The sequence below is a fragment of the Neolamprologus brichardi genome, chromosome 15 (assembly GCF_056152115.1).
Source record: "Neolamprologus brichardi isolate AB-2024 chromosome 15, ASM5615211v1, whole genome shotgun sequence".
In the NCBI taxonomy this organism is placed as follows: Eukaryota; Metazoa; Chordata; class Actinopteri; order Cichliformes; family Cichlidae; genus Neolamprologus; species Neolamprologus brichardi.
The window spans coordinates 37,212,622-37,356,800 of NC_142118.1; the positions used below are offsets into that span (position 1 = coordinate 37,212,622).

General features: G+C 41.8%; 1 protein-coding gene across 15 annotated transcripts; it reads left to right on the top strand.

Moving 5' to 3' along the window:
- Positions 1-11,429: 11,429 nt before the first annotated feature.
- Positions 11,430-114,188, top strand: adgrl2a (adhesion G protein-coupled receptor L2a). Of its 15 annotated transcripts, none has more exons than XM_087852819.1 (25): positions 11,430-12,142; positions 31,230-31,414; positions 50,887-51,100; positions 65,056-65,165; positions 66,707-66,766; positions 72,531-73,331; positions 86,932-87,225; positions 87,754-87,857; positions 89,602-89,787; positions 90,219-90,257; positions 92,025-92,208; positions 92,878-93,000; positions 93,370-93,575; positions 94,209-94,382; positions 94,856-95,065; positions 95,698-95,918; positions 97,961-98,027; positions 101,764-101,855; positions 104,046-104,214; positions 104,409-104,537; positions 105,854-105,950; positions 107,874-108,002; positions 108,630-108,647; positions 109,737-109,789; positions 110,365-110,480. In XM_087852819.1, the coding sequence occupies exons 2-24, from the start codon at positions 31,339-31,341 to the stop codon at positions 109,772-109,774; spliced, it is 3,741 nt and encodes a 1,246-aa protein (XP_087708945.1). In that variant the 5' UTR covers positions 11,430-12,142; positions 31,230-31,338; the 3' UTR covers positions 109,775-109,789; positions 110,365-110,480. The 15 variants fall into 15 exon arrangements, with proteins under 15 accessions (XP_087708945.1, XP_087708934.1, XP_087708936.1 ...); XM_087852818.1 differs by having other exon boundaries at positions 11,431-12,142; positions 109,737-109,775; positions 110,365-110,469; XM_087852808.1 differs by lacking the exon at positions 109,737-109,789 and having other exon boundaries at positions 110,365-114,188.
- The last annotated feature ends 29,991 nt before the right edge of the window (positions 114,189-144,179 follow it).

The following is a 144,179-nucleotide window of genomic DNA, read 5'->3' on the forward strand; positions in this document are numbered from 1 at the left end:
AAAGGCTTCAGCATGGGAATACGAGGAAGCACGAAGGCATGTGGTGGAGAACGTTTGCGATTACTTAAAAAAAACAAAAAGAGCGATCCAGTTTTGTTTTAAAGTAAGTTAGAAAAGAAAGAGCACACACAATGGTCTCTTTTTTTTTAAATAACATAGTCAGACGCACAAGGCCCCTTAATTTGTTTTGACAATTACATGTGAAACCCCTGAGTTTAATTATTTTTTCACAGGACTAACCGCTCCGCCGGCTTCTGGTGATTGGATCCAGGTCGAACTCGGGAAAATATGACACAGATCTTGAGTGAAGAGAGGTCATGTGAAGACATGCAGTGGGGATCTCACACGGCAGATCTCACCTGGGAAGAAGCAGAGGGTATCCGCTAAACACAAATAAATATTTAAGTGGGAGTTAGCTCCTCTGTCATCCGGAGACTCGGTTTCTTTACTCGTGCTTCCGAGGTGACGAGGTGTGAATTCTTTGATTTGGTGACCTGAACCTGAGCCTCTCTGGCTCCTCCAGCACCCACTCTCTCTGTTTACGTAGCCTCTTTTTCACGCTTTGCTTTCCACATCCTTTCAACCGTACGTGAGAGGCTAGAATAAAACAGAAGTTTACACTTAAACTTGCCGGCGTGTTTTTAACTGTCATTGCTGCCAGTAGCATAAACGCTGTGTTGAGGTAACTTTGTTGTTACAGGTTACGATTTCATGACTGCTGGTGGGCTCGCTTCCGGAATCCTAAAACGTCAGCTGTCAGCTCCAAAACAAACACTGCCGACTCCAACGAACGGGAAAAGGAAACAGAACAAATCAAGAGTCCTCTACTCCAAGAAAACGCGAGCAGATTAATACAGTATGACATGAGTCGAGGGCTCGTTTCTCTGCTTGTTTCCCAGGCACTCCCAGTGCTTCAGAGTGGAGAACTTAAAAAAGAAAAAGATCTCGGCCAACCGATGTCACAGCTAGTAATTTTTCAGACAAAGGAACTTTTAACCGTGTTGTATCCATTCTATTATATCGAGCGCCGTGAACTGTTGTGGCATTTACATGAGAAATGGGACTGGTGGTGAGCTTAGGCTCCATCTCACAGTTAGCCATCTTTCTAATCCAATCTACTGCAATGGTGCTGGCACCTCACTACTAGGGCTGCCGCAGCAGGGGACTGCTTTGTTAGGAGAGGAAGGGTGTTATAGTTTTGAGACCCCCAAACCTTAGAGAGGTCACTGGCTTTGCTTTTCTGGCTTCCTCTTGCTGTGGCGACACGCAGCATCAGATGAGCTGTCCCTGTGCATTCAAAGGCAACTCTTACTTTGAGCCAGATGAGATATCCGCACGGAGAATGGGACAAATAAATAAAATATTTCATGTTGTTTGAGCAGGCTTTCCTCCATTGATGGTCGTCGTGTTATTTCGGTGCCTGTGAACAAGGACACACAAGTGGAAGCCTATTCAAATAAGACCTTCCTCTGTCCTCACACTCGTTTCCAGACGCAGAATGGACAGAAAACATAAATATTTACTAAGCTCTCAGAGACAAAGATGCAATTGCTTTTACTCAGGCCTCCCTCTATTGTCGACTCTCCCCCCGCGCCGCAGAACATCCTCAGCTGAGGTTTCAATGTTTGGGTGCTGGTTTGAGAAGCGCCCTGGCCTCATTGTTCAAAACACAACAGCTGTGACTTAATGAGTCCATTCCAGTGATCACCCTTTGCCCAAGTCTGAGCCGCTTGCACCGCCGCCTCCACATTGACCACATGACCATTGTCGCCGGGGTATTCACTGGGTTTTAATGGTAAGACACACAAGAATGCAGCGGTGGCTGAGCCTTTGCCACCTCGGAGAGATGGTGGGAAAGCTCCTGAGCTCAATTCTAGCGGCTTATGTTTACCATGGCAAAGCGGTGACCTATAGGTTCACTCTAGTAATTCGTGGAGAACCTCCCGCACACACAGACATATTTACTAATCTTTCATCTTCTCTTTATCCTCAGAAGATTCGCAAATGCTGTGAAACTGTTGGCTTCGTTTTGAGAGCAGCATCTGAAGCCCGGTGCTTCTTTAGCGTGGACACAGTAATGAGGATGAACTTCTTAGCTGTTTTCCTGTCAACAGCATATCATTAGCCACATAAATGCGCTAGCTTCTAACTGAAACCAGCTTCTCTGTGATCTCTGCAGCAGCAGTTTGAGTGGAGCTGAATGAAACGTGATGCAGAACAAACCTGCAGTCTGGCGAGGGATGTTAGGATGTTGCCATAGCTGTGGAGATGAAATCCACAAGTAGTTGTTTAATTAAATCCCGTCCCTTTTGTAGATTTGACAGTGAATAGTGCGACAACAATAGGGGCATAATATTAAAAGTCTATCATTAGACACTTCTTGTGGAGCCATGCAAGTAAATTCATTTCACTTCCACAATGAAGCGATTTGACTGAGACTGCTGGAAACAAGCGTTTTAGGAATAAATTATTCACACAGATGTGGCTCATAACAGGATTGCAAAATGGCCTTACATGACCATAAACCCTTCCCACTGTCTTTTATTCCTCCCATTCACTTCAGCAGAGTTTTACTTACGTTACAAGGCTAATGGCGCCGAATGGTCAAGTTTATCCTTGAGGAGGAAAAAGCGGCTGTCAGCTCGCTGCATATGCATAGAGAGTGGAACGCCTCGTTCTTAAGGGCGACAGGAACAAGGCTGCGTTAAGACGGGGAGCAAAGACAATGCTGAAGAGCCTGGAGTTACACACCCTTAACCCCAGGAATAACACAGCACGGAGCTGTCATTTGAGTCAGGTATCATTATCGCAGCAGGTCTGCGTTCTTAGTGGAGGCTGACAGCTTTATGATTTGATTCACTAGTGCTGTGAAGTAATTAAAAAGGAGGGTTGCATTAGAAAGTCTTGAATATAAAAAGTCGACACCTGAAATGGCATTATTCATGTCTCCATTCAGGAAATCTATATGGAGCGCGTCAATAATCAGTCTGCATTTGCTGAAAAATAGCAAATGTATTACACAAACAGCATGCCAACCAGCACACATAATTACCTTTTAAAGAGGTTTTAATTAACATCACCCATTGCGTATCACACCCACGTTATCGGAGAGAACTGAATTCCCGTCATGTGTTCTCCATACATACTGAGACAGATAACAGAAAAGTCTGTGTGTGTTTGACCCTGGATGTGACCCTTAGGGGCAAAAACAACTTGTCGAAAAGCAGCTGGACCAAATTCCTGATAACCTTTCTACCCCTGAGGTTCCACTGGGGATGCACTTGTTCCTTCCACTCATCTCCTGGACATGCAAAGTGAATGACATGATATTAAAGCACTTCCTCATCAAGATTGAAAGCCGTACATTCCTTTTTTGCCTGCAAGCAGTCAATTATTTGACAAGTACACATAATGAACAATGCAAGACTAGTCGGAATTTAATCAAAAGGCAGAGACAGGGGCCCAGTGCAGATGGGAAATGATTAACACAGTTAATCAAATATCCCAGCGTTAGGTTAAACATGGCAAGCCTATCCCATCGTCTGAAATATGAATGGGATCCATTGCACATTTCCATTTTTCCATTTCCTCCTGCCTGTGGAACATTTATTGCATTTATTATGCTGACCCCTATTTATTCTGCTTCTTTCGTGAGAAGTATTTATGTTAGTCCTGACATCACTGACTAATTTCTCCTCTTTGGCGAACCCTAATGCAGACAAATTCGAGGTGGCTTAAAAGGAAGCGGCGTGAAGTAGCGTTTTTCTGAAGGTTACTTCTGTGAGGTTTGCTATTGAGAACAGTGGTGGAAAAAACACACCCACACAGAGTTTGTAACACAGCTCACAAGAGAAAATTCAATGCATGAGGCAGGTAAGAGGCTGTACAGATGCTGAGACCTTTAGCTTCTCCTTTTGCATCAGATAGACAGAAACTCAGAATTATGGGAAAAAATGGTGTAAATTCGATCTCACTATCCTTTATATTAGCATTCCACACTGACATGTTACATTGATATTGATATATTAACATTTTATAGGCATATAATAATTTGATAGATGACGCACACAAACAAACAAGAGCAGTCTTGACCAACTACAACTGTAATCAGCCATTAGTGGATCTGTGATGATAATGATGATGCGTTGTTGTTTGCCAGCGCATAAAAGAAAAAAAAAACAACATTTCCATGCAGACTGTCATTTCCCAACAGTCTCATGTGCTGTAATGGAACTTTTATTTTTAAAATCTTTGAAATATCTCTTTATTGTGCAAAAACGCAGAAAGTCTGGAACAACCGCTATTGTTCTTTTCCCTCTTTACCATGCAACAATAATTTACCATGATTACAAAGTATCTCTTGAGAAATTGGGACAGAACAATTTAGTTCATTGTCCTCAGAAATTAGAGTTGCCTTTCCTCGTCTTTTCCCCCCATTGGATTCATCTGCTCTTCCGTGTGCCAGGATGAACACACCACTAATCAAGCAAACTATTTGATCGGCTTGGAAAGATTTCATTCGGACTAATTTGGCTTAATAAACAGTTCGAATGGCTGCGACTGGTGCCGTTCCAGACCTATTAGGGGACGTGTATTAAAGGATACGATTTTGTTACATTTACATACGACCTTGCGCATTTGCACACAGCGTGTGTTCCTTGAAGCGTGCGACTGGGAGCCCACCTTTAAAAAGTAATCAGCCCTCAAGAGCAATTTGTTTAGTCATATGTGCAAGTTTTGACAAATTGAAAAACCTTCGACACTGGTTGTTGACTTAGTAATAAGTTTAAGCATCTGAGGCAATGGGCAGCATAAATTTGGCCATCTTTTTATGCCTTGGTGAGCAGCCTCTGTATTTAGAACAGTAATGTTTTATGGAAATAAGCTATATGTATTTAAAACTTATAATTGTGTTCCTTTATAGTGGCACAAAGTAGTTACTTTTAAATTAGCTGAATTAATAAGAACGCAAAATTGAAGGGAGGAATGTCTGTCCACAATGATGAATGCTTAAGTAAGATTTTGCTTCAATTAAAATTTCAGGCAATTATTCTGAAAGATTATTGACCTCTAAAGGGACTGGTGAGGTCACGTATTTTCCTCTGTCTTTGTGGGGTAGTATTCATCTTAATTAGAGAGAACAATTGCGGGCGTTTCCTGCTCATGCTAGAGGGTATTAACGCCAACAGATTATCCTCTGCACAGTTCACTAATAAAGTTGATTTCTATTATTGTCTGTCCAGGTAAATGGAGATTTTGAAGCATTGTCTCCTCTCACGCTGACCTGTCCCTCTTCATTGGGACTTTTTCGACTTTGTCGTCCTCCCAGCAGCCGCAGGAAGCTCATCGTCGTGTCTGTATGTGGATGACGGTGCAGCTGTTTAGCCAGTGGTAACAGAACCCAGACTAAGCGAAGTAGCTCTTGGAAATGTGTGAAAATGAACTCTTATTTATTTAGTGCTAAACTTTCTTCCAGATTGGTTTGTTTTTTTGGATTGTGCAAAACACATTTGGAGTCTCTATCGCTGTGTTTCGCATATATTCAAAAACTTTACAGGAGACAGTTGAAGAATAGCTGGGCTACAATACAAAAAGTACTGTAGCCTTCCCTGAAACATTCGAAGGTGAAAAAAGAAATGTTTTAAATGATAATAATGAAAGTTGATGAATTGTGATTGTGAAAACAGAAATTGGGCATAGCAAAAAACCAACGTTAGCTTCGAAGGCTTCGCAATCACAATTAAATGGATTTTTCATTCAGCCGAGTTGTTTCTTTTCTTTTTTTCCAGGTTCGCAGCTCAAACGCTGCAACTTTTGTTTAAAAAATATGTCCACATTTACAGAATGCAGAGTACCATGCAGCAAAGTGAAGCAAATTGGAACTGCTGGCCTCTGCTGAACTATATTACTGGTGACCATATATCATTTTTTATAGGTCACAAGTGAAGCACATCTGTTTCCACTTGGCTTGGATTCCATATAAAACATTTGAATAGAGATCGTTCACCTATATCTGTTGCTCCCATGTGCTTGTTTAAACCAGCGTGTCTCTCATATATCAAACCTCAAAAAGAGCAAAAGGGTTATTTTGTATCAAAAAAGTGTTGTTTTTAGACGGTTTGATAGCAGGACAGAGTTTAAGGGCTGCTACGATTCCTTAATGTTTACTCCGTGACACAGTTTGCTTTAAAATTATTTGTTTATGTAACGTGGTCTTTTAAAAGTCAACTCGTGTGACAGTTGTGCAAGCCAGACCCCAACACCAACATGCTTGAACGGGAATTTTCTTTTTCCCTTTGTCAAAATTTGATCTCAGAGCCCCTCATGTGTTTGACTTCTTTTTAGACTTCTTTTTAATTGCTTCCTGTCTGCTGGGTCAATTATAAGTCCTGGGCTCTTTAAGGGGGAGCTGGGGGGAGGGAGGCAACTTCAGCAGCATTTTTTCTCTTTTTTCGAACAGACAAAGTAATTAAATAACTGAAATTTGAACAAAATGGTGAGATCATTCATGGGGACTTGATAAGTTTCTCCTAGGTGTGCCAGCTCTCAGCACAAACATGTTGACTTCTATTAAGAGATTTCTCAAGCTGCCTTTCTCAGGTTTGTTTAATGAAAAGAAAAAAAATAGTCGCAAAAGACAAACAAAACTGTATTGATTTAAAACAACAGTCGTACTCTTTTATTAATTATTGACTCGGGCGCGGTTGCACGGTGGTGTAAATACCCCACTGATAATGTACTTAACACAAAATATGAGCCTTGAGAAAAACACTCAAAAGCTGTCAGCAGGCAAATTAAAAAGGCATAAAACAAGCTTTCATTAACGTATGGTAATCCATTCATTTTTAATTAACCCAAACCACGAAGTAAAAACAAAATAAAGCCCGAGTGTCACACGGCACTTTCTAGTTTGAGGAACATCACGGTGAGTAATATTATCGCCCTGTTTAAAACTTCACGGCACCTGCTGAGGTCACATTAGCAATCTTAAAAGGTGACTTTGACCCTCGTAAAAAAAAAGCCATGCTGAATCCATACATGCAAGGACCAAATTTCAGTGGAGAGCTTTAAACCCTTTGAAAATCAACCATTTCAAAGAGAGATATTATCATTTGTCTCACTAGTAGAAGGTCTGTTAATGAAGGCTGCTGCATTATACTCAAAGGATGCTTGTGTGTTCTGCTTCCTGTTTTCATTCCCAGGAGTCTTTTCCATTCTGTGACAATTTAAAAAGGTCTAATATTGCAACATTGTAACGCACACTTTTTAAAAGCTGCCAAATAATCTAACTTCAGTTTTTTGAGAATCCCTCTTAGTCCCACTTCTGCTCTCAGTTCAAGCAGACGCAGGGAGACACCTCAAGGTGCTGCAGAAGTGAGGTCAAAACTCCAAGCTACACGGTTGCCCGTGGCTACATAAATATTAACCAAGACTCCACTGTGGAGGGAGGCCTTCTTTGATTACGAGTCTACTCCAAGAGTTTGATATCCAGTGAGACCACCGAAGCCAGCTTTACAAAATTGATGAGAGAATACAGAGTCAGGAGGAGTTTCACTTGATTTGGAACAGATTCATGCAAACGAATCGGGGTAAGAAACATCACTAGTTCACATTTCACGTATCCAAAATTTCACTTTGAACTTCTCATCTGTAGTGGTTGGAAGAGATGTGAGAAAAAGGATATTGGAAGGAAACCTCTTTTGGTTTACTAAAGCTGATTCTTTTATCCGCACTCTAACGATTTGGGTAAAAGCAAACGAGCAAGTCTAAATGACGCCGCAATTACAGAAGGAAGTTAATTGGAACTTGTTTTTGTCACCTCACAATCCCGGTGTCTTGACACAAAGCTGTGATAGAGACTTCTGATGTAATGCACTCACAGTTAGTGAGTGTTAGTGTTTATCAATTCATGCTTGATGTGCAGTTAAAAAGAAGAGAAATCAAATCAAGTCAAATGTTGCTTTGACCACCCACTGCCTTTATCACATGCTCCCTTTCCTGTAGGCACACACTGACACACTTGGCAGGTAGGCTGGAGAACTCGCTTTAGTTCTTCTGTGGATTAAGGCTGCCTCAGCGTCTTTTGTCTCTTCGTGTAATCCCAGACTAACTCCATGATGTTGACATCAGGACTCTCTAATTATTCTTGTCACTTAACGACTGCGGCTGTATGCTTGGGGTCATTGTCGTGCTGCAGAATGAGTTTGGAACAGATCAGAGACGTCTTTGATGATCCTGCATGATTGAATAAAAATGTAAACATCCAAAATGCTTAAAAGTGTTTTGCACAGGACTGTAAATCAGGGTCCGTCCCAAGTAAATCGAATAAAATGAGATAAAAAGAGCACCGAAAACATAAATGATCAAGGGTAGACGAGCTCGGGAGCATGTAGCTCGGCCAAGTCTTTGTCCATCATCATTAAAGGACACGGATTTGTTGGAATCAGCAGCGGTCTTGTGACTGGTCATGTGTGCCTGAGGTGCCAATCATGTGCAGATATTTTGGGAAAGAACCAATAAGCTTTGTTAAGTGAAAACTGAAGGTTACGAAGCGATCGAGGAACCACATGGGAAACGGGACGACATGTTTGCTCTTAACATGGATAACCTAGGTCTGCCTGAAGTGTCTGACGTCATTTTCACTGAAGCAAAACCTCACAGTTGTAATAGCTGTGCGTCCTCTTTTTTTATCATATCAGTGAACAAAAGTAATAAACAACAATGTATCAAAATATCCCAATTACTTACATTTGTTCCATCATTCTAAATACAATAGTGATACATATGTAGCATGAGATACATTGTAACAGATAAAAACTGTATTTATATGTAGATAGTTCTATCATTGTTGATTAACAGTGTTAAGAGTCTTAACAAAATGGCTAAAGAATGCTAATTTTCCATAAGATACAAGCTCATTGATGTGGTGTTCCAAAGCAGGGAATTTTTGAGATTACTATTTAATTATACATGTTCCCCTACGTAACCTACAAGCTGGATAGGCTCCTCATGATGAGTCATTTTAACTGAACCGACATCACCCGATGTTCAAACTTCAAGATCAAAGTTAATACGACAGTTGGAGATTTCAAACAATCTTGTGATCGTGGCAGTGAGCATGTTGGAGAGTTTCAGAACATGTCAGAGTCCGGGGAGACATCCGACATCTCTGTCACCCAAGTCATTAAGCTTGACTGGACAATAAGGAGAAAAACTGCATCCTGTACTGAATTTGTCTGTTTTTGGTGCATATCAACAAAACTGGAATTTTTCCTCGTGGAAATGATTCCAGCTCTGATCCTTGCTCCTTCTTTGTTTCGGAGAGGTTATTAATAAAGCTGTTGTTTATGAAAAGATTCCCATGTGGAAGTCAAACAAATAGTTTTCCATTAGGGATTTCTCAGGTATTTCAAACAAGTGTCCCAGCGACCGACTTAACCTGTTGCTTTATTTGATCGGGGAATACTTTAAATGCTTACATTTTGTGCTGTTATTTAGTATATAATTCAATATTAATATCTTCCCTGATCCCACTTTACATTCAGCAAAAGGACTAAAAATACGAGGATTGACATTACGAGTTGCCCTGTCTTCAAACCCAGGAGGGAATGAAATTCCTGCCACGTGCCAAAGGGACTCCGAAGGTTTTTCCATTATCTCAGAAAGTTTATTCCTCCAGGCCAGGAAAAGAACTGGTAGTTACTTATTTACTATGCTGCAAACACACATTAACATTTTCAGTTTTGGTTGATTAACAGCATATACTTGATATTTGAAAAGGCTTTGATAATTATGATGTTGTTTTTCACCTCGGCGTGTCTGGGTTGAGTAAGAGCCAGCAGGTATCACGCGCCATTTGGTGAGTGATTACGTGCAATAGTCTGCTACCTTTGCAGGATATGATTACATCACAGTTATTCATTAACAATTGCACATGAACCATTTATGCGCTGGTCAGGAAACTGACTGGGGATCATACGCCAGCAAGGCTGTCATTAACAAACAAAGAGAAAAATCATATCTTTGCCTGTTTGTAATCTACGGTGCTGTGCATCTTACAATTCAGTGAACTGAGTACATTCATAATAATAATAATACAAGTCTAATGCCCTCTGTTGACAATCCGAGGAAACATATTCAAATGACTCCAAATGCAAAATGGCAGTTTAAGCTGTTGCAGCCAGAGAGACCACATGTGTTTTTAGTCCCAGCTTATGAATAAACATCTCTCCCAGATATGGATGCCTGTCACTGGATGACCTTTTATTACATCTGTTTTCTCTTTTTTTTTGTCCCTTGCAAAAACGGCCTGTATTATTATGTAAAATTATGCTTATGAAAACACAAGCCTGCCCCTCTCCTGCGTTCACCTTCACCTGGCAAGCATGACTCAACTTCGCTTTTCCCCATAGTGGGTGAAAGACAGCGGGCTTTTTTTTATATTGAAGCCAGGTGTGTGCCTGCGCTCTACCTGATGTTTAACGGCATTCCTTAACCAGATTACAGCACGCTCCAAGTATTAGCAAGACTCAAATATAAACATGTAACAGCTGTGTTTATTTTTAGATATTGTGAAACCAAAAAGTGGCCCTAATAAAAAACGCCAAATAACAGCTGTGCCGATAATTAGATTTTCAAACTTTCATAAATATATATGTTTGTTTGTTTTAATAGGAAAAAATATATATCAGAGCTCAGCTTCATTACAGAAAGAAATGCTGTGCACGATGAAGTGTAATAATCTGCATTTTACCCACAGTGGAGTATAATGTAGAAAACCAATATAACATACTGCATGCAGTAAGGAGCGCCAGGGTCAAAGTCCCAGAAGCCTGAAAAGAAATCCATGGACTGCTGAATGGTGTCATGAATCATGTAAAGGAAAAGAGGAGCGATGGAAAAAAAAGGGTGAAAAAATACATTCACGACTCTGAAGAGGTTCTTGATTTGAAAAACTGCTTGGCTCCGCGCACGCTTGGCTCTACACACCAGCGGCAGCTTGACCACTGCTGCATGGGCCAGAGTGCCGTCCAAATGGGGCTGGTTTGAGCGAGGGAGAAAAAGGTCTGTGTGCACGGCCGTGTTCTTTTGATGCTTGGTAGTATTACAGTAGAATGACTCCACTGTCATTGGTTGAATAGGCCGGACTGCCTACTGTGACAGAATATGGGCCTCTCATACCCAAAAGGAAGGCAGTGTTGCTTCTTTAAGCAGAAAAAAAAGTGGGGCCAAAAATGAAGGCGCTGCACTCCTAATAAATCTTTACTTTCTGTGTGATGCAGTGGAATAGCCCCTCTGTAGGAAAATAAGCTGAGCACAGTCCTGCCGGGCATGATGATAAGTTGATGAGGACAGTGTGTGACGCGTCTAGACTCCGAGCCGTGCTGGATCCAGAATCCATGTCAGGTTTTAGTGTAGACCTGCGCTCAGACAGCTCCTGCAGTCGGCAGCCTGCTATCAACTGCACTGGCGCTGTTCACTGGAAGCCCGCTCAGCGCTGCTTCCTCCAAGTGTCTCAACACTGTGAGCGGGATCTTTTCCAGAGGCTAGCCGCTGAAACTTGCCCAGTCCCCACACAGTATCATTCAGGGGAGCCAGGAGAGCAGCACCGGCGGCGGCTACAGTAGCGCAGAGAGATCTTCGTCTTCTCCCCTCCACCAGACACTGAAAAGCCCCACTCTTGTCTGTCCCTCTCAGTCACTCAAGTCCTTGTTTTTTGGTCCCCGAGCTTCGCTTCTCTTTGACTCTTGTTGTCACCGCTGCTGCTGCTGCTGCGTCGGGGAGTGAGGGCGCACGCACAGGGAGAGCCGAGACTGTATGAGCCGCTCAGAGGTGTGCATGAGGCGGCTGATGAGTTAGGACTGAGCTCAGAGCAACACCTTGCGTGCCATGGAAGTGTGCGCTCGGTGCAGGGGAATGTACGGGCAGAAAGGGAGACCTGCCGCTTGAAAGCCAGCCTCTGTCCCAGACAAGGCGAGCATGCCTGAGACCTGCAGACGCACTCTCTTCGCTGCAGAGGAGTTCACATCAGACTGCCTTTCCACAATCTGACATTTTTTAAACTAATCTTTTTTATACAGCTCACAGTTTCCTACTCAGTCTTCAATCAAGCCCCGCGTGGCTACGCTGCTTTTCGAGAAAGGTAAGAGTAGATTTTATTTTACCCCCCCCCCCCCCTCCTTCTGCGCATTAATACCATCAAAACTTGTGAAACATCCAAACACAAACTAAAGTATTGTAACTTTTACCTTCTGCCTCGGTCACTTCTGAACCTCGCATTTCGAAACTTGTTTAGAAAACGATAGACGGCGAGTCCGATTTGACATTGTGTGTGAGTCAGTTGTTTTAGGAAATTCGGATTATAATAGAGGCGCCATAAGTTTAGCGAGACTAAAATAATAATAATGATTAATTAAAAAAACAGAGCAGCGCAGTCTGCGGTGGAGGACCGACGGGTGCCGTGGTTAATTGAAAAGTGCTTAATCAAAACATAACCAGATGTGGATTGATTTGTTCGGCTGCCGAGTCTGAATTGAAACAATTTTAAAGTGCGTGTGTGTGTTTGTGAATGTGTGTGTGTGGTTGGGGGGCTCGGCAGCGCGATTCCTATGAACCAGAACACGTAAAGCGTCATTTAATTGGGATTTATGCCTCCAAAGTTGAGGTGGAGTTTTGCTGGTGGTGTTGGCCACTGAGGGTTTTTTAAATCCACTGATGGGTCTTGTTGCTTTGAATGGGGATTTACGCTGGAAGCTGTGACCTGAGAAGTGTTGTCTGCCTGTTTCTGGAGAGCATTCACGGGCTAATCCATTATAATTGGGGTTAGGCTATTTGTCCCAAAAAAACACAAAAAAAAACGAAAGAAAGAAACAGACAGAAAATAATTCGAGCCTCAACCAGAGATGTAATAATTAGTTTTGCCCCAGAGCTAGCCTGTGAGGCAGCTGGCTCCGAGGGTGGAAGGTGACGTTGGAATGAAATGGTGAAATAAAAATAAAAAGACGAGAGCGTAAAAAATAGGAACTGATTTGGTTTGCTTACACTTAACTCAAACCCAGTGGGCGCAGAGTGGCAGTAAAAATTAGATCCTTTTACTGCGCATTTATTATTTAGGCCCACCGATTCCGAACGTGTCTTGTCAACCATGTGTTAAAGAGGAGGCGGGAGACGCGCACATGCGGTGCGGTGCGTGCCTCTCCTTTTGCTGGAGAAACACACAGCGGTCACCGCTGATGCATGGCTGCCTGGAGCGGAGCAGCAATCTTCAGTGATCGATCAGAGGATCGGGTTAAATTTAGCTCCAGCAGACTTCACATGCCCACAGTTTTTTTTTTTTCTTCATCTTCTTCTCTTTTGGGGGGTTCAGGACTAATCTTAAGAAGGCGAGAGACAGACCTCCGAATTCCTGCCTGGATTACTGTCCATAGATGTCCCTCATGTCTATCTTTAATATATCTGCACAACACATTCTCACGTATACGTACTTGCACACAGCGGGTTATAGTTAGAGTAAAAGAGGATATTTTCCCCCCTTTTGCCTCATATATTCTTAGATATTTTTTCAAATGAGAAACAAAATAAACCTAATTGCAAAGTCATTGTTCATCTTCTCCACAAATCCATACTCTCAATAAAAAGGTGTTGAAATTTAAGGAATTTATAAGAAGCATGGCTGCTGCTCCCTCAATACTTTTTTTAGTATTGTGATGATGATTCCATTTCCTTGTATTAAAAAAAGGTAAAATTAGGCTAATGTGAGTGCAAATTCCAGCTGTTTGGAAGGAACATATTAGCATATCAAAGTGGTCCTTGCACAATTGAAGGAGTTATATTCTGCCACTGGTTTTGGCTGATCCTGAAAGGCTTCAGAACGAGTGTGTGAGCCAGTAAAACTCAAGTTTCTTTCTCCATTCTTCTTGTGCACACGTCCCTCTGACATCTTGCATATAACATCCGTGCCATGGCATCCTCACAACGAGTCAGTTGTAGTAAACAACGGGGGATGAAAATGACACGAAATTCAAAATGTATAAATGCTGGCGATGTTTGATTCTTGGTTAAAGTAATAAAATTGTGTGATTTGGTGTGGGAGTCTGAGAAGAAATCCAGGTCTATCTACACTCAGTGGAAATAATGTAATCTACCTGTGAATGCGTCCTAAAGAAGGAGACTGTCTTCTCAGATGTCGTTGCTTGATATCTTAAGCCCGGCTATTATGAGTAGTTTACCAGTATGAGAGCACCTTTTTCAGTCTGTAGCCTCGTTTGAATGGAAGTGCGTCCGGTTTCAAAGAACTGAAGCTCTTGATGTGCCAGAGCCCCACATTGCCTCGATTCGCTTGCGTGTTCGTCTCCACTGGCGGATCAATAGAGCCCGGCACACGCCTGTATGGGTCTGAGGGAGACATATCACTCTTTAGTAAACTTTGGTGTAGAACGCGAGGCTCTCGAGCGAGTGGGTGTGAGCACATCCAAATTTGCCACATTATGGACTCTAGCTCCATTTTCTGCTGGGATGGTCCCCTCCTCAGAACAGCAGCTGAGCTTTTTGGATATTTGACGTGTGGATTAAACAGAAATGACGCCGCCTTCATTGCCTGTCCAGATTTTTTTGAATATCCCAACAAGCCAGGCTTGTTCCACTCTGGTTTTATTAAGGTAATTTGTTATCGATTTTATTCACTGTGAGCTTGCACATGCTGACCGGTGGTGGCATTTGCTCACTTTGCTTTGTGTGTGTCTCTGTCACGAGTGTGGATGTGAGCCTGCGATTGGCGAGCCACTACGACTGATTTAAAGGTTGCTTTGTGGCTGAATGGATAGCTTGTGCCAGCCTCGCGCTGTCAGGATGCTCTTCGTCCGTGTGAGCCCATCTCTGCTGTCCTTCCTGCGCGTCACAGTCTTTGTTAGCTAAGGAACAATGACCAATTTAAAAGTGTAGTTGTTGTTGCAAATGATGTGCTAGCTGCTCCACAGCATAATCCACCCCCCAAATAATAACAGAAACGACGGAGGCTTTGAGTGTGTCAGCAGAAGAGGATTGCAGGGAGTTAGATTTACATCCCATTGCTTATTTGGCGTGTAAATTGTGGGTTTGTGTTTTCAGATGTAATCTTTTCTTTTGCCTTAACCACCTACATGGAGTCATACTGTGCGGATAACTGCTTGCCATTAAAGGGAATAAACAAGGCTGTAAAAGCAAGCTATGGCAAATTTGATGTAATGTGCAGGGCTTTGGTGGGCCAGCGTACCTCCCCTTTCATGACTGATTTTATTTTACGATTGGCAATCAGTAAAACGCTAGTGCGCTAGTGTGTTCCCCTCCCTGCCATTTTGTGAAACATTTGTTTCCACTTGCCAAAGGCCTCTGGTGCAGCGGGGGGATTCGGTGCCCCTGAAATGGCAGGTGAAACTTTCTGCTTGCCTAAATAATTTCCTAGCAGAACATTACTCTGGGAGTGGAAAGTAGGGCTCCATTCAACGTCTGATGACAAGAAACAGCATGAGTGTTAGCCGATAGATGTCACGATGGTTTGTCTGCACTGGCTAAGTGGCAGTCTCCCTTAGCTTATCTGGCATCTCTTTTTATGAAAGCTATTTGGAGATAAGGCCGTGCAAAGTGCAAAACTGGGTCATAAAATCTCCTTTTTTGTGTGTCCTCTGGTCACAGGACGACTGGGCGTAGCACGCCGTTCTGTTTGCCTTTTTTACAATGTGTTCAAAACACTGCTCGTATTAGCAACGTGTGTTTAGGTCACTCGAAGAAGGAAGTGAGAGAAAATTCTGCCAAGATGGGTGGAAATTTGATCAACAAATTGTGATTTAAAATTTTTTTTTTTTATATTAATCTCTAGAGGTATAAAAAGCGAGATTGCAAATAAATTATATGTTTTTTTAAATTATTTAAAATATTATTTCTTAATTTTCAGACCTGACATTGTGGTTATTTTTGATGCTTTTATATATAAGTTGTTACATTTATTCCTATTGTAATTTAAAGAAGGTTGAAACACACACACACACACACACACACACAGTCTCATTTTTGTGCTATGTGAACAGGACTTGTCCTTATCTGTGCACAGCTGCAACACTATTTGGGAAAATATTCAATTTCAGTGTGACAGAGGAGAACTTGGGAGGCAAGGCTCTAAGCAAACAGCAGTTATTGCGGCTCTGCCATAGCAGCGGAGAGCAAGGCCTGGCTGGGAGAGAGGGGGGATCTGCGGACGTCTGCCAGGGGAAGGAGTAATGTCTCGGCTGGATTATAGGCGAGCGAAGCACATCCACATTTAAAAGCCCCCTTTCCAACAAGACAGGGCTCTTATTTAGGGATGGTGTGGGTAAACACGGCAGAGCAATATATTTCCTCCATATAGGCTGTTGTCCTTGACAATTGTGACTCATTGCAAGTAAGAAAAGTTGCTTCTTTTCTATTTCAAAAATAATCTCACAATGGGATATGGATGTTCTCCAGCATATTCAAGCCGACATTCTTGCAGCGAACAGAAATGGTAAGTCGGTTTGACATTTCAATATCATTTTGCTGTGTTTGAGTGGCAGCGCTTTTATTTTAAATATGCCAAATTATTTACGTACCTGTTTGTTGTTGACTGTTTAGCAGTCTAGTGAAGCGGGACCCTCTTAAAGAAATCTGTAGGGAACAGAAACACTGAACTAAAACGAATACATATATATTATATCTAAAAAAGCAGTAGTTGTTTCTCCAGTGGATGAAAAATAAGCGAACAAGAGGATGTGAGAATATTTGGTTTTAGAGTTCTTCTCAAGTGTTTGGATATTGATCTACTGGGAGATGATTCAGAAAACTATACATGAAGCATTTTGGGATGCATTAAAAACACACAGCAGTGTTTCCAGTGTTAAAATACTCTAAAAGTCAAAGTGACCTGCAGGTAGATCCACTCCCATAAACGGTGCACTTCCTTATTTGCAGCTAAAGTCCTCCCAAATACATGTTTTGTTCTGCTTTTCTTTTTACCGCCCCCATCGTTGCATATTTTATTCTATACGTTTATTTGTTTAGGCGCTGGTTTTCCTTCATATTTTATTTGACAGTATGTAGTTAGGGAGTGCAGAAGCTTTGTTCTTGTAACGTAGCTGCCAAGTCAGATGGAGTTGAGCGTCTGGTCTGGGAGTTTCAGAGGAATATCACAGGCGTGGTAAGTTGCTAAAAACTAAGCTAATCAACAAAATAATTGTCTGTTCAATTGCTACCATGCCAGAGACATCAAACACAGCCGAGGTTGAAAAAACAATCAAATTATCTCTTAATGATTGCTCACGCTGACAGACGAGCGCTCGCGAGTCGCTTTTTGTTTGTAGGCGACATGTGAGGAGGAAGGTCTCTCTCGCGCTCGTGAGTTCTGCGTACATTTTAATAATCTACATAGATATCCATCATCACCTGTAATGAAAACAATTTTATCTTATTATGTGGTTTTTGGCAGTGAAACGGAGAGCTGTATTAGTCTATTAATTTCCTGCAGTGAATCATGAGTCCTGCTGCTTTTATCCTCGCAGCACCCTCCATGTGTGGTCCACAAAAATGTTTCTATTTCCTCTCCAAACTAAAGTTTGGCCCCTATGCCGGCTCTCCCCTCCTCCCCCTCCCCTCCCCTCCCCGCCACACACCCTCCCTCTCTTTCTCTGTCTTTCTCTCTCTCTGCGTAGATAATGTCTCTGCAAATGATTTAACCGCCCTCGTTGAGGCTCCTTCCAGTAATTGAACAAGCAGAGACTGGGTGCTTTACAGGAAAACAATAGTCATATTATCTCAGATCTCTACTACTCTCAGATTCAACAAAACACAAGGTTGGACTGGACTTTGTGGACTGCTTCACAGCTGAATTGAAGAAAAGAATCAGGTTTGCTTTCTCTTGTCCAACGGGAGAGAAAAAAAAATGAAAAGGGCCGCGGGAAAATGGGAGCCATTACTTTACTCGGTGCATGTGGGCTAAAGTGCAGCCTCAGGTAGCACTGCTGATAATTAGTCACAAATATGCTTTGATAAATGGCGATAATGCTCATAGCATAAATCTCAAGGTGCCACTGGAATTATTATTGATATTTTTATTGTTATCTTTATTATTATGCACATGGCTGAATATGAAAATGTGGCTGAAAGCTCCACGTTTGAGCGTGATTGCTCCGGGTTGGTATTTGTTTTGCTTTCTGGCACAGCGAGGGGAGCTTTGATTGTGTTGCTGTGGAGCTGAATTGACCTTGTGTGTCAGAATGAGCTTTTTCTACGCCTTGTTTCATACGCAGCGCTGTTAGGCTGCGATGGCCTTAGGAGGAGTTGTTCTTGACAGAGATGCATTGTTTCAGGCAGCCAATAAACCACTGCACTGAGTGGCTACATCTGTGAACCTCATCTTGACTACAGTGTGGGGCTAGCAGCAACACGGCAACTGTCACGGCTGCACCTGCTGCTGTCTCAGTACAGAGCCTCCCTCTCTGTTACCCATAGAGCCGCATCACTCTTTTCCCTGTGACAAGCCAGAGGCAATGGTCTCTGCGTAGGTCAACTGAGGAGAAGCTTCTTGGGAAAACATTTTGAAGGCAGAGGACAAAATGTCAGTCCTCCCCCCCAAAAACAGAGATGTTAAAATAAAGTTTCTGCCCCGAAGGCCGGGATTTGGTTCCGCTGGAGCTCAAAAGTCTATAAAACATAGAGGGGCTTGTTTAGTAAAACGTGCCCAACACTTTCAGGTCCATTTTTCAGCGCATTTGTCCAGCCACAGCAACGGTCCGGGACATGACAGCAAGCTGTCTCTCCATGATAATGTGAAGGATGAATGCAGATAAATGGAGCCGACTCCTCTGTACACACACGCCGCATGTTTGTGTATCGAGGCCATTCAGAAGATGATCTGATCAGCCACGAAGAGATTCAGGGGCATTAAAGGCTTTTAAATCTCATATGTACACATATTTGCCGCGGCGCTGTTAAAAGTCACAAAGCCGGGGCTCCGGCGTGGAAATGCACGAGTAAAACTCAGGTTTGTGCGTTCACTTTACACGCTTCGGCGAGTACCTGAAAGAGAACGCAAGAAGCAAGAAAATATTTTGCAGAAAATGACTAGCGAATCGATTGTACATGATAACACAGCCATCATGCTGTCTCAGAAACAAGATTATTGGAGGGGAACAATGCCGAGAGAATTTTCAGCCAGGAGAAGTGATGCAACGTGTCCACTTTCCTGCCAAATTGAACTTAGGGGTGTGAAAAGCAATGCAAGGATGTGAGGAATGGGTCTGACGTGAATGCAGACAGTGTGGGATTAACACAGGGAAGATTGAGCGACAGTGGCCGGTGACTTCTCTTTACAGCTTTGCTTGTACAGCTGTGCCAGGCCTGGCATTCACTGCTGCCTGTTGGATCCAACTCCTCCTCTACTGCCGTGGGGGTGAGGTAATGAACATCTTAAATACTGCAGAGAAGTTGCTCCTGAACGTGTGCGCGTGTGTAGATGGAGACGTCAAATTATTCATGTATTTATGATGAAATTTGGAGTGCTTAATATTGACACCTCACTGCGTCTCTGTGCTGATTTGATCTTCTTGGCATTTGCACAGGAAAAAGACATATACAGGCTGCCCTAATAATTCATCGTGCCTCCTTCTAAATGAGGTGTGAGGCAGCTCTGCTGGTGTGAATGCTGTTATAAATCACACATACCCTGACTGCTTTATCCATTAGAGCCACCGGTTTGTCTAATTCAGTCCACAGCAAACCGGTTTAAGTAATTAAGATGAGTGTGAGAACTGCAGCTTATACTTCACATCTGTTATGTTGTGACTGCGAGCAGGACGTGCAGAAGCAGAAGAAATGCTATTAGTTGCACAACTGCAATAAAACTGAGGAAGCTCAGCGTATAGATTCCTTGCAATAAGCGCAAACAATAAGAGCATGTAATAAATATTTAAGGCGAAAATTTCATTACCGGCCAAATGTCCAGTATCTGCGTAGGTGGCAAAAATGTTCTTCTTTGTTGTGTTATAATGCGTTTTTTTTAAGCTGCTACATTTTTACATATTTTTGATTATTTCAGAAATTAAAATGGAACGATATTTGGATTTCTCGTTATAGTGAAAAGTAAGAGTTTTATCGCTTTGCTTATTTCTTAAATAACTTTAAAAATTAACAATAATTTGAGGTGTGTAAAAAGCAGCTTCGCAATGCTGTAACATATTTATTGCTAAAAACAAAAATTTTTAAACTAAAAATTTTAGTTTGTTCAAGAAAAAAAAATAGGTCAGGTTTTGTGTGTGTGTGTGTGTGTGTGTGTGTGTGGCATGAAAAGAGATAAATGAGGCCAGAAAGTGCCATGACCTGCTAAGAAATAAACACAGATAAGCCAAAGCAGGGAAAAAAAGTAGTTTTATCTACTTTATAGCTCTGTTTTTGTACTGGGACCATTAAAGCGAACACGTGTTCACGTCCTTATAAATCACCCAGTGATAAAATGAAAGCAAGGTTAAATGATGACCAGACAGAAAGCTCTGAGCAAGCTCTACAAATTCTCAAGTACTGCATCTGTGCCCGGCAACACACGTTTCATTTTTAGCTTCAGCATCAGCAGCTGAACCAATGTGATGAGTGCTATTTTGTAGTAGTTGATGGAAATGGGGGAAAAAAGCTGTGTAAAGAGGACAGTCAAATGGGTGGGGGGGGCAGAAACTGGTGCTTTTTTTTTTTTTTTGTCGTTGCAAAAAGTGGAGCCAGTGGCATTTCTGTCATTCATCAGCTCGAGCTGATTACTAGTGAGTCTGGAGTGAGCTGACAGGAAGCGGCTCCTGCAGCCATTACCATCAGCCGGGCCCGGGGGTAGGCGAGAAGCTTCAACTCCAAGAAGGCAGAGACGTGCCTGGAAAAGTTTCTCTGTGCTCCCTGAAAACATCTCTCTGGGTATCAGGGTGAGGTAGTAAATTTTGCCTAAATGTTTAGCTTGTTTTTATTTACGTGTTAAAGGTCTACCTAAGACGAGCATTTGCTCTGTAAACGCTGGTGTTGAAATGTGGGTTCCAGACACCAAAGCTGAGCCTTAACAATCAGCGAGAGATGGTGCAGACGCTGCAACGCCTACTCGTTTTACAGTTTACTGCAAGGGCCAAAAAAAAGAGACGAAAAAAAGGGATCTTTTATTCTCTCACCTGAAAAGGCTCGAGGCTCCCGTGGAAGCAGTGTGGAAAAAGCAGGATTGTGCAAGCTTTACTCGGGGACGTTTTCTGAAAGTCACTGCCCAGAAGACTTTCTCAGGTGCATGCTTGATATTTAAATGATGAGTGAATTTAGACACAATTCATACAACTGCAGCAGCAGCAGCAGGCTCAAAAAATGCCAAATGTTGCTGCAGATGTTTTGGTGTAAAAAAACCTGACATGTTAAATGTATTGATTTTATTCTGTAGTTACCTTTCATAACATTAAGTCCTTCATATACCCATTTGTTTTCAGTGTTAAAAAACACAGTCAGTATCAGGTTGCACCTTCCAGTCTTTTCAAGCTTCCTGGATTTTCATGTTTTTGCAAAGAGTGATATTTAAAGAAAACACTTCTGCAAAAAGGCCACGAAAGCAAAAGGTTGCAAGTAGCATCTCTTATATTTAATGTGGAAATTCCAGAAAGTTTGCATGCTACACATTCGGCTGCATTTTAATTAATTTCATAAATCCGTAACTGTTTCCTCTTTTGTAAATTCACCTCTTCCTCACCTCTTTCACATCCTTGGTATCCACCAAGATGAAATGCTGTTGCTAACAGGAACAGGTTCATCTTAGCTAGCCGCTTTAGTCGCATAAATCCTAACATTTCATCTGCGCGGCTTGCTTCATTATGTCTCCGAATGGTGCATCTTGTTAAAAAAACATAAAATAAAGAAACCAGCCTCCATATTGGCGCTTGTTGCTCTTCAGAGGATAGTTTTCCTCCCCAGCAAGAGTCCTTGTCAAAGTGTTTTGCTCCTCCTCTGCCACTGTGGGGACTTTGTGTTCTCACTCACTTCATATTCATAGTGAGTCTCATTCTTCTGTCATTATTCTGTATAACTTAGAACTGTAGCAATTACACTTCAATGGATTACCTATGCAGACATGCGGAGATTAAAATCTGGGCTTCCTGCTACCTCAAACCGCGGCGGTTCAAAGCTACAACCTGCCCTGCAATCCGCTATCGTTTAGCAGAGCACAAAATTGGTCAACCTCTCATAGTTTGTTTGGGAATTTGAATCCCTTTGGTATTCAAAACAGGAGGACCTTATGACAGGGAGATAATTTCACAGTGAATGTTTTATTGCAGTCTGCTTGACAGTCTCCTGTATTTGTCTGCTCTCTCTCTCCTTGTGTCTTTGGATTCCCTGACTTTGGTCCAGTTATTCGAAGGAGAAAAAAACAACAACAAAAGAAAGCCCTGTTTATCCCCCCCTTTTTTTTTTTGTGTTATCACAAAGGAACAAACACATATTAAACATACACAAGGTGCAGAAGCAGTGATTGCTGTATCTGCTGTCCTACTGTGGGTGGCAGGGGACGATAACATAAGCCACCGATTCATTTACATATTTTTTCTTTATTCATGTCAAGCCCAAATCATGGTCAGTTGGGAAATGAGGAACATCGGTGAAAAGAGATGTTTTCGCCCATAATGAAGATTTTTTCATCCTCCTGTGGCCTGCCACGTGTTTAAATCGGGCAAAGTGCAACAGCACTGCACGCAGGTTTTCTTTAATCATGCAAACTGCAGTTGAAACTTTTCCACCTATTTTAAAAAAATCGAATCTCTCTCTCAGTCTCAAAGAAGGCTGATCCATTGTGCAGTGAGCAGGCGGGAGTGAGAACCTATAACACCTTAGTTATTAAAGTTGGGGGAGATGGAACGAGCCAATCTGGGCTTGTTTGCATCACAATCCCCCTCGCGCTGCTGATGTTATGCAAATGAGGACGGTAGAGAAAGCTCAGCCCCAAAACTGTCCTCTCCCTTTCCCAGCTGAAGGTGGGGAGAGGGCAAGGAGCAGTGACGCTGGGACGGCACGAGGAAATCTAATGAAGCATCCTCCCCAAAAATTCAATGCTTATGTCGTGCTGCGGTGTATAAATGCCATATTAGATGCTTTTTTTCTTTAAACAAACAAACTATGTAGTCTCACCTCTTTTTCATTCTTTTAATGAAAATGTTTCATGTTATTGTGCAGCAGAGTGTGTAAAACATCTGTGAGCGGCAGCAAAATGCCTTTTAGACATTTTCTGCATCTTTAAAAAAAGGCCAATATACATTCATCGGTTTAAAAAGCACCGTTACCTGTCACGGCAGTGCTGAGTGAAGATTTAGGGCTGACAAGTGATTGCATTCAGGAAAGACTACACCCACTTCTTTTGTCTAAGCTTCCTGACGAGACACAGAGCTATACCTTGTTTTAGCTTGACGTACGCCGCTCCCCCCGTCTGACAAAGGCATTCATGCCATCTTTTAGATTGAAAATAGATTCGGCAGTAGTGGGATAGAAATGCACTCGGGTGAAGTGCGCTACTGTACATCCACTGCTGAAATCATTTGTATCGCTTCTCTTCCTGTTTAGCTGATGATGCAGTGGCCCTTCTGGTTTTGGCTTTGTCCTTCCCCTGAGCCACAGAAAGGTTAAAAGCATTAATTAGACATTAAGCACAGTGCCTCTAACATCCTTCAAAAATATATACATTTCCACGGTAACACAATAACTAGTTTTACAGGATTTGATGCAATTTTTGCCAATTTTTGCCTCTGATGCATCAACAAATACAGAGAAATTGTATTAGGGGCACTGCAGTGAGTCTAGGTAAAAGCTTCTATTAAGACGTTGTTAAACATAAAAGCCACAAAGGAGAAGATGATGCAGACGGTCCGCAGTGTAAATTCAGCGTATGCCAAGTATTTACTTAACGACACATCTGTCAGTCGAGGTGAAAACGTTCCTTCGTTTTCCAGTTTCTCTGCTTCTCGTCGCCTGGACGCAAAAGTCGCAAATAAGTGTCTTATTTTCACGCTCGCGCTGAAACGCGTCTCTCACAAGTCGTCGTCTCCGTTACTTTCTTTGTGTTTTGTGTTGCTGCCCGCTGCCTTAAAAATTAATCATCCTGTTTAATAACGCCTCACGATCACAGTGCATTATTGATGGTGAGTCCTTAATAGAAGGATGAAGCGAAGGTTTTACCCATTCGGGGGGGGGGCAGAGGATCACAAAAGCTGCTTACTGGTGCATATCCGTGTAAATACGGCGTTATTATCATAGACTAAAAACCAGGCCTTGTGCTTCCAAAAGGTCTTGGTCCCTCTTTTGCAAACATTCATGTTGTTTTAGATGAGACGTGACTCATACGTAGTTTGTGTGTAGCGGACGTTAACCCAACTTCTATGCTGTGCTGATGCTGATGTGCTCTCGGAGCGTCAACCCTGCAAAGTATTTATGTGCACACGCTAATTGGATCAGGTTTCTCAACAGGGGACTATATACTACATATTGCATGCATTCTCTGCATTTCAAGGTGAATCGCACCTTGTCAAGGACTTATTGGATTTGATTGGCAGGTACTATCACCATGAGATGCCCATATAATGGCAGGGCTCACTTACCTGACCTGCCTATTTATCTTGCTGTATTAATGTCAGCCTATTAATTCCTAAGCGGAGGAACATTTGGCAAAGACACCGTTTAACAGCCCTGGCTGAATCATTCTTATCTCTGCAGACCTGAAAGGAATAGTTTTGTGCTATCAGCGAGTGGAAATGACATTTTGAAATTTCATTCGAGATAATCCACTTCACTTCCCAGTAAAACATCAAAATTAGAACAAAAAAAATGTATGGGACCCGTATTAAAACTTTGTTGCCGTGGCAAATCACCTGCCTATAATCCATGTGGACAGACAGGTGTAGGTATCTTTCAGCGCTAATAGGATTTCTCTTGCATTGCTAAAGTGATTATGAGGCTATGGATTTAATATATATTCAAGCAGAGGGGGCGATAACACTAAGTGCCTAGAAATGCAGAGGAAAAGTGCCACGTTGAAACATATCGTATGTTGACGTTCTTAAATGAGGAAATCTTTCCTGATAAACGTGGCGCTTCTCCACATATAAAACTACGGCAGACCAGAAATACTTTTTTTCATGTTGTCAAGTAAAACATCGAAGGAGGGAAATGAAAATAAAACAATGCTTTCTTTTCTTTCTCCTAGACGATCCATTTATTTTTGAATGTATTGAAGTGCTGGAGTGTTTCAGGGCTTAGCTCATGATTGCTTTATTTAGTAGCCATATGTCCTAACCAGTGGGGAGTACCCTAATCGATTAATTGAGCGGCTCATAAAAATGATGAATGGTGCAAACACTAAGAGCACGACAAGCACCACGCTTATGTCACACTCGGCTCCTCTTGCATGCTACTGCCTTTTCCGTGCAGCGTGGCTTGCATCAGAGCCGGCTAATGATTCGTTTAATCCAAATGTTGTGCTCAACAAATTCAAAAAACAGTTGGTTTTATGTGCTCTCAGATGATGAAATGCACAAGATAATGCATGCAAGTTTCAAGTAAGCTAGCCTAATCAAGACATCTGCAGCTATGTTACTATGCAGAGTAATAATAAAATAAAAATAATCTTCCATGCAGTTTTTCTCCGTTCTCCTGCTCCATTAACCATCTCTGCTGCTGAGGAGTCCTGTCGCGCAGCATGCATGTTTGACCCGCTATTTCGCCGGCTTAGCTCGTGTCAGGGTCGGGTCTCGTGTTCGGCGCACCAGCAGTCACGCGGCGTTCGGTCGGGTGTCACTCGGCTCCTCTGGTTCTGCTCTCAATCATTCCCTCAGCAGAGAGGTCAGCCTTGATTCCTTCCTGGCCTATATCCGACTCAGTGGGGGCTCCAGACTCATCTGCTCACCAGCCCGATCTCTACGCTTGCAAAATGTACATTTCAGCAGTGTCAAAGCAGGGACACAGTCACTTTTGAGAAGACGTTTGAGACTTGAGTATTTTCTGACTGATTTTCAGATTTTTTGCTCTTTTTTTTCCGAACTGTGCAGGAGAAACAGATAACAGGGTTCGTATAGTGAGTATGAATGAATGTATGAGGATAGTTTTGGGAAAGCCCAATAGAAACCAAATGTGTTTCCCTGCATTCAACATGTGGTGGTCTGTTGATTCTGATTTCCATTTCAGTGAATATGTGGCCCTGCGTTTCCCTTCTTTTGCATCCCTGTGATGTTCGGTGACAATTAACATCCCAACTCTTTCTCGAGGTTTGTTGAAAGCTCAGGGGCTAATTCGAGGGTCAAGCAAGACTTGCAAGCTGTCAGTCTCTCATTGTAACTCGTGTCCCACTCCCCCACTCAGGTTCTTTATTCCGGCTCCCCCTCCATTCTCCCAGACCTCGTTTTGTAGAATGGCCCAACTCTTCTTCTATTCTCCCGTGGCCCTCTAACAGCCAGAGAGGGACAACCAGGAGCTTTGTCTAAGAAGCCCAGCATTCTTTCACATCTGCCTCTTGTTTTCAGACCCCCACTGCATTTAAATTTCAAACTGTCCTTTTCAATCAATCCTCTCTCCCTCCCTTCTAATAACCCCCTTCCTCCCAGTCACTAAGCCCTTTTATTTCTTTTTTCCTAAGAGGACCAACTGCTCCTGCGATTCCTAATTTTGTCACACAGTTGTTGATTATAAAGCATTCTGCTGTATTGCCCGTACATCAAGCACACATATGTTTAAAGCCTCTGGGCTCACGCCCCTGTGGCTTCTACATTTTTCAGAGTACTTAAACATCTGTCTGCAGCGGCTTCACGTTTAGCCCGAGCACTGCGATGCTTGTTGACATTTTAGCAATCTGTGCTTAAAAATCACAGGAGACTGCTACGGTCGCGCGTTTCGTGAAGTCCAAGGATCCGCGTCGACAGCATCTCTGCGTATCGAGTCCAAACTTCCAGCTCGACGCAGCGGCGGCGTTATAGAGATGCTCAAACCTGCTCTGAGATCACACCGGAGTCGAGGGCTATTTGAGAAAATGGTCAAAACGAGATCACCGGCAGTTTCTGTTACAAGGCGAAGAGAGGGAAAAGAAAGCCCCAGCTGAGAGGGGAGACCTCAGCATGTTTAATGAGAACGGCAGTCTGCAGTCTCCCTGCAGCCTGCGCTTTTGGTGTCTCAGCATGTTAAGCACTCACAGCATGATACAAAATATATTAAAGTATAGGACTGTTATCGTCGATTTACAGAACATCCGTCCCCATGTTACCGCGGATCTACAGTCGTCCTTTTTTTTCTTCTCCTTTTGTGGCAGGGGCTCTACGCCGCCTTCAAGGCAAAGTGTTTAAAGGCATCTTTGTCTTAGCCTTCTGACACAGGGCGTGTGAGCGCGCCATCTCCCTTTTTTTACACTAAGCAATGATGACAAGGAAGTAAGAATAAATCATATTGAGACCTGTTTACATACACAAACACCTGCAGCCATGAAGAAGACACGCATCCACCGAAATGCACGTTTTAACCTATTATGACCATAGTTTGGCATAAAGTGTCGACTCGAGCTGTAACAGTTTAGTCAGACCTGATTTGGCTTAAACGATCACTCGATACGTTTGTTGCTGCATCAGCTAATAAAGCAACTGTAAAGGGAAAATGACTAATTCACCACGGGAAGCCAATAGACCGGTTATCGAAACGAGCACGTTAAGTAGGTCACAGCGTCTTGTCAGGACTAGTGCCAGTCACGGCACATACATCCAGTAGCTCCTGGTGCAAAGTGAGGCTACATTTGTTGACAATGGCATTTGGTGACAAGAGCGCTCGCGTGTAATAAAACAAATTTTTAACAGATTTTGTTACGCCTCCAGGGTTAGAGCCTGAATGAATGCCGCCTTCTCCATGTGCAGATATTCCTCTTGAACTATATTTCGCTGTTAAACGCTAAAACACAAGTAAATAATGAAGGATCCTGATAAGGAGCCTAATTTTGTTAAACTGTTCATTTCATCTGAGTGTTCATGCTGTATTAGTTTTAAGGACTGATTACCAGAGATGGGCAGTAACGCGTTACTGTAATCCGATTACTTTTTTCAAGTACGAGTAAAGTAAGGGATTACTATTGCAAAAACGGTAATTAGATTACCGTTACTTTCCCGTAGGAACGCTGCGTTACTGCGTTACTAAAACCGTGATTTTTTTTTTTTGCGAGAATGTCTCATGACAGTGACGTAAGCGAGTGCGACATTGGTGACAACAGCTGTGTGCAGATCAACAATGGATCATATATCGAGTGCAGAGAGAGTATGAGCGTGCAGCGTTTAAAGCGTGGAAGTACTGACCTTACTTTGAGTTTGATTCCATAAAAAGTGACAAAAACATTAGTGTCCGTTGTGCGTGGGAAGAAAACTTCTTTTTACAGCGAAAAAAACCCCTAAACTTCCAATCAAGCACCGAGTAGCTACGACGTAATGGGAAACTCACAGAGAAACTCGCGGATTCTTCCACTGACCGCTGCACACCTGCACCAGGGTAAACCTCCGCCTACCCCACTCCTGCTTTACAGGTGAAAATAGAGCAACAGGACCGCTAGTCTTTGACTTTATTTATTTTCTGCTGTGTTTTACTTGCATCTATTTGAAAGACTGAGTGTAAACACACAAAATATTTTATTTTATGTGCTGGAATGTGCAGAAAATAGGTTTAAATGTTAAACTAATTTCTTCCAGTCAGAGAATGTTGCAGATAATTAGATTTTTGCTTGATGCATAAAGTTAAAAGATTAAAACTAATAAAACAAGTTTTAAAAAGAGACTTTTCCATTTGATTACATTTTGTATGATGATTATGCAGAAAAAGTAGAATTGGGCTGAAAGATCTATCGCTTTATCACCTATTCAGGTTGTAAATCGTGTTTTTAAAAAGTAACTAAGTAATTAATTACTTTTGAAAATAAGTAATCAGTAAAGTAACGGGATTACTTTTTTGGGGAGTAAAAATCAGTAACTAGTTACTGATTACTTTTTTCAAGTAACTTGACCAACACTGCTGATTACCATCATCCACCGCTCAACACACAGATGTCTTTTGGCAAAAGTGGACAAACCAGCAGCCGATGAGGCTAACATGAAGCTAATATGGTCACTGTCCACCAGCTTTATTGTTAGACGATCAGCTCAAGATCTGATTACGCCGTACGTTTGGACCTTGACTTTACAGGCTGATCATGTGTCGCTTGATAAAATGAATTGGTGCCGCGTGGACTGATTAAAAAAACTAAAAGAAAAAAAAGGGTCAGAGTTTTATTGGAATCCAACATGTTTGATCGACTTTCATTTGTTAAGCCTCACGACTGCATATTATTCCATTGAAACTAAATACCCGGTGGCTGTGTGTGTTCTGCTCCCGTTAACCTCTTTTAAATGGCTCTAAAATTAGAGGTCTCAGGTGAGGCACAATGTCATACTAGATGAGCTGATTATGGCAGGTTTAATTATAACTTTGTTGGCTAATGTGTGTGCTCTGCATGTTTTCTCAATGATAAATTATTACACCGTCTGAGAACTCAGACAAAATAGATCAAAGACCTTTCGGGCCGCGGATGTGTGGAGGAGGCGGCTGAGGACGAGTTTTGCAGTTCTGACTGTACACGGCAAACAAAATTCCTCACGGTCTTTTCTTGTTAGCTGCAAGTACAACGGATAACATCCAGCCCTTTGAATCTTAACTAACAATTGCAGGCTGAAGACTCGGAAAGAAAAAAATGGAACTGTGTTTTTGAATGTGCTAAAAAAGAAAAAAACTGTTTCTAATGGGGTCCTGTGAGCCTTGTTGCCAGAGTGATGCCATATCCCATGGTGAATGTGCTAATGGTCCATGGGAGTGAGAGGATTGAGCTTAGCCCAGCAGTGTAAACACACAGACAAAAGGGAGCCGTTAGTTCTGTGAAACGCATGCCTGGGCGCGCAGGTAGGCATTAGGTTTCACCCTACACAGCTTCAACGCTGTATCTGTGGCGGGGAGGAGGCCATTTGCTTTTGTAGCGAAAGAGAGCAAAACAAACATTCAGACTCGTACAACAGAGACAGGTATGGATGGGCCGGGGAGACAGGAATTTTGGTCTGGAGAGATGTAAGGGACGGGAGGGGGGGCTGGAGAGATAAGGTGGTTTGTGGTCAGTCACAACACAGAGAAGTGACCATTTGCTTGGTAGTGTTTGTTTGTTTGTCTGGGGAGGGGAGGGGAGGGGAGGGGGGGGGGGGGGGAGTCATAAAATATCACTCAAACAGAAGTAGAGCTGTGCTGAATACAAGTGAGATTCCAGTAGTGCATCCCCGGCCAAAAGTAGCTTCATTACTGCTACATTTTTACATAAAATGTGTGTTGCTGACTGTTTTGTTACATGTGCAACCTTCCTAAAAATAACCAGATGTGAAAACAACTCTTATATCTAAGAAAACCTCCTCTGAAATGGACAATAACAACAATGACAATGCAAACCAAGCTGCATTAGCTTTTTGGCTCATGCTATCCGAGCTATCATCATTAATATTTCTAGCACTAAATGTTACTGTCATTTACTTTAGCATTTCCACCACGTGGCTGCAGCGTTTTACTCCGCGCTGCAGCTCAACAGAGCTTTCACTCGGTCGGCGAGATGCTTTTGGTGCACGGCGGAGAGCGAAGGAAGATAAAGGTGCTACGTTTTAGCACATCAAAGTGATGTCACGTGAGACAGTGGCCCAAAAAAGGGGTTTAAACAATGTTCAAAAGGCATGAATGTGTGAAACAGGAACAGAAAAATACAAGTTGACACAGTTTTGATAAGGTTAGCATCGCTAAAGGTCTTGGGAAGGTAGAAGGTGGACAGGGCGGGATCCGTCTTTTTGATCGTGGCGCTGATCCCACTCAGCCCCCCCTCGGCTTACACAAACGATTCGCCCCCACCCCTCCCTGCCGGGGAAATAGTTAGCATTGAGCTGCCATCAAGGGATTTCCCTTTGCAGGATTATTGAACTTCTGGGCTTATTTTAGTGGCGTGCACGGGGTTTGTGGCATTTCACAGTTGTCACATTTCTGCAGCGGGATGTATATGCAGCATCAAGTGCCTTGTGACATGAGTGTTACAGGATGAATTCCACTGTGAAATCACACGAGGACAGAGCTCGCACGTTGAATTATTATCACTGCTGAAGGGAATGTCTTTTTTGTCCCCTCTGCAGGTTAGAGGATCAATGATGAGCATCTCTGAGACCACTTGGCTTGGACTTTTCTAATCAGAACCTGTTAGTCACGACACAAATCTGCCACACAACATCAACACCTGGCACCATGTCTTGCTCCCTGTGGAAACTACCCACTTTCTGCTGGTTTCTCATCACTCTAGCCCAAGTACACTCCACAGAGGGTAAGTAGCTCCTCTTGCTTTCGTCAAAAACATACTGCTAGTTTTTTTTTTTTTGATAGCATCTTTTGAAAAAGTGTGTTGTTGTTTTTTTTCAGGCTCACATAAAACCCTTATTTTTTAATGCTATTGTTTTCCACTGCATATAGCATGAGCAGTTACACTGTGACTGAAGCCAAATCTGCTCTCTGAGTGCAGCCACTGCTTGTGTAAGTAATGCAGCTTGGAGGACAGTGGGCACAGGCGGATGGGGGATAATCTTGAGTGGTTTCATTAGTTGGTAAATTGTGATTTGTCTGAGATTTTCTGCTTGAAAGCGTCAGTTGTTCCCAGTGGCATCAGAGCTGGATCCATTTTTAAATTCCTCACTAAAATGTTCTGTCTCATGGCAGGCGGGCGCGCAGATTTCACACCTCAAAAAATATAAAGCTTGAATGTGTTTTAATCATACTGCATTAAGTTTTGATTAAATCACTCTCAGCTGTATCGTAATTACAAGATTTATGCGTCCAAGCCTTATCTCATAAACTGTATCCTCTACTTATTAGTGTTTAATCGCAAGACTAGAGGTGCTTTACTTTAGACGTTTGATTATTGGATTTAAAATAAACCGAGGTTTGCATCTTTTTAGTAGAAGATGAGTCTTTACAGATTTTGCTTCACTGCTGCCAACTGTTTTAAGATCTCGCCAACTGTTCGCTGTACCTGCTTTAATAAGTTTTTTAAGAAGTAATAATGTAGGATTACTCATTCAAGTTTCCAAGGTAATGATTTCTCAAGATCCTTCATTTACACTGTAGCAGGTCACACCGGCACGATGAGCTTCACCATATGGTCTTCTCATGTATCACCTGGGTTCAATTTGATCTTTCGTGTAAGAAACGTGAAACCGTACGGGAAACAGTCGGGGAAACGATTGCACTGTCTTTGCATGCACGCACATACAAATCTATATGTTTTCCTCAAATATCGGCACTTTACTAAACCCCAATTCTGAACCTCGGGCAAAGAGCAATTACGAGACTTGTGTATATGCACGTTAATCTATTTAGGAAACCCTCTGAGGTTTTCCTATCCATGTTGCATTGCCTCTGGTGTTTACCGGGTGCTCCACAAAATTCAGTCAGCAGGGTTTGCAATAAATCTTGTCGATAGACTTAATGGTTTTTTAAGATACATCTGCTGCAACAGCGCGAAGGAGTGAACTGCACGTGCTGCGTGAGTCCACTCTGGCACAAGAGACAGACGTGACAATGTGTCCAGAGTCGGGGAGGAGAACGGGTTCAAAAACACATAAATAGCCCCGTTTATTAATAACATGGCATTTGTCATTCACCTTTTTCCTCTTGCTGGATCGCCTCCTCCCCGAGCCCCCCACCCACCTTCTCCTCTTTCCCATCTCAGCCCAGAAACAGTTCATTACAAACAATATCCTCAAGTAAACATGCTTCATTAAACTGCGTCTACCCCTAATATCTTTTTAATGCATTTTTATAATTGAATTAAATGGGTTAGTGCAGTGCTGTAAATAGTTTAAAGTTAGTTTTCCAGTTTTTCTTTCTTGTTGTATCTAAAGAAAGACTCATACACACAGCCAACACCGATACTGACCATCTGTCTCACTCCTTCATGAGTATCTGTGTTTCCTGGGCTCATTTCTCCCCCGTTTTTCCTCATCTCTCAAAATTGCACCTTCCTCAGCCTATTCTGCAGCATTAATTTCCCAAATTGATTTGTTACATACGTTTCAGACAGTACTGCACAAAAGCCCACACGGGCGTCGTTACCACATAGATACTCCGATCACTCACGATGATATGAGCCCAGCGCTGGTTATAGTATAGACTTACTTTTTTATTTTCCGTCTATAATTTAGCTTCACCTTTATTAAAGAGACATCAGGTGAAAATAATTTAGCATAAGAACTACTCAATCTGTTAAGACGGTTCTAAAGGAGAGCGACTGGAAAAAGTGGGAAAAGAATTAAGAAGGAAAGACTTGACAAAAATATCTTGGCCTCTGGTGAATCAATTTTGACCTTTTGAATTCCCCTTAAATTCATGGAAGTGAAATAGTGAAGTGTGGGAATGCCCTTTTAACCCTTTAAAGCCGGTCGGAGCGGCATGCTCCATTTTGCGTAACTATTTTTAAATCCCGGTAGCTCTGCAACCACGTAAGCTAGCGCAATAATTTTTTTTGCATATGAAACCGGAGGAGTTGTACTTACATCTTATGCCATCAGCTTGTCCTCGGTCACAGTTTCCTTCCACATAAAGCTTTGCAAAAACTGCATAAAAAGCACTTGCAGCAACAAAAACATAATATTCCAGAAACACGCTTTGCTGATCCGATCAGCTGTTCGTAACACTTCCTACATCCATCAGCGCAAACTCCCGCATGTCCGCCATGACCTGCCCGGAACCGGAAGTGACGTCATTTTCGCGGAAATGTAGTTTTTTTTTACCATCAAGGCCTCATGAGCCTATACTGGTGTTTTTAAAAGTTATGTTTGACTTTATGACTTTCTGTGTGGTTTCTGGGATGCTTAGGACTCATATTGCACTGCTGGAAATAGTTTATTTTGATGCATATGCTGCTTTTTTGCAAATTTGCACTATAATATTTATTTTCGTTTTTCCTGCAGTGTATAAAAATTGGTGTATTTCAAAAATAAAACTATGAAGACACTCAAAATAAATTTCCTGTGGTGGGAAACTATTTTGTGCAACTTTTTTGTATTTACAGTTTTGAGGGATAAGCCTCTTAAATTTCTCTAACTAGAAATATATGTTAAAAAAACAAAAACAATTTTCAATTATTTTGTAGTTTATTGGACTTTTTTGCAATTTATGTAATTTCTATGCACTTAATGCAGACATATTATTAAAATTTAGGCTATAATGGTTGTATTGATGTATATCAACTTGAAATGCTCCCACAAATGGCTCCACAGCATGTAAAAATATAATATAAGCTCTGGAGGACTTGGTTCTATGGTAGGTCTTAAAGGGTTAAAACAGAAAGAGCTGGTAGGAAGTCTGCCACAGACACCAGCAGCACCGGTTTCAGCTTATAGGTGAGCGTCAGGCTTCACACATTAATATTCACAATGCTCGACGCATGTTTTGCCTTCCACTAATTAATTATGTTTACAGTCTTTAATTTACCTTGTGAAACAGAGCGAGGGCGATCTAAGCACAGTGATTAATAGCATTCATTTTATCTACCTATCTATGTTTCTGTCCGTCTGTGCATCAGCACAACAATCACGCTCACAGTGGTCTTCTGTAAAGTAGTGGGTTTATTTCCTTTTGTCCCATTGGCTTTCCCTGTGGATATCACCATGACAACCCACCTAAAATGAGGCGAAGGTGTAATTTACGAAGTAATAATATTTTTTTGCAAAAAACAAAAAACAAAAACCAGTCGTGATTTACCCCTGCAATACATGATTAAATTGGCTCACATATCTTTCAAAATAATTTAGTGAATTCTGGTGGGGTTGAAAGGATTTGTATGTGTCAGCGACAGAATAACAATTCACACCCGGCTCAGCCGCACGCTCTCCTCAAAGGTTTCCCGACGATTGTTGGAATTACGCGGGGCCGAACCGAAGAGCAGAGATTCGGTTTTAGAAATGCGATGGGAGGGTGAAAGTTGCAACACGCTCGCCTGTCCCTACGCTGCTCTTCGTGCACCATTGTTGGTTTGAAATTATTATCAGCAGTTAATCAGGAAATTCCCTTTCCTGGGAGCTTTTTGGGAAGTTTGTTTAATTTAATTGCCACAGTTTCACAGTGTGCGGATGTTACTGTGTGAGTGATCGTGTTTTGTAGACGTATAAGTAGGTCATGTCGACCTTATGCAACAAAAATTAAACTTCAGTTATTTTCTCTTCCATTGCATTATAGTAAAAGCTGCTTGTTCAGTGGCAAAAGTGGCAAACAAGCTCGAGAATTCCCGTTTCTGTCACAGACCCTGAAACCACACGAGTTTCTCCTCAATGCTTAAAACGTTCAAAGTACTTGAGATTTCTCAAGGGCAGCAAGAAAGGGCCTGTTATTGTACCACGTGAAATGAAAAGAGAAGGGTTTTAAAAGCTGTCACACCAAAGTCAGTGGAGAGAAATAATCAAGGTGTTTTGAAAATATAAAGGCGAGAAGTAAAAGCCTGCAGCGTAATGTGAACCAGGACCTGCAAGGGCAGGACCCGGCTCCTCCCAGTGCTCCGGCACCACCTATTTGACCCATTTAGCCTTTTCTTGTAACCATAAAAGCCTGTTTTATAACATTAAGATGCTGCTATCTTTATATTTTCCACGTTGTTCTCTATTTTCTGCCCCAGTGTCTTACTGACCAGCATTAGGGCAAGTAGATAAGAAGATAACTATCTAACAGGTAAATCCAATCAGGTAAACTATAAATCCTGTTATCATAAGCCCGGCCTTTAAAGGCACACACGCTGTATCTCAGACTAATCGTTAGCCATTCATCCTGCCTCTTTCTTAGTTGTCTTAAAAATAAAAGAGAATACTGTTAGATGAGTAAACCGTTTTTTTTTCCCTGTTTGAATACTCGTTCGTGTCGGTTGTGTCCGTGGAAAAAGAATAGCACCCCACTGCGTCGCCATGCTCCAGTCCCCTGATCACTTAATTTGGCATTTAGCTACGAGCCAGCCTTTGAAAACATTGGCCCATACCTAATTTGTTAACAGAGACAAATCAGTTGTTGCATAATTACTTTCTGAAATGCTAAGTTTTCACACTTTCCAATTTGCTAATTGTTGAAGCAAAACGGTAAAGGCTAAAGGGCTGGATTTTTAAAGTTTCCTTTTATCTCGTGCGTCTAAACCAACCTCTGTTGGTTTTGTCTTTCTACCTCCTGTGTGATGTCATCCTGGTTGTTTGTGGCAGACTGGTTGTTTGTGGAATCTGGCTCCCCGCGGAGCCAGGCAGGCGTGGGGCCTGTGTCTGAAGGCCCACCATGCTGTCATGTCTCTTTCATCGCCAGCCAGGCTTGGCCAATAAGGAGATAAGGAGACAATGACTGGGAGAGCAAGCAGTGGCAAGGTGTAACCACAGCCCCCGGGTCTCCTCCCTGCCGAGTACTTCAAATCCTCATTAGGATTTTCAGCAAAGGAAGGAGGGATTTTCTGGATTAGGGCTTTGTCACAGCTGGCTCCAGGTTGGTGTTTGTCATGCACAAGCACGGTGAAGCGCTGACATCTTGGCACTCTCCTTTCTCCCACCCAAACACTGATATTACCTTCACCTGGCTGCTGAGGCAGTTTAAAGATGTTCCACTAACCCAAAATCTACGACTGCTAACTCGTTGCCCTTGCTAAAGGTTTTTAACAGCTTCCTGCGCTCGTGGATTTAGACTGCCGCGTCAGCATTCTTCTTAATGGCTATTTATGCGGCGATAACCTTGGAAAGCATCATTAGTTTGTTGTTTGCTGTCACCATCCATAAGTCACGCCCAGATCTGGGGCCGCGACACAGATGCGGCAGCTCAAACAGCAGATACGATGCCATGTCAGTCATGGCGGGGATGCTGAAGTGTCTTTCATAATCAGTGTTGGGAAGGTTACTTTTAAAATGTATTCCATTGCAGAATACAGATTACATGCCCCAAAATGTATTCTGTAACGTATTCCGTTACGTTACTCAATGAGAGTAACGTAACGGAATACTTTGGATTACTTAATATATTATCATGCTGTTTACAACTACATGAATGTACTATTGCTGTGATTTATTACTGTTACTGAAGGTCCGCGGCTCCGAACCGTAGTAAAGGGACCTCTGGCTAATACGGCGGGTTCTGTGTCGGCTCGTAGCTGAAAACTAGCTTTACTTTGTTGTCTGGGTCAACTTTGCTAGCAGAGACAGAGAGAGGCGTTGAAAGGCTGCTCCAACAGAACTTATTGTTTCAGAGGAAAACACGAACACGGTGTACAGTCGAGTCTTAATAGCTTACTTACAACTGGGCTCGTCAGGCTCTCTTCTTGGCTGCAGTGGTTATTATTATATTTACATGCTTCCAGCTCCCGTTTCTGCTCGATGACAGCTCGTACTTTTCCTTTTTCTCCCTCCCTCGCTCACAGACACATAACGGGTATGGCAGTCCATCCTCCCTGCAGCACGGACTACACTGCCCATGATGCTACATTCTTTAGAGCTATACCTGTAGCATTCTGCCTGTTAGCTTAGCACAACAACAACAAAAAGGCCTCTCTCACCCAGGAAACACGCAGAGAGAGAGCGTCACCCTGTAACCATGGTAACCGTAACGCTGCCTGGAACAACAGAACGTAGCTGTCAAACAAAACCCAAACAGTCCTGACCCGCCACAATATGAAACAGGGAAGTACTGCCGTGTAATCCCTTTATTTCAACAAAGTAACTGTATTCTAAATACCACTTTTTTAAACGGTAACTGTAACAGAATACAGTTACTCATATTTTGTATTTTAAATACGTAACGGCGGTACATGTATTCCGTTACTCCCCAACACTGCTCATAAAGCATTTTGCCCCCAAATTTCTCACGCATTTCCACAACGTTTCTATGGTAATTTTTTCTTTCTTTCTAAACCGAAGCAAAGAGTTTCCTGTTGCAAATATGGTTACTGCTTTAATTAAGCCACGAGTGTTCCAGTCCTGTGCTACAAAACAACAAGACGGTGTTTCCTGGTGTGCTGCTCAACCTCTAACATGGTCTTTAATTGGGTTTCAGGCCTGTCTGAGAGAGTGGTTCAGCATGACAGAGCCTCAGACTTAGTGTGAAAACTACCTCGTCCCATCATTCTCCAGGCTGATCTGTCTGGATAACGGGAATTCACACGGGTCCCACGAGCCCTCTGCTCGGTCGTATCTCAGGCACCCTTAGATTAGTCATTTACCCACATGTCCCTGTCTGTCTTCAGTTTTACCGTCATGCTTTGTCTCGCTTTCTTCTTGCCCTGCTAGAATCAGGCGGGTATATCCCAAACAATCTACAAAACATGTTCTGATAACCTTATCAAGTCTTTTCTCTAAATCCCAAATATGGGAAAACAAATCTATCTTATCACTCTCCAGTGCAGTGGTCTATAACCAGAGACTGTTGTTCGTGGAAAATTTATTGTTTTGTGCTTTTGTTGGTAGTCTCTAATGTGACCGTGGCAGATGTGAGCATCGTGGTGTAAGCAGGCTTCAATTTGTCACAGATATGCCTCCGTTTTAAAAGTTGTGTCTGTGTTTGCCCTCGTGTTGCAGATTTGCTACTTGCTGTGCCTGAAACCCGGGTTTGCTGCAAGATTTGATGTTAAAGGTTTCGGTATATCCAGCAGATACAAAAGTGTTCAGAAAAGATCCGAACCTCCTCGCATGATGGCAGAAATAGCACAGGCTCTTATGTTGCTGGAGCCTGTGTAGTGGACATCAAGGACTACAGACAGACCTCATGCCAGGACTACTGATGAAGTGTTGTCTGCAAGGGGAGGATGAGTCGAATGTTTTTGATTATCCGGTGTCGATAGCGTTTCAAACGAGAACCAGCGTGAACACCTTGTGCCGCACAAATGAACTCGCTCAGCTGGTCAAAAGGCAAATGTTGGGTTTTTTCCTTTTGCTGTAATGATGTGGAATATTAAGGTGATTAAACTGCAGAGTTCAGGTCACATGGGTCGCAGCGCGTCCATGTTCGCTCTTCAGCTCCTTCTGCAAAATCAGAGATGGATGAAATCCTCATGAATGGATTTAACTGTGCACTCGTCGCCGTTTTCCTTCATAGGGTGAATCACACGTATTTATCAGCGCGAGCAGTTTAGCTCTGCCGCACCTTCTGATTTCAACAAGAGCAGCTCAGGCAGTGAAGTGGTCGTGAACTGCTGTTTATGAAACCATCGACTCGTTTCAACAGCCGAAATACGTAAACAGCAACAATCTGCAGGTGTTTAAAGAGGGCGTAATCACGTTTTCATTGTGAGGGCCGCTGCCGAAAGACGCGCTCGCAGAAAAGTGCAGGTACGGTTTGAATGTCGTGCAAAGGAAAACTGATTGCAGGACATGTAATGACAGCTTCTGTTAAGAGAGCGTAATATATCTAGAGCCTTATGATTTCACAGATTTTACAGTTCGCTCTCAAGAGCCACACGTAATATATCCCTGCTTGCCCTTACTGGAGTCCTGTTCTTCACTGCTGATTTAGAGCAGCTATAAATCCTGAAGAGGCTCCTGTATTTGAGGGGTGGTGAAACTACACCCATAAATATACTGAATTTAGAGCCACGACCTTTGGAAGTCAGTCTGAATGCCCTTTTATGAAGTTTGTTAACTTACAGCTCTCCTCTCTAGTTAGTATTTGTACTTCTGTGTTTTTGTGCTTCTTGGCTACGTGACCAAATGGGGCCAACGCAGGTTGCAGTAAATAAAGAAGCTGTTTAGTTAGAATGAAGATGTCCCGACATGCTGGTTTAGCTGCTGGCAGGCTTCACACATGCTAGCTCAGGGCGTTTATGCGCTTGTAAAAACGCTATGACTTGACCTCGTGTGACTTTGTGAGCCAGAATGACCCCTGAGTGTGTTTGTCAGCGGCTTTGGCTCCTGCTTTGAAGCCCCACTCTTGGGTAAATGATGGGCGGAAGGAAAACTGTAATAAAAGACATCTTATAAAGGACTATCAAATTAAATCAGTGATATCAACTCAACCCCAAACCCCCCCTTGGTGCATTTTTTATATTACTTACCCATGCCTCTTATTCGGTTTGTACCTTAATTTCAAGACAACCCCCTCCAAACACACCAGTACCACCACCATTATTTAAAATAGCCAGCATGCAGTAAATAATTCAATTCAATTCAATTTTATTTATATAGCGCCAAATCACAACAAAAGTCGCCTCAAGGCGCTTCATAGATACAGAGAAAAACCCAACAATCATATGACCCCCTATAAACAAGCACTTTTGGCGACAGTGGGAAGGAAAAACTCCTTTTTAACAGGAAGAAACCTCCAGCAGAACCAGGCTCAGGGAGGGGCGGGGCCATCTGCTGTGATTGGTTGGGGTGAGAGAAGGAAGACAGGATAAAGACATGCTGTGGAAGAGAGACAGAGGTTAATAACAGATATGATTCAATGCAGAGAGGTCTGTTAATACATAGTGAGTGAGAAAGGTGACTGGAAAGGAAAAACTCAATGCATCATGGGAATCCCCGGCAGCCTACATCTATTGCAGCATAACTAAGGGAGGATTCAGGGTCACCTGGTCCAGCCCTAACTATACGCTTTAGCAAAAAGGAAAGTTTGAAGCCTAATCTTAAAAGTAGAGATAGTGTCTGTCTCCCGAATCCAAACTGGAAGCTGGTTCCACAGAAGAGGGGCCTGAAAACTGAAGGCTCTGCCTCCCATTCTACTTTTAAATACTCTAGGAACAACAAGTAGGCCTGCAGAGCGAGAGCGAAGTGCTCTAATAGGGTGATATGGTACTACAAGGTCATTAAGATAAGATGGGGCCTGATTATTTAAGACCTTGTATGTGAGGAGCAGGATTTTGAATTCTGGATTTAACAGGAAGCCAATGAAGGGAAGCCAAAACAGGAGAAATCTGCTCTCTCTTTATATAAATAAGGTTGATAACCATGAGCGACATCTGAAACTCTTAAATGAGAACTTCCTGCTGTGACATGTGTGAGGGCTGCAGACAGATGGAGGAGTGAGAATTTTGGGCATCAGACGTGATTCAGACGAAGTTATTCCAGAAGTAAAAGTTTCAAACACACACATACAAATGTTGGTGCGGACCTTCTTTTTAAAGGTAAGATGATTCGCTGGGGGGGAAAACACATGTAACATGGAAGGCCATCAAGGTAAGCCTTAGGCTCTGGATTATAATGAACAACGCCAAATAAATCCCTGATAAACTGAGTTAAATTCAATTTCAACTTTCTATTCATGAGCTGGAATCCTTGAACCAAAGGGAATCTTAAGATAAGTGTCCCATGATTTATAAAAAGAAGAAGAAAGTCCTTCATACAAAAATCAAACCAAACAACTGTTGCTCTCTTTGTCAGATAAGTACTCTGGAGTTGTGCATAACCTTGGATGAGGCCATTGTATCAGAGTAAAACTGTGTTTTGTCACATAACAATCTGCCGAACCTAGAAGGCAGCAAGTCTAGTCTGAGTAAGAGCTGCATAAAGAATTCAGTTGGAGCAGTAGTCGTGTCATCAGGGCATGACTAGCGTGTTGGTCAGGGAATTTAAATGCCAGGTGGGGGTCAGTTGAAGCACTAGCTGAATAATGTGGCACAAATGCATACACATGAGGGCTGAGTCTCGGGGAAAGGAACCACTGCTGTGGCCTGCTCGGAGAAGTGCACTTTGGGAAGGCAAACATGCAGCAGATGGATCCTTCTCATTTGTGTGTACTGCCACTGCTGGTGACCCATTGGGAAATGCTTCTTTACTGAATTGAGGAGCATCAAACGCTTCATTGGAGCAGAGAAGGAAGTCTGTGCTACCCAATGCATCTCAGTCCAATTTTTACATTCTTTGTAATGGAAACTGTGGAAATGGTGTCGATGTGACAAACAAACCGATTCAAGTCTGACTGGTGCTTTGCAAAAAACTCATCGCATTTAAAAACATGCTGAATATTTCCAGTGTTCTGACAGACCTGCTGTCACTAAGATGCTTTACTCTTGTTTGGAGGAACAGGGCTGGTAATCAGATTTTTACTTAACATTTATTGGAACTAGATAATCTAGACAAAACAAATATTGTGTTGCTGTGAGCCTCACGCTCACGTTCTGGGTTTGTGCACTTTTAATAAATTCAGCTCCCTCTTTTCCTTTACACTGATACTCTTTGCTCCCACATTTAAACGTGCTTGTAGGGCTGCTCGATTATGGCAAAAATGATCATCACGATTATTTTCACTGAGATCTCGATTATTTGACGATATTTATTTAACAATAACAATGTGTTGAATAATGACTTTAAAGATTGTCAGAAAATAATATAAAATAGTGCAAATACTGATAACAGTGCAAATGTTTGCAATATAAGAAATAAATGAAAAATGTAAACATCTATGTTTAGTGAAGTTTGCAGTGTTGCTCTGTGGTGCAGCTACGACACTGTAGCAAAGTTTACACACTGTGTCTACTTGATCCACGTCTGACTCGAACCCATAAAGTTTTTATTTACCTCTTTTCAACCAACAGCAGTCACTCTCCTCTCCAAATAACTTCTGCTGAGCTTTCCGAGCTTCCCTCGGGTCCTCCTAACCAGCGGTCCCCAACCCCCGGGCCTCGGACCGGTACCGGTCCGTGAGTCGTTTGGTACCGGGCCGCGAGAGTTGAGGCTCAGGTGTGAAATGTATAGTTTTCAAGTTTTTATCGGTTTTCAGCGTTATTTTGTTATCGTTTTTATCGTTTACTCGGTTTTCCTGGGTCTTTTCACGTGTGTTATGAATAAATCTTCTTTTTTTCGGTACCGGTACTAGTTTTATTTTGTTGTATTTATCCGCGACACCTTAAGGGCCGGTCCGTGAAAATATTGTCGGGCATAAACCGGTCCGTGGCACAAAAAAGGTTGGAGACCGCTGCTCTTAATTGTTGTGACACGTGTTCGAAATGCAGAGAGGTGCGCTCGATTTGCCACACGGAGCAGCGCGAGATGAAGCACGAGGGAGGGGCTAATAATCGGCTCAGTCATTTTTAATGATCGTTGATCGTAATCGTGATTAAAATTCGATTAATTGAGCAGCCCTACGTGCTTGGTGGCTACTGGAGGTTTATTTCTGGTTTATTCAGCTGTTTGGATTCAGAGAGTTAGCAGAGTTTGAGCAAACCACAGAAGTCAGTGAGCCGTCACGTTAAATACTCATGATCACAGAATTATGACTGTGCCACGCAGCCCTAACAGGGACTGCCCCACATCAAGCTGTTTAGGACGACTCGTGGGATCAGGACACTACTAATAAAACAAAGCATGCAGCTTCACTTTAAAGTGAAACAATAATCACAGTTTACTTTGCTAAAAAAACTGAAGCTGTGTCACGATTTGTAATATTTTACCTTTCGGATCCTTGCAGTAAACCCTCCCCGCTGTGCGGGTATCACACTGTGATAACGCGAGGCGAGAAGCCTTGACCTCTCTTTGATAATCTCTAAACGTATAGCGATTTAACATTCAAGTCTGGCTGTGACCATTTGTTAGGGACCATGAAACAAAATTTACTATTTGATGGTCATCGCAGCCATTTCATTACCGCAAGATGTCCTTGCTTTTTTGTGTGTGACCTAAAAAGCACTCCCCGTTTCTCTCTCCCACAAATACAAACACACACGGCGACGCACACACACTGCCCGGCCTCGGGGCTATCCGATATTAGACAGTGAGATGACACTGTGTGCTTGCGAGTGCAGTCAGCCGACATGTGCAGATAATGTGAAGTCAATAATGCTTTATGAAAAAATGGGATTTATGACCTTGATGAGCCCCATGGAGCTTAATTAGGCCTAAGGGTTGATTTACATACAAGTGTACATGGAACCTGATGAGGTTGTGTTTTCCTGCCGTTGTTGTGCATTTTGATTCTGTCTGGCATTCAGACTCGAGGCATTTGTTCAAACTCTTACGGATCAGAAAGAAAATACAATAAATGCTCGGGTGCTTGGTTTCCACAGGATTATATTTCCTTCCTATGCAATGATGGTATTTCTAGTGCAGACAAATGTCTACAGGTGCTGGTTGGAGGAAAAAACTAAACGGGGGGGTGGGGGGGGAGTCTGTGACAGGTTAAAATCCTGTTTAAGGAAGCCCACCCAAACCAAAAGGATGGAAAATGTTTTTTTCTTCTCACAGTACCTATTCAGAGGAAAATGACAAGATCTTTTTCAGAGTCATGTACCTATATCAAAGATGCTCCTGATAGCCCCCCTGCTGTTGCTATGGAAGTAGCAGAGATGTAAATGAACTGGAGTGAACTGGATGGTGGAGAATACAAATGAGGTTGGAATGCTCATTCTCCTGCTGCTCTTTGCCTCTTGTTCTTCTCCCAATATCTTTCTCTGATCCTGTCTCCCTCTCCATGTGCGAGTAGGTTTTAAAGACTAAATCACTTTATTATATTCTGCATATATACATATATATATAAATTCAAACACCTTAATTATATACAGATGTTTTGGGCTGAATTACAGATGAAACATCTACACGTGTAACTGCTGTTAGCTACAAAATAAGCTAAAGTTAATATGAAGGAATTCCAAAGAACGTTAATATCTGTCGAGCCAGTGCAATTCTTCTTTACAACGGCCACACAGAGTCTGCAGTCGACCACATCCTGCTGTTTGCAGGATATATGCAATATTTTCTTTCTTCTCCTCCCCTGCATGGACCTGACTTCTTAAGAATACATGCTGCTGTAAAGGATATCTCTGGATTATAGAATCAGCACTGTGGGAAGAGTTTTGACTTAAAGGTTTCTTTTCCTTCGCAGACTCGAAGGGAAAAGGGGAGGGGGCTCGGGGGTGCCAGAACCTGGGGGACTCAAGCTGTGGTTCCTGTGGCTCCGAGCTAATGCTATAGGCCATACTTTCCTTTCACCCAAAATCCCCCCAGCAAGCGACCTTGTCGGCTCAGGAGCGCAGAATAATGGCTGTCCGAGCGGCGACGCTAGCTCATTTACAAGCAGCTGTTTAGCTCTCATCAGAGCAGCGAGGAAAACGGCAGACGACAAGCATCGGGAGCGTCCCCGTCACACTTCTCATTGGCTCTCGACAGAAAAATTATCTGGTGTGACATCAAAATAATCTCGAGTCCTCTTTTGTGCTCGGAGCACAATGATGACTGAATAGAGCTTTTGATCAGCCGCTGCCTCGCCCCTGGACTAACTCTGGAAAAAGTAGAACTGGAGTTGCAGACAGTCGTTTTGATTTAAAAACCATTTGCTGGATGCAATATCGCTGTGATGAAAAGCAGACTACTCTCATTTATGCATTAGGGTTGGAGCAAAGAAATACTGGAAAAAAAACTGTATTTCATAGAAAGATAGTAAGTTTGGTGTTCTGATTAAATGCAGCCGTTTCGACTGCACGTTCTTTATGTCTGTTATCCGGCTTGATGAGACGACACAGTCTCTACATGGCTGAAAAAGACTCTAATGTCTCCTCGTTTGTGTGAAATAGGAAGACATTTTCGTCATTACCTCTGCTTCAATGACACTCGTATCCTAACAGATGGTCACTTTCCGATTGATTTGGCTCATCTGTGAGAAAAATGAATTAAAACATTACGGCAACAAGACGGCGCTTAATCGGCCGCCCTTACATATGGGAGGTTTCTCACAGTTCTTCAGCCTCAGCTTCTGCACGTGCTTAAAGTCATTGCAAAGGTTAGTCTGGGTAGTAAAAGCCGGAGTGGAAACCCTTAAATAGAGGTTTCTCACTGGCTTAATAAAGTGCTATAACCCATGGAAACAGAGGTGCTATACACCAATCAGAGGCAATTACTAGCATGTTCCAACACCATTTACAGCGTTTACAAGCACATGTCAAAAGGTTAAGTGCTCAGCAAACAGATGTTTTATGATGTTCACTTGTTGACTGGGAAATGCACGACATTTTTAAGGTTTACTGTCGAATCACATTAAAGAAAGGGTAGAGCCCTGACTGAATGCTTTACTGTCGAATGATGTCAGTAATCCTCGCTCTGCTCCGTGACAGCCGATGACGATGAGCCGGGCTGGTCTTCTTGTGGTCGTGGTGGTTGATGGCTGACCAGAATTCCTGATTAGAAAGTGTCAACAGGGCCAATAATGTCTCTGCTCCCATCATGTTGCCATGGTGACAGGACTGAGCTTTCCATATTATATCTTTTTTTTTTTGGTCTATGCCCTAAACTTTCACTCCCTGCTGTTTAATTAATGGCGAGAATGCTTCAAAAATTCTCCGTCTTCATGTTTAATTGATATAAACCTATCTTTTAAGAGCTTGTATACATTCGTGCACTATCTTAAAGTGAAAGCACATCAAAGCGAGTAAAATAGCATCTCGTATTTTGAGATCTCTATCAGTGACGATGGGGCTGCCGGGCTTCTTTTACGACCACGTGGCCGCACATCTAAAAAGTCTTTCCAGGCGCAGACTTGTGATTGTGTTTTTCTGTCCGTGAACCATCAGCGTACACTCGGGTGGCGCCATTTTGTCTGCTCAGCAGCCTCTTTGTAGAGCGCTCCGAGGTAAAGAGGTTCCTGAAACATAATATAGCAACAAGTGCCCTCAGCTCCTCCAATTAACTGCTGAGATCTGTCTGGGTGGGTTTTTAGAACATCAGCAAGAGTGCGCAGGGAAACCAAAATAGATGCTTTACGCCGTCAATATTTTAGCATCCGCCGTGTATCGATATTCTCGACATGTTTTACTGTCACCGTATGGAAAGTAAATAATTTTCATATCATGCATTCGCTGAATAGTTATGCTAATGGCCCCATGAGCAAAATAATGATTACTTTTCTGGCTCATTTGAATAATGAAATCATTTAGTTAAGTGAGACAGTAAGCATTGGATTTGTTTATGTTAGATTCAGTGTGATCATATTATTCTCTTGTAATTGCGACGCGTGATCGATGGTGTTTTGGTTCCTTCATACTATCTATATGAAAACAGACAAAGAGGATTTATTTTCAGGACTGGCACAAAGCCTCTATTAGACAGTAGAAAAGAAGCTAAGAAAACATTATGTAAAGTGCACGTTAGTCTCTCAGCATAGCAGAAAATAAAAGATTTTTGTGGGGCCGATCTTGGTCAATACTTATTTAAGTGAAACAGTGACAAATGCGTTTGTGAGGGGGACAGATTTTCTGAGGATCTCATCCAAAACTGAATAAATGAAATGAAACACTTGTACAAACAATACAACATTACTAACTTAATTGAGAAATAAGGACTCCCATCTATTCCACTGACGTTTGTTTACAGAACTATTGTTTGTCCCCCCCATATTGATTTATCTTTGTCACCCATCTCCCCGTGAACTAAAAATACCATCTGACACCAGAGAGAGGGGGAAAAATCAGCCTCGGGCCTAATCAATCGAGAGAGGCTTTTTGAGGTTGTTTACGATGCTGCTTTTGGTTCATGATGCACAAGCCCAGCTGGTGAATGAAGTGAGTTTAGAGGACAGCAATTTTAGTAATATGAGCAAGAAAATAATTTCACAGTGTGTTTTTGTAGAAGTCGTGAGCCTACATTTATCTCCTCGTTGCTCCGGATGCTGTTTTCCTACTTAAGCGCAGAGACTGCATCAGCTCTAAATCATAACCAGAAGATTGTAAAGGCAGAGTGAATTAAGTGTTTTAACAGTGATCCAGAAACGCAGAGCATCAGTGGGTTTGGCTGTGGATTTGGAGATCAAACTGAGAGGTCTTACACATGGCCAAAAAAACAGAACACTTGGAGCCTGTCGCTACCCGATCCGTACCGGAAACCCGATCGGTACCCCGCCTGCGCAAATCTTACGTCACTTCCTCTCTTTGCCAACATTGCGACATTCAATATATTTGAATGATACGGTTAGCGCCCAGTTAGCTCCTAGCATTTCTCAACAGCTCTGCCTCCTTTTCGACTGCCCGGGACATTTAAACAATGGATAATCCGTTTACAAACAAATTCATGCTTTTCTCCTCAACAGAGAGCGTTCCCCGATTGAACAACAGCGCCGTAAAATAAGAAGAATGGCGCCTAATTACAGACTTAATAATATTGACTTAGCAATGTGTCACGTGAAGATTCATCAGCCAGATTAAGTGTTTACTGACAATTGACAGTGATAGCGGACATCATCATCACTATTCCAGTCAATCCTCTCCACACAGACAAGCATAAACACACTCGACTATCACTAAATCAAATTTAACACACGTATGACGCCAATTCAGTTTACAATAGGGTTCATTCGCTCGGTCAGCAGGTGGCAGTATCCTCGTACACTGGGGAGTAAACTGCCATTAAACGAACAGAAGAAGAAGAAAACATCTGCACATGCGCAGTAAGGATCGGGGAGTCCCGATCCGTAACTATCTTTTTATTTTTCGTTTTTGTCTTCATTGTACTGAAATGCTTCATTATTGCAAACACAGATATACTTATTATTCTTAACATCTTAACAGATACTCTGACCCATAACCATCGTAAAACGCTACGACCGGAAGTAGACACCTTTCGCGCATGCGGGGTACCGATCGGGTTTCCGGTACGGATCGGGTAGTGACAGAGCCACAAAGTTTAACGTATCCCACCCAGTCATGCTGATCTGCTGCCCGCTCACCTTTATATTAAGGCAGGGGAGCAAAAATGTGTTAGCTTCAGTTATTGAAATCACGTTTTAAAATGATTTTTATTCCTCACATGCAGAAAAAAAGCAAAAGCTGTCAATTCTTCATTTGATGTGACAACAGCTGACAGAAAAGCAATAGATGAGTTTCCATTACACATCCACCACGTTTGTGACATGATTTAAGCGTAAAATTGCGATACGGGTTTGAGTGATGTTTTACATAGGCTCTTGTACTTACTACACATCATATTTCAGTCTTTTGACAAAGCTGGAGTACATTGACACGAACTCAAGATTGGCTGTCAAGTCCTGTTCTTAACACGCTGTGTTTCAGGGCTTTTTTCTCTCAAGCCAACATCTCTGATATATTGTTTATCACCTTAAGCGTTCTTTTCGACTCGAGAGAGAAACAGGCTGCAAAAATGAAATACAGCCAAAACCCATCATATTTGAAAGCCTTTACTTTTTCATGTCTATTGGTCACATGAGAAAGTTTGCTGTCAAAAAGTGCAAGTGGAGGAAAAAAGATCCTTCCCTGATGATTTTATGCTCCCAAGCAAATAAAAGTCTTTTAGTGATAGGCCAGGGCAGCAGCCCTCATCCATACAGATCCTTTGTTTACCCCGAGCTCCTCACCGAGCACCTTCACAAACAGGCCTTTCACCTGATTGGCTCACAAACGGTGGATCTGGCAATGCAAGCTGACATTTATCTTACTTTGTAAAATAGCACAGGAGCATTACGAGGCAGAAAAAGCAGAATGCTAATCCCCCGCTACTGTAGCTTTGCGTTTAAATCACACTAAGATAATTGCGTTGGTAATTAATTGATGAATCATTCAGCAGGGTACAATGAACTTAGCCTTTCTTGACCAATTTACTCGGTGGCTTTAAGTAAACAGCTGCCGCAATGCCGTGTCACACAATGCCTCATGAAGTAATAAAGTGCTTCATAATTCCAAACAACTGCACATATGGATCGCTGGACTTGTCCAGGAGCCAAACGAATTAGTGCATTAGAAGTGGCGGCGGCGGCGTGCTTTATTTTCTTTTGCAACTGTGAATAAAGCTCATTAAGGAAACGCGTCCTTCGGAAACAAAGCCATCAACCACGTTGCATGAACAGTGACGTTTAAAGCACTATAAGGCGACTGAAACTGTAGTTTTTATTCAGCCGTGATTCAGAGTCTGCAGAGAAGCATCTGAAAATCATTTTTAGCTCCGCGCCAGCTTTCTTTGATATCTGACATGACATAGCTGCAGGAAGCTGCTCTCGCCAAAAAGACACGCAGTATGTAGAGCGCTATAGTTTATGCAGGTAGTTCACTTTTAGTTTAAATATGGCTTATGGCATTGTTCGTATTCGCCGAGCCACCATATTGATTTCTTTTCTATTTTTCCTCCCCCCCTCACCCTCCCCGACACACACTGAACACACTCACATTCATAAAGCTTTTTTTTCCAGCCTCCCAATAGCCTTGCCTTCGATTGTCAGCACTGGAAAGTGGATTAAATTACACTCATGTTGTCATGCTTGTTGTTCTTTTTCATTTTGGATAGAAAAATGAGCATTGCAAGTAAACCGCAAGTCTCCAGTGATAGACTCTGCAGTGTCGGTATCGCAGTGAAACACGCGACAGCAGCAGAGGAGACAAAGATGGTTAAAAATGCATTTATTTGACTGTTTATGTTAACGTGACATCAGCCTTTAAAGGTTGTTCTTGTGTCGGCGTGCTTATGTAGATGGCCACAGGGGGAAACAAGGCTCCAGACATTTAAGCTGACAAACTAGACTTTAATAACAAATATTGATTTCTCTTTTTTTTTAGCAGCAGTTAAGGCACGTGGATGACATACTAACACTATTAGCTCCCTGCTGCGGTTTAGATCTGAAACGTTCACTCGGCATACTGATGTATGTCAGAGATGCAGTCTAGTCTTTGCTTTTACTCTTTAGATTTCTTATTTATATTGATGAAAAGTTACATCTTCTGAATAAAATAAGAGAACGCGATGTTTGAAGACGCTTCCTTTGTGTGTATCCACCTCTGATCTCTTTTGTCTCCTGCCTCCCTCTTCCTCTAAGTCGCTGTAGTTCCCTGCTTCGATCCGCACTGATAGAGCTCCTTCTCCTTCTCTTCTCCCTCAGGGTTCAGTCGAGCTGCCCTGCCATTTGGCTTAGTGCGGAGAGAGCTGTCTTGTGAGGGTTACCCCATTGATTTGCGGTGTCCAGGAAGTGATGTCATTATGATCGAAAGCGCCAACTATGGCCGAACGGACGACAAGATCTGCGATGCCGACCCTTTCCAGATGGAGAACATAAACTGCTATCTTCCAGACGCCTACAAGATCATGTCACAAAGGTAACACTGCAGACACCTCAGTAATAATAATACATGTAAAGCTACTTTCTGCTGTCACAGAAGTGAAACGATTGATAAGCATGATAACATTTTCTTTGTCGTGGACCGCTGTTGATCCTTTTGCATGCTTGCCCCTGTTGCATCCTGTGCTGAGAACAAAAATCCTCTGTATCCCTCGGCTTTGGAGTAAAAGTCACCCAGAACAAAAACAGTGTTGCTGTCAGTTGCATAAAAACAGAAAAACGGAATATGAGTGTGTAATAAGATTGCACTACTGAGACAGACGAAACCGAGCAGAAGAGAATTAGGAATTTCATCAGAACTTGGAATTTTAAATCAATTTGGGCAAACAGCCCAGGGAGAGCAGATTAAAACAGAAACACAGCCAAAGTCACAGTAACAAAGCTTCCCATCCATACTGCTGCCATTGTCATTTCTGCTCTTATATACATTTAATATTTGCATTTATGTGATCAAATAAATAAATATTTAAAAAATAAATAAAAATGAAAAAGATTTCTACAGTATAATGTGTATTACTTCTCTAAAACTTCTCTACTGTCTGAATTTCCTAAACTTCCTAAATCACACTGATCTATGTGTAAATTCCTTCTGGTAAGTTTAAGAGCAGGCTGTTAGCGTGATTCAAAGATGCTCCATAGCTGATATTCACACTCTGGTTGATAGCGTTAACTTTGGCACCCAGTATTGCTTTAGATTGGCACCGAAAAATTGTGTCCGAATTGAATAAATGCACTTGGATACAGTTATGTTCCTGCAGCCGACCTTATTGCAAATGTATCTGAAGTTTTCCATTCAGACCGCAAAATTTGGGGTTGACACTTTTAAGATGAAATATACAATTCAGCTCACTAAGTTTTGCATTTGTCAATTCACCACCAACTGCCAAAGTCTGATGGCATAAAGTCATGTGTTAACCATTTTGCAGTTCCAAGAACAACAGCGGTGTGGTTTGAGGGTGGGAAGTTTCTCCACTCCTGTTCATTTATTTGTAATACTAGAAGAACACGAGAACATCTGAGGGCGGTCGTTAATGTTTCCGAGGAAACGAAAGGCAACACACACCAAAGCTGTTTTGAGCCGAGGCTTTAAAAAGTCAACGTGAAACACATAAAATATGCATTTAAATGATATTCACTTTTTTCATATTGCAGATTTGCTGAGTTGCTTTAACAAACACTAACACGTAGGGCTGCTCAATTAATCGAATTTTAATCTCGATTACGATCAACGATCATTAAAAATGACTGAGCCGATTATTAGCCCCTCCCTCCTGCTTTACTCTCGCGCTGCTCCGTGTAGCAAATCGAGCGCACCTCTCTGCATTTCGAACACGTGTCACAACAATTAAGAGCAGCGGTCTCCAACCTTTTTTGCGCCACGGACCGGTTTATGCCTGACAATATTTTCATGGACCGGCCTTTAAGGTGTCGCGGATAAATACAACAAAATAAAACTAGTACCGGTACCGAAAAAAAGAAAATTTATTCATAACACACGTGAAAAGACCCAGGAAAACAGAGTAAACGATAAAAACGATAACAAAATAACGCTGAAAACTATACATTTCACACCTGAGCCTCAACTCTCGCGGCCCGGTACCAAACGACTCATGGACCGGTACCGGTCCGAGGCCCGGGGGTTGGGGACCGCTGATTAAGAGGACCCGAGGGAAGCTCGGAAAGCTAAGCAGAAGTTATTTGGAGAGGAGAGTGACTGCTGTTGGTTGAAAAGAGGTAAAAAAAACTTGAGTGGTGTGGAAACATTATGGGTTCTGAGTCAGACGTGGATCAAGTAGACACAGTGTGTAAACTTTGCTACAGTGTCGTAGCTGCACCACAGAGCAACACTGCAAAGTTCACTAAACATAATGTTTACATTTTTCATTTATTTCTTATATTGCAAACATTTGCACTGTTATCAGTATTTGCACTATTTTATATTATTTTTTGACAATCTTTAAAGTCATTATTCAACACATTGTTATTGTTAAATAAATATCGTCAAATAATCGAGATCTCAGTGAAAATAATCGTGATTATCATTTTTGCCATAATCGAGCAGCCCTACTAACACACCAACAATACAGTGAAACGAGTTCATTACCCGTCTGACTTCAGCCTTTAGTCCAATCTGAACTTTAGGCTTTTATGAGATAACAAACACTAAAAAGATTTAATTCCAATTTTGCAGATTATTCATTATTTGCAGTGTCACAATGCTAACACTGCAGACCAAGTCAGTAATCCAAGTTCATCTTATTATTACGTAACTCTGACCGCGTTATGTCACCAGGGATAAAAGGACATTCCTCAAGGATTTAGCTCATAAATGTATTTCTGTCCAAGAAGTCAGATAAAATGAGATGATACTACTCATTCCAGACTGTAAGCAAATTAAAAAATAAGCATGTTTTTGTGAGCCTTGCACATTTTCATTTAGTTATTATTTGTATTTATTAGAGGTGGGAATCACCATACATCCCACGATACGATATTATCACAATACTTAACGCACGATACGATATTATAGCAATTTTTTAAAATATTTTGCGATATTCAGATTCTGTACATAAAGGTAAACTTTATCAATATTCATTTGATCTAATATCAAAGTCTCACACTCAGTCTTTCTCTCATTTCAATTTTATTGTTGACAAACTGAACGGTTTGTATTACAGTCTAGTCCAACTTAACTGAATCAACCATCTGGTACAATTATAGCTATTCTGAACTATGCAGTTTATGAAAACTATGCAGCCCCTTCAGCAACTGAAGAATTTGAAAGTAAATTAAAACAAAATATAATTTTACATTAAATAAAAAAGTTTTAAACTTAATTAAAATAAAACATTTCTTAAATTAAAATAAGTAAACGGTCATGTTTGGACAGTGAAGGAATGTCAGGATTCTTGCTCAGAAAAAGGATCAACATGCTCTGAAGTCAGAGCACAAAAACCTATTTTGTAACAAAATATCGATTTCTGCTGTCGCTGTATCGATACATTATTAGCAAACAAAATATCACCATACTACACAGTATCGATTTTTTCCCCCACCCCTAGTATTTATATAAAAATGTTCAGTTTCCTTCACAACGCTCATGGAAACAAAGGTTGCTAATGGACAGTTGAATAAATTAACACCACAATGCAAGCTTGAAACATCTCTGTAGCTGTCATTAAATGCAAAGCTATCGACACGTTCACTGGCGCACACACACTTGCAAATTTGGCTCAAGCAGGAACGCTGCATACATGAGACCTAATACACGAGACCAGTTGTCACACAGGGATGCCATCGGAGCCAAAGTGCACAGGATGGAATGACATATGACTGCCACAGAGAGAGATATTGGACGGTATGAGAGCGTCAGCAACTCTGGCACGCCGCCTTGGGAAATAAAAAAAATAATGAAATAAAAAAGTAGAGCCCTTGTATTCAGGGGGGTTATTGTCAAGTCCTATTTGATGAAGTCAGATAGCTGACTCACATTGTCTGTCCTGAAAGGCTGCAGGCTGCCTTCTCTCCGCTTGTGGCCATATGTATTACGCCGGCCTCAGCCTCGCTCGTACACAACAGTAAACTGAAGCACAAATACCGACCCAGCAGGAGGCTGACAACAAATCCCAAAAACGCTCTCTACCAGTGTCTTTAGTTCAGACACTGATGTCTGTAGGACTGGGCTTCATTCCTCACATCCTGAGAGTGCCAGAGGCTGCACTTCAGATGTTGTTTTAAATGTGTTTTTAGCACCGTGATGTCGATGCTGTAGTGTTCAAAGAGAGAGAGAACTGTCATAAAAGAGGTTTCTGCGAGGGACACAAGTTCAAAATCCACAAAATAGGTACTCTACAAGACCAACGTCTGACAAAGCACATAAAGTTCTTTTGAGATCACCGTGGAAATGTGAGAACAGATTAGTGAGTCATTATTTATACGAGTGGAAAGCATGGATTGGAGTTTTATTATAAAAACAAAAAGAGTTCACTGACATGAAAATAGATTCAAGGACTTGACGAATGCAAAGACTGCATATGGGACGAATTACACATTCTTTTTCTCTCGCCCGTTTATTTACAGCAATAGACTGAAATAGGAAGCAAACGTAATGAAAGATTGCCCCTGCTGCCAAAAATAATTATCTTCAAATGGGGAAAAAAGGAACGTGGTGATTGTTTTGCCTGTTTGGAATGCAGTGTTTGTTTCATTGGCACGAGGTCTGAGCCCTCCGTTCCTCCCCGAGTCTAAACGCCGCTGTCTGGCTGCTGCTGAGGCGAGCTCAGCTGAAAACGGTGCCTTTGTCGAACACTCCCCTGCACACACACCGTATGTGGGAAATAGTATTTCCTACTGTACAGCCTACGTCAATAAAGGGATTCAAGAACTAAAAATATTTGTTGCCATAATTACTCTGGTCTACTAATTTAAGTGTGTGGGGGGGAAATCACATTAGTACTCGCGTGTGGAAAACTGTGTTCACTTTTAAACATCCGAAATTGATGTGGCCCCGAAGTGTGGAGAATTGGATTGAGGCTTCGCTGAGTTTGATAGATCCTGTTGGCACTCCAAGTTGTTTTTATATCTGGCTGGCATATTATATTCATGAGCACAATGATTTTATGAAAATAGCCTTAGGACTGTTGTGGCTCAATTAGAACATTCAGCTGCAAGCAATTAGTCGACTCAAGTGGGTGATAATCTGTACAGGAATTTTTCATGTGGACACCTCCCCAGCAGATGTGAAACTGCATGGCAGTACAGTTTGAAATAATTAATTCATTGGTAATAATATTCAGTGATGTGTTGTTTTTTTTTCTCTTTCTTTTCAGGATTTTAGTTGTTAATGATTACATTTCCTCATCTACGCTGATGATAATGATAATGACTACAAACACATTCTCGCCACACAGATAACATCTACTGAATTAAAACTGTAATTTAGGTGCATTTGAATATTATTTTGTAGTGCGTTTACTTGTGCGTGCAACAACCATCTGGTTGCTTAGATGTTACTGATCTAAATCTGTCCATCAGTCTCCATCACAGTTCAAGGAATAAGAAAACATGACGGTGAAGCACCTCGACTGATCATCTCCTTCAAAAAAAAAAAAGAAAAAAGGATATACAATATGAGCAGCGTACATCTATTGATTCCTCTTTGACTAATGAGGTTCACTGTAAGTATTAGATAACAAGGTCATTGATTGCTGTAACATAACATGATTGGTGTCTGTGCATCGTTTTTTTTTTAAAGAGCGTATCATTGATGACAATGATCAGGGCAGATACATCTCTAACAGAGGAGATTAAATTCATCAGCAGGATTAGGGGACAGCACGAGCTAATTATTAATTAATAATTATGTGACAGTTATTATTATTACCAGTCAACAACCATTATTTGAAATGTTATATTTCATAATGACACATTAAATGCAGCAGATTTTTACAAATATAACATGATGTAAAAACATTAACATGCAATTATCTGCATCTTTGAAGTTGTTGTCAATGAATGTGAAGCAGTTCTGTAGAATAAATGATGGCGCTTACACTATTTATATCAATGTCAGGGGCGGCTCGCGAGGCTCTCCGAGGAGCTCCGTTGTTGCCGCCTGACAGCACAGCGCCTTGTTCTTCCTCTCTGTATGTACGACGTTAGTGTTTATTTAAAGCGCAGCCGATTAAGATTTCATAAAGATCCAGATTCCGCTTGGACGTTTCACGGGGATGTTCAAAAGTTCATGAGGCATGAAACTGCTCTCCACTCAAAAAATAAAGTGTAGGAACAGTCATCTCATTAGGCTAACAACTGCTAATACCAGTGTTGAATTACATGAAATGTAAGTAGAGAAATAGATTTACCAACACACGTGTCACATCATGTTAGACGGGCGGGGCGACGCGCTGGTTTCCCACGTATGAAGTCTGGAGTATGTATTGGAGAATCTGGGCAATGCAGCAAGTGAGGCCTACTACTGTTGATATTAATAGTACTAAAGCACATATGATATGCACTTAGATTCACCAGAGTGTTTAAATTGATATATTTTCTTACAGTTTGGAAATGTTTCCAGTTTTTCAGATACATTTTATCACTAATACAATAACAATTAACACAGAAACACTGAACTACTCTCTATGAGGAATTTTAAGCAGTCAGGGAAGCTCTGAGGTATTAAACAGTTATGACCTGCACACACATTAAAAATAGCCACACTAGCGGTCTGTGAAGTTATCATAAAGGTGGTGGATCGTAACTATGGCTAATATTAAAATGATAACATTAGTGTTGGGAGAAAGTAGCAAATTGTATCAGTATGACGGGATGACACAATTATTTGTGTGTGAAAAGTACAATAATCCTTCTGAAGGTTGGAGCTGAAAAAAGTCTATTAACAACCAGGCAGAAGTAGAAGCAGCCTACCTTACCGACTGTCTTCAATAACAGAAGTCACCAGACGCACAACGCTACCTCAGAAAATCTAAAAATGTTGAGGTTTTTTTGTGATTTTGCTCTGCAAACAAAATCTTAAAGTATTGGTCAAACAGTCATACTTCCACTTATATTAACTGTTTTTTTTTGGGGGGGGGGGGGGGGGGGGGGTTTGCACGATGTCAGAGAACTTAAAAATAGTTTTGTCACAGAAATATTTTTTTTAATTTTTTGTAATTTCTATATATATATAAAAATGATCCCCTGTTATATTAAAATGTATTATTTTCCTGGCTATCAGTTTGAAATTCAATGACAAAAAAAAAGCATCAGCTTTTCTTTTTAGTAGCTAGTAAAGCTTTGAGTTGCCATCTCTTCTTTACAAAACTGATCAAGCTTGAGAATGAACACAGTTAAATTCATTTACTAGAAGTCAGAGCTGCACTGAGAGCTCATGTTTGGCCAAAGGAGAACATTCATATTGTTGTTTCTGAAGCTTTCCTGAATTGTTGTCTTTGTACTTGGGTGTTCTAGCTTCACGTCGTGTCATCTTGTAAAGGTCACGTTTTGACCAGCAGAATGTCACCGTAGTATTTCTATTGAGTGGCATGGCGATATACCTTAATAAAAATCAATAGATGGATGGATGTGAGTCAGACAGCCTTCCCCCGGACTCTGTAAGAGCCTGGAATCCCCCGGGCTAGCTCCATAAATATGGCACAAACACGAGCATATGACAGTAATTATAAGTTTCTGGGATGTCTCAGCCGGATATTGGGCTGGATTGTGAGTTGAAAGCGATGCTAATGGTTAATTTCTAACAACCTATTTCCTGCAGCATTATTGGGCCACCCCCTTATAAACTGGTCTATATATGCTGATACTGGAGCTGGTTATACTTATAAAGACTATACTGTACACGTGTGTGTGTGTGTGTGTGTGTGTGTGTGTGTTGTGTCCTGTTTGCACCAGATTTTTTTCCTTTGCTGCTATTCTCTGGCCTTGGAAATGATTTAATTTTTCAATGGCCTGTCTGCTATCAACAGGCTTGCCTCTTGAGAGAGATGTCTGCCTTGATAATTGTGCCATGAACCTCATCAGCATTTCAGATGAAATGGAGCTAGACGGGTCACTTTGAGTTTAAGAGATGCTAATTTGATTGAAATTCAAACTGGGAGCACCAGGAAGTAGATTGTGCCTTTTTCTGTAATGTCCTCCCCTCACTCATGTCGCTTTTCTCCTCCAGTTACACAGCGATTGTTTTCGCTACTGCTGCTGGTGCTACTGTATTTTTTTATTTTTTTTATTGTGAATTACAAATATCTGCTTCGGCTTTCAGTGAGTTGAAGGATAGAAAATTGAGAAGTGGCTGCAAAATGATCTGAGATTAAGCAATTAACATCTTACCGGTAGTCTAAAATAACACAGTCACATGACCGACACTTGATGTGACACATGCAAAATTGGTAATAAAAGATTTACTTTCTACACTGCTTTAAAAGTTTTTAATTTAGTTTAGTTTTCCTTTAAATCAGTTTGCAATTTTTCTGATTCAAAATTGAATATAATTAAAATATTTCAACACTTCAGGGCTTTTTCTCCGGTCATCTATTTTTTTTCTCCTTTAAAGCAAATTTCTTCATTCACACACAGACTAAATCCACATTTTTTTGTAGTTTCTTTTATTAATATTAAATATTTAAAGGTTTATCTTCAGTATTACCTCGTGGTGGTTGTGATTAATCTGATGATGAAATGTGTGATGACCAAATCCCCAAATTTCTAATTATGCAGCATATTTCCACATATTTGTCATAAAAGTAAAACTGGAATATAAACGTATAAACTGAAAGCTTGACGTGATACAAAGCATAGTTTATTAAAATAACACAGGCATGAAATCTGTTAGGATTTCAGAAGGCTGTAGACCTCCCACTATGTTTGTTTTTGTATGTTATCACGATTTATTATTAAATGAACATATTATCCTCAAGGCCCATCATTCCTCTGACATGCTTTATGATGTCATAGCAAAAGGTTAAATATGGTGGATACATGGTATCGGCGAGTACTAGCAGTTCACCTTGTTGGTATCTTATTGCGTTCTTTCCCACCGCCCTGAGACGGAGCTCATATTTAAAAGAGATTTACATGAAATCCAAGCAGCACACTCTAATTGTACTGATGTCTGCCTCTCCCAAAAGGTCAGAGATGTGATGGGATTACATTTGGAACACTTCAGTGTGATTAAAAGGCCGGTGGGAGAAATGGAGGCAATCAAAGCAGAATCATGCTCTATCCTGCAGTCGTTTTAGTTTTACGTCGAGAAAATTGGTGATTTTACTTTCCGAGACTAATTTAAATACTTATTTTCGAGACATTTTCAAATTCAAATTATTTGTAAGAAAATACCACAAATAAGTAGAGAAAGATACAACTTTTTGATTTAAGCGTCTGACCTCTACTTCTTTTATCTCTTCAGACTTGGCTTTGAAATGTATTCATTCATTCTGGAACAAACTTATATATATGTATATATTCTAGATATTTTCCCATTCAAAGTATCTGTGAGAAACTCCCTGAAGAGGAAGAGAAAGAGCTTGTTTATATTGGAGTCTGTGACCTCTAAGACTTTTTATCTCTTCAGCCTTTTATACACTTTGAAATGTATTATTTACTAATTACTTACTTACTAATTTAATTATGTACTTACTTACTTATTCTCGGCCAACCTATGTTTGATATAAAAGTTTCCTAAAATATGATATAAACTTAAACTGTAACTGAAGAAAAAGTATAATAGATATTGAAAAGATAAATACAAGTTGAACAGTTGAATGTCTTGTCTTCGTTTTAAAGTTTGAATGGTGGCTCTACGTCAATGTATGTGGAAGTAGATACAATTTAAAGAGGAGTAAGTTGAATGAGAATTTGAAGGGTCTCTCCATTGAAATACATGGGAAATTTTTGTTGAAAAAAGTTGAATAATTTTAAAAATATAAATGTTAAAAATGAGAAAAATAGAAGCAGTCATGTCCAAAAGAAGAGGAATCTAATGGTGTTTGAATGGTTTTTCTAAGTTGAACGGTTTTGAAGGAGATAGACGGCGAAAAACGTACGGAATAAACCGGAATAATAATCAAGATTACAACAACAATACTGTGAATGCTTTTCAAGCATTCACACTAATAATAATTATAATTTTGCCTCTGAAATAGTATATTTACTATTAACTTCTTTAAGTCTTTTTAAAAGCTAAAACATAAATTGGTCGTCTCTTCAGTTTTGCTTCAGTGAAATCAGTGAAATCCTGCTGAGCAATCATAGAAAGTTTAAACTTCTCAAAGAAAGCGGAGGAATGCTTCCTTTGACTTAATAATCATTATGTACATGATTAATTACTATATAGCCTAAGAGTAGTAAAAGATCATACTGTACATGCATTTAATTAGTGTGCACTTTGAGACCTACCAAATCCAAAATGCTGAACTTTTTTATGGGAGGAATTTCAATTACATGCTCTCTCAAAACGAGGGTTAGAACGATGCACAGCTCAAGTCATTAGGTTTTTTTTTCTCAATTGGTCTCAGGGGATGCCTGAGGTTTCACTGAGGAGACGGGCATCACAGTCACACAATCCCATAGACGAGGGAGCCCCCTGCTCCGCTGCTCTGAAATTAGGGCAATATATCAGAAAGAGCCATCAACACTTACGTCAACATTGTTTCATGAGAAATATGAGAATTTTTTGTGTTTATGTCCTGTCGTTTCACGCGTTTGCCTGAGTGATGATGGCAGGCCGGCGTCTCATTAGTGTCACAAATTTTATTTTTGAATTAATTCTTTTTCATACCCGTAACATAAAGCACGCATTCATTTCCCAGGCTCGTTGGTATCTGATAGATAAAGCACGGTGATTTATATTGCTCCTGCATGAGATGCTTATGCATGAGCAAAGGGAAAAACAATCATCAAAGTGACCATATAATATATGGAAACTGCTGCAGACTGGAGAAATATTAGCCACAAAAACAAGCAGCATATTATGGTCCCAGCATGAGGTGCATGTTTTAATTTCAAAACAGTCATTCATTTCCATAAATACAACTGTAATATGCTGATATTTTCATCTGTTATCACTCACGGAGGTCATTAATAAAGTGAAATGCCCCTTGAAATCTGCACTAAACACAGATGCACACAGATGTGGAAACAAATGTGTGTTTATGCTGATTTGCTCTGTAATAAAATGTGCTGTATTAAAATTGCCAAAAGGAAAAATAAAGGAAAAAAACCACATTTGTGCTTCTCAGTCACAATAAGAAGGTGTTCTCTGTCAAAAACATTTATAAACATTTATGAACTCTTTCAGTCAGCATGATTTGTGGAACATAAGAAACATGAATGAGCGATGTCTAATTACGTTCCCTTCTGTTGTTCCGACTTCCTGTTCTGGACACAGTTGTGTGTCGTAAATCTCGGTCCCAGCGCCCTGCATGCATTCCTGATACTCAGCTAAAACTCTGTAGGTTTGTTTTTAAGCAAAAACTAAAGCGCCACCAGTTTCCAGCCCCTACGTCAATTCATCACCGTGCCCCTCAACAGTAACCAACTCTGTTCCACTGAGATACCTAATAATATATTAATAACATTTGGACACAGAGCAGCGATTACATCTCCAGCCCAAAACAAAAGCAAAACCCAAAGCACAATACAGCGCAACCAGTAATACATTTTCCAATGATCTGCTGTAAATGGGCGCACTGGTCTGTGATAAGAAGAAACAAATATTATCTCTGGTCTCTGCTAAATCAGCAGAACAGGGTTATCGATCCGGCTCCTCACGTTGCCAATAGAATTTTAAGTCCCCTTGGAGGCAAAGACGGCCAGCTCAGGGTATTGATGTCATTATCATGATTTCACTGTAGCAGGATGGTGGTCTCCTACGACTCCTGAACCTCAGGAGATCCTCTCCAGGTGTTAAAGGCAGTGACTGAAATGTACTTCTGACACTACTGTAAGGGCTGTTGAAATTATAAACAAGATATCGAATATTATCATTATTATTTTTAAGAAATGAAACATTTCATATTGTCGATTTCAGATGCTGCAGTTATTATTAATGAGACCTTTGATGGCATTTTGGGTGCCTCATAAAGCTACTCAGCATGTAGGCCCATTCAGAGGAAGCTCAATCAATAAGTCAGGACATTTGAGTGAAACACACAGAGACTGTTTATCCTGTGCAAAACTCACCCCACCGAAGACCAGTGTGGGGGGTAGAGATCACATGAGGTTCCTGTGCAGCAGTCCAGTACTGTATTTACAGTGAGCCACAGTCAGCGACAACATTAAAACGAGTGCCACATAATGTGCGGTTCCCTCTTCTGCTAACAAAACTAAATGGAATCACAGGGCTATCCTGCGGGATCCGGATCTTAGGATCCCGGGGGTTCTAGAAGGGGACGTCCTTGGATTGGGCTTGTTGTGGTGCACTGGGTCTGGAGGGTATGAAGGCAGTGCTGCTCCCATGGGTCATGTTCCCAGAGCCATTACTGAGCATTCAAGGTGACTTTATTTATACCCATAGGTAAATATGCTTTACAGCAAAATGATAGCATTTGGCATCCGTTCACAAAACACACACAGCTATTTAAACCTGACAGACACATATTAGCTAATTAGACAAGATGAATCAAATCAAAAAACAGTTGTTATTAAGGCTACGTCCACACGTACACGGGTATTTTTGAAAACGGAGATTTTCCGTTTCCGTTTTAAAAAATAATCCCGTCCACACGTAAACGCAGAAATGAAGGAAAACGCTGCTAGGAACATGCCAAAGCAGCAGGTGGCGCTATATTCCTAACCGTGTAGAAATGTTGGCCAATCAGAAGTCTAGAAGCCTCGGTGGGAGAAAGTAAACAAAGCTGGGGCATAGAAGCAGAACCGAGTGGTATGTGTGGAGGGACAGTAACTGTGTGTGTATGTAAGCATTTAAACACTGCAGAGACAATTAACAGTAACAGTATTGTAGAAATTCATTTCACCGAAACAATAACGTGGCGCACAGTGTGACATCAAAAAAGGCGCACACCTTTGACGCTGCGTTTTCTCCGTTTTTCTCGTCCACACGTAAATGCAAAAACGGAGTTTTCAAAAATCTCCGTTTTCAGTGACCAAAAACGCCGTTTACGTGTGGACAAAAGATGCAAACGCATAGAAAAATCTCCGTTTTCAAAAATACCCGGGTACTGTGGACGTAGCCTAAGTAAGCATGTTCCCCGTTACCGGGGACTTCTGTGGTCCAATGATCCCCGAGGGTCGTTGTCATGTTCCTCGAGCTGCAACTGAGCAATTTTACAGCGTGATTTAGCACATTTTTCCTGTTGCTATGGTGACATCCTAACAACGTTTTGTCTGGTACGTGCCAAAGTCAGTCCTTGCATTGCATCGCTGGTACGTGTCATGGATATTGACTTTGACACATACCAGCGATGCAATGCAAAGTTGATCATTGTATTGTTAATTTTATTTACCTACCATTTAGTTCTTAAATTTTCTTGGCTGCATCTGACAGTGTTACAATAATTTGTGCCTTTTTTTTTCCTCCCACAAAGTTTCAACTGCATGCAAGCAGCTTGACATTTAACAAACCACAACACATGCAGAAGTTAGTTTGAATTTAAGTATGATGACAACTCCCTCCAAACTGCACTCTGTTGACAGACAGCACGGCTAACAAGCTGTAGCTAGCTAGAGGTGTTTGTAAAAAGGTGTGCATGTGCAGACGGGGCCTCGCGTATGTTATCATAGGTCATCTGCCTTAAAGGCGCAAAGAGAGATGTCTTCGACCAGGACATGTGATGCGGGGCATGATATCTCACACTGTATGTGTTGTACTGAGTCCGAAGGGGAACTTTGTATTTAGTTCAGTGCTGACCAGCTTTATAGCAGACAGGTGATGCTGTGTTATGTTAAGGGACTAAAAATATAAGAGAGGCTTCTGGATTTTTCCTTGACACATACACATTCAGACAGATGATCCACTCTCTAAAAGAAATACAGCACAAAACACAAAAGACCTCTTTTATATGAACCTGATGGCAAAGATCCAATAGGCATGTACAGAGTGAAAAGCACTGGAACTGGTCATATCTTTGTTGCGCGCAGATTCAATAGCATGGCTACATCATGCTGAGCGTTACTCTTTTTATTTCTTTGTTGGTAGAATTTGAATATTTCCAGCCTGAACACGAGTTAAGAGCCGTTGAAAAGAACCGGCACACAGCGGTTTAATATTTATGCTTTTATGTCCTTCGGTTTGTCTCGATACACGCTTAATCACCCGGGGAAGGAAATCCCAGACAGCTGATTCTGTCCCTGTCAAACTGAGAACACAGTCAACTTTCTGGGATTTCCTTCAGTTGCCAGCTTGAGACTGGATGAATTTGAACAAAGCAGTGAATGTTTCTCTCCTGTGTTTTCTCTCGTCAGATGCAACAATCGGACCCAGTGCATTGTAATCACGGGTTCAGATGTCTTCCCCGACCCCTGCCCAGGGACCTACAAATACCTGGAGGTCCAGTATGAGTGTGTTCCCTACAGTAAGTATGGCCCTTCTGTCATGAATTGTAAACTCTCCCTTTTCTCTCTCCCGACACCCCTTCCCCATCGTTTCCCCCCTTCCTCCTTGCCCTCTGCCTCTCCTCCTGTGTTGTACCATATTCCGTCCCATTTCTTCCAGACAGTCTCCTTTCTTTGTCTGCAACACCTTCCAACACCCTATTTCTCCTTCTCTTCTTCCATCTGTGTCACTGTGAACTTTTCATGAAATATGACCTGTGAAACCCTTTGGTCCTCTTCCACACGGCCCTTATTATTGATGTGCTCACTGTGTTTCCAGCAGATCGACAAGCCTGGTTATGAGTTAGCAGACTAGAGGGAGGGCAGAGGAAGTCATGCTGACTCTCCTTAATAGCAGGACAGTGTTTCATTACTCAAGTCTTGTACGGAGAAGTCTATCAGGCATAAGCACAGCTCACCTTGATGGCTTAATATACATTCGCACAACAGGTGTTGAAATATGTTAACAGATGTTTCATTATGTAACAGAACAAAATAGCTCCACTCATAAGTCAACAAGCTAATATTTCATGTAAAGAGATAGCGTTAACATTTTGTCTGTTCCTCTGGTGTTAAAATATTCATTGCCATTCAGCTTCCAAACAATCTTTAGATTGCCCTTTGTATTAAAATTCTCCTTTGTCCTTTAAGCTGCCATGTTCATTTGCAATTCGTGAAGGAAATTCCCCCGTGTAACCTTTACAAACTGATTAATGACAAAGATTTAGATGAATTGCCAGAATCACTAATCAGGTGGAACTGAAATAATTAGAGTCGGGGTGACGGGACAATAGTATTTGGCAGCTCTTGTAGATCCAAATGAGTGTTTTGCACACGGATGTCTTTGGATGTGTTGCAGTTTTGATTCAGCTCAGAACAGAAATGAAATATGAAATAAAACACCTGTATTCTGTTTCTCCTTAACACATCTGTTCAACGCTGCTCATTACCAGTAAACCTGCTTAAGCTGTTCCCCTTAGTGTTGCATTGGAATGCATTAGTGAACATCATTAGATGGTGAAACTCATTACAACTTAAAGGTTAACCTCTCTGAGGCTTTGAGGACCTGTAATTAAACATGGAATAAGCAGTAATGGGCATTCGAGTCCAACTTACTGATGAAAGACGAATCCTGGAGGTCCTACCTCAGACTGCACTCAACTGTTACCTTCTTTCTTTTTTTTTGGGGGGGGGGGGGGGGGGGGGGGTAGAGAGGCTAGGGGGAGCTCACCTTATAGTCAAGCAACGTATTGATTCTACGTCTTGCTGTGATACCGCAAACTTTAATAGTAGGATTAACCTCAAGGTGCTCTCGTGTCCGCCCGCTGTTATGATTGTCTTTTGCCGTCACGTCTCGCAGAGGAAACAGTCTAGGCTGCTAGTGTGGTGGTGAAAAACAAACTTCTGACCAAGGACTCTCAGCCCTAGAAAAGTCTGTCTAACCAATGAAAATAAAAACAAGTCCTCACTCTAAACAGTTTCAAACATGCATGTCTGTAGCCCCATCTTTTTGCTTCTCAAGGTCCATGCCCAACCAGAATAGGACCAAGAACACAGAATGTATCCTATCGCAACTGCCCTGGTAAGTGTATAGTGTTCTCCCAGTCTGATTCAGTCCACACAAGCCCAGTCCAGCCTTTCCTATTCAACCCCTACTGTAAACAGTGATAGACTTGTTGCCTGTTTTGTTGTTCTCCTGTAACCAATCCTCTGTCTCCTCAGCCCTCAGCCAAAAATAATATTAATCCATGCATCTCATTTTGTAGAGTCAGACTAATGCAGATTGAATAGATCATATGCCAAATAGAGAGGTTCATGATTAACAACATTTCAGCAGCCCAGAAGCTTAGGAACCCCCGGATTTGCAGACTTGAGTAGATGTTTTTCAAAAGAACACTTGAAATCCCCGTTAAGCTGATCAGCAAGGGGACCAAAGACAGTGTCCTCGTTTAGCCCGGTAACTACCACCCCTCAAAATCTCACCGTCCCCAAGAAACACAAGCAGCAGTTACACAACAGACAACTTAAAATGTTGTTTTTTTCTCACCAGCTGAATGTATTTAATCCATTCGGTCTATTTTCCAAGTCTTTGCATAATTACACTCCTGTGCAAGCAGCGTGTGCAATGACTTACCTACATTCCAACCATTTTCATCCTTTGGCTTTATAATTTGGTTCTTGTCATGAACTGCCCTCATTAGTAGCATTAGCTTCGTATTCCAGCCAAGGATGTAAATTTTGTCTTCACCTGGCACTGAGTCACCCTTTGAATTGGCTCCAGTAATTGCTTGAATCAGACAACATAAAAGCCACGATGTTTCTTTATTAAGATTGTTCTATGCAAGCAATTTCGAATCGGTGGGAAAAAAAGAGAACGATTCCTTCTCTATTCTTACTTGTAAAGCTGCAGAGTCGTGCCAGTTGGCATAAACAGGCCTCATTGCTAATATTTTCATTTTCATCACCTGTTAGTACAGGTAAACCCCTCAGCTCAGAGTGACAGCGTTCGCCAGAACAGGAAAAATAGGACAAAAAAATACAGCATGAGCATCTTTGATGGTTTTGTTTAGCCCCCTCACACCTCCCGCCCCTTCCTTTTTCTTCAGTATAATTAATATAATGCTTCAATTCAACACCAGGATACCTAACTGAGTTGACAGCAGACATGTGTTCACAAAATAATAGAAAGCCAGATTATTAACCGGGGTTATTTAATTACAAGTGCTTCTTAAAAAGCAAGAAATCCCTAGAAAAGACAAGAATGTAGTTTCCTGGGTTAAATGTGGATTCGAATGTGTCTCATGCTTGTTTTCATGTTGCTGTATATAAACTGACTTAATTTCTTCCCTTCCCCTGTGCAATCTGCAGGAAACCTCCTGGGTATCTGACTCACTCTCTTCATCCACTGACCGATTTCTGATCACACTGATTGCTATTTCTATTTTTACATTTCTACTTACGTCATCAGGTCTTCGGTCATGTGTTCTCCCTTTCTTTCCAGATTTCCTTCACCCGTGTGTCTCCGTCTGCTTCTCACCTCTTCTATTTTGTGTGGCTGAGGCAGCTTCTGAGAACTGTTGTTAGTTTGTTTGATTCCTATCCGTGTGAGATCTTAGTTACACTTGAATTTCTTCTGCAGAATGGCGTGCATTCATTTGTGGATCCTTTTGAATCGCAAGTTTCATAGATTTTTTTTTTCTTTTTTGCCACAGAAGCCAAGATCAGACTCAACAGTTTGTGACAGATTCCAATTTTAATGTGAACATGTACACAAAAGGAGTGTTGCAGGCCTCGGATCACGCTAAGGCTTTTTGTGAAAAACAGACACAAACACACAGGAATGCAGATTGAAGGGCACAAGATCAGAGGTGTGCAGAAATAATCGTTGAATCAGTGAAGTACTAGTGCACGTCAAACACTCCACACATAGATATTACTTTGTTGTTGACGCTTCATAAAAGTTCAAATTAAAAGAAATAAAACTCACTTAAATAAGAGTACCATTCGATAAATACGAGGTTCCTTAACCCAAAAAAGCCAAAGACACACCTAATTTAAATTTTTGCTGATTTCCACTTCAAGGTTTTCTCATTGTTCTCTGAGAGCTGCTGAAGTTTTGAGGTCTCGTTCTAACTACTCGACACATCAGGACATGATAGTGAGCGCTGAATTTGACGTTTGATCTTGGAGGATAAATTAAGAAACCGTGTGCTCGAACACTATGAGCTGCTCGGTCTCTTGGTCACAGCTCATGATGTGAAGAAGCAGTTCAAATAAAATCTAATTTTCTTTACCTTGAATTTCAGATCAGCCAAATTTAAATCAGGTTTTTGCCTTTTAAGGGCAGAGTGGCACAATTGTTTTGATATCTCACTCGTTCATGTACAAACACCACTGACTGGATTTCCATTTCTGTAACACTGTTACCTCTTAAACATTTAACACAAACAGATCACTGCCGTACTGTCTTGAATTGTCCCGTCTGATCTAGGCTTCAGATGTACCTTGCTTATATACGGCTCTCTCTCTCTATATATATATTTTCCATTATTGTATTGTTGCAGTTCAGAATTAGACGCCACTCACTTGCAATGCATATGGAATTTATTTATTTTTTTTAAGTTTTAGTGAAATGTGAAATGTTTTATCGGCTATTGACATCTCAGTTTAATGGACTGAATAATGCTTATTAGCACAAGTGCATTCAGAGTGCCTTGTTTGAATGCGCTCATGATGGCTAATTTATAGCAGCCTCGTATGGACACAAAAACATCTATTCAGATTGCGCACGCTCTTATGGAACATAAAATTAAATACATCTTTCCACAGTGACTGCACGAGAGGTATATTCATGCATTTTGCTCCAACAACTTACAGTGATCACCTGCTCCTTTGGTCTGCAATGAACTTATCTGTGCATGGCTTCATCTTTTTAAAAGTGAAAATAATGATAAAAATGTTACATGGAGACTTTTGCATTGTGTTTTTCCCACAACATTAAAATTGGATCTTTATTATATTAAAACCTGCTTTAATTGAATAACACGATGTAATCAATTACACTGCTCAAAAAAACCCACTTAAATCGCACAGAGAAAAGCTTTTTTGATATAAAATGTGTAATTCATAAACCCTTTGCAGGGAAGGTTCAAAATTATACCACCAATCAAAGTTTCAAATTGAAATTAGAGGCTGCTTCAACTGGTGTCATAGTGTGGCTCAGTAATGTGTGTGGCCACTGCGTGTCTGGATGCACTTCTGATAATACCCAAGGGTGAGATAGCAGACGGTGACCTGGCAGATCTCCTTGTAGACCTGGATCATTTCATCAGTGACATCCGAGACAGTCTGGGTGTTCCCAGAGGTTCTCAGTTGGATTCAGGTCTGGGGAAATGAAGGCCAGTCAATGGCATCGATGCCTCTGTCATCCAGGAAATACACCAGAAGAACCCACAGCAACAGCATACGGTCTGACAGTGGGTCTGAGGATTTCATCCTGGTACCTAACAGTGATCAGCTGTTTAGCATGTGGAGGTCTGTGCAGCTGTCCAAGGATGTGCCTCCCCAGTCCATCACTGACCCACCGCTAAGCACTCGTGCTCAGTGCTACTGCAGGCAGCATAACCCTGACCAAGGCATCGCCAGATTCTTTCACGTCTGTCACTTGTACTCAGTGTGAAGCTGCTCTCATCTGTGAAGAGAATGGCGTGTCAGCGGAGAACACGCCAATTCTGATGTTCACTGGTGAATGCCAATCAAGCTGCACTGTGCTAACGGCCACACCAAAAGACGTCAGCCCCTAGTCCCGTCTTCACGGTGTGTGACCGTTTGGTATTCGTATTAGTAGCCCACTGGGGTCATTTTGTAGGGCTGGGATTGGCGAGGCCCTGTCCAGTTCTCATAACATACGCTCCTACAGGAACCTGAATGTGCTGCATGGAGCGTCTCGTGATAACAGTGTTGACAAGGACGCTAGCAAAAAGCAAAAGCAGAGAAACGTGGTTCAGGAAGGACATGGGGAGTAATGGTCTGTGGGCACCACCTGCTAAACTGTTGTCATGTTGTTGCCTCTCCGGTGTGCCTGTTGTCGCTTTCATTGCACCAAAGCAGGTGAAATGGATTGCTCCCTAAATTTTACCTTTTTTTTGAGCAGTGTATTTGTACAACTTTCCACTTAGAAAAAGGAAATAATTAATCTTGATTGAGTTTTGGTGGTGAGTGGATTTAAGTGAATGACAAGTCCCACTACACTCTAGAAAGTATAGTGTGATTTGTCCAACTGTAAGACAGAGTTTCAGTTTCTCTGAGTGACAAAAATGTGACTTTTTACCATATTTCTAACTAAAGAGATTTTTCTGAAATGGTCTGAACGTATGATAATAACACTTTTCTGACTTGCCAGTGGAAAAAACAAATCCACCCACCACTTCGCTACAAAACTACTTTGACAATTAGTCCTGACGCCAAATGTGACCACCCAGTTTTCGCTGCTCTAACCGAACCCTTTTTCTGAGACAGGACTTTGACGTCTGTGTGTCATCTTTCTCACAACTTTCCTGTTTCTAACAGGTGTACCCGTCTTGTTCCATGTCTCATAACGTGTTTCTGCATATGTAATCGTGGCGATGACACTTAATTCATATTAATCTGTTTTCTTCCCTTGCACCCCTTTCATTCTCTCTTCCAACGCTTAAAATAGAAGTGGAGCAAAAAGGTAAATAACAGACACGACCCAAACCCTAGCTCCTTGTTTTGTGGCATCTAGTTGTCAGTTACCTATTTTCCGATGGTGGCCTCTAGAAACCCATTGCAGACGTTATCGTCAGAACCTCCGCACCCCCCAACTGTAACGTTAGCAGCCAGTGTAGTGCTACAAGGGAAGTAAAGCTGGCCATTTAAAGACGGTACACAAGCAGCCAAAAGATGTAAACGGGGGAATATTGGCTGCAGTCCATAGGGGCATCCTCTTCTCATTCTCCCTGGGTGCTTTGCTACTCAGCAGAATCTCATATTGCTTGGCTTCTAAACCCTTTTCCATAGCATGCCATGGTAACAGTGTTTCCTGGCCTTCTTTTCAAGCTTTTGCTATCAACTGTCCCTTTTCTCTTCAAGATCCCTACCCTTCTCACTGTTTTCCCCATTATTCTCACCAGACCACTTGCTGCTCTTTTCTCCATGATTCTTATGCCTCCTTTACCTCAGACAACAACCAAAAACACCTCAAGAGACCCTTTCAAAGAAAAGAAACCAAACATTTTTTTATTACTTTTCAATTTGAATGATTGTGATATTTGCACCACTTCGTAATGACGAGCCTCTCAGGTACATACCGTTAGAATAGGTGGTGTAACTGAGACATCAGAGTATACACATTTTGACTCCGTTGACTCCTGCTCTGTCATAACCTCTCCCGTCTGTTGCCAAGTGACTTTAGTTGGCTGCATACTTTTATTTACAGGACCAATTGTTATGTTAAGTTTTGTTTCTGTTATGTTTTCCCCTCATTTGTGTTTTACTCAACAGTTAATGTCTTTGAGGCCAGTCTTCTTTTCGTTTCCGACTACTACATATTTAAACATTATGCTTAATAACTTTTCTATTTCTTTGTATTTTTTCTTTCTATGCACAAAACGTCCTTATATTGGCTATAGATGTTAGTTGTGTTTCGGCCACTCGTTGATATGTGTTTGTCCCCACTCTTATTGGACAACCTGTAAAACAAAATGAAGAAATTAGCTATTAAATCGTCTATTTAAGTGTGTGTATATATATATATATATATATATGTATATTCTTTTCACATTTTAACCTTTCTGCTTCTCATTCTACTCTTTCTCCATTGCTAGTTTTTCTTTGTCCTGGGACTCTGAAAGCTGTCGGTGAACCTTCCTTTATATTTGAAGCGGAGCAGCAAGCCGGAGCCTGGTGCAAAGACCCACTGCAAGCCGGCGACAAAATCTACTTCATGCCTTGGACTCCGTACCGAACAGACACTCTAATCGAGTACTCCTCCTTGGACGACTTTCAAAATGCCCGTCAAACCATCACCTACAAGCTGCCGCACCGGGTGGATGGGACTGGATTTGTGGTCTACGACGGGGCGGTGTTTTTCAACAAGGAGCGTACCCGAAACATCGTGAAGTTTGACCTGCGGACTCGAATCAAAAGCGGCGAGGCGATCATCAACAACGCCAACTACCACGACACGTCGCCCTACAAGTGGGGAGGAAAAACAGACATCGACCTGGCGGTGGATGAGAACGGGCTGTGGGTGATTTATGCCACAGAGCAGAACAATGGTATGATGGTGATCAGCCAGCTGAACCCCTACACGCTACGGTTTGAAGCTACCTGGGAAACGACCTACGACAAGCGCTCAGCCTCCAATGCCTTCATGGTCTGTGGAGTACTCTATGTGGTCCGCTCCACCTACGAAGACAATGAAAGTGAAGTCAGCAAGAGCCTGATTGATTATATTTACAATACCAAACAGAACCGTGGGGAATACGTTGATATCCACTTTCCCAACCAGTACCAGTACATTGCAGCTGTGGATTATAATCCGCGAGATAACCAGCTCTATGTGTGGAATAACTTTTACATCCTGAGGTACAACTTGGAGTTTGGCCTGCCTGATCCGGCACATGGTAAGAAACCGTCGCCCCAATCATTTCTCCTGCACACAATAGTGTTAAATTGCATTGCTGAGATTGCGATTTTAGTTCCTGTCAACTGCACTTTTATATTCCTCTGCTATCCCCATCTATGTATCAAGTGTCACAGCTGACTGATTTTTAATTTAGAATCTAATATGTGCTAGATATGTTATGGGAAGCTTTGGAGTGTAGGAAAGCATTGAAGTGAGCGGGGCTCTGTGGTAAACAACACCTCGAAGCCAGTTATCATATCATAAGGGATCAGTATCATGGGGATTTGGGAGGTTTACCATCCGGGCGTTCCCTGAGTCCCTGGTGCTAAGGCTCCAGGGACCCCTGCTAGCATATTCCTTTCTTCTTTTTTTTTTTGAGAGAGTGAGTAAGACAGGAAGAGAGAGAGATACTCTCACCTCTGGAAACATACATGTCTGGACAGGTGCAAAGTCTGGCCTGGGGCAAGGTTAGATAATTCCCCCAGTGATGCTGAAACTTGAAATCTCTGTTGGCCATTAAAAAGTGAAAAAAAGCGAGAGAACCCCCCCCCCCCCCCCCCCCCACTTCATTTTACAGTCTCTAGCTGAAGTGTAAGGATTCAAGGTTCTCCTTAAGACAGAAAGAGATGCAGACACAAAAGAGATGGATCAATCATCCAGGGTCACATCGGCAGCACGTGTTTTTAATTTAGCTGTCAAGAGCTGAGCGGAGACCAGCCGAGGCTTGCAATCGTCCTTACACCGAGAATATAATAACGGTAATTATCTTAATCCCTCCACACCCAGAATCCTAAGTCCACGTAATGCTCAGCGTAGTTAGTGATGAGCCACAGAGGTCAAGCAACTTTTTCACAGATTATCCAAGAGCTCAATATTTATTAATGCCTTGGCTCGTCCACTTTGGTATTGATAGGGCACGGCCTAGAGCTGCTAGACTGGGTTCAGCAAGTGGGACAGCTTCAGCCTAGGCAATGCAAACCAGGTCTGAGGTAAAATGCACAGGGTTCACTGGCCAAATAAAATTAAAAAATTATCTTTATAACTTGCTTGAAGTTCTTCCACTAAATACTTTATCAATATATCGAGTTTTACCTACAAATTTTGAACAATTGAGGCGTATGCTGCGGTCAGAATCCGTTACCTTTCTTACCTACATTCATGTGCTCATTTGAAGAAATCAAAAATAAGCTGGTTCCCCTAAATTTCCCGACAGTCACCGTAAAAGCGGCCGTGTTATTTTTTTCTCCTAACAAATGAGAATCAATTAGTGCATTATGTGTTTATAACCAGCAAACTGACTATGAAGCAGTCAGCATTGTCTTTCCAGATTAACTGATATGGCTTCCTGTAATAAGCTGTTTATACACACACTGCACGCTCAATCAACTTTTTCATTTGTTAAATGGACACTGATCACCGATAGCAAAATAAGAGGCTTTAAAAGGATCTGCCCTGATATAAGAATACACTCCAGTTGTCTGCGTGTCTTAAATCACACTATGCTAGCTTGTTTATTCGCACAGATACCTCTCAAGCATCAAAAAGAGCCCACTTCACTTCCTGTCTAGTACGTTAAGAAATATACAGTCTCTGACATCCTGCATTTCCTTCTCCTTAGGGTTTCCTTATCCTCTCGTCTTTATTTTAATGTCTACAAGGACTCGCTTCTCTCCCTTTGACAAATGAGACGTGAGCCTGGCCCTGTTGCTGACTAATGTATGTTGAGTTGCAGTCGATGAGAGCGAGGGAGAATGGTCCAGGATGATCATCAAGATGTCAATAAACTTGTCCTCCCACATGGCTGATGTTGACACATAAATGATGGCAATTTTTTCTGGCTGTCACAGGACGCCCTCTCTTTGATATCTTTATGCTCGTTTCAGTGGCTGCATCACTGGGCACTGAAACAAGCCATCAGAATGCTTTTGTGGTGTTAAAAGTTGAACCTATACGTTTTTAGCAGCAGCAACAAAGAAAGAAGGAGGAAACTAAAAGAACATTCTCATGCACTAAAGCCTGCATGCACACGCAGAAAGGTGTGTTTTAGGGGTGCAACGATACAACAAAATTCACGGTTCGGTTCGGTTCGATACTTTGGTGTCACGGTTCGATATTTTTTCGATACAAAAAAAATGTTCATGCCTTTTTATTAATTTGTCATTTATTAAATTTTCACGGCACATTCTGCACCACATCTCTGTGCGTTCATCATTTGTTTGAAGCCAGCTCACCTCCTGCAACCACTTTTCCGAGAATACGTGCTTCTTTTGTGGTTCGGACTCCTTCTGACATTTCTTTGGAGGTGGAGGAACATCACAGTAATTGTTTAAAGGAGCTTCTTCGACATCTTTAAAAGTTCTAAACAAATGTCTGTCCTCTTCCTTAAAATCTTATGTACGCAAACACGCGTTGCAACTTCTTATCTTGTGCGGGTTTTTATTTTGACAGCGAATGCGCACCTGCGGACCACTTATGTGCAGCCCTGGTTATTTAGCTCGTCATATTGCAGCCACAGAAATTCTTTTGTCCATGAAACCATAAAGCTGCACTTTCTTTTTGCCTTATAGTCTGATTTGTCATAACCTTTCCGTTTTGTCACTTCTTCACCCTGACCTGTCTTATTTGGCTCAGCAGAACTAAAATATATATCCTGCTGCTTTTACACACGCACTCACATGACGCTCAGCGATTCTCTGCGCGATCAACCTCTCACATGTTTAAGCTGCAGGAGATTTCACTTGTCATGTTTGCATAGTAAGCTAACGATTGATAAGACGATGTCAGAGGAATTGGTGCGCAAATTATCATCACTCACCAATCAGTACTGTCGCTTTCTATACACAGTTCACGCGATTGCAAAGTGAAAGCAAAAAACAAGCGCAAATTCAAACGCGATTTCAGTATGTCACATATTGACAGTGGCCGATGCCAATGACATAATTACCCAGCTACATTTCCGAAAGAATGCAAAAGCATTGACATATATTTTTCCTTCCTACGATAGGCCGACGGGCAGGGCAGAGATAGATTTTGGTAGCCCGACTGGAAAAAAGCCCCAGGACGTCGGGCTAGCGATTTTGCGAGCCCTGTATCTGATTGAGGAATCACTCATCTTTGGAAAAGAGAGTTTATTATGGAGAAATGTCTCTTTCCAAAATAAAAGCTATACTATACGCTTCTTCTGGGCTATATTCTCAGCAGCATATTAAACATATCAGGTCCCCATAAGGAGAATCATGTGCTAACGGCTGTCTAAATGACTCGGGTAAAGTTTGTAGCATGCGTGCTTGTTTTTGTCTGCTTCCACTTGTCTTTGCACTAGGATGATGTCGGAGTAAATGTGCAGTCATATTGGTTGTGTTCCCACTAGTGCTGTCAGCGTTAATCTGAAATGACGTTAAGGTCACAACACGGCAAATCTCCGTTAACGAGCTACCACGGATCGCCTCATGAGTGGGGCTGGAAGACGTCAACACATTAACGAGCTAACTGCGCTAACACACTAGTTCCCACCAATTGAGCATTGCTGGCACATCCAACATACTGTTTTACTTTTGTCCATGACGCGCTTACCTTCAGGGTCATACGTCACATGAAAACCAAAATAGTTCCAAACGCCAGATCTGAATGAGGGTGGGGGAGGTTCAATTTGCCATGTTGCAAGGAGCTTAACTTCTGTCTAGCTAGCTTGCCCTGCGCTCAGTGAATCTGTGTTCGACTACTCCGCCTAGGCTGCACTGTCGAGCGCAGATCCACTGAGCGCTCAACACAGACAGCATCGTCAGAAGGAAAGTTGATAAAATAAATTAAAAATGTTGTATTGTTCATACATATGCGTACCGAACCGAAAGCACTGTATCGAACGGTTCGATATCGATACGAGTATCGTTGCACCCCTAGTGTGTTTGTGTATGAGTGTAGCAGTAACTGGCCCAAACTTGCAAATTCTGCTGCTGAATGATGAATGAGTTTGGCCCATTATCAGTCAGACAAACATCAGATAGTTGTTTACTGTGTAACAAGAGGATTTAAGCAGCAAAGTAATCGTTTCTTACTTTTTCTATTTGTTGAATCACCATATGGTGCACAGTGTTTCAGCCCTAAGAATCCAACATGCAAAATCCACGCTTTCAGTATTTATAGGGCTGAGTTAAACCTTTGACTAATATCTGCAGGTCGTTCTACTTTTAAAGGGAATCTCAGAGAATGACTAGAAGCTGATGGAATTGGTCGGGGCAAGACCAAAACTTTTCTCATTTTGTGCCATTTCTCAACGCACAAACAACTCAGTCACTTGATTTGATCCGTCATGGAACGCTAAGCATCAAAGTGATGCTGAGACTTTATGCGACAGACATTTGGGTTCTTGTCAAGTCCAATAGCGTTGCTCGTGTAGAGACAAGATCATCTCTTGTAGGATTATGTGGGAGTGGATGGGCTCAGATTCAACAATCCGCTCCACTGGAAGTGGACGCTATATGGGTCAGCGAGTCCCTGTCGTGGCTTTGACCAACGTCAATATAATCCAGTGGTTTTAACATTGCTCCTTGCATGTTGCCCTTCTTGCATATAGCAGCCAATGCAAAAGGCACATTCCTTTGTTGCATTTTTTAAGTGAGATGATTACATTGATTTGAATGAGGTATTCCCAAAGAGAACTCATTATGCATTTCTGTGGAGAACGTGTTCATGCCAAGCTCTGATATGTGGCCTCAAACCACCGAGTAAGCATCTCCAAAGCCTTTTATACTCAAAGTGGGTAAAAACAAGCGGTGACATTTCCAGGATGGGACACAGGTGAGCCTTGGAAACCTTTTATTTTATCCCGCACTGCAAAATACTACTGTATAAAAGCCCCCAGTGCTGCCGTTAACACCCACGCAAATCAAAACCGCCTCTTTAATTGTTCAAATGTCAATACATTTGCATACAGTTTCAATCTTTGCGCCGCACAGTCAAATTACAACATTCGCAAGTAGGGATCGTAAGAAAGAAAATGACCCAATTTGTCTGAAATTATAAGGTACGGCTCACTGACGCGAGTTGCCAATTAGCTTACAAAAGTCTGCATGTGGTCAAAACAATGCCCTGTAGTTGGTGTGTTATGAAAGTGCTTTACAGTGCAAAAATGTTCAGCTGTTAGCAGATGCTTGTGACTCATATGCATTAGCAGTCACCCTAGAGAGCTTACCTCTTATAGTCTGATAAATATACAGCTCTCTAATAAGCACCACTATGATTCATTTCTGTCTTCTGCGGTGCTTACATGGAGGTCAACTTGTGCGTGGCAACATTTAGAGAGAAAACAAGGAGGGGGGGTAAAAAGATGGACACTGTCAACATCATCATTAAGCTTTCGCAGCCACCTAAGCTGCTCCGCTAAAATGTATGGATGGATGTTTATGTGTCCTCGAGTTTGAATTTGTTCTTTATTATTTTTTAAGGTGTTACGATTGTCGAGTAGCTGGCTTGGATAAGGAGGCGCCACTTCCCAGGCTTATTAACAGGGATGCTACTTTTAGCTAGTTACAACATATGCAGTCCTGACAGTTTCGTTTAGTACGACACTGAACGAGAGAAAACATGGATGATCTGATATCGTCGTGTTGGTGTTGTTCCCAGATCATCATGAAAATGTTGTTCCAGGTTCAACATTGCAAGTGACCAATCACATTATTGTGACGTTATTCTTTTGCGCACCAACCCATTCGTGCATTTATGAAATTCCAATGTTGCAAGGACAATATCAATTCTGCTTAGCGTTTATGAAAGGGTTAGGGTCCGTTGATCGGCGGACAAAGGCGGTTTCTCGCAGCTTAAGTACAGTTTTTTGTTTTACGCCGGTTTTTCCCGAAGTCGCAAAAGTATGACATCACAACATTCTGATTGGTCACTTGCAATATTGATCCTGGAACAACCTTTAGTATGATGATCTGGGAACAACACCAACACGACGATATCAGATGCAGAAAACATCTCGAAGCAGCCACACCCTTAAAAAATGTATAAGTTAGCCACAATCTTTTTTAGCGTGGCTGTGCAGTTTTAAAATGTGTGTGTGGCTATTTTTGGTCAGGTGGTAAGAACTTTGTGTCTACCTGCTCACTGTGGTGCAGGATCATGGTTCAGGAGGGGTTAAACATGTTTGCCTTGACAACAATCAAGTGTGGACACAGCGGTGTGGATGGGGAGGGTATCGATGTGGAAAATCACCCTTTCTGTTTTTGTCTTCGTGTTTTCTTTTCTGTCTGTTTCAGTCACATGGTTTCTCGCCGTCGTTGTTTCTGTTGCTTTACTCTTTCTTTTATTTCTTTATTTCTGACTTGCAGACACTCATTGTCTCGGTTGGTGCCTGATGCCATCGGACCAAACCCACTCTAACTCTGACAACCAAATCCACATATCTCTCCTAAAGCACGTTTGTGTGTGAATATACGATAGTCACCTTTGGTCACAGCGATGCCAATTTTGTCATCAGTGAAACCGAAGCTACACGCCGCCACGGCGCGCCTTCAAATCTGTCGTCACAGGCTTGCCTGTGTAGATTTACAAGCACGCGTCGTCCCAGAAGACCGTTCTAATAAGAACAACTACTCATCCATGGTGTCCACAGCTGTCCGTCGGCGCCTCCGCAAGCAAGTGCAATCACGGTGTAACATTAAGCACCGATCACATCAGTGCCTCGTTTCTGCTTTGCCCTCCAGCTGATCCAAACTAGCAATTTTTTTTAAGTCCTCCTTCTCTGAATGTACACGAGCTGCGACTTAGATCCACATGTTTGCATTTTGCAAGCATGTCGTCACCCATAGGCATCTGTTTGACTTCTCTGCAGAAGTCGGGCTAAAGCCTAAGTCAGACTGCTCAAATAATGCCTAGTGAGAGCAGTGCACACTAAATGAGTGGATTTGAGCAAATCCTCAGCTCTGCCTCATGGGAAACTGCACACACACAACAGGGCAAAGATGGCCATCATAACAGGAGCACGCGGCTCACACACTGCTGGCTGTCATTAAGAAGTCATTTCCACTGTTTTGTTTTTTAAGGATCAATATTTTCATTATAAAAAATAAAGTAAAATCCAATATTTCCCATCTGTTTTAGTTGGATTTTCTACTGATAAATTCTTGGTAAGTAACCATTCGCCTCTGTCAAGGTGACTCTAATTCTGACCGCACGAGCCGGCCAGCCGAGGCTCAACCAAATGAAACACCTCACTGCAGCAAGTCTGTATAAAAATCCCCCCACAGCGAGCTGACCTCTTGGCAGGCCTGCTTCTTGGTTGGAACAGGTAAATTCAGCAAGTTTCATATTTTGTTGAGCGGCTTAAATACCTCCCTAAATCTCACATTTTTCTGCCCAGGTGCATGATATTTCGAATTTAGTTAGCTAAATTCAGTTCAATTCAATTCAATTTTATTTATATAGCGCCAAATCACAACAAAAGTCGCCTCAAGGCGCTTCATAGATACAGAGAAAAACCCAACAATCATATGACCCCCTATGAGCAGCACTTTGGCGACAGTGGGAAGGAAAAACTCCCTTTTAACAGGAAGAAACCTCCAGCAGAACCAGGCTCAGGGAGGGGCGGGGCCATCTGCTGTGATTGGTTGGGGTGAGAGAAGGAAGACAGGATAAAGACATGCTGTGGAAGAGAGACAGAGGTTAATAACAGATATGATTCAATGCAGAGAGGTCTGTTAACACATAGTGAGCGAGAAAGGTGACTGGAAAGGAAAAACTCAATGCATCATGGGAATCCCCCGGCAGCCTACATCTATTGCAGCATAACTAAGGGAGGATTCAGGGTCACCTGGTCCAGCCCTAACTATATGCTTTAGCAAAAAGGAAAGTTTGAAGCCTAATCTTAAAAGTAGAGATAGTGTCTGTCTCCCGAATCCAAACTGGAAGCTGGTTCCACAGAAGAGGGGCCTGAAAACTGATGCTAAATGTCTCCATTGTTGCTTTTAGAATGCAAAACTCTGTAATATCTGTCCGCCTGCTTCAGCTCTTTATTCCTCCCCCGTATCTTTTTAACACAATTTAGTTATTCTGTCTACATCGTCACACTGTTCTCCTTTTTGGTTATGATATAGAAGTGAATTTAACTAGGCTGATGAAAAAGGGAAATTCCACAATGGGGATTTGGACTATTATTCACAGCGTCTCAGATATTACTTTTGTGGGATAATAACGAACCATCCAGGATCTGGTGGCAATAAAGGCTATTACACGTCAGGTTAGGAGGTCACCTGTTTCCTCTGAAATATGATCAGGGTCTTTGCTGTTACTCCAGCACTGAGCACTGGCCACTGGATAAAGAATAGCATTTCAGAGCTTATCCCACAGTCACGACCTGCTAGCTGTAACTTCACTTGGAATACAGCCTTACAAGCTGATGTTGCGTTAGTATAAACAACATGGCCAAATAATCTCCACTGACAGCACACAAGATGCGGGCAATAGCAAACCCGGGGTTATGATTTAGAATGTCACAAAGAGTTGTTTTACATAAAGGGGAGGAGGGGTGATTATAGTTACACTGAGTCCTATAGCCGAGGGGATCCACAGTCTCTTGTTTGATTACAGTCTGACTGTGAAACAAGGCGTATTAAAAGAATTATTACTCAGACATCACAATGGTCCCCCATCACTCTCTGACACACGCCTTTGAGGAGATTTATTTCACACAGGCGTGATTATTGTGTCTATGGGAGTCTGTGTTTCTCTAATCTGCGGGTTTGCATGGATTTCTGCGTTTTGCAGCTCCCGTGCTCACACGTGCACACGCAGCCGCTCGGGCGCGCTCGTGCACGTGCATGTGACCGCCCCAAAATAGATACCCTCTCCTGTGCACAGCGTTGCATATCAGTCTGCCTGGCACACTTTGAGTTAATGCTTGAAATTTGAGGCACGTACGGTTCAGAAAGCTGCAAGGAGAAAAAAAAAGAAAGCAGTCTGGCAGCTGCTAAGTCTGTTCTCCATACATTTTGTGTGTGAGAGTGTATATGAATGTGTAAATGTATGTCTCTGCTTCCTTCAAAGTGTGTGTGTGTTGCCTCCAGTGCTGCTGTGTGAAACAGAAACACTGGAGACAACAGAAAATAACATAATCCAACTATTAGGTTCCCTAAGACATAGATGTGTACTGTACACACCTCACAAGGACATGACTCATGGGAAATTATATGAATTTTCACTCGCCTTTCTTAATATTTACTGCTGATACACAAGCAATCATACGCCGCGTTCCCTCCACAGCTACAAACGCGGCGTAGAGTGAAAGATGTGTAATCCAATTTCCTTTGTGTATTATTGTTATTATTGGTAGATATCAAAATGCATCACAAACATATTATAAATCATCACGCTGCTTCGTACTCAAGAACAGCTCCATTTCCATATGAACTTCGATGCAAGGCGGGAACCGGAGACGACGAGCGGCGTGCGCGTCGGAAACGGGGACGCATCAGCGGTATTAGCACAGAGAATTATTTACAGTTTTTCTCACACTTCGGCGCCTTATTTCAATTAGCCTGCGCTCAGTGTCGGGTCGTTCGTTGGTCCCCTTCCCAAAAGCCCATCACGGGTCGCTATTGATGGCAGAAACAGGCCTGGATCTGTTTTGTGGTTTCACGGGCTCCGTTAACTTTCCCCTTTCATGGGCGTGTGATCACCACGAGCCTTTCACTGCAGCACAAAAAGGTTGTTTTTTTTCCCCGCTCTCAAAAACGGTACAGTAGGTACAAGCGGTACAGTAAATCTCTTAAGCAGCTTCACTTCCCATCATGTGATTATTCCATGACAAAGCAGGGGATAGAGGAGGTGATAAGTGACATCCAATAATTATTTTAGCTTTTAATGTGGCAAATTAGCTGAAACGAACGCCAAACCACTTTCCCTTCCCTCACAAGATAAACAGCAGCTGATAATGTGTATGAAACATTACCCTGATGAACAACCATGCGGTGCCTACTGAAAGTGAAGCCATTAAACATAATATAAAAGACACACACGCTGTCGCTTTTCATTTGTCACCTCTCCGTGAATCCTGGTAAAGTCTCATCTGGCTTCTGTGTGTGTGTGTTGCGTCGATGCATATGCTTTGCACCGGCTCAAAACTTGACATGCTCCTCTCCTCGATTCCCATCTTATTGTCTGTCATCAATGCGAGGCCTGTAACCCCTGTGGTAATAAACGAACCACCAGGATACATTCAAGTGCAACAACGTGTGGGTGTTGAATCGCACAAAGAGGTTATGAATAAGTCTGCCCTGACTAGCGGCAGTGCTTTGGAGAATATCACTCTGTGCGCTCTCACTGTATGACAGCTAATTGAAGCTTCCCCTTGGGCTGAGTGCAGCACAGACATAATCATCAAGGATCCTGTCCTGGATTCGATATATAGCCCGAACGTGGGATTTGCTTCTTTTGTCATAATCAAAGGAACGTCGCACGGGGAAAGTTCAGGAGTGTCAAGGCATGTGTTGCCACAATGGAAAACAGAAGTATTTGCTTAATGTGATGAATCTGAAAAGGTCTGGAAAGGCCCGCTGCAGCACCGCCAACAGATCGATAGCCATCCCTCACTCGGCTCTGCTAGCTCTGCTTATAAAACCCGTCCTTAGACATCTCTGTGAACTACCTGAGAAGAGTGTCCATTTGAATGCCTTTGGGTTAATTCCTCCCAGCGTTCATTGGATTAAATGAAACCAGTCTGTGGCATAACTGTAATGAGATTATTGTGTTTCTGGTGGGATTACGGGATGACATGTACACGGGAGCAGCAGTGGTCAGAGGGGCTGCATTGTTTACGCACGGATCTCTGTGGGAAGTGTAGCCTACATCCACATTAGCCTCGTTTTCACACTGGAAAGCGGATTAGTTTGCATCATAAACATGACACGAAACCTCCGAACTGGATTAATTGAGCCATTTTAAATAATGTGTTTTCTTCCCAGTACTGCTCATTAACGAAGCTGTGATGGCGTCCAATCAGAGCGGCGAAGGTTTTATTGTTTTTTTGTAGCTAACTGATTCTTTGGTTTTTTTCAATCCACCCCGCAGCCCTTTCCGTGAGCCACAGGGTAGTCCCTCTCAAATGGAAACCCCTCATCTACATCAACAAGAGTCCAACATTAATTATGTTCCCAGCTTTGCTGTTGACAGCAGGCACCATCAGAGAGTAAAAAGATTGCGGGCGTTTTAACTAGCGCGTAAACCCCAACATCACAGCAATTTCTTTTTGTTTTTGCATGTAGTCCTGTTGAACGAGAGCATAGACAAGATACAGTTGTTAGTTGACATGCAAAAGGAATGTGCTCGGATTACAGCAGATGCCTCTTTGATTTATTGGCTGTAGTGGTGAGCCCTTTATCTCGAATCACGCTGCCGAACAGCAATTCATTTTCATTTTATTTCTGTCTGGATCCTAAACCTCCCACCCACAGAGACTGGGATTTTTAGCCTTATCATCTTTCATACTTTGGAAATGAGAAACCCATAAAGAGGCCCCACAGTTTCTTGGGAGTCTTGTGGAAGTTTGCCAAGCAACTCTGACCGAGACATTTATGAAGAAACGACGATAATCGTGTTAACACTGCGTTGACACACATTCGTTTCCGAGCCGCAGCATTGATTGCCACAGCTTGTAAAGTCAACGAGGAATTTGCAAAACTTGCTTTCATGTCTGATTCTTCTCAGCGAGTCTTAAAAAAGAGAAAGAAAGAAAATAAAAGGATATTGGTGGAGAATAGAGACAAACATTTTCTCCCAGCCAGCTAAATGCTGGTGCTGAAAGGACACTAAGCACAGGTTGTCTCTCAACTGCTGTGACAGGCTGTGCAGCCAAGAATTTCACTGTGTTGAGTAAAAGGATACAGGTAGGGGAGAAGAGACGAGAGAAGGGGGGGATGCTGAGGCGAAGCCAGCCGACCAGCCGGCCAAATCTGCCTTCAGCTCAGTGTCAAAACAGCCAGTCAGCTGTGTACACCTTCATGTCACCTGTGTGTTTGTGTGCACGCCGTCCTATAGCCTCCCTCAACAGGAGGGAGCGCAGAGAGTCGTCTCCTCTGGTCAATAGAGCCTAATTCTCCACAGGTGGCAGCCAGCCTCAAAGACGATTCCCTTCAGCTCCACTGTGTGGAAGCTTCTGATCCACATGATGGGGCCTTTGGTGGTGGAAGAATTGGTGTGTGATGGTTGAGTCAGATAAGAGGCGATAGATATGGAGATGTCACTGCCAGGGGTTCACCAGAACGCCGAATACGTCTTCCTATTGACCCCACTCTTATTGAATTTCCCCATCATCGCCTCTGTTTCTCCGCTTCTCTCGCCTCACCCCTACACCTCAGATTATCTCCTTCTTCTCACTTTCTGCCTCGTCTCTACCTTCACCTGTTATTTCACAAGGTGTTGCAGCACCGACAGCAACCGTGCTGAACAGTGTAACAGCACCTCTCCTCGTTTCCTGCATGCTCTATAGGCAGCCTAATGGAGGAAATCAAAGTACTCAAACGCGATTAGATCGTTCAGAGCTCCTTCTGATTGGTTCGCCTTTTTTCTGTTAAATTCAACCAACAAATATTTTTATTTCCGAGGTGGTTGTTCTGCTTTCTTTTTGCACTTGCAGATTTATATCAAAGAGTCAGTGTTTATCAACATTGCATCTATAAAGCTCCCTTATGTTCAACTTTTATGAAATGTAATTACAGCGTTACTCTCGCTCCTCCGGTGTATCACATGAAAAATGTCTTCATAGTTTTTCCTCAGTGGCTCATGTTAAATGTAAGGACTGCACTATTTTTCTCCTTCCCCGGGACTGAAACATATTGTTTTTGCCCGGGGCATTGGAAGAGTTACTGCACACCTGTTTTATCAGAGTATGAGTTGTAGGGAGAAACAACTGTAAAATGAATGTTCTGGCTCCGTGGCTGCACATACAGGTTCCGTGTTGCTCTAGTGAAATTTAATCAGCCATGCCACAAAATCTTCCAGGCAAGAATGATTGCCAGGCAGGAGGATGTTACTGTAATTATTGTCTTGTTCGCTTCAGACTGAGTGCCTTGGATAAGCCATAGTCAACGGGAAAGCAAATACGCTTGTTGCACAAAGCACTTAGTGGCAATTTACACAACAGGGTACTTGGATGTATAAGCATTACAGCGTCGAACGTGTTGAGGAAAAAAATGGGATTGTTGCTTACAGGGGGCGCCGTTAAGGTTTAGTTGTACATGAAGACTTCTGCCCACCAGAAGGTCAAGCTTTGAAAAGCTGCCAGGTTGAATATTCTTAGCAAATCCTCGGTATTATGTGTTTCGCGCAACAGGGGTGCCGCGCTAATGAGCTGACCTCACACAGCAACCGCAGGTCAACTTACCATTTGGTTATTATTTTTATTCGCAGCACTGCATCGTGTTTTCGGAGGCTGAGAAACGCTAAATGTATCCCAGTGAGATCCAGCCTCGTCATGTTCTCCTCCAACCCCATCACGCAGCGCAGATCACGCAGCGCAGATCACGCAGCGCAGATCACGCAGCGCAGATCACGCAGCGGCGCTCCACCCAAATATTGACTTCTGCTTTTTCTCTCCCGTTGCACAGCGCCGCCGTTTTCAGAAGTCACCACGACTCCGCCTACGAAAACGACAACCGCCACGACAACAACCACAGTGCACTGGGGTGTGGACAACAATACCACCACAACAGGGTACAAGGAGCGCAGCAGGGGAGCGCCCAGGCCACGTCCTGTAATCCCACAGACTCCTTCCCCGCCGCCCCTGGAGTCCTTCCCTTTACCTGAACGCTTCTGCAAGGCAATTGAGAAAAGAGACATAATGTGGCCTCAGACCCAGAGGGGCATGCTTGTTGAGCGACCTTGTCCCAAGGGAACACGAGGTAAACAGGGCCGTCTTTGCTTCTCTCTCTCTCAGCTCAGGGCCGACTGCTCGCTGCGTTCAATATGACCCGACGGCTCTCGAGATATTCCTTTCTTTTCTCTAATTATAAAAGCTTTAGCTTAAAGGAATCAGCAGTGGCCGTGTTAACGTGAGCAGCCTCTGACTGACTGAGGCTCAGCTGTTTGTGTGTTCCTCATTTGATTGTATATGCTCTCGTGTCACTTTGTAGCAATAACAGGCTCACAGAATTAGTTTTCTGCACATTGTCTCGATAGACAAACTAAAAAGAAACATCTGCTCAGGCTTATGTTGTCATGTGCACAAAAGATGTTTTGGATTCATATATGTTCTACATATAAATACTCAATTTGCATGATTGTGTTGCTCGTGTGCAATTTCTTCCTTTGATCTCTGTTTCTGCCTTTGTTGTTCAGCGAGCAGCCTCGTAAAAAATACGTATTTGATTTGAGTTGATTCAACTTGACTGTTCTCTTCTTGTTTGTTTTCTTGGGTTTTTTTCTGTCAGGCACAGCATCTTATTTATGTGTCCTTTCCACCGGGGACTGGCACCCAAAGGGCCCTGATCTCAGCAACTGCACCTCCCACTGGGTCAACCAAGTAGCCCAGAAGGTTAGTATGAGCTCTGCCTCGCTGTTTTCCATCTAAGTGTTTTTCTTAAGATAAGGAGTAGACAAAGATAATGTGTTCCTGTAAAGGACTTCAATTGCAAAAGTAAATTATTCGCTGGAAAAAAATATATAAACATGGCAGCAAATCTGGGTCAGATTAACCGTTTAAGACCTACCATAGAACCAAGTCCGCCAGAGCTTATATTATATTTTTACATGCTGTGGAGCCATTTTTGGGAGCATTTCAAGTTGCTATACATCAATACAACCATTATAGCCCAGATTTTAATAATATGTCTGCATTAAGTGCATAGTAATTACATAAATTGCAAAAAAGTGCAATAAACTACAGAAAAAATTGAAAATCGTTTTTGTTTTTTTTAACATATATTTCTAGTTAGAGAAATTTAAGAGGCTTATCCCTCAAAACTGTAAATACAAAAAAGTTGCACAAAATAGTTTCCCACCACAGGAAATTTATTTTGAGTGTCTTCATAGTTTTATTTTTGAAATACACCAATTTTTATACACTGCAGGAAAAACAAAAATAAATATTATAGTGCAAATTTGAAAAAAAACAGCATGTGTATCAAAATAAACTATTTCCAGCAGTGCAATATGAGTCCTAAGCATCCCAGAAACAACACAGAAAGTCATAAAGTCAAAGATAACTTTTAAAAACACCAGTATAGGCTCATGAGGCCCTGATGGTAAAAAAACCTACATTTCCGCGAAAATGGCGTCACTTCCGGTTTCGGGCAGGTCATGGCGGACATGCGATAGTTCACGCTGATGTCTAATCCAACGTAGGAAGTGTTATGAACAGCTGATCGGATCGGCAAAGCGTGTTTCTGGAATATTATGTTTTTGTTGCTGCAAGTGCTTTTTATGCAGTTTTTGCAAAGCTTTGTGTGGAAGGAAACTGTGACCGAGGACAAGCTGATGGCATAAGATGTAAGTACAACTCCTCCGGTTTCATATGCAAAAAAAATTATTGCTCTAGCTCACGTGGTTGCAGAGCTACCGGGATTTAAAAATAGTTACGCAAAACAGAGCGTGCTGCTCTGACCGGTTTTAAAGGGTTAACTCGAATGACAAAAAGGGCTGATGTGTCCTATGTTTTTGGTTTTATAGAAGACGACTACAAAAAAAGAAAAAGGTGAAATATCTGAGTTAAAACGATCCAAATTTTGTGTTAAAAAAAATGACACAAACTGCATTATAAAGCAGGAAAGGCACCATACAGCTGTAGTAAGTATTTGATTTTACACTTTGGTTAGTGGTGTAGTGGTTAACACCTTCACCCAGTTTGAAACTGGGAGGTCAGACTGGCCCATAAATAGGACGGTTGTATAAGGAAGAGCATCCGACATGTAATCTGCTCCAAATCCACCACGTGGACTCGTTTGCTTTGGCACCCGACTCGGAAATAAGGGACAAAAGTCCCTGACACGGTGCCCTTTGATAAAAGCCTTTTACCTCCTGTATAATCTGCACCATCTGATTTTGCAAACCGCTCTTTGTAGACTTGTTTTTTCTTTTGCCTTAGCACACAATAAAAAAAGAAAAAACTGCCACTATAGCAGCTTCTGCTGTGTGAAGAAAACATTAAACCCTCTTTTCATAACTGGCTTTTCAAGGACTCACTCAAGTGTGATTTTTATGTTAGAAACAGAGCCGTAAGGAGCCCTCCAAGTCTGTCTTTTCGCATTCTCATAAGCATTACTCACTCTCTCCCCATGCAGATCCGCAGCGGTGAAAACGCGGCTAACTTGGCCAACGAATTAGCCAAGCACACCAAAGGACCCATCTTTGCCGGGGACGTCAGCTCCTCAGTGCGCCTGATGGAGCAGCTGGTGGACATCCTGGATGCGCAGCTGCAGGAGCTCAGACCCAGCGAGAAGGATTCTGCAGGACGGAGCTTCAACAAGGTAACCAGATCCTCCACATATTAAAAAATATTACCTCGACTTTCTCCCCAGCTCCCTCTTACTGAATGACTCTGCATAATTTACATCGCTTTTATGCTTTACTGATAACTTAATACTTCTTTAATACAATAGCTGCGTTTGATTAGATTTTTTCCACCAGATTACGTCAGCAGTCTGCTTTTCTGTGCTTTTCACGTCAAGTTCGGCCGAGCTGGGAAACAAACAGAAAAGCAGATTTTTGAGCAGATGTGTATTCAGTGTCATGAGTGTGATCCACAGTGCTTTCGTGCGTCAGACCATTTGAGACTGGTTTCTCCATCCAGCGCTCAGCCCTTTATTATTTCTACCGATTCTTTACTCAAGCTCGTGAACTTGTGCAAATTACATGTCTCTATTTTGTATCTGTTCTTTTCCTTCTCAAACAAAAAAAGCTCCAAAAGCGAGAAAGGACATGCAGGGCATACATGAAGGTACTGAAGCAAAGCTTCTGCCCACTCTGCTTGCAGCTGCTGTCCCCTCTATTCCTGTACTACCGTACTGTATATGCCCTAGCCCAAGTTCAGCAGCATGCACCCTCTCCACTGTCGTGTACACCCTCCTCCCTGTGCTTCCTGCTTTTTTGAGTAATTGCTTCACACAAAAACGCAGTTGTATTCAAAGTGCTTCCTAAGTCAAAGAGAAGTCATCTCCGATTACTTAGGTGGCTTCTTTTTGTAACTGTGTACGTGTCTTCTGTTTTTTTCTCCTGTATGCATCGACAGCTATGGTGTATTTTGTCGTTTCTTCCGTTTGTCCCTGTTATTATTTTCTGTGTTTACTCAAGACTGCACGCCTACATGAATAACTACAACTCAAGCAGACATCCTCTTCTTACATCCCCCTCATTACTCATTTGATGAAGGATTTGCTGCTTTGTAGTGATGCATCAAAACCCTTTCTACGGATCATTTCCTGACCATTCACAGCCTGCGAAGGGAAAATCCACAAGGGCGCAGGTTTGAGGTCGTTAGAGTAATGCGTTTCATAAATTAAAGGTACAAATCTATAGCTCGAGCTGGTTAATAGGGTTAATGCAGGTCAAACGCGCTTTTTCTCCTTTCTTCCCCAAATGCTTTCACAGCGTTGGGTTCGCGCATCACAGTATTTGGGCTGTATATATACCCCCCCACCATCAGGGACATCGGTGTCCTCCACCTGCCACCAAAGTCACCCCCCTCAATCCATCTCTCCTTCGGGAGGGTGTTAAAATGGATCAAGCTAATTAGCCAGTCAACGGCCGCGCGCTCGTAAAGGAGGCAGGAAACTGGAAAAAAGCAAAAAGCACACACGTAGTCATATCGCCGCCGCCGCCGCGTCGCATCATCGTTTCGCTTTTTAAAGTCAAAACATTTCGATTTGACTTCCGAGAGGTTACGTCGATGTAAATGCAGAGAGAGAGGATCAGGGATTGTTGAGTCATCAGTATCTGACATCTGACGCAACTTCACATTAGCCCCCCCCCCCCGCCCTTTCCTCCAGCCGTCGCCAGCATTGATTACCTGATTAGACGCATTGATTTTATTATTTCCTGAAGAAAACTCTGCATCGCTTCTGCCCAATTTATCCTCCGTGTTTCCTGAGCTTGTAGATGGCAAAAAAGATGTAAAATAAACAAGGTTTGCGTTCACGGGACAAACAGTTTACAAACTGCACACTTTTGGTCGACTCTTCGAGCGCCTTTGCAGGGCGGCGTAATTACTGCTTCTACAGTAAAGTGTGTGAAGAAAAGGAAAGTTGCTGCCCGCTGAACTTTCCAATTAGAGAGCTTTAATTGAGATCAGCCACGGAGACTCTGGCTTTCACCAGGCCGTCTCTTAATATCCTGTTATCAGACAGACGTGATAGGCTCGGCACGCTGTGACCCAGAGCGTCGACGCAACATCCTTGAGAAAGAGCCCGAGCATCGCTGAAGCGCCTCGTCTCCTCCGCTCTTTTAGCAGATCTTCCTTCATTAACATCACATTAAAAACATTTTTATTGTTTTTATTTTGTTACTTTGAAATGTGTTGCAAGTATGTTTCCATCACATACACACCTGAAAAACAGACGTCCTTTCAGCTTCCTCACTCGTGTCCATTCCACTCCAACTCACATCAGCGTCTGCATGTCACAGCTCATCCACGGAAAACCTTGCTTGTTTCCAGACACTCAAGAATCTGTTTTCTGTGGATTTGTTTCGGTTATCTGCTTTAACGCAGGCCATCGTGGACACGGTGGATAACCTCCTGCGACCCGAGGCGCTCAAGTCCTGGCAGGACATGAACAGCACCGAGCAAACTCACGCAGCCACCATGTTACTGGATACTCTGGAGGAAGGGGCCTTCGTCCTCGCCGACAACCTCATGGAACCGGCTATCGTCAAAGTCCCGGCAGATAATATAAGTGAGTAAAGCCGAGTTTGCGGTAAGCAAATGACAAGCGTCCGTGATTGATGCGCGCCTCGGCTAATTTGATTGCGCTCAGTTCATTGAAAGAGTAACTCCTGTGATAGCGAAACAAGGCCGCCTCGTAAAAAAGGAGTTTGTTTTCATAATAAGGGTTTAAACCTCGGGGGAAGTGAAAAACAAGGCGTATTAGGTTTAACAAGTCGCTTACTGACAAAGTGATGAATATCAGACAATTAAATAGACTGGATTCTCTGATTGCGCACGCTTACTTTATAAATGTGTGCGTCTAGACCTTGTAACTCTATACACTAATGTGAACATTAGCCTGCTGTGCAGGCAGAAAAAAGGACATTGTTTATCCAAAGCTCCTCTTCCTTCGCTCATTTTCTTCAGCTGATCGTACGAGAGAGTCCTTTGGTTTCTCTCAGCTCCGCTTTATTCATATTAGTGGGAGCAGCACTGGGATGAAACAATCACTGTGTGAGTGACGCGCACTGTCACTAACATTTAGAGATGTTTAAACAGCTTGTGTAGAAATGTCAGGAAGAACTCGTCTTCCCTTCTGCTTTTTTTCTCTTTTGTCTCTTTGAAACGCTCTGAATTGACCGATTTTCTGTTTTTCTGTTGTTCTCTAACTCATCCCCTGCCTCTCTGCTCTTGGCAGTCCTGGAAGTGTATGTTCTCAGCACGGATGGCCAGGTCCAGGATTTCAAATTTCCACAGATCGGCAAAAGCGGCATCTCGATCCAGCTCTCAGCCAATACCGTTAAGCTCAACAGTCGGAATGGTGAGTTAAAAAAGCGAGAGGAGCTCGGTCACAGTTAACTCTGCGAACTCAGAGACAAACAAAAGTGATTCTTTAGCATAGGAGAAACTGTGAAATGGATTCATTTTCAAGAGACTGAGTGCAGTTTATCTGAAAAACTCCAAAGCTCTGCGATTTTAAACCTACAAATAAGACCATTTGTACAAGTTTTCAGCGAATATATCTCCCTTCTCTCATCATGCAGATAATTGCTTGAATAATTTAAATTCAGCTACATTAAAATAAACGGAGTCAGTTTTAGAGCTTTCCTGTCCTCTGGTCTTCTGCATATTTTGTCTTCACTTCTTTTACCCCCTATTGTTTTAATCGCGTCGCTCTTTCGCCCCGCAGGAGTTGCCAAACTGGTTTTCATGCTCTACAAAAACCTGAGCCAGTTCCTCAGCACGGAAAACGCCACCATCAAGATGGACAACGACGCCTACGCCCGCAACGTCTCGGTAGCCGTCAACTCGGACATCATCGCCGCCTCAATCAACAAAGAGTCCAGCCGCGTGTTCATTAACGACCCCGTGATTTTCACCCTGGAGCACATCGATGTAAGTCCGCCTGCAGGAACAAATGGACGGGCCATATTAAAAACACCAGGAGGGAAGATGTGCAATTTGAATTGTAAATGTCTGGCTAGGTCAGTCGGCAGTTTATTTAAGTCATTGAACATCAAATTAAAGGAGTCTTTAGAACCTAAGTGAATTCTTAATGAAAACTAATTCTTTAATCAACATTGGGATATAAATGATACCCATTTTCTTTTATAGTGAGGGAAATTAACTCCTAGATTAGCCCTACAATCTAGGATGAAATTACTGGAGCACCAATTATCTTTCGTCTTTTAAAGTTGTCACTAGAGTTCCCAGAGGGCCGCGCGTGACTCCATTCTTTATCAGAGAAATTGTGCAATTCCAAAGACGCGCCGTCAAACAATTACGCTTCTCTGTTATTAAGGCCTCGTAGACGCGACCATGCTTCGGTTGATTTGGCAAGCATGTGCCAAATGAGATACAACATATGAATTGCTTCATAAGAGCTGTGAAGTGAAAAATCCTCATCCATATCAGCGCAGAAAAATACTTTCTATGAGTGGGGGGTAAATGGCCTCTGTGTTCTACATGTGCTTCAATTTCAGGAAGTCAATTATTTGGACACTTAACCATATCTCTTGTTATCTGCAGATGGAGCACTACTTCAACTCCAATTGCTCCTTCTGGAATTACTCTGAGAGAAGCATGATGGGCTACTGGTCCACCCAAGGCTGCAAACTCCTGGACTCCAATAAAACACACACCACCTGCTCATGCAGCCATCTCACCAACTTCGCCATCCTCATGGCGCACCGCGAAACCTCAGTGAGTCCAGTCTTCTCTCGTGCCCACCCGTAGCATTGGAGCGTTTTCGATTAAATCAAGATCAAACCCATAACGTTTTAGTTTCTAGGCTTGAATATTAAAGCAGCTAAAGATTGCAGCTATCACGGTGCAGTTTAATGAGTCGATCTGTGCGCACTGGCTTGTTTTCGCCAGACTTTTTTCATCTTTCAGCTTGATTTGAGAGCATCTTCTGCTAATTTTACACCCAGAAGCAAACGATAATGAAATAACCACAATTATTGAAAGAGAAAGATTTTTTTAATCAATATCATCACCACGGGTGCCCGCAGATATGTCACGGGATAGTGACGTAGTCGAAAATATAAAATTGGTTACTCTGTGTCCTTTTGTTGCTCCTGATTGATCTCATTATGCTGGGATGTAAATGTAAGCAGTTATTCCTTCGTTGCTAACGTTATCTCCCTCTTTGTCGTTTCCCCCTTTCGCTTCAGGCCAGCAGTGAAGTGCACGAGCTGCTCCTGACCGTCATCACTCGCGTCGGCATCGTGGTGTCCCTCGTCTGCCTCATGATCAGCATCTTCACCTTCTGTTTCTTCCGGGGCCTGCAGAGCGATCGCAACACCATCCACAAGAACTTGTGCATTAATCTCTTCATTGCAGAGTTAATATTCCTAATTGGTATCGATATGACGGAACCCAGGGTAAGCCGGAATGATTTCACCCTATTGATTTGGTTTTGATTCATCCTCTCTCTCCTTATCGCCTCTCAGCCCTCGCACAAAAGACCCTTCCAGAGTAAAATGGATAAGACTTTAAGCATTGTTTGTTTCTAGCCTTCCCCACTTGTCCCTGACACGACACGAGTGGAACAACGCCATTAATATAGATTACTAAAGGGACATGTCTTCCGCTTGATGGGTCTTTTTCCCTCTTCGAAGCTGCAGCGACGATCGCTGAGCAACAGCAGCTTTTTTCACAGCTCCAACGAATTAAATCTCCTAACTCTAACCCCACAATACTAATGGCATTTAAATTTGTACTGTGCTGATGGAAAGCTAAACCTGTGCTTAGTCAGAGCCCATGTGGTGAATGAATATTCATTGTTTTTCTCTGCTGTTGAACGAGACGCCCTGAAACGACGAACGCCGTCTTTTCAGGCAGCTTCAATAAAAGATGGAGCACACGATGTGCAATTTTCACTAAAGAAACAGCGACAACAACAAAAGTCAGATGGAAACGACACGTGTCGTCTTGATGTCGAAAGATTATTTAATAAATTTCACTGTTTCTTGTTCTTTGATTGTCTGAATCTGTTGTTTTTCTGTCGTCTCAGATTGGCTGCGCCATCATCGCGGGGATCCTGCACTTCTTCTTCCTAGCCTCCTTCTCCTGGATGTGTCTTGAGGGAGTCCAGCTGTACCTCATGCTCGTGGAAGTCTTTGAGAGCGAATACTCGCGGAAAAAGTATTACTACGTGTCTGGTTACCTCTTCCCCGCCATCGTTGTCGGCGTCTCAGCAGCTATCGACTACAGGAGCTACGGGACCAAGAAAGCGTGAGCGCAGCTTCTTTTCTCTCTGAAAACATTCTTGGAAATGCAGAGCAGACATGCTGGATGCTGCACCGTGTGGCTTTACCTGCTGTGGCTGCGTGTGGCAGATTTCTGAAAAGAAATCCGCTCGTCATTTCTGCCAGCACCTCATGTGCATCCCTGGAGACTACACCAAAACATTTGAGCGCCTTTTGCCAGGGATGGGCAGCTGTTCAATTTTTTATGTCATTTGAAAGTGGCTGACAGACTCAACGCTGCGGTTTCAGGGGAGGCTGCAGCTACATTAATGCCTTTCTGTTCAAAGACCCTCCTGTGACCTCTTGTTTGTAAATGCTGTCTTAAAGAGGAGAGCGCAGTGCAGGGGGAAAAAGCCTTTTACGTAGATTAATGGCTATATCACAGCTAAGACGACGCCATTAAGAGGGGCTCGGTTTGCTTCTTCTCCTGTTGTGTCCAGCCGTCTTCCTGCTCGTTTCGTGAACGAGCTTTAAGTTAAACACTCCAACACGTTCTCACTCCCAAAGCGTAACATTTTACGCTAGGTGACAAATCGTCAACATATTACATTTTCGGCTACCCACCACGTTCCTGAATGACGACCTCGGAAAAAGGAGGAAATATGAGAACCATATGGACTCAATCTACACATGTTCGCTCTTTTTCTTCAAATCGCTTAGAAACACGCTATTTAACATCATTAAAGCCCTGGTTAAGTTCAGGAAAAAGGTTATGGTTAGGGCTAGGGATAGGGATGGGTATTGATAAGATTTTCACGATTCCGATTCCATTTTTGATTCTTTATCGATTCTTTTTAAATAAAAGGAGAACACTAAGGTCTAATAGCTTAGAACAAGATAGAAATTTAGGAGTAACATGGCCTTACAAACCCAACAGTGAGATCTTCAGAGATCCAGCCTACAGCTCTTCAATGGGGTGTCACAGGGTCCCCAGGGAAAAAATTGTAAATGTAAAATAATAAAATAAATATTCTTCTGTAGCAATAACAAAGTATAACATAAATTATTCTGTAGCAATTACACAAGAATATCCAGTAATGTCCCTGCCTACAATTAAACACATTCACTTACTGAAAATCATCTGCTGTGGCAAATGGTTCAAGCCTTTGACCACAAACTGAGTCACTGCTCGGTGACATTCGTCTATCCTGGCCTGAAAGGAGACGCTAACGGTAGACTGCAGCGAGAACTGCCAGCGAGCGCCAGCCAGACTCTGTCTGTCTCATCATGGACGCCTAAACAGTAATGGCAGGTTTTGTAATAAGGCAGATCGCGCTAACATAATCTGCACTGTTAGTTGATTATTTACCTGCCGCATTAACGGGAGAGGACGTGCAAACGTTACCGCTGCTGCTGGGTTGAGATTCACGAGTCAAATCACGACATTCATTTAAGGTCATCGTGTGTTTGTGAGCAAATGCTTTTGCATATTCGTAGTGTTTCCTCCCTTAAATGAAATATCTACTTTGCAAGTATTGCAAGTTGCCCTGTTGTCATCCGTTCTCGTAAAGTATAACCAAACTTTTGAGCGTTTGAGCCGCCATGTTTCCTGCCAGGTAAGCGACGCTCCGCAACGTGGTGACGTCATTCGGGGCGACTGGAATCGATAAGGGAATCGTTTGCAAAAATGTCAAACAATTCCAAGGAATTGAAACAGTGGGAACCGGTTCTCAACAAGAACCGGGTTTCGATACCCATCCCTAGCTAGGGATAAGGTTAGGTTTAGGGTTGGAATACAGGGCTGGAACGTCTATTACCGCGGGAGCGTCATTGCACTGGATTTCGGCCATAACCCGCCGCGTACCATAAGAACGCTGAAGGTCTCCTTTCGCGTTCCTCAGGAACGCCGTGGGACGTGACAAAACGTCGGCATGTTACGCCTCGGGAGTGAGAACGGGCTGCAACACTGATAATAAAATGCATCGGCCCAAGTAACCAAAATTATTTCTTTCCATTGTTAGCCACAGGAGCATGATGTCGTTGTTGTGTTTCCTGCCTGGAGCTGATCTGTGTGTTTCTCTGACACAGGTGCTGGCTAAGTGTGGATAATCACTTCATATGGAGTTTTATAGGACCTGTCACCTGTATCATCATGGTAAGCTGTTTTCTTTTCTTTGAATACTCATACTGACAGAGTGAGGAAGGGACCGAGAGGGTGAGATGAAAGAGATGCAGGAGGAAGATAAAGGGAGCAGGATGGTTGAACTGACGGGAAAAGTCAGCAGGATTTTTGCTCCGAGCCTTCCCGGTGATGACAGGTTAATTTTGCGCCACAGACAGATTACGCGGCGTCCGACGTTCCCCTCCGCCTGACAAGGATCAGCCTCGATAGCGTACTTTAACCTCACTTTTACACCATTTCAGGAAGTCTCATATCACAGATATTACCTGATGACCTTCAAAGTTATGCGATGAAGGGAAAAAATTATGTTAACAATTGTCTGAAATGGTCCGTTTTATGTTCACAGCTCTTTTGTATTTGTCTGCCTGCAAATAGCGGACGACTTTGTCAGGAAGAAGGAGAGCGAAAGCATCCCTTCTGTTTGGTCAGGGTCCGCCAAGGGTGAAGGACATATAGCATATAATATTGACATATGTCCCATTGAGGCATGCAATTATTTACTGGTCATGACATTATTATCTCTCGCTCCATCAGAGAGGCTCAGAAGAATAAGACCTTCGGGAGTCTTACTTCCCTGCGCAGGACAAAAAAAAGAAGAAATAGCAGGTGGTGTGCCTCACATATATCCTCTCAGCTTCCCACATCATGTATTGCTTTGCCCTCGTGCACACCGAGGGATAAGGAAGCTCTGCAGGCTCGTCTCGCTGCTGCGCAGGGAGGATGGGCGGTATTTGTTCGGTACTGTGTTCATTATCCAAGCTAATGGTTGGTACTGTATCTACAGATGCAGTGACCTCTGCTGAACATCAAGCTGACACTGAAAACATACTAGAGGAAAGGGTCGGCCGTGTCAAACTCCATCGAGTCCCTGCACGCTATTGGCAGACTGCTCCGAGTTTTCAAAGTAAAGATGCAGTAGCTGTACTGGCTGCAGAAAAAGGCAAATCTGCACACTGGATTGCATTTCACAGCTTTTTCACAAACAGGCGTGGGTTAGGAATGGAAGAAACGGTCACTGGAAAAGGGTCTGCGCTGGATTGAAATGGAGTAAATGCTGAAACGACTTTTTCTTGTTTTCCGTGATTTTCTCGTCTGTTTTCTTTCCTCCTCTCCGCCTCCCTGCTTCGAATGTGTGAGCTTATAATTGAGGAAAAGCTAACGTCGTATTAAAGCAAACATACATTTCTCCCTGTCTCAGCAAATGCTCTGTCAGCCACACCGGAATATGTTTCCTTCACTAAATTGGACCCTCATTGTTTTCCAATCGAGTGTTGCTCTCGTAATGATTTGCATGAAAAATATTTCTGCGGTGGAAACGATGATCGGGATCCCGGCGGCGATGACCGCAGAGATAGACTCGTGACCCTGTGAGGAGCTAATGTATTGTAGCGGAGCTAATATGTGACAGGAATGAGGTTTCGCTGCACCGGGCCTCGCACACCGCTCCTCTGATTCTGTGCAACAATTGACTCAAAAAGACAAAGTGCTGTGGAAAGGGGCGTCTCGGGGGAGCGTGCAGGAGCAAGGTTTGTCTGCACCATCCGTGACCCTGGTTTCTCTACAAATTGGCTTTGTCCTTGTCAATGAAAGACAGAGTTAGAAGGCGAAAAGGCACATGAACAGGAGAAAAGGAGAGAAAACAGTGCTGCTTTGGCTCATGTCTGGATCCCCACTTGTCACCCAGACCATGTTTGTGCCAAGTAACACCGGTTTTGACCTAGGGTGGTCATGTTTTGTTCTGTTTTTTCTCAGCCTTGTGCTTTTCCCCCTCATTTTTCCTGTTGTTTGTGCTGCCGGATGAAACGCTTCCCAAATACTGACTGAAAACAAAAGCTGAGAGAAGATTTAGATCCTTGTTCTTAGGCAGAGGTTGCCCTGCTTCTGGGCACAGGGGGTATTAGCTCCATGAAAGGAGGAACATGGAAGTAATGAGTGGTGGGGGGAGCCATTAGCATGCTTGAGATGACTTCGACACAAGGCCTTTTGGATCATGACACGTCGCGAGCAGTTCTTATCATCCGGACGGCTCCATCTGCACCTTTAATATTTTATCCCTGGCAGTTCACTTGGAGTTCAGTGTGTACACACACAGTCCGCTTCAGAAAAAGCTTTCTCCTCGGTCCCAGTGTGGCAAGGTGCTTCTGCATGGCTTGCAGTGATGATTCAGAGACAGAGTGAAGGATAGAGGCAAGACAGCTCCGCTCTAGCAAGAGGGATCCCCCGGGAAGGGCTGCGAAAGCATGTCGGTGGGGGTGGGAACATGTGCCATGCTGCTAGGTTACTTTAAAGTACTGTGTCCCTCTCCTCTGTCTCATTGGATCCATGTCACCACTCCAGGCTGTGTGAAAGGGTTTTTCAAAAGTCCTCGTCCTCGTGTCCCCCCACGCCCACACGCCCACACGCCTCCCCCACACCCACCGTCTGACTCATGCAGGCAGGAATAATGGCTGATAACGGTGAAACAAAACATAGTTTCGGTGCCGTCTGTGATATGAAAGGTTTGCATTTTTTCCCTCTTTCTCTCTCTCGCTCTTTTCTCTTTTTTGCAGTCGGGCTTATAGTGAGTGGCTCCATGAGTCGATTGCATGTGGAGGGGTGATGCATTGACCACAGGTAGTCTTTTGATAGCAGCGTGTGTGCAGCAGAACGCTGAGAAATCCTGTGCGACACTGAACGGCTGTGGTCTGAGTCCAGCTCACAAAGGTCCCTCGCATTGGCAGTGCGTCTCTCTCAGTGCTGCAGTGCTCTAAAGACGGCGTGCTAACACCAAAACGCACTGTTTGGTTTTCGTCCCTACAAATGTTTTACTTGCATGGAGCTTTTTTTTGTGACGCCGCGCACACATAAATTTCTGGTGTTTGATCCTCTTATTTGCTCTATTGGAGACTCACATCTCAATTTCCCTTCGTAAGATATTCCTCGACATTATTTATACATGCCCGGCTTTCGGCACAAATGCACTTGGGTTTGTCTGAGTGAGTACATGCACATGCTGTGTCAGGTGCTAGTTTGCTGCAGAACAAATGTTTTTGAGGTAAATTATTTGGACGGGCTCCTCGCTGGAACTTGCAGCCTTTGTGTCTCTAAATCACAGTATTGATTTTTTTTTAAAGGTAGCAAATAAATGTGCTCAGAAACACAGCACATAGTATCCCTGTCTCAACCTGATATGTGCCACTGGTTCTCTAAAGATTTAATACATTAAAACAAGCAAGCAACAGCCTCCGCACGTCTCCCCTTCCTCCTCTCTCTCTTCATCTGGCCACAAACAGGAATCGAACAAATACACCGCGCTCCCTCAAGCCTTCTGTAGCTGCTTATACCTTATAATATTTCACTATGTGCATAAAATGATATGCAGTTGTTTTGTACACCAAGAGGCTCTCGTTTCTTCTGCTACTTTTCATTCCCTTCTGACATTCCCAGAATGGTGCTGTGTGGCTCTTTTCTTTTTTTCCCTTACAGTGATGGATTTTAATGCATTTCCATGCTCTTATTGATATAGAATGACACTAAATTTGGCGCCAGTCGGCCCCGTCTGAGACTAGCTGGAACGATAGATGTTTATTGGATTAGTCTGTGGACATGCAGAGTTGAAGGCTCTCCTCTTTTAATACTTATGGGCAAATTAACAGTTTTTTTCTGTGCGTGCTGAATCTTCAGTCGTACATCTTCATGTATTAACACTGCCATTACTCTGTTTTGACAGCTCAATCTCATCTTCCTGGTGATCACAATGTACAAAATGGTGAAGCACTCCACCACCCTGAAACCAGACTCTAGCCGACTGGAGAATATAAAGTAAGTGAAGCGTCATCGCATGCAGGACGCCCGCACACTCCTCCCACTTATGAGCAATCTAACACCGGTGCTGTTCTGCCACTTCCCCCGGAACAACCACGAAGCCTCTTTTAGTGTTAACTTGTTGTTTTTTCTCCACCTCATGAATTCTTTTTATTATTTATTTATTTTAGGCCCAATTTAAGACTTTAATATGTTCACTGAAATTTTTTTGCATCACCATGTTGTGTATAATCTGTGATGATGACTGCACATATTCTGTGACTCATATTTTCATGCTTTGGTGTTTTACTGCAAACCTGTAGCCACAGAGCTGCTCTGACGCGCATCACTGTAAGGATGCTGCGTAACCGCTCAGCGCCGGCGCTGGCAGGGCGGGGCGCAGCCGAGCAGCTAGCATGTGTGTTTGAGGCTGGAAAATGTCAAAGCTTTTTCATATTTATATAAATATATATATATAGAGAGAGAGAGAGATGGCAGCTTCTAATCCTAAAAAGGAAAAAAATCTGCCACCATCTCAACACCGCCACACTCAGCCTTCCCTCTTGTAGCCGCTGCTGAGTCACCGCAGCGTGCAGCTCAGTGTTTTCCAAAGCACTAATTACAGCTGCTGTTGTTTTTGCACATTGTATGAAGAAAACTGATATAAATATATATTTGTTGCTGTTTCCTCCTTGTTGGTTACAGTCCTGCAGCCTCATGCCATTTTGCATTGTTTACATTATATTAGTTTGTTTCAACCTCCACCACGCTGTGCGGCAGCGGCGCTCGCTGCTTTCTTTTCTCCCCCCGTCCAGTGTTTGTTATTCTTCATCTTTGCTTAATGAATGCGTGCAACAACACAGCTCTGTGGTAAAACCGCAATCAGAGAGAACAGTCACAAAAACGCCTCACTTAGTATTCCAGGTCCGTTTGAGATGGACTCCTCCCTGTTTAAGGAAGCAGAAAGCTTTCACTGAACTTCAGATTGTTGCGCGTTTTGATCTCGGATGTTAGAAACGATTCCTTTTAAGCTCGTTTGCACTGAAACGCACTGTACCGTTTCCTCTGTGATCGTTTGTTTCCTGTTGTCGCTGTTTTTCGTGCCAAAGTTTGACGTTGAAGTCAGACGACGGTCGCTGCATGTGAAGCCAAAGTTAACGCACACCCTCTCCTTTCTTTTTCTTCTGTCATTCCTCTCTCCTGTCTCTGTTCTGCAATCCACACCAGTAATTATCGCGTTTGTGACGGCTACTATAATACAGATTTGCCTGGGTAAGCTTCTACTACGCACCTCAGATAATTTTACCCACACGACACCACCCACGAGCAAAGCAGCATAAATGCATATTCAGCTACAGACAGCGAATGTTCTTCATGTAATTGAATCATCAACAGCAAAATATACACGTCTCAGTTCTTGTTAGATCCTTGATTTCATTGCCTCCCGTGATTTCCCCTGAATCAAAGTTGACGATATCTCACTCAAATGCCGACTAACCCAAGCTGTTATGCGCTCTAATCTAATTGTGTTTCTCTCTTCCTGCCTATCATGCTCTCTAGCTATGAAGATAATAAACGGTTTATCAAGTAAGAACATTACTGCCCAGAAGTCGTCTCAGCTTCTAGTTTATTCTCTCTATCCCACGTTATTCCTTTTTGTTCCTCTTTCGATCATTTCCTTCCACAAACTGCAGCTTCTAAGCTTCTCATCCACTGTCTTTGTGACCGGTCACCACGTCCATCATTGTTGTCGTTGCTGTTGTGTGTTTGATCATCGAACCGTGACCGCCGCTGGTGTGCGAAGGCTCCGCAGGACCTTCGCACACGAAGCAGGGCGTTTTCCTTGAACTCTTTCCACGTCTGCGTAGCTTCTGATAGCGCACTCAGTAGATGAATATGATAGTGTTTGTTGCTTTTGTTGAGTTATTTTTAAACATGTCGTGCTGTCGTGTTATAGCGGTTGGTGTGTTTTAATAAATAGAGAGGTTTAAGGAGAAAAGCGGGTCAAGCTTTTGCTTGTTTCTTGTCTGAGGATGGAGGGGTGGGGGCAGCGGGGAAGTGTGTGTGTTTTCTTTTTCATTTTATTTCATTTTCCTCCCACCTGGTTTTCAGCCTTTTCTACATATTTCATAGTGGAACCGGGTGATTAATATTCCCGTCGCTGAACCTCCCTCATGCTGGATTCGTCCTGTCTCGTTTGTCCCTCAGATCCTGGGTCATGGGTGCTTTTGCTCTGCTGTGTCTGCTCGGTCTCACCTGGTCTTTCGGGCTCTTCTTCATCAGCGAGGCCTCGATTGTCATGGCGTACCTCTTCACCATATTCAACACCTTCCAAGGAATGTTTATCTTCATTTTCCACTGCCTTCTCCAGAAAAAAGTAAGTTCTCACTCTGCCTGCGTACGGTTTTTCTCTGTCGAGGTGAAAAGCAGAAGCTTTTGAGCAGTCGAGGCCGAACCTTCAGCTGAATTCACCGATGCTGATATAAAGAACAAACACCTCATTCTGCTTCTCGCCCAAGTCATATGTAAAGTCAACATTGTGTTTAAACACTCGGCTGTTTGCCTGCGTAGGTGCGCAAAGAGTACAGCAAGTGCTTCCGCCACACGTACTGCTGCGGAGGGCTGCCGACGGAGAGCTCGCACGGTTCTGCGAAGACCTCCACCACACGGACCAGCGCACGCTACTCCTCTGGCACACAGGTACGCCGCCACCTTTGCACAGTGAGAGTCTCGCCACGGGCCAGGATAAGATGAGAGCGCGGCGTATCGTGGACTCATCGTGCAGCTCTGTTACGTTGTTAATAACCCCACTGTTTAAACCAGCGGTCCCCAACCCCCGGGCCTCGGACCAGTACCGGTCTGTGAGTCGTTTGGTACCGGGCCGCGAGAGTTGAGGCTCAGGTGTGAAATGTATAGTTTTCAGGGTTTTTATCAGTTTTCAGTGTTATTTTGTTATCGTTTTTATCGTTAACTCGGTTTTCCTGGGTCTTTTCACGTGTGTTATGAATAAATCTTCTTTTTTTTCGGTACTGGTACTAGTTTTATTTTGTTGTATTTATCCACGACACCTTAAAGGCCGGTCTGTGAAAATATTGTCGGGCATAAACCGGTCCGTGGCACAAAAAAGGTCGGGGACCGCTGGTTTAAACGACTCCTCAGGAAAACATAGTTTTCAGGGTTTTTATCGGTTTTCAGTGTTATTTTGTTATCGTTTTTATCGTTTACTCAGTTTTCCTGGGTCTTTTCACGTGTGTTATAAATAAATCTTCTTTTTTTTGGTACCAGTACTAGTTTTATTTTGTTGTATTTATCCGCGACACCTTAAAGGCCGGTCCGTGAAAATATTGAACCGGTCCGTGGTGCAAAAAAGGTTGGAGACCGCTGGTTTAAACGACTCCTCAGGAAAACGTATTTTTACTGCGAGCACAGAAAAAAAGATTCTGCATCTGAACCTCAGAGGAAGACAAGAAGACACAAACATTATCCCACTTTTTTACAAGCAGCATCTGCTGTACTGCATGTACCTTTCTTCTGTTCTGGCCCCTTTAGCTCTTGCTTTTATCCTTTTTCACTAACGCCATGTGCATGGGGAGGAAATAAGCATTGCACTGTTTAAAGAGCATTGCAGGCACTTTTTACTACAGGGAGAGCCAAAATTACAAAGAAGAAAACAACAACTTTGTCCTCACCTTTTCCGGTTCTTATTAAAGGCTAATAGACCTTAGCAGACAATACTTCCAGATGTAACTTATAGAGAAGCATCCCCGTCTCAGCCTCCAGCCTATTGTAAAGAGTCATAACTGGAGCTGAAGTTGTTCAGAAGTTGACTTACATAAAATTAGTTTTTGAAAACTCATACAGAGGGATTGAGCGGTTCCTACTGCCCTTGCCTCGCTGCACATTAGCAGGTTTGTTTTATAGTCTGCAGCACGTCGAGGGAAATCGAATGAAAGTTGATCTGAAAGGTGAACGGGCTTGTTTAAAGTCCTAATGACTGTCCCTTGTTGACCTGACAGAGTCGTATCAGGAGAATGTGGAATGACACCGTAAGAAAGCAATCCGAGTCCTCCTTTATCTCAGGTGACATCAACAGCACCTCCACCCTTAACCAAGGTCAGTTCACACCTCATTTCTCTGCACATGCACACCTATGCACACATTTCATCATCCAGCTAAAAATACCTCCGTCAGGTTCCAATGATCTCACCGACACCGTCTAGGGTCCTCCTCTGGTAATCGTAATAAACGATTCAGCTTGAAAAGACAGAGCAGTGCGGTTAAAAAAAAAAGATTTAGGTCTTTAGTGTGGTCTCCCTGTTCTGCCAGCAAAGGATTACAAAAATCCATCCTCAAATACTCTGAGCCGTCATTCTGGCCGGTCGTGTCAGTCTTAAATTGGGGCAAGGCTGGAAGAACTTTTTTTAATTTAAGTGCTCCAAAGTTTATACCAAAGCTCAGGGGAAACAGACACAACTTAAAAGGCGGGGAAGGGGTGGGGTGCAAAGTTTTATTTTTGGAAAATCTTAACATTGCTTTAAAAAGGCGGTTTGTAGCCTGGCATGTAAGGTGACCTCTCTTACTCTACAGTGGGAAGGAGAGGGAGAAAAAACTGCCATTTATTATTTAGCTTGAGCACAAATATGATGATGAGAAGATGATGTTCAACTCTGGCTGACCTGGAGTGCTTAGTGTGCTGTTAGGCTTTCTGCTGCTCTCTGAAATGGCTTTCCAAGCATGCGAAGGGAAAGAGGGTTTACACCGAGGTAACTCCCCTCCCCTCCTCTTGACTCCTGTCTCTGCTTCTCTGTGCCGTCACTTTTTTTAAAATTTTGCTGTCACTTGTCACAAATTACAACATTACACCTACAGCTTTAAAACACATTTTGGCTTGCTGATACATCAGCATCAAAATAGTCTTTTTTGGGGGGGCCATCAGTTTAATTTCCCGGAGATGTTAATGTAAAGGTTGGATATTGATCACTCTGGGGTGTAGCTGCCTCGTTACCCTGGAGAGACAGTGCACTGAAGGATGGCTCTATCTCCTAGAAGCACTTCCCTGTCATTAAAAACATCCCTGGAGACTTCTCAACATGACAGATGGCATTTAACACAGGTGATAAATGGCAGCCGAAATACCTCAGATCCTTAAAACACACTGCAAGCTGAGGGGGGGGAAATGGAAAGAAGATGAGCTTTTGGAAGAAAGTGGCAAAAAATTAAGACTCAATAATAACTTTGACTTGGACGTGTTCGTCTTGGTCTCTTGGGAGCATTTATGTTTGGACCTGGTCCAACAGCGAAACCTCTGCACAATAACAGGGAGCTGTTTTTGGGAGGAAAATAATACTAATAACCGAGCTTGACTTAAAAAATGCGAGAAGTGTGAAAAATTGCAGTAATGAGTACAGCTGTTTCAAATGTTAGTTGTTAAATAAATGGGTTATAATGAACTAAATAACAGCACAAAGTGGAATATTTTTGCATTTGCCCCGGTTGCTCCTTACGGAGCCCCGCAGGGGACATGGGAGAAAAAAAAATTAAGACGGACTTTTGCGAGATCTCGCAAAACTAACTCGGGATCTCGCAAAACTTTTGCAAAAAGTTCTCGCAAAGTTCTCGCAAAACTTTTGCGAGATCTCGCAAAAGTTTTAGCTGCATTCTTCCCATTAGCTCGAAGCTAACGGGAGGTCTCGACAACCACCACAGCCGGGAGGAACACCGCTTTCTCGGCACATCGTGCCTCGACCGCCCGGTCGGCTTCAAGCCAGCGTCCGAAGAATGCGGCTAAAACGTTTGCGAGATCTCGCAAAAGTTTTGCGAGATCCCGAGTTTGTTTTGCGAGATCTCGCAAAAGTCCGTCTTAATTTTTTTTTCTCTCATGTCCCCTGCGGGGCTCCGTAGCTCCTCAAACTTTTCTCTGTGCGACTACGTTTCAGATTTCGCGTAAAAAGCAAAGTGACACCACACGCCTGTCTCCTGCTGCTAATCTCCTTGATCTCTTTTTCTCGACGCTCCTCTTCTGTCCCGCTGCTCCAGGAATGACCGGGAACTATCTACTAACAAATCCTCTCCTGCGACCACAAGGCACTAACAACCCTTATAACACCTTACTGGCTGAGACAGTCGTATGTAACACTCCCACAGCTCCAGTGTTTAATTCACCAGGTGTGCTTACTTGATACTTTCACCTGCATTCTGCCTGTTCTTCTGTCTTTACCTGCTCTCTCTCCCTCTTTTGTATCTCACTTCAGTGTACAGCACGCTAAAAGAAAAGCCAGGATGTTCGGCAGTATCACCTTTCCTTCTGAATCACTGTCTCCCAAATGCTTGACACACCACATAGTGAGAGAATGTGTGTGTGTCTGTGTGAAAATGCACACGTTTTCATGCACGCCAGAGATTTTTGTGGTTCGCCTCAATAGAGTCTCATATGTGTTCTCGTATTTCTAATATCCACACTCTGCATGGGACGTGATGATTAAGATGGGAAAGAGATACTACACGTTCTGCCTTAAAATAATGCAAACTGTGCAGCCGCAGTATAAACTGCATGATTATTATGATGAATTGAACAGGTCGTTTGTTAGTTTTGGTTTGCTTCAGAGGGAATTTTCCCCTTCAAAACACATTAAACTGCAAGAAAAATCATGCAGTAGCTGCATACACATGCATACCACACTGTAAAGACTGTGCTGTGATTATTTTTATATATATCTATATATGTATTTTATTTTGAAACTGAAATGGCCTCCTTTGTCATGTTTTGTGCTTTTCCCTTGTGCTTCCTTCTAGTGACCTACAGAGAGACAAGTATGGGAGTAAAACTTAACTTTGCCTATCAAATGTAAATTTTTTTCAGCATGCTTATTAAAAAAAACCCGACAAAACCCCGGCACAATCACTGGTTCACTTTAGGCCATTAACACACACTCAGTGAGCAAGCGGTTCACAAAATTATCCACCCAAATTTGAAAGACAATAAAAGATCAAATCTTCTTCCAGAGCTTCTAAATGCTTCTTACTCTGCTATCGTCTCTTTTGCTTAATTTGAGATTTAACCAAAACAACATGTGTTGCTTTTTTTCTCCCCGTCAGAACAGCTTTTGTCACAAAGGTTTCTTTTTTCTTTTCTTTCTACCTTTTGTTCACGTCTTTTCTTTTCTCTCCAGTTGTTTGTCCTTGTGTGGCATACAGCAGTTTCAGTGTCCAGTAGTGTCCCCGCACTGTTTTTCCCGTCTGGACGCTAAATTGCTGTCTAGCGGGCATAAACACATGGATGTCATGGCTGCAGCTGCTCAGCTTTAGTTTTCGTTCTTCATACTTTTTTTGAAATTTCCACAGAATCTCTGTAAAATCTTTAGTCACAATCGGTCGACAGTGACATAATGAATTGCCATGGACACTGAATTAATGTTACAATTAAAGTGGTAGCAGATCTCCTTTCTCAGTCGTGGTATTACAAATACATTTTTCTGCTGCTTTCCATGACCTCCATGCTTTGAGAAATTCCTAACATGACTGAGTCTGACCTCAGCAGCAGCTGTTTTTTTTCTTGAGCTGTTCTGCTGGTGACCGGGGTCTCACTGGGAACTGTTACTGTGACGGATGCCAAGTGCCGAGCTGCGGGCAGGCTTTGACCTTTGCCAGCTTTGGGTACACAAGCTGCCAACTAATGGACAGCAAGTGTACCGACACAAACTCAACTTAAAAAAAAAAAAAAAAACGACAACAAAGCTGCTGGCAGTTAGCTCGGAGAACGAAAAGCTAGCCGATGCTTAATGATTTCATTTGCTGAACCCTTGCTCTTGCTAAGTTGCAGTTAAGACCGTTACATTTTGTTGTTCTTTTGAGTGATTCTTCATGTTACAATAAATCATTTTACTTTCTTTTGTACATCAGCTGCTCTTAGACCAGATAGCCTGAGCAGACAGACATGATGTGAGTTGTCTAAAGTGAGTCCTTTCACCTGCTGTGTGTGGTGATGGTGGAGTGCTGCTTGTGGGCTCCCCTTGTAGTGGGAACAAAGATGGCTGTCCCATGACCACTTTCCCTTTTCTGTCTTATGTCATCTTTTGCCATCTCTGTCCTTTTCTTTAGTTCAGCACATCCAACCTATTAGTTGCTAGAAAACCTCTAAGTGTCGTAGCTTGCCCGTCTGTGGCTTCATACATGTGGACATCCACTTTTTGCCCGGTGTGTTGTGATGGTGATTACTGTCTGTTTCTTAATGTTGTTTGGGATCTTTTTCACATTCGTGGCAGAACTAAGCGCACAAACCCCTTCCTGTTTGTTCTTAAAGCAGCTTTTTAAAATGGAAAAATGTGAGAAAGTAAAATGATTTCTCAACGCGAGTGATGCATGCCTGCGTATGCTGAGGATTGTGCCTAACTAACAGATTTACGGCATGGCTTTATTTGACCTCCATGTGAAACTGCATCCTAAACAGCATTAACGCTCTGTTTTATCCCCCCTGCTGTTATTGCTGTTTGACTAATGTCAAATCCCCTCTATTTGCCTTTCTTTCCAGGGCACTCACTGAACAATGCGGTGAGGGACACAAGTGCAATGGATACTCTACCGCTAAATGGTAACTTTAATAATAGCTACTCGCTCCGTAACGGGGACTTTGGCGACAGTGTGCAGGTAGTAGACTGCGGCCTGAGTCTGGACGATGCTGCCTTTGAGAAAATGATAATCTCCGAGCTAGTACACAACAACCTGCGTGCCTGTAATAAAAGCCACCAACAGCAACAGCAGCAGCACCACAGTTTACATCATCCACCCCACCACCAGCAGCCACCGCAGTACCACCATCACCACCACACGGAGCGGGCTCCGCCCAAGGTGACGGTGGTAGGTGGAAACAGCAGCGAAGACGACGCTATTGTGGCCGACGCTTCGTCTCTGGTCCACGTGGGTGACGCGGTGGGCCTCGAGCTGCGCCAGGAGCTGGAGGCACCCCTCATCCCCCAGCGGACTCACTCGCTTCTGTATGCACCCCAGAAGAAGGTGAGGACCGATGGGGGAGTCGATACGTTTGTCAGCGAGCTGACACCCACCAATCCCGATGATAGTCTGCAGTCCCCAAACAGAGACTCCCTGTACACTAGTATGCCTAATCTGAAAGACTCTCCGTACCCCGAGAGCAGCCCTGACGTTGTGGAGGACCTGTCCCCCTCCAAGAGGAGCGAGAATGAGGACGTTTACTACAAGAGTATGCCTAACTTGGGGGGTGGCCAGCAGCTCCAAGCCTATTACCAGATAGGCCGAGGGAGCAGTGATGGTTACATTATTCCCATTACTAAAGAGGACAGCATCCCTGAAGGCGACGTACGAGAAGGACAGATGCAGTTAGTGACAAGCCTTTAAATGTATTTAAATCATCCCCAGACCGCTCCCAGCCTTCCTGCAGCCCTGAACTCTTGGAGGACATTATAAAAGGGAAGGGAGGCATTTTTCTTTGTTGTTTTTTTTAAATGGGCTTTTTTTGTTTGTTTGTTTGGGGTTTGTTTGCTTTTTTGAAGAGAGCTTAAAAGCCCCGCCATTTACACTTAGCCATTTGCAAACCTACATCTCCATCGCCATCTTCTTGTCATGCCACCCTTCCTAACGTCCCTGCAGACCAATAGACTTGGAGCACAGCGATGGCAGTGCAGAGTTTTAATGAGACTGTACATAAAATGCAGAGTTAAATTTCAATTTTAAGAGACAAGCCAACTATGTATTTAAATGTGCTGCTGCTGTTGATTAATTGAGAAAATTTTAAGGTACGAAAATTTTAAAAAAATGTAAAAAAAAAAAAAATGTAAAAAAAAAGGAAAAAAGAGAGAGCGAGAAAGAATCAATACTGGCTACATCCAATCAGCAACCTCCCAGTCAAAAGGCTGTACATACACTCCCCAACAACCTAGCTGAAGCCTGTTTTTTTCTTTTGTGTTATTTTTTGTTTCAATATTGTATACAGAACAGTACCCCGGACCAGGACATGGACACGTTTGCAAAATGTTCCTGATCAAACTGTTAGCAAAGGAATATAAGGTCCTGATCACCATCAAGTTTGGATTGTATAACCACTAGCAATCAAGCCCCTGGCCTTATATTTTCTCAACTGTAACTTGAACTGTTGTCAAGGAAAAATGGCTAAAATATATATTTTGTTGTATTGCTAGTGTAAAACAAAAAAATTCAATGGGAAACCATAAATATGAAGAAACCTTATAATTGCAAAATCTAACGTTTGAGAGACTATTGTGTAGAAGTTGCACATATGTTATACAGTGTGTTTATGGTTCCAACACTTCATTCATGGTAGTGCGTTTGAACGTTAAGGCTTATAAAAGGAGAGATCGAGTCAACCAATTACAAAGATGCATTATCACCTTTTCCATTTGTGAACAGTGTTTTTTTCTCCCATCGATATCGCCCATGTTTAAATATGTTTATTTGACTTCGCCATTTACTTTGGTAGAATGGGAATGCAAAAACCCCCAGTTAAGGTGACTTATGCATTGCACAGTTTTTTTGTGTAATTCTGGCAGATATAGATCTTTTTAAGTAACGGCAGAGTGGCGGGCAAGCGCAAATGAAACGAGCGACTTTGAACAATAAAGTTCCTATCATAAATGTAGTTCTTCCGCTTGGGTTTGGATATTTTATTTATTAAAATCTTTCCAAAAAAAAAAAAAGAATAAATAAATGGGAAATGTGTGAATATTTTCCAGCACTGGTATACATGCTGTACTGTAGCTCATGTTTTTTATGTAAACATGTTACCAAGGGGCTCTTCACTTAAGACTGATGTAAAGTTCAACACTTGTTTAACAAATAAAATAAATGTGAGATTTTTTGTCAAATGCCAGTTGCTTTTTAATGGTTTGTGGTTTTGGTACTATTTGAGAAAAAAAAGCTTTTATTATTTTGCTATGGACAAAATACACTTTTGACTCAGGTTACAAGTTAAGTCCCGAGCACCTTGACAGGTAAATTAGCGAATTTATTTTCTAGAGCGTTTATTTGCTTTCTTTTCCTGCTATTTCTTTGCTAACTGCAGCGTTTAGAGAGCGCGTGTGTGTTATAGAGAAGCCAAATCTTTCCATGTGATTCAAAGATGAGAAACTCAGGTAGGAAAACTGCATTGTAAATGTTCCTCTGTGTGGTTGTGACACTAATAAAGGCTAAAAAAAAAGAAAACACACAAAAAACCCGACACTGGTTCAAAGCATTGTCCACTAAGTATATTTTTAAATGAGCACTAGACTGAGCGCCATTAAAGGGTCTGGCAGTACAGAAGTCTTGTAGTAAGATTTTGGCTTAAAATGCCGTGTGGGAGTGGAAATGTGTCCACAGACCTAACAAGGGGTCAATGTAACACTTGGCTCCGGCTGTAGAAATATATTATACATAACGTGTCCAGCTATGACACATATTTGCTCTAATTAATGTCTGCTTCTGCTGGAGCCCACAGTCAGTTCTTGGGTGGTTTATGCCTCAGGTAGTGCTAATTTCTGAAGCATTTTAATATAACACCAGTTGAGGCAGAGTGACAGCTCTCAGCGGGGCTGCTGGAAATTGCACTGTTTACCATTTGGCATTGAAGGAAATGACTCAGAACTTAGCAAAAATGCACTTTATGTCAGTGCACATAAGGCTGTGTGGGCTGTGTGTTGTTTTGACTTTTTCAACAATTATGTGACATTTTGTGCAATTATCTGAGGCTTCAAATTGTCATGGAAGAATTATGTTCCTTTTTTGTGATCTCTTGTACAGACCCCTTGAATGTCAGTTTGGAATCAAGTGTTGTGGTGATTGTTGACTGTTGAAATGGCAGGCGTAATGACATGCATAATAATGAGAAAAAAAGCATATTGATTTCCTGCGTTGTAAAACATGCGGCGCCATTTTATCTGTGTTTAACATCCCTTAACGTTTGATCGCATACACGTAATTTGAAAGCATAAAATTAGTCTTAAGAATGACAAATATAAATATTATAATGAATTGATAGTATTTTTTGACAGCGGAATGACAAAATATGTCCTGTAAAAGTCAAAAGTAATGCTAAACTGACAGTGCGTATTAAAAAGAAGTGGCTAGCCCACACTTACAGAGGGAAAATATGCCTTTTTGAGTGCAGAACAATGTGTTAAACCTCAAAACTACCACCACAGTTAACACTGAAAGCAATGCTCCACTGTCAGACCTGCAGGTTTGTCTCTGCTCGTTGTTTTTGTCAGGATAAATCTCACTCAGAAGCACCATTCACCCGATTTATCTGTTTACCTGAAACAAAAACAACTCTCCAGTGCAAGATTATGTACAAATTGTAAAATAAAGTTCATTTTAACAGCAGAAGCTCACGTTTCAGTGGTGTCAGTAGTCAGGTCTTCATAAAATACAGGCAAACAAATATTTGCCAACCCTTTCCTCACCCCTCTCTCTAACCGCAGTTTGTTTATCCCGACACGGTGACCTTCGACGTGGATAAACTTAGTGTGTAAGCAGGTTTATTTTCATTATTGAGGACAGGGAAATATGATCTCACACGGACTGTTTGTCTCTGATAGAGAATGTGGACTATACAGCCTCTAGCTTTGCGTGTGGCCTTCTCACCATTCAAGATCTTCTCTAATTCCCTGCCTTTTGCTGAGGGAGAGACTCGCCCTTTGTCAAACATTGATTCAGAAGTAGGCCAGGAGCCGAGGGGCTGGGAGCTCGGTTCCTCCCACGGAGGAACAAGTCAGCCTCTGGAAACAGAAGTAGAGAATACTGTCAGCAGAATCAGAGTGAAACTATTTAAGACGAATGGGTTATTGACTGAAAGAAGCATGTGAGTCATATCTGACCAAACGTAGCTGTGACTGATTGTCAAGTCTGAGATCATTTTCAGGATCTAAGGATTTCTGTAGGATATGATGAAATTGCATGAAAGACATTTTCCTGTCGATGAAAAGATTTAATGTGCGTTTCCAGAGTGCGCTGAACGTCTCCGGCATCATTTTCCGTCTCCAGGAAACGTGAAACAATGAATCTTTTGCAGAAAGCAGATTTAAAAGAGACATTTAAAAAGCTATTTATTTAACTAATCCTCTGTTTAAGATCGAATGAGATGTTATAATCATTTTTAAAATAAATTCACACCAATTCTTTTACTTTAATCAAGTGCTTAAATGCATTTTATGAGCCATCCATCCGTTTTCTTCAGTAAATTCAGGGTAGTTGTCGGGTTAAAGCCCGTCACTGCTGTCCAGTGTTGGTCAAGTTACTTGAAAAGAGTAATCAGTAACTAATTACTGATTACCTCCCCAAAAAAGTAATCCCGTTACTTTACTGATTACTTATTTTCAAAAGTAGTTAATTACTTAGTTACTTAGTTACTTTTTAAAAACACGATTTACAACCTGAATAGGTGATAAAGTGATAGATCTTTCAGCCCAATTCTACTTTTTCTGCATAATCATCATACAAAATGTATTCAAATGGAAAAGTCTCTTTTTAAAACTTGTTTTGTTAGTTTTAATCTTTTAACTTTATGCATCAAGCAAACATTTAATTATATGCAACATTCTCTGACTGGAAGAAGTTTGTTTAATATTTAAACCTATTTTCTGCACATTCCAGCACATAAAATAAAATATTTTTTGTGTTTACACTCAGTCTTTCAAATAGATGCAAGTAAAACACAGCAGAAAATAAATAAAGTCAAAGACTAGCGGTCCTGTTGCTCTATTTTCACCTGTAAAGCAGGAGTGGGGTAGGCGGAGGTTTACCCTGGTGCAGGTGTGCAGCGGTCAGTGGAAGAATCCGCGAGTTTCTCTGTGAGTTTCCCATTACGTCGTAGCTACTCGGAGCTTGTTTGGAAGTTTAGGGGTTTTTTCGCTGTAAAAAGAAGTTTTCTTCCCACGCACAACGGACACTAATGTTTTTGTCACTTTTTATGGAATCAAACTCAAAGTAAGGTCAGTACTTCCACGCTTTAAACGCTGCACGCTCATACTCTCTCTGCACTCGATATATGATCCATTGTTGATCTGCACACAGCTGTTGTCACGAACGTCGCACTCGCTTACGTCACTGTCATGAGACATTCTCGCAAAAAAATCACGGTTTTAGTAACGCAGTAACGCAGCGTTCCTACAGAAAAGTAACGGTAATCTAATTACCGTTTTTGCAATAGTAATCCCTTACTTTACTCGTTACTTGAAAAAAGTAATGTGATTACAGTAACGCGTTACAAGTAACGTGTTACTGCCCATCTCTGCTGCTGTCACAGGGCAAGAGGCACAGGTCACCAGTCTATCACAGGGCTGAGACAGAGAGGCAGACAAACATTCACAATCATACCTACGAACCAACTTAGAATCACAAATTCACCTAACATGCATGTCTTTGCACCAGGAGGAAGCCAGAGTACTGGGAGAGAATCCCAGCAGGCTTGGGCAGAACATGTAATTTCCACACATCAAAGGCAGCCGGTGGATTCAAACTCAGGACCTTGTTGCTGTGACACTGTTAACCACTGCACCACCGGTGATCAAGCCAGTCAATTTGGTATTTCTTTCAAAAACAGAGCACAGTGTGACTGTTCTTGCAAGTAGTATGCATTCATGTATTTGTTGAAAGTTTGTTTAAGAAGTTCGTTTTCAAACCCTCGGGTTATTTCTCTGAGGTTATCAATAGCTGCTGCAATAGCTGCTGCAGCAGTCACTCCTGTGAACGGAAAACACTGCCAATTATAGATGCCATCAGCGTGAACGAAGGCGATTGTGTACAAGCAAAGAAAAACCTCTGAAACCACAAACAGTAACTGGCAGCACAAAAGTAACTTCCCATACTCTTGAAGTCAAAGGGGACCCTTTAACTGCTTACTCTTTTCTTCCCCCAGCCTCCTTTGTCCTGTCCCCAACTTCAAATGTGCAGATTTGCGGCCCATGGGCGACTCAGATCCGGTCCCGTTGAGGTGAAAAATCCAATTAACCTGCAGCTCCAGCTGCCTTCGTTATAATCCCCTCCCATAATTATGAAATTACTAGATGCAGGATTTCAAATGAAAAAGGGATGAGAGCGACTGGCTCAGGAAAAAAAAAGATGAAATAAGCCATTCCCTGCCAGTATACAGAGTTCCCATTTACCTCAAGGAGGAACAGCGATTTCTTACGACTGAATTTGAAGGTGAAACCCACAAAGTCCTTGTAATCAGAATAAGACAAATCCGAAGCACAAACACGAGGACAGTAAGGATCGTGAACTAGTCGTTGAGATTAATGGATAGACTGGCCAGACAATTATGCATTTAGACATCAATGTCTAGCTTATTGAAATATATCAAACCCGTCCCAGTGTGAGCGCTTTGCAGTCTCCAGTGGTGTAAATGTGAACTTCTGAAGGGCTTGAAGTGTTAAAACATCCCTCAGCTTCCTTCTGACTTGCCTGGCGTCTCCTGACGAAACAACTAAACAACAGACTGCAGTGAGGTGCGATACATGGCGATTAACTTATTTGTAGGAAGTTTCTTGATTGCATTTAAACTGTGAAAAAAAAGCAGTTTCATAAATTATCTTGCGATCTCATTAAATGGTAAATGGCCTGTATTTGTGTAGCGCTTTACTAGTCCCTAAGGACCCCAAAGCGCTTTACACCAGCGGTCCCCAACCCCCGAGCCTCGGTCCGTGAGTCGTTTGGTACCGGGCCGCGAGAGTTGAGGCTCAGGTTTAAAAATGTATAGTTTTCAGGGGTTTTATCGGTTTTCAGCGTTATTTTGTTATCATTTTGATCGTTAACTCGGTTTTCCTTCGTCTTTTCACGTGTGTTATGAATAAATGTTCTTTTTTTTTCGGTACCAGTACTAGTTTTATTTTGTTGTATTTATCCGCGACACCTTAAAGGCCGGTCCATGAAAATATTGTCGGGCATAAACCGGTCCGTGGCGCAAAAAAGGTTGGAGACCGCTGCTTTACACAACCTGTCATCCACCCATTCACACACTGGTGATGGCAGCTACATTGTAGCCACTGGGGCGCACTGACAGAGGCGAGGCTGCCGGACACTGGCGCCACCGGGCCCTCTGACCACCACCAGTAGGCAACGGGTGAAGTGTCTTGCCCAAGGACACAACGACCGAGACTGTCCAAGTCGGGGCTCGAACCGGCAACCTTCCGATTACAAGACAAACTCCCAACTCTTGAGCCACGATCATTAAAAGTCATTGTAGATGCTGTTCCAGCCTTTCACAAACAGAGAGCAAAATAAACCATTCAGTTCATTTTTATTTCAAACATTTCAAACATGTGCCTTCACAATCATTACAAAATATCATTCCATTATTTGTTTGAAAAGGAGCAGGCAGAAGTATTTACTTATTTGTTCCTACCCCCTCAAGTTTTACCTCTCATTCATTAAATTTATTTTTTTTAGTCTTAAATTAAACAAACAACATATGAAACAAAAGTAAAGCAAAACAAAACAAAACATACATAAATCAAAAACAAGAAATTAGCAAGCCCCACCACAGTATCGTTTCTTTCATATGAAAAATACAGAATGTGTATATTTGCAGATACACAAGTTATGGAAACACAAACAAACCAAAAAAGAACCACAACACCATTACCAGCAACATCACCATCCTGGGTTTACCCCGTTTTCTTCATTCTTATACTTATTTAAAATTAGGTTTTTATATTTTACTCTAAACTGTTTTATGTTTTTAGTGTCTTTTATTTCTTCTGTTAGACTGTTCCATAATTTAACTCCTGCAATTGAGATAGACATCGTTCTTAAAGTTGTTCTAGCACTTTGTATTTTTAAATTCCATTTCCCTCTTAAGTTATACCCACCTTCTCTTTCTATGAACAATTTACAGATTTCTTTTGGAAGCAATTTATTTCTTACTTTATACATTATTTGCGCTGTTTTAAGCTTCACCAAGTCTTGGAATTTAAAAGCTTGCATTTTGACAAAGAGTGCATTTGTATGGTCCCTGTACCCCACATTATTTATTAATCTAATGGCCCTTTTCTGTATTATAGTTATTGTTTGTGTTACTTTTGTATGTGCATTCATCCCCAGACTTTTGAATTTGTCAAATTTGTCTTTCCTCACTCTTAGTGCAGGTCCTTCCATCTCAATACGCCTGCCTCCGTGTTGGATTAGCATGATTACATAGCTGTTGGATTAGTGCACCCTTAACATTGACATAAACAATCGAAAGGAGTTCAAATAAAATTGTCATATTATAAACATGCAATGATGGAACCAGTGTACTGTTAACCAGAAATAAGAGAAAACACACAAGTAATTAAAGTGAAGCAGAAAAACTGAAGGTAATTATGTGATAACACACTTACGAAGAAAAAGGAAATAAAATATAATATTTGTAGTGGTGGGTGTAGTAGTACCAGTACTGTATCATTTCATCTGGACTGTTTCTGACTAACATATGCAGTGCATCACACATTGCACATGTCCAGTTCCCACAGAGTTTAATAAATTGTATAATACAATTTTCTTATGTAATTACATGAGTTATTACGTAGTTTTTAGTAATCAGGAATGATGCATTCTTTAAATCTTGTGTTCAGGTCCTTCACAGCAGAGAGACTCCGTCCTATCAGTAAATCTAATATTCGTCTGATAAACTCATTGGCACTTGCCGGAGGGAAGCCTCAAGCAATAACTACAGGATCTCCTGCTGTGTACAAGCTTCTGCAGGCCAATACAGATAACTCCCACTCACAAGACACCTACTGTATGCCGTGTCTCATGTAAAATAATCCATTATAGTTCTGTATTCACACAGCAGCAACATCTTTATTCATCATTTGACAAGAGGAGAAGGAATATGTAGCCAGTTAATGTCCACTCGCCTGCTTGTTTCTAAAGGACATTTAAGAAGGAAATACGATACGGCTGGAAAGCTACTGCGATCTTTGCATTGCTTTCATTCTAACCAGGATATTCACAGAGACATACCAAAACACATTTTCCCGTAACTTAAAGTGAGTCAGTCGGATATCTAAAGCAAAATACAAAAAAACAGAGACACAAGTGATAACACTTAAAAACACTGCCGCCATAAAGTACTCGTGTTTGCACAGAGAAATATTCAATGGCATCATAATCAAAGGTCTGAGCAGATAATAATAATAACAGCAATACTGCATGGTAATGTAATGCAGTACTGATGAAAACATTACATAGGTGTTAATATACAAATTGTAACTGTTGGAATCTTTTTGTAAAATATGCATTACATTTTTGAGGCTCATTACTATATTTATAATTGGTAAACAGAAGTGGGGGGGGGGTAACCTTGGTGTGCATTGCAGCTGAATATTGATTTTAAGTTTCCTTGCTGGTGGCAAATGTGCAAGGAGGCTATGAAGAGAAGATCTAAAATATATTATGGATGTCTCTGTTGGATTGTAGTTTCTCATTAAGATTCAGACGGGCCTTTGCAATGGAACCTCGTCATGCTAATCCTGGGCAAGTGGTCCCACAGGGTCCCAGGAACTGTGCGCGAGCATAACCTCGAAGAACATTTTTTTGTTCGTCCGTGATCTTTGTCATATTACTTGGATCGCCTTTGTGTTGTCATTGTCCTATTTGTGTGGTAGTTTGTCTTAGTCAAATATCTGGTTATAAGAGCAAAATGCACAGCTTGCTCCACTTCTCTTCGCCGTGAGAGAGAACAGAAAGAGAAAAGATTTTCCATACGAGCAAAGCAGCCTGTATTTTTCAGAGTATGTCCAACAAGTGTTGAAAAAACAAAGAAATGTTGTTGTTTATGAAATGATTTGGCTTCAGGTCACTTGTTTTATTAATGAATAATCAGTTATGTGTTCAAATGCAGAATAGTCTGACCTAAAGCAATAAAACAAGAACAAATAAAGCCATCAGAGAAAATGAATATACAGTATGCGCTATAATTTAATGTCTACTGAACTGTAGGTCAGTTTCAATATAGCATGAGTGAAGTGTTGTGAGATCTAATCTGATTTCATTTTATTAAAATGAGAATGCAGTTCTAGGAATCCATCGCACTTCTCTGATGCATATCAACATCTTTTGTTTTCCCGTTTTACTCTTGGCCAATAACGGCACACGGAGCTACTTTGTTGCCTGACTATGTGCAAATACGCCTTAAAGTAAAGGGCCACAGTTTAGAACGGCACTGGTGAAATGTTTCAATTGTCATCATTGTACAAGAATATAAATAAAGGGTGTCCGAGTCGTTCCTGTACTTTAAACCAAGCCCAACACTTTTGCTAGTGGCTGGATGGTGCTATTATATGCAGTGCCATTGTTGCATCCTTAGAGGAAAGCCCTGAAATCTATCCACAGTACATTTCTTAGCTGATGAAATTACTGGCGTGACCTTTAAAGCCTCCTCTTTAAACTTCTTATGTCTGAAACGACAATAAAATGTCTTGTCAATCATGTAAATTACATCTCAGGTTCAATGGATCACATTGCAGATAGGAACAGAGAAAAGCATTATGTTGACTGAAAAAGGGAGGACAAGCAATTAATGATACCTGAGCTGGGGTTTCAGATCCCCAACAATCATAAACGATCAGATGGTCTAATGTCAGGCACGCTTCCGCCTTCCAAGTCATTTCTCCGTTAATTCAGAAGGATAAATTACTTTGCGCTTATTTGTGATAATCATAGTATTGACACTCAGCTCTGTGAATGGTGCCTATTACATGTTCTAGCAAAAGCCCTGGAAATAGGCTTTTATTATGAAGGTATTTCAATAAGTGTAATGGAATACGCTCGTGCCTCCACCTGATTGATTAGTTTTACCCTTTGTGTACAGCCTGGCTGCAAAGGTCCTCACTTTCATATCATTTTAATAAGCGACTCAGGCCTGATGTTGTAATTAAATGCATAAGCCTACACTGTAATGCAATCATTACGGCAAATGTTCATTTTGCTGTCTGGCTTTTGGGGAAATGCAATATTTCCTCGCCGCACATGTACTCTTCAACTAAGTTAAAGCAGAGCCTGGGGGATTCCAACAGATGCTCGATGGTTGTGTTGTCTTGAGTACATCAGGGCTTTTCAGCTTGAAGGTGATATCAAGTATGAACCGCATTACGACTCACTTCGACGTTATGGCTCACAGCTGTGGCTGGGTAGCTCGGTGGAGTCAGTTCTTCGGCCGATAAAGGAAGAACAGCTGGATGGCTGAATTTTTTGGGCTTTAAATGCAGTCGGGCTGGTGCAACTTGAAAGAAACGACGTCCAAAAAATCAAATATTTATGTATGTCAGCAGTGCACTATTGAGATTAAGATCAGGAAGAAGAAATCATGTGGAAAAGCGTAAAGGTATGTTCATACTACATAGCTCTGACACCGGTTATCTAAACCAGTGGTGTGGGCGTGGCATACAGGAAATTTAGGTAATCGAATGCATAAAAGCTTTCTGCTATAGGGCAGTGCCTCTTTGCTTTATATATAGCAATAGCAGGACTAACAACATAAACTTGCTTTCTCAGGTGGATGGGTTTCATCATTTAAATGCATGTATGACAAAAAAGCATTTGGTGTAAAATTACAAAAAAATGCATGCTTCCATGCAAAAACCCGATATACTCTTAACACATCTGCACTTTGGGCGGAACCTTTGATGTCCCTTTTCAGGAATTGCGGGAAATATCTCTGTTTGTTTTGTGTCCAACAGTAAAACGAGTCTCTGCCCTTGTACGTTAGCTTGGCCACTGGAGATCGGATACGGTGTGGCTGTGAAGTCATGTGGACTAGTGGTCGTAGCAGCCATGCAAACAACCATGTTTTGACTTTGATACCCAGTGTTCTCAATGGCTCAACTGGAATAGGGGGAAGAAGGTGAGATGAATCTATTTATACCTTCTTGTTTCACTGATGGCTAATGTCGCCACTGAAACAACCTACAACAGGACACAATTTGCTCCCACACAAAACCTGCAGTTTAAAAAACAGACACCATCATGTAGATGTAGTCTAACAAACAGCTTTTCTTTTTGGTTCAGTAGGCAGACAAGATTAAGCACTTAAATTCCAGAGGTGCCCCCCCCCCCCCCCAGGCTAAAATAACAGATACCATCACTGCCCACACAAGCTAACTGCAACCCCTGCATTCAGTGATTTTAAATGGGGTCATTTAGTAGCACAGATGCCAATCCTATTTTCACATTGAGTTTCAAGTTGCTGATGCCATATTGAGATTTCTGTTTGGATGCGAAAAATAAAAAAAAGACTAAGCCACTTACATTTGTATTCACAGGGCGGCTCCAGTATCTGCAGGGCCTGTCTTTATGTGGCCAGTGTGCCAGCAGTGTTGGAGGAGAACCAGATGCAGAGACTCACAAGTGAAACTGAGGCCACAGCCACAGTATCAACATGTGTCATCTGGATAGACGTGTCAATTTAAGTGTGCCGCATGCAATGCGCTGTGCCTTGAGCGGCGCTCCATGCATTAATTTCCTGTTGTCTGAGTTCAAAGTGTTTGTCACCCTGTGTCAGTCACATTGCCGGCTCCTCTCTCGCTGCTCGGGGACCCCTCTGCAGTTGCAGGAAATGTTGTTTTCCCTCAGCAGTACACTGGGTCACTTGGTCGATAGCGGCAGAGGTCCGCTGGGGTCAGGTCAGCTGACAGGAGTACCCACTGTCACCGCTGCATGATAAAATGCTCCGAGGATTAGTGGCTAGTCTCCGAACGGAGGAGGGAGGAAACATACAGACAGATGAGTAAGGGAAGAGGTAAAGGGTGATGTTACAGAGGAGAGTGGGTGGAAGTAGAAAGCAGTCGAGCCAAACAAAAATTGTACTCTGCAGAAATTCTCTGCTGTGAGCGATATGTAACGACCGTGTGAGAGCCTACGCCTGGTGGACAAACTAGACGGCTGGACAAAAACAAAGGTCCACTTGATTAAAACAGTGCTGCAGATTAACCAGGCCCTCTGTACATATTTGCTCAGAAGCATTAATCAACACTGGATAGACTACTCTGAATAATAAGCAAGGTGATTATACAGCCCTGAAATGCTGCTCGTGTGCATGATTTGGGCATGAGCTGGTTTACAAGCCACTTGATGGTTGAAAGTGATATAACAACACCAATTGTGAAACACAATAGTAAATCAGTGAGCAATCAGCGTGTGTTTTATTTATTTTAAAATTCCCACCTCCACCAGAAACATATCTGATTAATGGTTTAATTTAACATCTGCGAGGAATCAGAGATGCTTAAAGAAAAAGCTACAGAAATAAAGTATCGCCGTTTTATTTACTGCGTGATGAATATAATCAAATCTTAAACAAATACGTCGAAATGCTGACTTAAATGTTAATCTGGTATTTATTTACTTAGAAATTAAATCACTTCACAAAATGTGATATCCGTGATATTAATACACCGTTTTAGCAGCAACGCTGTGCTCCGTGAGCTATGATTAGGCTTTCGTGATGGTTAAAATGTGCCTTGTTTTCCTCTAAGTACTCATTATGTGAACAATTTACTAACAGAAATGAACTCTTTCTATTGTTATTATGCTTTTTTTCATGAAAACTTCTTTGTCTTGGTCGCCGCCGGAAAGAGATCCACAACTGACAGCCAACATTATGAATTAGTGCATATTTACCCAAAAGCTCCCACCACGACTCATGTTATCTTTAATTCACAGCAGTTCAGCAACATCACAAACCAACCAAAAATATTATTGACTCATAATATATTGATATAATTGGCATTGATTTGCAATCTGACACTTTTTAGTGCCAGTTTCCATTTGACAAAGAAGCCAATAACAAAAAGGCATCATTATAGCACATCCTCTAATTAACCTCATGAATATATATTGGTTTGTTAGTTTTTCCACCATCTTAGATTTTCACCTTTGCATCTAATCATCACCCTCAGCCGCAGCAGCTCAACGTTATTAAGCCACAGCACAGTGAAAGAAAATGCTGACTTATCCTTTCGCACTAACACCACATTTTATTCCGATGCATTTTTTCCCCCATATCTCTTACAGCTAAAGTTGACCGACTGATGGGCAGGAGACAGCGTCACTTTTCAACTTCCCTCAAACTGACTGACAATGATCATTTTAAATCCTCCTCACAGGATTGCAGTGCTCAAAGTAATGGTGATAAGTACTAATTGGGGTCATATACGTCACGGTTAATTCCCCAGCCTTTACAATATAGTTTACATGGCATCATGAGTCTGCTCACAGTCAATCTGGAGAATCCATTACATCAATGAGAAAAAGTTGTCAGCAGTCAATTAATATTGGAACAGCCATGCAGTGGGCAAGCCACTTGCCTGTCTTAAAAATGCCTGCAAGTGAAAGTATTAGGAAGGATTAAGAAATTAATCTTGTAACAGTGCAAGCAGGTGACAGGAAGCTGAAACAACTCAGTGCAAGAAATTTAAAACTGGTCATAGTGGATTAAAAGAAAATTTACATTTGCAGGTCTAGTTTGATGTTTTTCAGTGTAATTCTCATATAACCTTTTCTCCAAGTTATTTATCCTGTGATGGAAACTGTTTCTATTTCATTTCTCATTTCCTTTTATGCTTTCCAATACCTCCAGCAGGTGTGCAGTTGGGAATATTTGGCATTTTAAATGCATTCCGGTCACCAGGATGAGTCGAACGCTCAGGCTGGGGAAGACCAATACTAAGGATGACTAATATCGCTAATATCCTGTTTTAAACCAAGGTTTGAATTTTTCAACCAGGAATGCATTTTTGTGTTTTCTGTCCTAAATTCAGAAGGGCTAATGGCTTATAGATCACAAGAAAAAGACCATTTTTCTGCTACATTTGCTACAAGTTTAAAGGCTTTCATGGCTGAAAACTTCAATTTAATAAACTGGGATCGATTGAATCTCAGTGATTTAGATGTCACTCATAGGGAGTTCCCTGTTTTGTTTGTCTAGTGCACGAGGATGCACACATGCAAACAAGTGAGGCATTTCACATTATTCCACTGAGCTATAGGTGGGGGAAATGCACTCTGACAAAGTCAGTCATGGGCACGGGTGCCGCCAGGGATTTGGGGCCACGTGAAGAAAAAAATATCATTAAGGGCCCCACCAGATAAATATTGCAAATACACCAACCCTGAAAATATGACAATGTGAACACATGGATCAGTATCTTGCTTACATAAATTGATTTTTTGATTTAATGCAACACTGCTGAGATATATGGAAGCCATTGACATTTTTACATATTATACATATACATACATATATATATGTGTGTGTATATATATATATATATATATATATATATATATATATACATATATGTACATATATGTATATACATATATATATATATATGTATATATATATATATATATATATATACATATATGTATATACATATATATATATATATGTATATATATATATATATATATATATATACATATATGTATATACATATATATATATATATATATATGTATATATATATATATATATATATGCCTAACAATCATAGGCAGTGTGCAAAATATATCCAGAGCAATACACACTGGCTTATAGTGTGTAGGAAAAAACACATTACCCTGAACTCACCTATTTCTTCGGATATCAGTGGGGCCGGTTCACTGTCATGAGTGTGAGTTTGGGGAGATGCGTGGGACAGCTGAGCCAGAGGTTTGCGGTGGCACCAGGTCGTCAGATTAGTGATCAAACATATGTGCGGAGGATCTGCCTGCACCAATTACACGTTGGCTAAAGGAACACAAACACATTATTTTCTGTTATAAATGAAGTAAGCTAACTAATACTAGGAAAGTCAAGCAGTTTCTTTCATATGGACTTTGTTATGAGTTTAATTTCCACCTATCTTAATTTCTTTTTTGAAACTGGACCTGTTTTCAACGGAGAGACTCTTCCGTCTGAGCGCGTGCACCTGGACCAAACCAAATCATGAAACAAGGAGGGGGGGCTGGGTCAGAGGGTGACTGGATTTTATTTTTTGTTGCCAAAAATAAAGCAATCTGATTATTGTGACGGTTAATTATTGTAAAAATTTTCATACTAAAAAAAGACAAGTTGACTAGTCTACTGTTTACTAGTTAGACATCACTTTTCTCCCCCTTACGGCGCCCCTGACCGTGAGGTCCATGCAAGCGTAAAAACTGTAAGTATGCCAGATAGGTATGTATGCTAGTAGTGATGGGATTTCGGGCTCTTTTTAGTGAAAGAGCCGAATCTTTCGGCTCCGAACCGGCTCTTCATGTTGTTTTGTTGCTTTAATTGATTTATTATTAACAATAATATAAAATTATGCACAAAAGGAATTACTAATGTAATGTCCATATATCAAACGATCACTATGGCATTACTGAGAGTTGAAAAACTGTCTAAAGTCTTTCATCTTTAATAAAATGATCAGCGTTCTGCTCTACCAGGTGTAACAACTGAGTTTAACATCCAGGCATCCATGAAAACGGAATTTATGACATTTAACGGAGTTAGAAGTTAGCAGGAAGTTAGCTCGCTAGCTTCTATCTAAATACAATATAGCATGTCCTGACTGCGGGGTTTTGGAAACAGTTAAAACGGACAGCTCTGTTAGCACTTCCAACATAAATGAAGACAGAAAACTAAACAGCAGTGACGTTTGTAGGGTTACTGAAGTTTGGCTAGCTGGTATATAATGATGTGCTACTTGACCGCTAGCGACACAGCTATGTTAGCATAATATAAACAAGCTAACTTTTTTTCCACTCCATAAAAGTTAACGTGAGTGTTCTTGGTGGTCAGGAACAAATGTAATCGCATGGCAGGATGCTGTAAAAGGACCAAACTTCAGCCAGGAGAACAACTGAGATAATCCATCCACAATACGAGGTTAGTCATTCATATACTGCTGCATGGGCTGGGCTGTAGTTGCATCCTAAGGTTTTAAAAACTGAGCTTAAATAAATGATTAGCGGTAATAAAAGCAGAGGGAGGTCAACAGTGATCACTGACTGTTTTAGGAGCTTTTTGAGATTAAATAGAAGAAAATACAAAACATTAAACATGTTAACAACACAAAAGCCATATTAAACGCAGACTACTTTAGGCCCGGAAGTAGGATTCGTCAAGTCATCACTTAACGACCGGATACCTTTGGCTGTGTCCCAATTCAGGGTCTGCACGCTTGAAGTACACGCACTACGCTTACTACATACGGTGCGTATTATAAGTACGAGAAGTGCGGAAGTGAGAGGCTTGTGAAATGGGACGGTGTAGCCGTTGTGCTGTTCAGGTTGCCTAGCAACCATGATACTAACCGCTAGAAACATTACATACACAGTGTTGCCAACTTAGCGACTTTGTTGCTATATTTAGCGAGTTTTCAGACTTGCCATGAAAGACATTACAAAAAACAATAATTGCTAAAAGAAATTTAATTTGTAGTTCTAAATAAATTCTAAATGCATTTAGGACGTTTTTTGCTCACTTTATGTCTCGTCCATGATGTTATTTCTCTCTCCAGCAGCGTAGGTTACAATTACATTAGCATGACCAATTATGCAAATTACGTGATGACGTCATTTAGCGACTTCTAGCGACTTTTAGGACAACCAATAGCGATTTTCCTTACTGAGGAGTTGGCAACACTGTACATACAGCATTGATTGACAGAAATGAAGGAGAAAAAAAATGTTTTGTTGGTCATTCATTTTTGTCATGACATCACTTTGATTAGTTGAGTATCTGAGGCTGAAACCACAGGACAGTTGGGCTTCATTTCTGTGCTGAACAGTCATTGTAAGATTAGCTAGTAAATAACAATTAGCTCATGTTGTTCATGAGACTAAAGTCATCTCACTGTGGTAATGTGAATATAATATGGCCAATATTATATGTATTGTAAGCAGAAAAAAAGTGCGAGAGAGAGGGTGAGAGAAAGAAAAAAAAAAAACCCACGGCTCGTGATAATGAGCCGGCTTGCATCGTTCATGTCAAAGATCTGTTCTGACAAACCATCCTACTTTGGCAAAACGTCCTACCGTGAGTAGTTTATGCACATTTCTGCTGTCACAGAGTAATTCCAGCACCAATTTAAGTAGGTATGACGGTTTGCCACTTAACTTTGCAAATCTAGCTCATATTGAGAAAGGTAGGATGGTTCGCTACTGAAATGTAGCTATTAAAGTATGCTTCTAGCTCAGATTAACAAAAGTAGGACGATTTGCCACAAAATTTTAGCAGTTTAAGTATGCTTGTAGGTGACATTCACAAAGGTAGGTTGGTTTGGCAGTTAATTTTACCGGTCAGAGTATTTTTCTAGCTAATATTCACAAAGGTAGGACAATTTGCCACTGAATTTCGTGTTGTGCGCATGCGCAGAAACAACGGGTAGGATGGATTCCCAGAACACCGGCTCTAAGAGCCATTTCGTTCGCGACCGACACATCACTATATGGTAGACCTTGATAGCTGACATAAGTAAAACCGGGCAAGCAGCTGAAAGCTGACCAAATTTAAATACCCCATTACATTTAACAAAATTAGGGATTTCTGTACTTAAGGATTTAGTCATGGCTGTTTTAGACATTTTTATGCAGAAATGTTATATATTGTACTTTTGAGGCTGGTAATATTACACTGAGCAGAGCTGCTGCTTAAACTAGCTTCTAGCCACAGGGGAAGTTATAATGCAGTTTAATGCAGCACTTTCTAAATAAGCATGAGAGACATGCAGGAATCAGTCCGAAATTCCTTTCTTGTTGAGGCGACTATTGTTGTGAGCTGGTGTTAAATAAATCTGTCTGTTATGTTATTTTAATGGGAAAAACATGTCCCATTAAAATAACATAGCGTCGCTCCCAGAACATGACATTTTGATTTTGTTTTCCTTTGTCTTGTTTATTGGATGGATGAAATCAGGCCACAAATGTTAACAAAGTTCAAGTGTGATTCATAGATCGCTGAAATATTTGTCTGTTTTAGTCGAGTCCTGTCAGCCATCTTTGTGTGATGCCAAAGAAAGAAAGGAGACAGTCCTCATAAGTATATTAGTAAAAGACATGAGCATGTGTTTGCGAGCCTGTTTTTGGAGCAGTCACAGATGAGCGGGGAGGATCAGGTCACCGTGAACCCACAGAGAAAAGGAAAAGGGGGAAAAGGGGAGACTAATGTGGAAATGGAGTGTCATTGTGTTTCACCTTCATTAGCCAGAGACTCACCCAGACTCGGTGTAGTTAACCACCTCAGCTCCTGCCTTGCATAATGACAAAATGAAGTAAAACAAGGGGAGAAACAGGGTTACACTTGCCTTAGGAGGGAGTCTCTGCCAGAGAATATAATCCCCGTCAGGCATTTATTAGCAAAGTTGTCACTGCTGCCACAGTTAAATAATTTTTATGTTATGATTTATCCTGATATCTGGGAGGAAAAAATGGGAGGTTGTTTGGCACACCATGCACCTAAGAAGAGTGACCGTGCTGTTTCTGGAAGATCGGTGTCCCTGTTTGAATGCTGCAAAGCTCAGTGACTCTGTGGTTAGGATGCTTACAGCTCCAACATCCCCGGTCTAATTTGTTAATTATGTTGTACTCGGTTTTAAAAGTAGTCTATAAACAAAACAGGCCATGAACTCCAGATAAAGAGGTTCATTAGCTGCATTATCACCCTGTTGCCATCAGCTAATTAAATTATTGCTATCTTTAATACAAAATTCAGGAAACTGGCATCCTGGCATGATGCTAAACTGGATGTTAAACATACAAATTGGAAGTCATCTGTGTACTGTTCGGTTGACATTAAAGTGAGGCTGCAGAGGGTGAAATTATAGGCTGTGCACCAGTTGATGTATGCTTTCAAATCTGGCCACGTTCTTTTTGAACAGGTGTTCAACTTTTTAAATACTGCCTTTGTTCTCCAATCGTGTTTGTGTAAAATATCCAGCCAATATGTCAAATAAGCCTTAAAAAACGCAGTCACTATTAAAAATGTGTCACATCTAGGTGCTTTATAAATATGCATGTGGATGTCACTTTGATCAACCCAAGGTAAAGAACATTTCCCAAGGGTTTAAAAGCAACAACAACAATAACGATTAAAATCCATTAAAAAAATGTAAAAGAGGACATGAGTGAGATAAATGAATTAGACAAGACTGAAACAAGCAACTATGACAACAATAAAACAGGCACTGACATCAGACAGTCATTGAGTTGACATTGAGAAACGCCGACATGTTTAATGATGAGCCCCGGCTTTTCCCTTTTGTACATTTATTTATCCTTCTTTATGGCAGAGCGTTTTATTGCTGCAGCTGTTGTTTTCCATGTCATTTGTATTAAGGAATGAGGAAGCATCCTCTCCAATCATTGGAAACTCTGACACCAGTGTGATTTATAATCCCTGTGAATAATTTGCAAAACATTCAATCTCTCTCTGCGTATATCAGTGTTTCTCTGAAAGATACACTGATATAAACCTCCTCATTTAAGACGGCCCGTGGGATGGTTAGGACAGAATCTCTTTCAGCAGATTCGGAGGAGGCTGTAGGCACGCTCGACTGCGCTCGACTGTTAGAGCGGTGTCACTAGTTGTTAACTTACCCAGAAAAAGTCTCTTTTTTGGCGGCAAAGTTAGATTTTCCACCGTAACACAGGTGAGGTTTTTGACTTGCATCGGTGCTGTGAGTCATAAAACTGAAACAGGTGGCGTCATTTCAAAATGACATGAAAGTGTTTGCGTGGACAGATATGCAGACCTCATCCTAAAGCTGCTGGGTGTGTTTTTCTTTATTTATATTGCTGCATAGATAAATCACAAGACACTTTTATAGTGTGTGCCTTGGACTACAGAGAATTGCTTTTTCTGGAGGAATGCAGTACCTTTGTGTACATAACCATGTGCTAGTCTATTTATCATTAGGCAGTAATTTAAGTAATTAGGGCAGTGATAAATCAATTTTTTCCCCCAAAAAAAAGTCCGGGGACAATTGTGCTATTGAACTGTAATTCAAACGGTGTTTACTAAGAAATACAGCCGTATCCATGGAGCATAGGTGCCATTTGTTTCTAACCTTTTAGGGTTTTTTCAGGTCCCTCTCATCGACATTTCTTTATGTCTCTCTACGAGTTTCCTTTCATTCAGGCAAATGAACGCACGTTTTGTATTTCTTACTTAAGCACAATAGCACAGCAACAGTAGGGCTCTGTCAAATCTACCCTAGATTTTGGAGGCAATTCATAGATACAACTCTACAGAATCTCCTCTGAGGCGTGCCCCACATGAAACAAAGCATACACCTCAATAGGTTTCCGTGGGACTGGTGGCTATCTGACTGGGTCTTGAAAGATTGACAAGTGAGCATTATTTTTCACAGGAAAGTGGCAGGCAGTCCCTTATGCGATATGGAGGCATGTGAAGGGTTGCTCTCTATCCTTTTCTCTGTGTGTCTTTGGGTTTTTTAACACCTCTGCTATTCAAGCAGGCCTCTGAGCATTTAAATGATCAGAATTCTGCAGCATGGCTGTCTGCCCCCATGCTGTCAAATTTGGACGGATATGTTTCAGCAAGTGAGAGAGGTAGACATGGACGATACACGTATACTACACAGAGCCGCACATACGCACACACTCGCCCACATGTCCAGTGTCGCTTCTGCAGACAGGCAAACGCCTGTCGGCATACCCGGCAGTTGAGCCGGGCAGAAAAGTGGAAAAATGTGCTCCTCAGTGGAAATGCAGTCAATCATACAACTGTCCAAAAGCAGCAGCTATCTGTTCAGTTAGAGACTAGAGGGCAAAAGGCCAGAATCTTTTTGTTGAACTTTCAGTCATTCGTCAAACATAAATCTGTAGCGAATAGCTTTTTAGCGTTTACTGTTTTATAGGAAAAAACAGGAAATGAGAGTTTCATTCGATATGTCAAAATTTCAAGATGACTGCGTCGATCTGTATATGTTTTCAAATGTTGCTTTATTGGTTTGAGGGCAGGAGTCCAAAGCAATAAAGTTAAAATAAAAAAGAACCTGGAAAAGTTTTATAGGCAAACATTCGTCTGTTCGGAGGCTTAGAGGGATTTGTGATTTGCTCAGTGGGTCAAGACAGACGCCTTAAAACATACTCTCCTGTATGCAGCTCTTGAAGAACATGTGTGACTATACACAAAATTAGATGGTCAATTGTATCTTCAAACACAAATGTCCAATTATACATCGCAGCCATATGACGCGAAACAATACAAATATGTACACGGATCTTAACTGGTAGCATTTGGATGTTGCTGAGCGCAGATGTCATTGTCAACACAGACTGATTAAAGCTGATAAGAAAATAAATAAGCCACAGGCAGTCATTGTTATTGACAACACCATAGTGTGCCTCTAGTGAGCCAGAGCTTGCCAATTTTCGGGGAAAAAAGCACAATTTAGTCAGCGAGGCTAGATCCGTCTACGTGCCTGCCTGCTGGCACTAAGGGGAATATGGCTTCCTCCTGTGCTCTTATTGCTTGTCATTTGAATAAAACATGTTTATGTTACTGTTCAAAAAAACACCATTTTAAGTGGTAATAATCCGTCTAGGTTTAGAGTAAATAAGAGAAAAAAATAAAATTAATATTGACAGAAAGCTAAGCCGTGATAATGGCTCAGGTGTCACCTTTCAACATTTAATCATTTCACGTGGTGGATTTAAACCGTGCACACTGTCCCTTTTTTTAAAATTTGATTAAATTAAACTTTATCCAAAAAGCAAATAACAAATTCTGGGAGCCCCATTTCTGTCTCATGGAACTTCTAGAACAATCCAAGTCAGAATGAGGAACAGAGGATGACTGCATCCGCCTGCCTGCTCCTACTTATATCAGTCTGAACAGAAATGCCTTGTGAAAAGCAGATACGCTCGCCGAGCGCTGGGCCGCTGCCAGAACTGATCGATCTGGAAATGTTATCATTCGGGTGATTTGTCTGGAGGCAGCTATTTCTGTCTGTAGTTTTTAAATGATTATTCTAATACCTTAATGAAATCGGGGACATTTTCCATATCTCTCCAGAATGAATTGGATTTTGGCAAATATAACACTGACCTGAGATAGTGGAGTACCTTTCAGTTCATTAGTAAGCCATTTCAAATTGTATCTCACACATAATAACCTCAATCAGCATATTATCTAAAATACTGTAGTGGAGTTTAGGTGCCAATCTGATGACGGGGGGAGCAGTGCCACGCTTAAATTTTCTTCAATTTGCTCTTAAGCCGACCCTGTCAGCTGCACAGGATGTTAATAAATGGCCACAGAGCAATCTCTCCATATCAAGATGTGAAGCTTTTGCTGGTCAGCAGAACATGTGTCTGCTCAGGCCGCGAGATGTCAGAACCTGCCCTCGCAAACACGCTGGAAAAAATTGACATATTGGTCACAAATAGTTTCATCTGCCGGGTAAATCCAATATACCCGGATATCTCTGGGAATCATCCGTTTCACAGTGTGCACAGGATTCTGAAGAGACCTCAGAGTCCTGGAGCAGGATATGGGAGCATTATCGTGGCTATGATACACAACATTGACATTCTGAAACCGGCCTGTTCTTTGGCTTTTCACAAGGGTGAAATTGAACAAATCAAATATACTGTATCTTGACAGCGATCTAAATCCTTAGAGCCCTTTTCAAACTATTTGGATATGAGATGCATCGCTAAAAATCTGCAGAAGTGGCTCCACATGTCACGCTGTTCACTTTGACTCACCGAAAACTGTCTAAGGGGATAGATTGAGTTTCATTTGGTGGAAAAGTTTGGTTTTTTGGGCGAGTCGCGTTTTCTTCTGAAGTTGGGAAGTTAAAATCACACCAATGGCTCCGTATCTGTTAGACAAAGAACACATTTTCTTGCATAAGCCTAATGCAATCAAGTGTTAGATTTGAGATCCATTGTAATGATTGTTGGCAGAGTTTAGGGTGAGGAACAGCTGTAGCCTCCCCATGTGTGCCCAACTAGCAAGCGAAGTATGTGTGTGGGAAATAAATACAAAAATGAACCATCCTTTAACTGCTGGCTGGGAAAAATGTCCTTCACAGAGTGTAATTCATAGATAGCCCACAAAGGAAGCGAGGTCTAACATGACTAATCTCCTAATACTCTGACAAATAGATAATGTGTTGCACATAGAGAGGGAAGGGGATAGTGTACAAAGGCATTCTAATAGCTTCAGTGTTTCAAAGATGAGGACTATAATTGTCTCTTTTTTTCTGTATTGAAAGGCTAAATACCATCCAAGGCCACACTGGTCCATCCAGGATGCAACAAAAACCTCACTGGGCAAGGATGCCTAGACTAACACCATATATGGACCTTTTTGGACTCAACACTGAGTGAAACAGGCAGCGCGATGAGATTTTATTTGATGAAAATAGGAAATAGCATAATTAGCAGGGCTTTTTACACCTTATACAACACTCTGCACTCGGAAAAAGATCAAAGACTTGCTGCTAATTAATATTGTGTCCAGAGGTGTAGCTTACCTGGGTCAAAGGTTAATTTGAAAATTATCCTTGTTTAATGTGGCTAAAGGGATTGAGATGTGTCCAGAGCACGTTGCATGTTTACTGTAGTAAAACACATATTTTAAAGGTGTTGCTTTAAAAGATTTAGTCTCGTGTGCAACTACTTTGCTTAAATTTTGCAGACACTTGGGATCCTCTGATGATAGTGACTCTTGTGATGTCCTGACACTGACATTTATTATTTTATTATAACAATTATATTAGTGGAAATGCCTTAACAAATTGAGCTGGACTATTATGACATTTTGTGCTGCTTAAACTGATTTTGAACAAAAAGTTTTTGATCTTAAAGCATTAGGTTAATTTCCATTCATTCATTCATCTAGCCATCAATCGTGGAGGCTGGAAGCTATCCCAGCTAGGGCTGCTCGATTATGGCAAAAATGATAATCACGATTATTTTCACTGAAATTGAGAAACTGATCAATTGAAATTGAGATTATTTGACGATATTTATTTAACAATAACAATGTGTTGAATAATGACTTTAAAGATTGTCAAAAAATAATAAAAAATAGTGCAAATACTGATAACAGTGCAAATGTTTGCAATATAAAAAATAAATGAAAAATGTAAACATCTGTGTTTAGTGAACTTTGCAGTGTTGCTCTGTGGTGCAGCTACGACACCGTAGCAAAGTTTACACACTGTGTCTACTTGATCCACGTCTGACTCATGAACCCATAATGTTTCACCACTGAAGTTTTTTTACCTCTTTTCAACCAACAGCAGTCACTCTCCTCTCCAAATAACTTCTGCTGAGCTTTCCGAGCTTCCCTCGGGTCCTCTTAATCAGCGGTCCCCAACCCCCGGGCCTCGGACCGGTACCGGTCCGTGAGTCGTTTGGTACCGGGCCGCGAGAGTTGAGGCTCAGGTGTGAAATGTATAGTTTTCAGGGTTTTATCGGTTTTCAGCGTTATTTTGTTATCGTTTTTATCGTTTACTCGGTTTTCCTGGGTCTTTTCACGTGTGTTATGAATAAATCTTCTTTTTTTCGGTACTGGTACTAGTTTTATTTTGTTGTATTTATCTGCGACACCTTAAAGGCCGGTCCATGAAAATATTGTCGGGCATAAACCGGTCCGTGGTGCAAAAAAAAGGTTGGAGACCGCTGCTCTTAATTGTTGTGACGCGTGTTCGAAATGCAGAGAGGTGCGCTCGATTTGCCACACGGAGCAGCGCGAGAGTAAAGCACGAGGGAGGGGCTAATAATCGGCTCAGTCATTTTTAATGATCGTTGAAAGCCCAGATCGTAATCGAGATTAGAATTCAATCGTGGAGGCTGGAAGCTATCCCAGCTGTCAAAGAGCAAAAGGCACCATAGATTGCACGATACGAAGGTCTACTGTGGACAGAGGTTTAAATACAATCATCACGAATGTCATGTTGTGCTTCAGATTATTTCTTTGAACTGTTCCTTTTCCAGGGTGGAAAGATTGCAAAACACAGAATTGGGTGAATGAGTTTGTGTTGGATTTTCTCCGCCCCACACAGGCTCAAATATATGCATGCACCCACTGATATTTAGTCCAATGCCCCTTAGCAAGTAGCACCTCGACAAACAGCTTTCATGTTGGCATGGAGAAACTGTCAGCTGTAATCAACCAGACGTTAACCGGCCTAAAAAACGTCAGGCTAAAGGACATTGTAGAACCTTCAGCGTCGCTTATTAGCAGATCTTTGAGCCTTTATGAATTAGACAAAATCCAAAATAAATGCACCCAATTCTTGCTTTTTTCATTAAGAAACAGGACATATGTGCAATCAATCCACCCTGGAAAAGAACAGTTCAAAGAAATCATTAAAAGTCCCAAATTACCATGACATTCATACCCATGTTGAGTATATGGAAACCTTTTACTACAACTTATTATTACTTATTTTAATGCATTCAATAATTTTTCTTGAAGAGGAGAGTCAAGAGATTATATATCTACAAAAAAACCTCCCACAGAGGAAAAAAGAGAAAAATAAAAGACTGCACAGTCCATGAAAACCAGGTGAGTTTTCTACACATCATTAGGTCGTGGGAAAATGTCTTCACACAAGAAAGGAGGATATTCATCACCTTGGTTGCATTATGTTTTGAGTCACGTGCTCGTACGTTATAAGACTATAAAGTAAAGAAGCAACCAAAAGGGAAAAAAAGCATCTTCAATTTACAGCGGCACATCTCTCCCGCTGGGTTTGCATACAACATCAATCCATTCGTAGTGGGGAAATATAATACAGTTAACACAACAGGAAGCACAGAAGCAAACGTGTGCAATATACATATCAAAGATTTCAACCAGTTGCTAATAGAGCTGCAGCTTCCGAGCTCTTCCTCTTTCCTTGCTCATCTTTCCGTTCGTTCTGTGTGTCTTTGTTCACACGTGTGATATGTCAAAGTCTTATTTCCATGTCCTGGCGCCACTTACACTCAAGGCAAACACAGGGCGGTATGTGTTGATGATTGTCAGCAGTGGCCATTTATCATCTGTCAAGCTTCTGTCCTCTGAGGAGGTAAATACACCCAGTGAATTATGGTTGTTTTAGTCTGCAGGCGGAATCCCACATGACAGCCAGCAGAAGGCCGTGACAAAATCATTTATGGGGAAATAGTTTATCATGGCCATGGTAAACATTGTCCATCACACATGAGAAGAGCAATGGATTTAGCACTTTGATGGCAAGGAACTTGCATCGCAGACAACGAGGAGTTGAGTCATGAACGATGTAATTCAGTGTTATGGAGGTGGCGACAATACTGCAATCGATGTGTTTTTGTCCTTTCTCATTAGTGTTTCTCTTTCTTGAAAGTAGGAGAACAATCCAGTAAGGATTTCAGTTTATATCTGTACAGTAGAAACTCAAAACTGTAAACTGAGAGATTTTTATTGTCTCAATTATTCTGTTTTTATCCAGTTTCCAATTATCCACTGTTCTTTTTTTTACAGTTTAAGGCATATTAAAAAGGCATATTAGAGTGACTATATATGCCACAGGTTCGACATAAGATAAAGGATGTATTTTATATAGAGAAATGTGCACGTGCAGCACAATGTGTTAGAATAATATACAGATTATGTGTGTTTTTACCTGACATTTAGAGTGGTTTCCAATTTTATATAAAAATGTTACATAAAATCTTACTCGAGTAAATGTGCACATGCATTTGATACTTTAAATTTAATGCCACTTGCTAATTGTGTAACCAAATGTTAAAAACTGTATCTGTACAGTAGAAACTCAAAACTGTAAACTGAGAGATTTTTATTGTCTCAATTATTCTGTTTTTATCCAGTTTCCAATTATCCACTGTTCTTTTTTTTACAGTTTAAGGCATATTAAAAAGGCATATTAGAATGACTATATATGCCACAGGTTCGACATAAGATAAAGGATGTATTTTATATAGAGAAATGTGCACGTGCAGCACAATGTGCAAATATGTGTTAGAATAATATACAGATTATGTGCTTTTACCTGACATTTAGAGTGGTTTTCAATTTTATATAAAAATGTTACATAAAATCTTACTTGAGTAAATGTGCACATGCATTTGATACTTTAAATTTAATGCCACTTGCTAATTGTGTAAGCGAACTCTACATACAATATGTAACCAAATGTTAAAAACTGCACAGTATACATTGTGTCTGTCATAGCGTTGTTTACATGAGAAAAACAATATCTTTATCAGCTTACAATATGTCATGTAAATAGAAGAAAGAAGGATTATTTCCAGCTGAGGTTTGTGACATGGAGACGTGAACAATGATCCCCTCTGTTTCTCACACATGTATAAGCCACATTCCTATTGGAAAGTCTTTGATCCGTTCAGCCAGATGGACGATGTATTGAAAAACAGGCGAGTGTGGGGGCTGCAGGACTCACAGTTCCACACCTCATCCAGCAAAGTGGGCCAATCATTACCAGATTTGACCCTGCTTTCCCTGACTGCAAAGAAGAGTTCTGGCCAGTGCTGCATTTTCTCTAAGAGCCCCCAGGCAATCCCAGCAAATGGCCCCAAACATATGGAGAGATGTGTGTGCCTGACTTTTTTAAAGGCATTAAATGCTGTGGGGCGCATCGTGCTTGTGGCTTGGGATATGGCATTAGGAATTTGCAGCTGTCAGACCAAGTAATCTGTTTGGTCAAATAGCCAGGTCTGATGTGGGCACCTGAAACTGTTGCCAGTAACATCTTTATGTATCAAAGTGTTTCGTGCAAATACACGATATGGCCCGGTCTGGCAGACCCGCAGTAAAAGTTTCTCATCACTCACCGTGCAGGATCTCATAAAAAAGTTGTGTGAAATGACAAGACCTTGATAGGTTTTGTCCTAATCTCCTGTTAGGCATCAATTCAAAATACCTGGGCTCAGATCCAGCGGCTTAAAAGTAATGACTCCTACAGTCCATCCTTCACTCACCCAGTCATTTTGGCCTCAAAACATGACTTGCAGTACCATTTACTTTGGGAAAGCCGTGAAAGTTGTCCGTTTCGACAGTCCCCTAATAATGTGTTGGAAATCGGTGCACACGCTGTCAAAGCCATAAAATGATATTTTAGATGAAGGAATCATTAATGATGATGGAAACCAATCAGGAGGTGACCCGTAAATGTCCAGGTATTGGTAGGCGTGTCTGTTTTGGCTAACAGCAAATGGTGTGTTCAGGCAGTTGAGCCACTTTATATTCCATTTGGAGAAGGGGACCACTCATCCATTAAACAATATATTGTCCCAGTTGCTATCCAAGTGTCTCCACTGAGAAATGCAACTGTCTAAATTGAAAATTAAAAATGATTTCACAACCTACTTCACTCAATTTAAGACATTTTCATAATTATTTTGTCACATTAATTATTTCTAATCCATGCAGTATCTAGAAAGATAAACTTTTCTTGCGCTCCTGTCTTCGGCCATAATGAACCCTAATACGCAATCTAAAAACCACTCAGCCAAGAGCTGCATTTTGTTCTCAGTATTTACTAGTGCAGTACACGCTGTCACAAACATATTAGCATCTGCAAAGGTAAATGCTGGCTGTTTCAGACTCATTAATCAAACTTGTCACTGCACTTCCTCCCGTAGCAGCAATTGAAATTCCAAGTCTTAACTAGATAAAAGGAACAACTGTGGAGCAAAGAGAAGAAAAGGCCGGCATCCGCAGACGTACAGTCGTGTTGTAAAACCCACTGACAGCATTATGAGGCCACGGGGGAGCGAGGCCTCATCTGTGAAGTCTCACATTAAGCTTACGAGCCTAAATACCATCGAACTGTTGAGATAATCTATGCAGCAGGCGCAGAACAGGACAAACTCAAACTTAAGCCAAAAATGACCTCTCATCTAGACAATTTGTTGCACTTCCTACACGTCCCACTTGCCAGGTAGGATGTATAGATGAACTGAAATCTGTCAAGAATATCACCGAGCGGACAGCCACAGAGGTTGTCCATTTGGTCGTAGTTAGAGGCAAGCAGCAGTACCGTACTTCTTCTTTTTTTTTTTACTTCAAACAAATTTGCTTGCGGTTGTATCTGTACTGACCCAAGTGCAAACTCGAGCCAGAGCAGCAGCTGTCAGTGCTCATGGTCGGTGGCAACCACTGAACTCTTTCATGTGGATTTTTGGCCTTTTCAATCTGATCGTACTTTTTACTGGTGAAGACAGAAATGCACATCCAAAAACACGTAGTCTCTCATTACAGCGTGCAGTGTACCTTTATAAATAAATGCATGCTCATTACAAACAGAGAAGAAAGGAGTCGTTCTTTGGAACTAAAAGTGCATCTATCCTACGAGAAATATGTCCTGGTTCTCAAATGGCAGCCTGATATTAGCCATCATAGGATCCTGTCCTAAATTAACCTGGTGATGTGATATTCCTTTTCTTGTTATTTTCATTTTCTGTGTGCTTTCCCCCCTTCTTGGTGTTAAGGTAAAAAAAAATGTGTGAATTTCCAGTCCATGCACATTGTATAATTTAATTTAGACATTTCATAATTTCTTTTCATTTTTTTATTGACTGCAGTGCAAAACAGGAGTGAGACAAAGAACTACCTGAATAGATTTTATAACCAGGAAAACATCAAACACACTTAAACACTAAAGAGCTTCACAATCCTTCATTAATGTACTTCCTTAGACAAGCTGTAAAATTCACTTTCCATGTCTTTTGCAATCTGTTGACATATGGGCACTGAGTAAATTCGATTTTCTTTTACACTCACTTGTTTGTCTTCTGTGCTGCTCGACACTCAGGGACATACAGTACAGGAGCCAGCTAGCTAGTTAATATATGAGGTGTTTTAACCATGCAGACTGCTTCTCCTCACGAGATTTGTCACAAGCAGGTGATTCTTCAGCTTTTGTTAATGCTGATTTTATCTGTTAGGCAACTGAATTGTTTATCGGCATGTTGGCAATCCAGCCAATAGAGAACAAAGGGCAACTGGCTTACAAGTGAGGTAGACCAATGAAACCCATTAGTGTCACCAGTTAATTAACACACAAGAGTCAAATGTGTTTTTATCTTCTCTCTTGAGTTTGATTGGATCGTTAGCAACAATATACAAAAATATACAAGAAAAAGAAGATGTGAATAAAAACAAATGTGTGCAGTGTGAGTTTGCTTTTCACAATCGTTAAAAACAATTACAACAAATTAAGAGGTCTGCCTGACAACCTGTTTCCTCCTTTATTGACTGTTATGGGAAATCTGTCACAGAATAAGCACAGACTTGGTTTGTCTTTTGTTTTCCTTGATTCAAGCAGCCCTGAGGGGCAGCAGCTTTTTTAGTTGTGTAGCTACCTTTTTGTGTTTTGTATGTAAAGAAATTACAATCAACACATGAAGTTTGGAGGCTGTGCATCACCTTTGGTAGAAGATGTTATTATTCTAAAGAAAACAGGACTATGTTGTGCTATTATACACTTTTTAACACATCTTTCCCTGACATAAAAAAAGTGCACGTTTTGACAAATACATGCAAGCATCTCCTCTAGAGATGTAATAGCACAAAAGGAAATACAAGATAAACAACCTGCCAACCCAGCGCAGCACGATTTTCATTTCACCAAAGGTGATGTTAGGTTTAAGCTCTTAGGCTTGTCAGCTACTAACAGGACAGGAATCCTGCATGGTTTAGGGTTTATTTTTGGCCGTTTGCTTGATGATATGAAGTCGCAGATATAGTGTACGATGGCAAAACATCAACAGAGCGAGTATGTGGATGCTCCTCGTGCAATCAAAGGTTTTTTCATCAGACTCCTCTCTGTAAACATTGGCATCCCTAAGCAAACCACACAGTGATTAAGAGGAGTCCACAGTTTTCACAAAGACTTTCAACTTCTGCCAAAAGTTTCAGAATGATCAAGAGAGGCATGTTGTTTTCTTTCTCTATCTTGATAGATATTCATCAGACGATGACTGAAATTAGCCCATAACCCCTCGTGATCAACTTTTGACTTGCTTTGTAATCCTTTCTTAATTATATTGTAGTCACGAGATGACAACACCAAAGTCTTTCTGATTTTGAATTTTCTCCTTTTCCCAAATGAGCTCATGCTATGGATTTGTGACCTGTATGACTTTAAATCTTTTTTTGCACATGAGCAGTGGGCTGCGAACTCACCTTGGTATTACAGAAAAGGGATGTTGTACCTAAAACCTTTGGATGTCTGAGAGACAAAGCCGAGCTGACTGATGATTTAGGTTTGTGCGCAGGTCAAACGACTAGTCATGGCTGAACATGAGCACAGTCTGCGCTTTGATTAGAATTTGACAAAAATCCTTTCCTGCTCCAGAAGCCAACAACTTAATGTGACTCTCTGACCTGACTTTGTTGGCCTTACTCCTCCCGCAGACATTCAACAAGATTAATGTTGGGATTAGCCTTAATCTGTTTTGTCTTGATGAGAGCGGATTCAATTGTGCAGAAAGAGCTACGAAAATAAAAATAGTATGTTGGAAATTTAGCATCTTAAAGTGAGACAAAAATGCCATCTAGGTGAGAAAAAAAGATTTATTTATTTTTTCCCGTCAACAGGAAGTAATGGGATATGGACGCTGGTTTTTACACCTTCTTGTCGTTTCTGCACCGTGTAAATAGTTTAAAGAGGAAACATCTTGACTGTTTTCTAAATGGTCTCTTTTGTTCCCGAGCTTCATTGGTGCAGAGCTATTTAAATATATTTAAATATGTGTCGATTTTAAAGGATGATTTATTTAATCATTAAGGTTGAGTGTTGTTATCTGTCAGGTGCTTTTTAGTCAAAACAGATGATTTCACTACTCTCTCAGGGTGTGTGATCTCACTTAGAGGATTATTTGCAAGTTCACCAGTTGTGTGTGTGTGTGTGTGTGTGTGTGTGTGTGTGTGTGTGTGTGTGTGTGTGCACGTATGAAAACACAAACCATAACTCTACAAAATGCAGGTCTTTACAGGAAAAAATAAATCACATCGTATTCCACTTATGCTCCCTAACCTGGAATGATGTGTCTTCATCAGTCAGCCTCTTGTTGATGAAAGCTTAAGGCTCTGCTAAGAACTTAGCCATGACATTGCAACTGCCATCTGTCTGGTGAGGCTGATCGAACCCCTAGGACAGGGGCCCCTGCCAGCACTGCTCTGGGGAGGCCTCTGAACAAACGGGTGAAGAATAGCCGCGCAGGATTTATGGTTAGCAACGAAGGAGCTTTGACAGATTTTCATCCATTTATGAAGAGGCGGTGCTAAAGTTGTGTTGTCAGCAGGAAGAGGTGAAGTGCTGGCAAGCTGCTCTTCTTGGCTGAAAAATGTCCACACAAAGCAATCAATAGATCTGT

Coding starts and splice junctions, on each gene's coding strand:
- adgrl2a (XM_087852808.1), top strand. CDS start 31,339: ATGTCTTGCTCCCTGTGGAAACTACCCACTTTCTGCTGGTTTCTCATC. Junction 101,856..104,045: donor AGCCGACTGGAGAATATAAA/GTAAGTGAAGCG, acceptor TTTGTCCCTCAG/ATCCTGGGTCATGGGTGCTT. Junction 105,951..107,873: donor CACCTCCACCCTTAACCAAG/GTCAGTTCACAC, acceptor CCGCTGCTCCAG/GAATGACCGGGAACTATCTA.